The following is a 144,179-nucleotide window of genomic DNA, read 5'->3' on the forward strand; positions in this document are numbered from 1 at the left end:
CTTTTATGTGAGAAAGCAATCAGAAGGAGCTACAGTTTTCCTGTCACTGTGGAAAGTGTTGGGTTTTCTGGAAGCTCAGAATTACGTATCTTCTTAAAGTGCTTCCCAAAACAAGAGCTATCTCTTACCTGGATGTGGTTGGCTGGAAAGGCTGCTTTTAGCCACAACATTAAAATTGGATGTCAGAAAACTCAAGGTCAAGCTTTTGCTTCTATCAAAGCTTTAAATTTTTAAAATCTTTACTTTGGAAAGGGTCTATGGTTGAAAACCCAGCAGAAATGTTTAGCAGATCTGCAAAACAGCTCTACTTATTTTTACAGAAGGCCTCTTCTGCAACGGGAGCAATTTCAGTCCATGAAATGCTCAAAGATGCAGTGCCACCTTTTGGACAAACAGATATCATGTTAGGTCAGGCATGAAGTTAAAGAGGGAGAAAGAAGTAATAACTAACATTCTGGCACTGGTGAGAATTGGTTCTCCCAGAAATGACGAGTTGCAAATGGAGAAGATAATCAGGAGTGGTACTCATGAACGTCTGTCTGTTTTTCTTTAGCAAATTTATGGCTTCATTCAAAAAGCTCTTTAAGGCCAATGAAATCAACAGCTGTAAAAAAAAGGAGGAAAAAAAAAAAAGAGAGAAGAAAAAAACACGATGTGGTTTTATAGAACTGGAATATGGGCGTTAGCTCACAGCACTGGGCCTTGTCTACTGTAATGTTAGATAAGTAGTACCGATTTCTCCAGTGACTACAAATCTACAGTGCGTGATCTTCATGATTTAGGGAAGAACATTCAAACAGATATGTATGCCATCATCCAGATCCAAGGGGACCATCTCTGTGGGTCTTGAAGATTTAGAGGCTGACAGCACAGAAACTGTGTGTAGTTCTAATCTAGCAGAGGGATACTTTAAATGATATATCACTCATCTTCAGTTAACTGTAAAGTCTGTGTATTACCTTGACTGGCCAAAGCATCAGTAAACAAGAATGAAGTTAACCATATAAAAAGGCGAACTGATTTGTCTGGAAATCGCACATCCACCCGGTGGTACCCTCCTGTGGTGCTGTACAGCCTTCAGGTGATCTTCATAGGCCATCCGTCAGCTAGAAAATGCTGAAAGGACAGAGTACAAATAAAGTGCCCAGTACAGGATGCATTGTGAAAAAAAACTACATCTTTCTGCAGTGTAAATACTTTGGCTTGTACCCAGGCCAAACCTGTCAATAAAGTCTTAGATAGGTTTCCTCCACTTCTTCTCCCTCATAAAAGCAGCAGCAGCAATTGCAGCACTTGCTCAGAAGAATTCCCTTGGGCCCCCGTAGTTTGACACAAAATAATATCCACCCTTAGAAAAAATCATTAAGATATCCTAGCACTTTCCTGGGAAAGCGGCAGTAAAGACTTGCAGACGGAAGCAGGACAATATTCTGTAATGGGCTCCTGCCAGTGCCATGGGTGGCCAAGTAGGATGCCAAGGCCAAGTTGGATGCCACTGGCCATCCAAAAAGAGGATGGGCAAGCTGAATGGTTTCCTCCCTTTAGCCAGCAGTCTCTGTCTGCAAGATATCCATGCTGTCACTGCTGTCACCTTCTGCAGCCTCCATCTTATTTCCTAGCTCCCAGAGCTGGAGTGTAGGTGACTGGGGACCCTTCTTACTTTGTGTGAAATTACTGGTAGGCATCTCAGTGGTCCTGGGACCCATTATGAACTGAATCTGTCTTTCCCTTGCTTGCTAGCACAGGTACTGTTATTAGACTCCTCTATATACTCCTCTCCAACTCAGCTGATTATAGTGGCTTATAGTTGTCTCCAGAAGGCTGAATTACAGAGCATGCATGCACATATTGTTTCCCAGTAGTGAAGAGGAGCTTTCAAGAGTGATACAAAGTTCTTGTTCTCAGCAGCATGGCTGTGCTAAAGCAGCTGTCCTCTCTGCATTGTCTCACTTGTCTTTGACGAAGAATATTATAGAGCACCCTGTACTCCATCTCACAGCCCTTTCCAACGATACTATGGATTGAACATGCATCACTCTATGGCCTTGCTAATGTTCAATTTCTCTCTCTCTCTCTCTCTCTCTCTCTTTCTCTCTCTCTCTACCCCTCTCTAGCTTGTTGGCTAAAACAAAAATATAATTAAGAAAATGCATTTCAAGGACTGAAGTGACAGAAATCCTTTTTCATTCATCTTTGTTTTGTGGATTTTTCTCATACTATAAAAAACAAAATTTAGATGAAATTAGTCTTGAAAAACATTTAAAAGAATGCTACTACATATGCTGTATACATATACTACTCTGTATACATGTCAAAAATTTGAAACATTTTTATTGTTACAGTATTGAAAAAGAAATTATTCGAATTATATCCCCCACCAAAAGAAAAAAAAAAAAGTTTGATTTCACCCATTAAAAAATTCATGGATTTCGGCAAGAATTTAAATGTTGGCAGTCCAAATCATGTTTTTCTTTAGTGAATAAGTGATGAATATGTAAAAATGCATCTGATTCTAGTCACATCTTTCAATTCAGGTATGTGTTAGGGGGAAAAAATTGTGTTTGCTTTTAATTAGCAATGTATCTGAAAACATAAAAGGCATGGAGGCAGACCTCTCACAGAAAATGTTATTAGAAGTTCATTATATTACACTCAATAGAATAATTTTATATTACAAATACCTCTGCTTCACCTGTGTTCAGTGTGGGCACATGCAGCAAATAGCAATTACCTGTTCTTCATTCTCTGTATTTGTCTGTTGTTTTAGCATCACTGTGCTCTGTTGCAGCTGTTTTTTTGTTGTTGTTGTTTTAATATATGCCATGTTGTGGGGATGCGATACAATGGAGCAGATATAATACAACACAGAAGCATGATGGTGTGTAATTCTGCACATACACAGCAGCTGCTGTATCTATGAGTCTGTAGGGGGAAAAAGGTGAGTGGGAAACATAAACTGAGGGGCCTAATTGCAGCTCTCCTGTTACACCGGCAGCCACCAAAAATTCAGAGGTAATAAAATGGGAGAGCTAAGTCATTTTCGCTCTTGTCATGGGCAACCAAAGCTGTCAACAGGAGCAGGGCTTCTTTTTGCTTTTCCCACATAATCAAGTTTGGTAGAATTTTAAATGCTACAAAATGAGGGCATGCACGTTGAAGAGATGGACCAGCAATCTGTTGGGCTTAGGAAAAAAATGTCTGGACCTCATTCACACAGCAGTCTCCAGTAAATGAGTTGGAGGAAATAAGGTGTTAGCCTTATTAAGAGATACAGAGTAAAGTTGCTGTCATGCATAAGAATAAGGTGATGGTTTAAACCTGAGGTCATACTGCAATTATATTTCCTGAGGTGCTAAGCATCTCCAGATCATCATGCAATATTCATGCCAATATGCTACAATTAGAAATGACTAAGTAGCAATAGCACAGTATGTGAGAGAGGAAAAGCTAAAGGCGGCTGGAAAAATCTTTTCTTCACAACTGCAACAAAAAGGCCTTCTAGTGGGTGCATCAATTTCACTTAGGACACCAAGTGTAATTTTCAAGTCTACGCGCAGAAGCTGTTTTCCCTTAACAGGACCAATATTGTAGAAGCAATACAAACCTCCTCAAACACAGCTGCACTGAGCTGCTTTGGAGGCAACGGATTGCCACCCTGTGCATTAGAAGCTAAATCAGTATCATTGTTTTAAAAATGGCACTCTGTAATTACTCTTTAGGTACATCCTCTACACAGGGAACTGTGTCTGGACAAGGGTCTGCCTCACATGTTTGGAAAAAAGCATGCTCTTCTATCAGTGCTAGCAAGCCAAAACCCAGTGTGCACCTTACCATTATCTCACATGAATGCCATTAAAACAAATAATGCACCAACAGCTGGCATGAAATTCAGTAACAGTGTCTGCTCAGTCCATAGACCACAGATCCCCCACCCCTGCTTTCCGTTAACACTTTCAGTGTTTCAACATTAACTCTTTGCTTATTGGTTTGGGTTTTAGGGATAGAGTTTGCTGATTCAGCAACACGATAGATTTTGCAGATTCTTTCCGCTACGTCCTGGTGATAACAACATTGAAACATTATTGGTTCTTGTAAAACTCCTCCAAACTGCTCAGATCTTCCTGCCTTGCCCTTAGCTGCCTAATGTTATTGCTGGGATCTGCCTCGACTTGTCAGGGGTGGCATCACTCGAGCAGACACCACGGTTCAGCAGACACCACAGTTCAACAGACAGCAGAAAGTGATGCCTAAGAACAGAGTGCCCAGACATTTCCTGGCACTGTTACTACATTATTGGTTTTTATAAGTGGAAATACATTGCACGAATAAGGCTTGAGGCTTGTTTACAGTTGCAGCCGTCTTGATGCAGCACTCAGCAGAGAGCAATTGGTGCAGCTGGAGCGGTTTTAGCCCACTACAGAGTCAGATGCGTTGCTGATGGGGTGCTTAATGCAGTCAGCAACCCGTGTGCATCCTTGCCTATTCCCAATTGGCAGCACTGGATTACCTATATTAATAGTTTGCTGCCAACTGTTCCTAAGGAAAGCCATGCAAGTTGCCTCACATACTCATGCATACTCTCTACGTGCAGCTGCGGCACTGGAGTAGGAAAAGACAGCAAAGGAAATGTAGGTGGGACTTTGCCCTCATTTCTGGACCAGTTCTGCAGACCTCATGTGCAGTGGACTGTGCAAGTAACTCTCTTATGCAAATGTACTTTCTAGAAGTTCAGATTATCTTATACCTTATCAGCAGAAAGTTAAATACTAGATGGAGAGGGAGGATTTCCTTATCCAGATCACCTCTGTCTGATTTTGTAGCCTCCCTAAAGATTTTTCTAGGTGAAAAATGCTCAAACATAAACATTCATGCAGTATCGTGTAGCATTTATGATGCAAAAGGGAGTGTATTTTGGCAACGCCAATGCTTTCTATAATTGGTAAGACTGCAAAAGTATGTACTTGACTGAACTCTTGAGTGGCAAGTATTTTACTAGGAGTAAACAACAGAAGATCATCAGAGAGGCATTCACAGGAGAGAGACCAAATCAGTGAGTGAGCAGCAGATGGGGCTTGAGATTCAAAAATGAAGAGCACAGGCGATTCCATCTCCTAAATCTATTATTGATTAAACCATGAACAGTCAAGACTCTCATTTCACTGACATTTAATGCAGCAGTTCTTGGCTGCTAAGCTTAGGGAGTGAGCAACCTAGTAGGAATTAGAAGAGAGTTGGATAACAGAGTCCATGCAGATGACAAGCAATCATACTATTGTTATTAACAATAATTCATGCACTGTTGATGCCATTTGAACAGCTATTAAAAACAGAAATGAGAAAAGAATATTTTTATTTTTATTTTTATTTTTATTTTTATTTTTATTTTTTTTAGCCATACTGGTAGCAGCACAGCTTCACAAGTGTGGGGCTGGCACACATTTCTTGTTACTGAGTGACCAATCCTTAGCACTGCTATCTGCCACCAAACACCTCCTTTCAGTCCTTCCTACTGAGACTTTCTCACCCTGTTCTCATCCCCGTAGTAGCTCACGTGCATCTGCAGAAGTACTGGTAGCTCTGCCTCACCAGAGAGTGGTGGTTTGATTTTCTTTCTCTCCTTTAGCACATAGTCCAAAGTACCAGATTTTCTTTCCTACCATGTTGGCCTCTTTTTCTTGACACAGTTTTTATTTATTTATTTATTTATTTTCTAGGTTTTGCCTCCAATTTAATGCCTCCCTTTTGGCCACTGCCCTCTCTTGATTATGATATGCAACCTTTTCTTCCTGTACAGGGTTCTCTTTCTTCAAGCTTCTCTTCCACCAAAATCTGGACACTTCTCACAAGGTCTTAACCTAGTGACAATATACTGATGACCTGTTTTTGCAAGGCAAATAGTGGCTAGGCTATTAATGAAGTTACTGCTCGGTTTTCCTGCTCCCTATGCTACGAACTGGGAAGACTGACCCAAGTAAGCTATCAAATATCCAAAGACAATGTGTAAGATTTTAATTCTTGTTCTTCCTTGTTCCTTCTTCCTGCATCTGATTGATATGGATCCTGCTGACATTGAGAGATTCCCCTAAGGGGAATGCCTAAGGGCATCTGGTAGCGCCAACAGGATTTTGAACCACAAAATATGATGTCATGCTAATCCTGAAAAATTGTTGTCCTCTTACTTTGAAATAGTAGCCTGAATCTTCAGAGGCAGAACCTCTACCCTGTCACTGTAGCCGAGCACCTACCTTTAACAGAGTGTAGAGCACGCCACGGGAGGGAAGCTGCAGTGTTACAGCCTCTACGCCCACTGCCTGACAAAAAAAAAAATAAAAAAAAATGGCTGGCTCCATCTTCTTTGTACCCACCATCAGGTATTTATGCACATGGATAAGATCCTCCTAAGCCTTCTCTTCTCCTGGCAGAACAGTCCTAGCTCTCTCAGCCTCTCCTCATATCTAAAATGCTTCAATCTGTGCTGGTGCCTGGGGTTGTTCCTCTCCAGAGGCAGGACCTGGCATTTTCTTTTGTTGAACTTCATGAGGTTCCTGCCAGCCCATTTCTCCAGCCTTGTGAGGTCCCCCTGGATGGCAGCAGGATGTTCTGGTGTACCAACCACTCCTCCTCAGTTTTGTACTATCTGCAGACTTGCTGAGGGTGCATTTTGTCCCATCATCCAGGCCATTAATGAAGATGTTGAATACTGGTGGCCACTGTGTCAACCCCTTGGACACACCACTACAGACTGACCTTCAGCAGGACTTCATGCCACTGATTGCAACCCTCTGGCTCTGGCCATTCAGTTTTCAGTCCATCTCACTCTCCACTTACCTAATCCATACTTCATCAGCTACATCTATTTTAAGTTCAGGTGGTAAACGTTGGACTTGCAGGATGGAGGGTCCTAGCCTGAGCTAGCAAGGGGGTGGATTTAAACCATTGGCTTCTTCTATAGCATGTGGGAGTTGTTACAATCAACCGTCTCAGTGCTTTTGATTCTGTGGTACAGAACACAGTTAAGGCCCTTTTTGGCTTCCAATAGCACTTATCCCAAATAGAGCATGACACGATCTACCTGCTGACTGCTGTCATCATATTTTGCTCTCGATTTTGTCTCAAGGGGTGGCTACATCTTGCTTCCTGCTAGACACACCTGGCAACGTTTGATTCTGCTCCATTTCTTAAGAGGTCAGGTCTTTAGGCAAGCAGTAAGAGTTGCTGGAGGTGTTTGGAAATATACAGGTTTGTTCTATATCTTGTAGACTTCAATGCTTTGCATTTGTTCAGAAATTCCTGGGATGGCTGGCTGAGCTGGTTTATTTTTTTGCACTGGTCTCTTTTTTTCTTCCCCTTCTAAATTTATTAACATGATTTTCAATTACTTTTAGAACCCTGATAGTAATTTATTTTTAATTATCTACACTGTGTAGTTGTAACTTGCTAAATATGCAGGTCAGTTTAAGGTCTCTATCTGAAAACAAGTATTATGGTCATGGAAAGGCTCTCAATCCAGTTCTATTATTGTTATTAATTCTAATTAAAATAATATTTAGTACTTATCTAGCAGTTTTATGTCTGGAGTATTTTGCAAACATTTACCGATTAATTTTCACACAATTATTCCAATGTAGGCAGGAAATAACAGTGAAAAACTCTGCAGCGTAGAGGGAAAAAGAAGAAAGGAAAGTCAGTTATCTGCAATAAAGGGAATTCTTGGGCATGTGGTGTCCATAGGCTCATCCTACTGAAAGTCTATAGTTTCCTGCACATGCATGTGGACCCACAGTACAGTCACTGAAGCTACTCATCCTGACAGCAGGTAAACTAATGCAAAGTGTCTGTTCTCCCTCAGCCGGAAGCAGAGAGCAGAGAAGTCCACATTGTCAGGTTCAGCTTGAAAAGAAGACATTTAACCCCCCCTGAGGTCAGGATTTAAAGAGAGGATAGGTCTCCCTGTCTTGATTCAGAGCCATAAATAGAATGGGATTCCTCAGCATACAGTTAAGTACCAGGGGAAAAAGACTAAACAGACAAGATTGGATTGAAAGGAAGAGAATAGATCTAAAATTCAAATTAGGGAAGCAATGATAAGTCCTTGGCCCTGTTGCCAAATTTGACACTGACAGAGATTAGTCTTGGCACCATCAGTAATGAGAGAGTTGGGGTGCTTTTTAAGCTAAATTTGCTGCCAATATCTAAAAGGTTTGCCATCCATGAATGAGCACATCATGTCAGAAGGCCAAGAGCTATTAATACAGCAACCACGTAATGAGTGGGGAAAGACTGAGGGAAGCGCATCTGTAAGACTGAAGTTCCAAGTCAACACCACTTCTGCAGTGCTGCAGCTCTGTGGAGCAGCTACAGCTGAAGTCTGGGACTCCAGCAGAGAACATCGGTGATGCAAGCCGTTGAACAACACATTTGCCAAAAGAAGCCCAGGGGGAATGAGCAAAGGATTTTCTCAGAGAAAGAGAGAGGGAAAAAAAAAAAAAAAAAAAGATGCCTCTGCTGCTTGGAACAGAATGATGCCAGTATGACACTTCCAGGCACAAGATGAATGCAGTCTGATCATCAGCCATTAGGAAAGATCATGAAGAAGCCAGTGCCAAGTGCCCCTAATACCCATGTCATTAAGACACCATGGACTGAAGACTTCCCAGGACTTTTCCCTTGAATGGGAAAAAGTACCTCAAAGCGTAAGTTGCTTGCAAATGTCTCCTTTGCATGCATCAGAGGGCAGGACCCAGGCAGTCAAATGAAGCATGATGCAGGGTAAAGGGTGTTATCATGTAAAGGATAGGTTGTGTATATGCAAGAGAGGATGTTTTATAATGTGTCCAAGTAGTTCTTCTTGCTGTCATGGGATAGGTAGAAGACGATTTGATAGAACTTCAGCAAGGCTGAAGTATATGGCATGAATTACTGGTTGGTAGTGTGCAGGGAGTTGTGAAAGGAGTATATGTAGTACAGAGAGGAACATCGGCACTTTGCAGTCTCATTACATCACCTACACCTATCCCCAAAATGAGAAGCAGGAAACAGAGATCACAGCTGTTTTCTGTTGAGTTTTTGATTATCCGGTACGTACTCACATAGGACTCTGATCAGAAAGGAGCATTTTCAACAGGAAAACTTTAAAACAAACTAATGGCTAAAGCCCCAAAGAGCCCTGTTCTTTATTACCTTCTATTCCTGTTGGGCAGCTGGCTTGAGCACGGTGTAGATTCCTACCGTGTTGACAAAAATCTCAGAAAACCTCGTAAATGCTGAGCACATTATTTTTTCCTTTTCCCTTTATTCCTTAAGGAGTTGCACACATCTGCCTCACCCTGCATGAGCAGCTCAGGAGTCTGACATTTGCGGGCAAGAAACTCAGTTCATCTCAGAAACAGAATATATTACTGTGGCGGATTTACTGACTCACTGGAACTTCTAACAGGAAGCCTTGGGAACCATGGCAAGGGGAGCAGTGGAGGAGCTTAGCCTCCAGAAACAAACATCTGCTAGAACAGAGTTTATGCTGCTTAAAGCAATGATTCCTCTTTCACACAAGACATCCCCATGCAATGTGAAGTGTGGATGAAACCATCCTCTCCCTCCAGTCCCCAGTACTCTGCCTGATTTCCTTCAGCTTTGTAGTCAGGCCTGGGGCTGCACTGGCCTGCAGTAGTCCCTGGTGAGGCCTACTAGAACATGTCTTCATGCATGGCAGCAAAGCCACAGCCCATGGGCAAAGTTTCCTACATTTGTTCTCTCACCGATGTCTCCAGCACCCTTCCCACTTCTCACTGGTGCTGGGCCAAAGTTGGTGATACAGATACTCTCTGTTCACTTCAGTGCTTTACTGAAAACCTGGAAAAAGAAAATGCTTCATAATTTTCTGCTTAGTTGGAGATTTAAGCTTAATACTTTGACCCCATAGGAGAACTGGAGCCATTGCCCTACTTTTTGTGTATCACAGGAAGAAGACCATGCACAGGTCTCTTCATGGCCAAATACACACCACAGCTCCTCAGCCTATGTGCTTGGCACACAGCCTGGGCTGGAGGAAGCCTTTGACTGGTGTGATGACTGCATGTTCAGCCTGCTACAAGGTAACGTGTACAATCCAGTCTTAAATATCTGTTTTAGAGGTGTGATGGGTGGAGTTTGCAAGCACCATACCTTTCATGCTGGGGAACATGCTACAGGCTGTCCTATCAAGGGGCCTGTGCTGGGGGAGGTCATGGGCCACGGTGTGCCTGCTGAAGTCACTTGCAATCTCCCCTGAGACACACAAAAAGAACAGTAGAGAAATTAAGGACAATCTTCACCCTTATCCAGTCAGTGAAACTGAACTGTTGCTCAAACACATTTAAGAAAGAAACCAACAGTGGCTAGGGTTGGAGACACGCTCTTGAGGGGTGAGTGGACAAACGAGGCCAGAAAGGCAACAGACACCCATGAGGAACTGTGGTTAGGTCAGGGCAGGGACATCCTCGAGGGACTGCAGTCATGGGTTACCCACGCTAGAGTAGGGACACCCTGGGGACTGAGTCTGTGGGTGACCGCGAGTCTGGGGAAGGGAGAAGATTGATTTTGAATAGATGTTTATGTAAGTTTTTAAAAGTCATATATATATATATTTATTTATTTATTATTTTTATTTTTTTTCTTTTTCTCAACACCCAGAATATTTACTGGATGTTTGTTTCGGCTGGTGATAAATTATCTGAGATCAGTTTCCCCAAATTGAGGGTCTTTTGCCCATGATAACAGTCCTACTGCATCTCACTCCAGGGTGAGCAATGGAATTGAAAGATAAACCACTGATAATAGTAAGGATAACGAGGACATTAAAACAGACCGTGGATTCAGGATAATCAAGACAACATGAAGGGCATGTGACAGTACCAACACTATCTGATTTCCTCCATTTCAAATATTTATATATTTAAAATAGATCATATCATGTATTATATATATAATATCACAATATATAGATACATTCATGCACGTATGAGTAAACAAAAGTATCTTTCTGTGAATGTATTTTGTATACATATTTTTATTTTATATACAATAATTTTATAAATATTTAATGTAAATTATGTATTAAATTGTTGCATATATAATATTTCTGTTTTATATGTATTATTTATTCTTATATATTTATTCTTTAAATATTTATATGTATACTTTATATATTTATATATATTCTTATATATTTATTCTGTATTGTATGTAAATATCCATATAACCATTTGAAATGTGTATATAAGAACAATCTAATCCATATGTGCTCTAAATATATACTAGGCACAATGTAATGCATAATAACCACTCAAAAGTTTAAGCCATACTCTTTATGGATTAACATACTGCTGCTCAGCCATCCAGTCAGAATCTCTGGCAGACGATAGCCTTCTACAACACAACTCAAAGTATTTTGAAGTTTTAATCTATACTGATGAAAGCTCGATAGATTCCTGAAATGTGACTGGGGATTTTTGATAGTTTCTTAAAAAAACAAACAAACAAAAAAAAAAAACCACCACAGTTTTTGATTTAATGTTTATATATCTATATCTAAAAAGTTGCTTTTCAGATTAAAAATGCTTTCCAATTTCTTTTATGAACTCCAGGGAAAAAAAAAAAAAATCTGTCTTACTCTGCTTGTATCAGCAGGTTCTGCTCCTCAGCCACCATCAGGACAACTGCTGATTCCCCTGCACAGGAACCACCAGGACAGTTTGTGTCCCATCCTGTCTAATACATCATGGTGAGACGATACGGAGTCTATGCAGGAGACCAGCAGTGGACCACCAATGCAATGAACCCAATAAGGGAGAAAAATTTATACTTAGGAAAAAATGACTGAAGTGTCTGCTAACAATACATACGAGGACATTTTGCCTCACTATGCAGTGCAATGCCATTTTTTCTTAATAATATTTCTGTTCACCTCTTAAGACCCAAAGTAATATAATTCTTTAATCATGACAGTTTGGCACCACATCTAAATTTACAGCTAAATGTAGCTTTCATTGAAGTCAACCCCCTGCTGGCATCCCAATGGCCATGAAAAGAAAATGTTCTCTTTCACTTCAGAAAAAAAAGGAAAGGTGGCTGCAAAAGAATAAATGAGCGACTTATCAAACTGCATTTTAAATATGTACTTTCTAAAGTTAAAGGATATTTTAAATGACTTATTTTCTTTCTAGTCTGTCTCGCTAACTGGTTGTTCTTGTGCCAAAAAAAAAAAAAAAAAAAAAAGGGAAAATTAAATAGAAATGCTGTCCAGAGAACAGATTTGATTTCTCACAGCACAGTCATGCTGTGGTTAGTTAGCCACCTGCTCAAAGACATGCAAAAAGCAGGACTATTCAGGTGCCCTTGGCTCAGGAAGAATCTTTCAGACCAGTTTCTAAACCATGAGAGTATTTGCTGCTGACCATTCGGTGCTGGTTAGATGATGTGATAGTCAAGCAGACTTGAAAGGAATGGCCCAAGAGGGAAAGAGAGCTGTCACCTGTGTAATAAAAACCAGGGTCACACTGAAGCTATTCAAAGCAACAGTGGTTAAAGTTTTGGGTTTCCTTTTAATACTGTATTTTACTGAAATGTTACAGTGAAATAAGCTGTGGAGGACTAGGGCAGCTGTATGTGACATTTCATTTCATTTCTGGATAGCAGGGGAGATGAATGTACGGGGCCCCCAGCCTATGCATTTCCATTCCCATTCCTCCAGAAAATGAAATATCATGTACAGCAACTTATACTTTATGGCTTAATTTCCTTCTGCCCAACCAGCCAATCAGAAACATAAATGGGCAAAAGCAATTGTACAATAAAACTGTATGTGTATTATATAACAGCCATATTATTCTGAACTTTTGCTCTATTTTTGCCTAAGGATCGATGGATAACTGAAACATATCAGGAAATATTTTTTTGCTGTTTGCTTCCTAAAGAAAAACAGAACCACCCAATTGATAATAAAAAGTGGTATGTGCTTTCCTGTGAATGCATTCTGGCGCGGCAATTAAGTATTGAGTAAATAATAAACATCTCAAGGCAAACCTTTTACAGCCCAAACAAGACAAGTGAGTTACAAAATGTGCACTTATAATAGGAAAAAGCTGCTTCATCATCACTGGAAGCAACATGAAACAACTGATGTTACAATTCAGCTACTGGTGCTTTCTTAACAGCACAGTAGAGTATTGGGTGTTGCTTGGAAGGAGGGAATTCCTTCATTTAAGCACAAGGAAACTATCATTTTCACAGCTTCTCAAATACTGCGTTATTCCAGAAAAACAGAAAATAGCCTCCGAGTGCATCAAAGATTTATTTATTTTTAATCAGAGGGCCTTGAGTGTTATTGTACTTATTAAAGCTATCAAGCAAATGATTAGTTTCCGTAATACGATAAAGGACACTGGATGGCCAGCTGGCAGAGACAGCACAGAGTAGCAGTGCGTTAATTAGTCCAATCTGCAGTTTGGAGGGTCCTCCGTGACACTGGCTGCTGTTTTGTGAAGTACTGCTCCTACTGAAGTCAATGCTACTAATCACATCTGCCGAGACAGGTTTCATCTCTCAAGGACAGCTCCTATTTTTGTTTTTTGACAAAAACTCACTGGTGGTGCTCTCTTCCTCAGGTTGGCTTGTGACACGGTCTCACTTCTGCTCTGAATGGGGTAAGTCCTGAGCTTGACAAGTGTGAGAGCCCAGCTCTGGGGAACATAACCCTTGGGTTTCTTCAGCGCATACCTCCCTATGAATATTTTCCTTGCAGCAGCGAGCTTTGCAGTTTGGCTGTACTCCATTTTACAAGTGGACAGGATCATGGACACATCAGGCTGTCTCCCAGGTGCTTTGCTTTCTGGTTTGCTTGGGCACTTTTCTTGGGAAGTCCATTTTCACAGCATATTTTCCTGCATGTTAGCTGAGAGTTTCACTTGACCAGGAATGGCTTCTCTGGGTTGTGCTGCTCACTAATCAATAAGACTGACACAGAGACATAATGTGGAAATGAATTGATTTCTGTGAAAAGAGGAGACTGTGACTAATTATTGTTAAGCCACCTGCCGCTACAGCCGGATTGAAACATCTCCACTATTCGGTGCTATGTTTAGCAGCAAATTGCTAGGTGTGAAAGCTTTCTGTGAGCAATGCAAATGCCCAGCATGAGAGGGTGCCTTATTCATAGCATAATCCCATAACTTCAGCTTTTGTAGACATCCTGTCATCAAAGTAGGTGCTTCTACCAAAACAGGATGTGTATTGCTTACCCCATTTGCCTGGCTTTTAAGAAGTTTTGAAGGCAGTTTGAAATTGAGCTGTGGACATGACCACAACATGCAGCCCTGGCACGTGTCTTCATTATAGATGTATTTGGAGTCTGCTCCGATGCAGGAAATGGTCTTCAAAGAGCATTTTCCCCTGATAAGCCTCAAGGTGCTTTACAAAGGCTGCCACAATTATTCCCTTGCCCAGATGGGAAAACTGAGGCAGGGAGACTATAGCAACTACCTTTGATCAGCAAGGAGAGCAATGGCAGAGGCTGAAATTGAGGGATTGCAAAATCCCTTCTAGATGCATTATTTCCCAATATCTCCCCTTCCTTGTTTCTTCAGTTCTTCTAGGAAGTCATTTGTTCTAAGAGAAAAGAAATGACAGATGAATCTCACCTGAGTCGTTTTCAAAGCTGGTTATGTTGTTTATATCAGCCCCTGATATATATATCAGCCCCCAGACCTATCAAGCTGGCCTGGATGCTCAACGTAGCTGCTCCAGGTATACTGCATTGCAGATTTGGCTGGTTAATACTAGGGTGTGAGTGACGGTCGTGCCTGTAACAAATTTATTCATAACACCTTAATAGTCTTTGCATTTTCTAGAGTCCTCATGGTCTTCAGACAATTTCTCCCTTCCTTCTCCACTCACTGAAAAAATTAAGCTTTTAGCTCTTCTCCCAGGACCAACATGTCTGGGATTCCCTGGATGCACTGAATAAATCAAAGTGATTTCTCTAGTGTTTTCGAGCACCTGTCTCTTTAATATGATTGCTATTCTGAGGCACAGAAAAATTTGCCAGCTCAACATTAGTCTCACTGTTGTTTTTTTTTTATGCAGACTGGTTACCTGTCAGTCTGGAGAGTACCCTGTTTGCCTGCCACTGTAAAATATTTGTCACACTCCTTCTCCTCCTCCATCCATTTCCAAACAGACACACAAAGAGACAGGAAGACCTTCGCTTGCTTAAGTGGGAATATCTAGGACTGTTTGGGGAGGGAGTTTAATACCTCTTATTTCAAATAACTTTCATCTCAGATTTCCCTGCTTAAAGTCCCTTTGAAGTTCTTTTTTAATTGGATTGGACTCAGAAATTAATTATCGTGATTCTCGGCAGTTAGAGAGTGCTTTACCTCCTCCGAGCCTTGCTCAGATGTTAATGAATTAAGGACAGTTTGCATCTAATTTGGATTAGGTGACTAAACAGCTCAGAAAAAGACCATGTTTCTTCATACAGTGACTTATTTTGTCACTGCTGGGGGAAGTTCCTGCTGGGGGATGGCTGACATTTAAGGTGTTGTGCAGCGAGGATATTTCCTTCTGCAGCACAGAGTCATTAGGTTTGCTCCAAGCAGGTTTTCTTGGCATGGTGCTGGAAACAGTTGAGCTCAGTTTGCTCCCTCAACACACAAGCAGCTGCACCAAGTCACTTAGAGAAACAGCCAAAAAGCACGGACAGCATGTACCAGGGTAGATGGGCATATTAAAGTGCTAAATACATTCAACTGTAGTCGATGGTTCATTGCTGGTGGGTTAAACAACCTTCTCCCTTGCTGAGGGATTTTATTTGACAGCAAGGTTATAATGAAACACAGAAATCCAATATCCCTTCTATAAAATACAGAAGGAGAAAAAAAATTATGTGGACTAAAATTATGACTTAATATCACATTTAGTTTGTCCTTTGCTGGGATTGGTAGGCTGTGTTTCAAAGATTTATAATTGATATTACTCATAACACAAGGGAAAAAGAGAAAGAGGGCAGGCTATAAACTAAAAGATTGGAGCTGTAAGACAAGCATATTGTAAAGTGACAATAGGGAATAAGGTGGTTAAAGGGATCACTAGATGGCAGTCAGCTCTCTGGCAAGGATAATCGAGGGAGGGAGATGCAAGTTTGCAGAGATGCAAAATAGGCAGGGAGGAAAGCAACTGTAATGTGATAAAATTATTGAAATGATGTCAGATACGTTTTGCTTTGCACCAGTAGTCCCAGGGCAGGCAATGTTATCTCAGAAGTGGTCTCATTGTGTCATGGACTTGCTCACATGAGCGAGCAGGTGGGATCCATCTATGCACGCAAAAAGTGAGGAAGAGAAAGGATGTCTTTTATGAAGTAACGAAGAGAGAAAGGGAAAGAGAGAAAGAAAGGGAAGAAGGGAGGAAGGGAGGGAGGGAGGGAGGGAGGAAGGCAGGAAAGAAAGAAAGAAAGAAAGAAAGAAAGAAAGAAAGAAAGAAAGAAAGAAAGAAAGAAAGAAAGAAAGAGAAAGAGAGAAAAAGAAAGAAAAAAGAAAGAAAGAGAAAGAAAGAAAGAAAAAGAAAGAAAGAAAGAAAAAGAAAAAGAAAGAAAGAAAGAAAGAAAGAAAAAGAAAAAGAAAGAAAGAAAGAAAGAAAGAAAGAAAGAAAGAAAGAAAGAAAGAAAGAAAGAAAGAAAGAAAGAAAGAAAAAGAAAGGAAGGAAGGAAGGAAGGAAGGAAGGAAGGAAGGAAGGAAGGAAGGAAGGAAGGAAGGAAGGAAGGAAGGAAGGAAGGAAAGGAGGAAGGAAGAAAGAAAAGAAGAAAGAAATTTTTCTTACCAAGTATTTAAGCCTTGCTTTAGGATGTGAAAATATGATAGTTCTAACTCAATCCCTAATGAATTTTTAGACACAGATTGCACACATTAATGTTACTTACTTGTATAGAACCAGTGCAGGAGTGCCGTATATTTCAGCTAGGCTGAAAGCAGTGGAATGTCTGACTGTCTACAGAGTTTATTAATGTTTTTTATTATTTCTTTTGCATTGTTCATGGTGCTTAAGGATGTGTTAACTTCCATGGAGAAGGAGAGGTATCCTCACTCCATAAACCAATATTAGGGAATTCATTAAAATACCTGAATTGGGGGTAGCACCACAGCTTTTTCCTTCCATGGGCATTTTAGAAGAAGGCAGGAATTTGGAAGGCAAGGAGAACATATCAAAGAGCAGCTATGGTTTAGTTTATCTGCTCTTTTCGAAATCATACATCCGTTTCTTCCATATCAACACTCTTTCCGAAATGTGGCAAACATAGCCCAATTCTTCAAACTATTTCGTGAAATTCCTTAATTTAAGGGTCATGGGATGGTGTGAATTCTTATACACCAGCAAAGACCATAGGATTACATTGAACAATGTGCTCCCGCATCAAGAACAAACATTTTTAGTGTTACTAGGGCTACATTTCCTAACCTGTGGGGTTATGATTTCTACTAGATGGTTGCAATTTGAAGTGGCTAGTTATCATTGATAGCCCAAATCCTCCTAGTTGGCACTACCACAAATAAGACTTCTAATGCATAAATTTGTTAATATTAGCCTGATACCTCTTTTATAATTTTAAGACCAAACTTGTTTTCCTCAGTGGAGTGAGAAATGCATCTTTTTAGAGAGCCATCTAGTTTTGCTTAATGACTTGGAATAATGGAGATCTTACTGATTTGTCCCATCATTTGCTTCTGCGTTGCTCCAATAGGCATCACTCTGAGACAGGGATTTACAGGCAAAAAAACTGAAATCTGCCAGCACCTTGGAGGAAGAGTACGCAGAGACATCACATTTTTGAGAATACATCTTCCCTTAGAGATATTATTTTGGAACTAGGGTAAAAACTCTTGACTTCCAATATTTGGTGTCTCTCCTTATTTTTTTTTTTTTTCCCCAAGGATAGCCCTTTCTTGAGCCTGGCAGTGTATTTTTATCCAGTTTTCTTAATGTTTAGTCTTTGGTTCTTTTCTACACTTTACTAGATAACTCTCATGTACTTTCTCCTTAGAAAAGGGCTTGTTCAGTGTGAATTAGCCACCACCTCAGCTCCTCAACAAGTAATGAAGATGGTACACCTCTAGCCTGTTATTCTGAAATGCACTTTTTCAGACTACATATCCGTTGTGTGCGTTTTTTTTTTTTTTCTTTTTTTTCTCTGAGCTTTGACTTTTTAAAATGTCATTTGCTCAAAATCAGTGACTCCAGGATCAAACAAGATATCCAGGACATCATTTCCAATGCTAGACATTGGGGCAGTTACACGTTCCCACACCTGTATGCAAGACATTGATTAGTGTCCCCACAAGAAGCCAGCCCCCAGGAGTTAGGAGGAAACCTCAAGGTCTTTTTAAACTTGCTTTTTAAGGCAATTGTCCTATCTGTTTGGGTCTTGTTCTGTATTTCTAAAGAGATAAGTTTATATTTAGCAGCATTTAAATAATTATTTTGAGAATTTTCAACACATCAAAAAACGTTGATTCAATAAATTCAGAAGGACTTGATGGGGATGTGCTCTGTGCAGTGAAACTTACTGCTGAGACTTATCTGATATCCTGACTGCTTTCCCAGGCAAGCTGCTTTATGAGTTCCAAGGAGTCCTCAGTGCACTGTAAGTAGAGAAGCCTTGCTCTTCTGCCCCTGTAAATCCAGAGAGCTCATTTCATCATTATAAAATGAACAAATTGTTCCCAGTGTTTCTGAAATAAAATACTGTCAAACTGCAAATCAGGGGAAAGGGAAGGAAGTGCTTTCACTCTCCATTCTGACTCAACATGAACATTTTCTTCAAGGTCTTGAGATTTTCAACGGAACTGAAACTGTGGGTGGGTCTGCATTGGTATATTAATTCAGATCAGAAATGTACTTTTGAACCAAATATCCCTGCGTGCCATTCGCCACACTTTGGCTCCCATTTCAGATTCAGATTCAGATGTTTTTGGAGCATCTTGTTCTTTCCAAATGAAGACTTCAGCCTGCATAGTCAGTAGTCTGACCACCTGAAGTAAGTATAGTGTGGACCCAGGTTCCTTGGCAACAACTATTTTGCTCTACAAATATGATCCTACTGAGCAAAACTCCTTGCTGATGTGACATTGCCATTGTATTCCAAGCAACCTAACCAAAGCACAAATTTGAACGGACAATTCTCAAGCAATATCCTTGCTTGTCTTCTTTTTTATTACCAAATGCATGATTTTTTTTTTTTTCCAGCAATTCCTTTACCAACCCCATGCAGGATTCTTGGTTTCCACAAAGACAGATTCCCTACAGATGGACTTTTACAGATATCAATTTAGAGTCAACCACTTGGTGTCACTTAGGGCAAAGCAGAGGACCTGAGAGGATTAGGAGAAGTTGGGCTGCTAAGCGCTGCCCACGTTTCTGATGCAGCTTCATCACTCTCTATTGACCCGTAACCTGAAGAGAAATATCAAAGTCTCAGGATTTTTGAAGGATCCAAGCCAGAATGCTTTCACTGTCCAGCAGTGGACATCCAAAGCTGAGCTAATCCCAGAAGGATCTTTCCACAGCCAATGGAGAGACATGGGCCTCCAGAAAGCATTTAAACTGATCTACATTAGAAACTTGTCTTAGGATAAGATTCATTGCCCAACAGATATACTTTTTTTTTTTTTTAAATACACTGAAAGGAGACAAAGGTGACTACATCAGATCTATGTGTCTTGGTTTTAGAAGCAGACAAATTCTATCTGTACACTAAGTAGAAAGAGATAAAAAAATAAGGTTTTGGAGAAGCAGAAAATTTAAATTTAATTTTAAATAATTACTATAAATCTCAGTACTAACAAAATAAAAATGCCAGCAATGATGAAAAGTTCTTCAAGTAACAGGTCAGGCAGGCAATTTGTTGTTTCTGTGAAAGAATTTAGCTGAGATACAAGTATTGTGTACAATCGGAATAAAATGTATGTAATAAGCAATTATCAGTTAGGAGCTCTGTTCCCTAGGCTCATTATAGAAAAAGCATATCAGGGCCTGCCGCTTAATATAATTTTCGTACGCTGACTTTCACCTTACTAGAGTCATGTCAGAACAGTGAGTTCTTTTATTTTACCATTCTCGGTTTCATGGTAAGGATAAGACATTTTTCATTTGTTTTCCTGGTGGTATATTATCTATTTCATGCCTTACAGTTCTCGCCTTTGCCTGTACTGCTGCTTTGCTTATCAGTATCAAAGCAGTTCCATCTCCTTCTTCGTATGCATTTATTTCTGTAATGGAGTGAAGAACTGAGGATAATTCATGTCATGGGACTGGGATTTGTGCATGTCAACATAATTCATTAAAAATAGTAAGGTCTGTAGCTTGTTCCCTATTATTCTGTGATAAGGTTGGTATATAGACTGACAACCTGGTAAAAGCAAATGAGGACATTTAAGTTTCCTCCAGAAAGGAAAATCCCTCTGTTGCATTGTTCCAGTTTAGTAATATGTTTTTCATATTGTACTTGGGTATCAATCCTTTGCCATCAATATAAACATTGTTCCTATCTCTTTCAGATATCTTGTCCTCCTTTCTTCTTTGACTTTTGTCCTCCTGTAAGTCATACAGAAGTCTGAAGAGTTTGTAAAGCTTTCTATAGCACTTTAAAACCATGACACAGAACTTAGTAAAAAACTGCACTTCTGCTAGTTGATGCTATGGGTCAGTAAAACAAGACGAATAAATGCCTTGTGAAAGTATATGGGCTTTTTGACCAACTTCTTTTTAGTGCAAACATTTTACAAGACTTCTTCCAAAGATGGGCCTCAGAATGAAGTTTTATCTCCCAGGGATGAGCAAAGAGCCTTGCAAAAGCTCCCAACTGTACATCATACCTCAATGCTACTCTTAGCTATTGCTATTAAGGGCTTGATGGATGCCTGATTTCCATCTATATCTAGTTGTTTACATTCGCTTCTTTTTCTTTCCTTTACCATCTTATGACTTTTAGTTCTTTGTTTCCTTTCTGGACTTCCTTGAAAAACCCAATATTCTTCTTCCTGATCTCCTTCTCATGCTATTATTAGGTTGCATGAGCACTTTTTTCCTATAAGTATTTTATTTAAAACACAAAACATAAGAATTTTATTATTTCATTATTCTAGGTGGTTTTACACTTTTAGTCATATAATTAATCAAATGATGATGATGATTATTATTATTATTTATGTCACTCCTGGTATTGTTCCCAGCTGGCTGTTTTATCCTGAGATAAAGGTGTCCTTGGTCATGTGTCCAGTGCCTCTTTTAACACAAAATTGTTCCTTGTGCCAGCTGAGAGTAAGAATTCTGCGTGCTGCTGCCCTTCTTTCATTTTTGTAGAGACCCACAACAAAGACAATCACGTCCTTTTCTTGTGCTGCAGATCAAACTAAGAATTGATGCTAAAAGGTAATCCCTGCTCCAAGGAAGTCAATCAACACTCTTTTTTTTTTTTTTTTTTTTTTTTTTAAGGAACAGTCAGAAACATACGGTGCTCCTTGTCTTGCTCAGTTCCTAGACATACGGTTGCCTTCCAGCCACCCCGGTGGCAGAGAGGGCTGGCAACAGACTTAATGCCAAAGCCATAGGCACACTTGATTGCACAGCCTCCTCGGTGCTTCGCGGGAGCCCTGTGGGGCACCCAGGTCTGTGCTTCCACAGGAAAGCTGTCTTGAGGTGCCCCTCGGAAAATAACAGAGCTGCATCCAAAGACCTTTTGGATGAAATGTGTGGGATATTTGTCACTGTCATCTTCTGGAAACAACTGTTGCCTCTGAGCTGAAAGGTTTTGGCAAGCTGTGCGCTCGATGTTAAACTCTCAGTAACAAGTAATGAACCATTCACCGTCAGCTAAGATTAATTTATGAATATAATGATGGTTATCTTCTTACTACTAGATATTTCTAAAAGGAACTTGTGCACATATGGAATAAAGTGTGTTTTGTGACATCTCCTAACTGTGGTCCAGTTTCATTAACTTTTATTTTCCCCACCTGTTTCCAGTGTCATTATTGTCAGCCTGGGGGCAGGTATTGTTAAAACATTCATTTTAATTACAGCACAATATGAATGCAGACCCTTGTGATATTTATCAGTGGAATACTCCAAAAAAAAATTAATATATTGAAAATAAATCCTGTTTATAGCATACCACTTTCCCAACTGTAGAAGATTTTAGCAGTTCATATGTCATGCATTTACCACCTTTTTAACATTTAAACAGAGCCCGGAATTTATACCCTTTGATGACTCACCAGTCCCCGCTGCTCAGATGTAATCATCACTCAATAAGAAGTGGAAGAACTGAGCGAACACAACTAATGCTGTAGCGCTGACCTGAATGGCAGAGCTGAACAAAGCGGATTAATAAATACCAACGTGATCTATTCCGAGAGACAGACATGGGCACCCCACAGCAGGCCGGGTCTGATCTGCACACATGCAAGGCCAGGTAACAGAGAAAGTGAGACTGATGGATAAGCTCATTATAAAAGTTTATGGTAGACTTTTACTGGCTCCTTAACACTTTTGAGGAATGCAACCGTTGATGAATGAATGATTGATTAACCATTTGCTGGAAGCTTGGGGAAATCATTGAATAAAATATTTGTAGAAGATCTTTGAGGAGGCTTTGGAACAAAGTACCACCTTTGACAGGTGAACTGTACCTTATTATGGTGGGAAAACACTCCATAGGTCTATTAGCAAGGAAGTGTCCAAGGACAAGACTAACTTGTCACTGCTGGGAGCCATTAGCATGCAGTAGTACTGGCCCTTTTCCCTGGCATGTGGAAGGGTTGAACATAACAGCCAAATATTTGGCCTCATATCTCTGCAGTTAATGTCCTTCTGCAATTAAACGCAGTGAGAGTGTTCTGCCTTCATCTGTGGGCTGCAACTGTGATCAGGCAATGTCTTGGCATATCACTGACCCTGCCAGGCATCTCTGTTAGCTCCTTTACTGATGTACATGACCTCACTGCTTTGGCACCCACAGTGGACGCACAGTTGGTGTCTTCAGAAGGTGTAAGGAGTTGTGGTAGCAGTAGGCTTCACCTTACCCAAAGGATTCCCAGGATCAAGTCTGTTGCCAGCTCAATCTGCCACGGGGGTGGCTGCAAATCCCCCAGCCTGCCTGGAGGCAGCTGCATGGTTCCTTCACAATGCATGAGACTCAGCTGCGCAGGATTGCTCACACTGAGATACGTAATTCATGTGCAGTTTAAAGGACCCAATTTCACTGAGGCTATGCTGATTTACCCCTCCTGATGATCTGACCATATATATTTATTTAAAGTGCTGTCAGGTTCACGTTATCTTAGAGCTCCGTGTGGTCTATATCGCCTTTAGGATGAAATAGAGTATCAACTGACATAAACCTCAGTACTGGCAGTGGGTATTTATGGCTGTTGTCGTCTCCTTCAAACGGATGCCTGACAAAACAGCAGCCTAGAGTAAAGAAAGGTGGCTCAGGGATAAAAAGCTTTTTTAGCACCAATAAAGCCAGAGCACCTCATCTTCTCAAGGCACGACCCTGCCTAGGTGGCTACTATCTGAGGTGTGAATGCAAGCCCATCAATGGCAGAGGCACCTCTGCAGGCCATAGGAAGGGGAGAAATGGAAAGATGCCCCTTTGGCATAGTAAGAGCTCCCCGCGGCAATCTGTTGGGTGGTGTCCCTCTACTTCCAGCACAACCACGATGACCTGAACGTTTCTCTCAATGTATTTGGTCCACAGAGTAATTTCTTTCTACCACTCAAGCCACGTGGACTCCACGGACAGCAGTTCTAGGGAGATGACACCTTCCTGGGTCAGAAAGGCTTCTGAGCTGGCTGGCTGCTCACATACTGTCTCCACAACCTCTTCACTTCAGTTACAGGCTCCTGCCTTTCCCCTGCACTCTTCTGCCCCACATTAATCGCCCTTCCTTCCACTCCTGGATCTCCGTCATCTTCCCTTATTTCATCTGTTTATCTAATCCTCTCTAATTAACTCCTGAAAAAAATAAATAATTTAAAAAAAACACATCTGAGAATTAATTTCTTGTTTGCCAGCCATCACTGTGTTCATATATTATATCCCTTTTTCCCCTACCCTTTGCCTTGTCTGTTTAAACAAAGCGTTCTTGGGTCAGGGACTCCCTAATGAACAGTAATGCACAGCATTGTGTGCTGCCACAATGGGCTTCTAATCTTAGCTGACCCTTCAACAACCACGAATATCAACATTTAATTTCAGCTGTTTGCGGGATGTGGTGCTAAGTGATATCAATGAGCACTGAGGGCTCCTCTTTAACTGTGATCCTTGTATTTGCCTTGAAGGCTGGTTTGTGATAGCTGGTAGAGTGAAGTGTGCAGTGGAGGTACTGTTACTTTATGGAAAACCCTTGTGTTCATTTGAGAAAGCATTTTTTAAAAAAGGCCCCAGGACTGCCCATATAGTTGCTACTAGGGGAACATGCTGCAAGTAAATCACTTTTCTTGGTGCTTAGTCTCTTATATTTGGGATTCACACCAACTACAAATTAAGAACATAATCCATGGCAATCATTTGAGTTCTCTCCATAGACAGCAAGGAAAGACAGACATTCTCAGAGGCTCCTTCACCTCGGGTATCAAAATTCCCCTACCAGAAAGCTCCACAGATTGCTCCTCAGGCAGCTGAAGTTCAGGAAAACAAATCCTTCCCTCCACAGAGACACCCTTCAGAACACAAAATAAGCTGCTTCTGCAGGACTGATTTTATATTCGCTTTTCCTTTCCACGTGTAAACAACAAATCTTATATGGGGTCAGCTTGTACCTATTCCTTGGTTTTGTTCCACCTGCCTCCTCAGTTTATTCTTCCTCACAACATTAAAAGATTGCTATAAAGATTCTTGTTACCTATGTTAAATTGAAAATAGAAGCAAGCAAGATATTCCCTAAAAATCATCAATTACAGAGTAGCATGTTTTTAGTACTTGCTCTTCTGCCCACATATTCACTCTTAAGTCTTAAAAGCTGTCCATTTTGCATGTCCATTTTGTGACACCAGAGGGTTAACTTTCAGAAGACCCAAGTGCTGGCTACCCTATGTGGAGTCAATAGGAGCTGCAACTTATTAGTCAGGAATTACTTGTAATCTACTTATTTATTATTTATTAGATTATTTTATCTTTATGGTTGGGTTTCTTTCCTATCAGTTTAACCTACTTCAGTTCCAGTATTTCCCACTGCCTTCTGTCTGGAGACACTTGCCAGAGTACAAAGAGCTAGCAATGTATTTTCCCAGATTAAACAAAGAAAGAAGAATGAATCACAGCTTCATAGTATTTTTTTTTTTTTTTTAAGGAGAGCCAAGAGAGACATTGAGTTAAAGAGTAAAGTAATTGGCACTACTTTGAGTTTTGATCTCATATACAGAAAACATAAAAGTTCAAGAGAACAGAGAATTCATCAGAATTGATTCAGTGTGACAAGGTACTGTAGGACTTCTGAAAAGTCATGTAAAATAAAGGCTAAACCCTCAAATTTTCAGCCTATCAAGTTGTTACACTTCAACCTTTCGTTCTCTCTGGAGCAAACAGATAAAAAAAGAGTTTTTTTTTTTTTCTTCTTTCTCCATTTTATTCAAGGTAAAAAAAAATAAATGGGAAGAATAAGTGAAATCTACCTAAGAAATTTCCTCATGTATTACAGCTTTGCAGTTGCAATCTTCTTACCTTAACCCCCAGTAAGAGGTCCAGATTAGTTCAATGTATCAAGTCTTTTTGATTTATTTAAATGGGGCTGGGTCAACTATGTGAATAAAGAGAGGCACTGCAATTCCTAGGACTGAAGGCTGAAGTGTCTACTTTGCTGTGCAGATCAACAAATCAAATATAAATCAAGGTACAAGCATCCAACAATCTTTTTAAACATTTTCTAAAAAAAGAGAAAAAGTGAGTCAATAGCAATAAAGTTTGTCCCCAGGAGCTAAGCAAAACTGAAATAGCATAGGCTACGCTACATTAAGGAGGAAATTGTAGGTTCTCAAGGTGGGAGCTGCTTTTTTCTATTGAAAAAATGTAATTGAACAAACCAGAAAACGTTTGTCTGTAATGGAGAGGATGGTAATGAAGAATAGAGCTGACAGCTTTCCACTTGGCCGCTGGGCCATAGTGTTACTCAAAGCTCTGTAGTGACACCTAGAAGACGGTTTTGGTGTTAGGAATACACCAAGACCGAATTTGATGTTTTCCTTGTTATAACTTTGGTTTTACCTTTCTAATCCAGAGACAAACATTTTCCTTGGTACAGCATGAAGGAGTGGTGGAGATGAAGTGTTAGGGACTGACCGCAGCCCCCATTCCCCATTCCCCTCCACCACTCCTTCATGGTCACTCTCTGCCCCTGCTCCATGTGGGGTCCCTCCCACGGGATGCTGTCCTTCCCAAACTGAGAACACCCCAGCAGTCCTCCTGCTACCAAGACCTTGCAATGTACACCCGATATATTTTCCCGTTTATGGGGTCAGGGTCATTTTGAGGGCTACTGCTGCTAGGTGCCTACCTTTCCTTTCTAGGGAAACACCCTACTTTGTGCAGAGACTGATATATCTAAGACAACAGCACCAGCATATTGATTTTGCAACCCCCACAAATTATTTCAAGAATAAACACTGCAACAAAGAGGAGGCAAAAGTGCAAAATCCTCATTTCTGGTAATAAAATATATTATTATATATTTCTGGGAAACAGACAGATGGCTATTTCCAATTTAGAGTTAGGAAATAAATTCTTCCTTCCTTTAGTAACATAATACGGGTTACTAATTATCAACAAAGCGGAAACCTTGGACCATCAGCTGTAGAAGTATTGACTGATGAGACTGTTAAACTGCTATTTTCAAAGCAGAATACCGGGTAAGTCCTTTGAGATATTGTAACTGTCCAAAAGATTGAACAGAAAAGACAAGAAACAATTTTATCAGTATTTCAAAAAGATAATGTGCTGAAAATGTAACTATAGGTCTGTCAGTTTAATGCTTATCCAAGACAAAATCTCAGGAAGGCAAACCAGGGTGTGCTCAGTAGAGAATTAAGGGTGTGAACCATAATTAATACCAGACAACATGGTTTAATGAAAGATAAAATATTAAACACAAATAAGATTCATTTTTGGTGGGATTACCAGTCTGATGAAATGTGCAATTATTAAAATAACAGAGTTATGTAAGGACATATCATTTTCTCATTAAAAAAAAGGACTATTCAAACTTCAAAGTCTAGGTAAGCAAATTAAAAATTTACCACAGAGATTTGAAAAGAAAATGCTAAATGCAAATGATATTTCAAAGGGAACGTTTCTTGTATGGTTTTCTATCCAAATGTAGTTCAGGTAGTTCATGGATAGAGAGGGAAGGCAAAAGAAATCTGTGGTAAAGACTGTGGTTGGCACTAAAGGAATGAGAGATAAAGATAGCTTCTAGAGAAAGGTCCAGGCTGCAGGAAAATCTGGGCTTACCTTCTTTTAATTAAAGAACTAGGTGTAAAGATCACAGGGCTAGGAATGGGGAATGTGGGTTGTAAGTGAATTAAAAAGTGAATTAGTGTTTACAAGAAAAAAATGTCTCTTTTTTAATGAGAAGCAGACTGGAAAGAGTTCAGATGAGATCTCTAGAATGATGTAAAATTTGGAAAGCCTTTAAAAAGTAACTGAAGAAGCTCAAGTGAATTTTCTCTCATCTTCATGCTTACATTACTACACAGCCCCAACCACACTGAAATTCCACCTGCACCAGCATTGCCAGAATCTGCTGAGTGCCTGCCCATCATTGCTGAGGTGAATCATTTAAGAACTGGATAAGAAAAATAATTTATTCCAGGTAATGTGAAGCTCTTAAGGTCCATATCTCTTGTACTGATGAGCCCTGCACTCCAGCTGGGTCTCACCAAGCGCTGAGTAGAGCAGAGTTAAATCAAAACAGAAATTGGCAATCATATTTTGTCCATTTGTTCTTGAACAAGATGTAGTGGAGAGAGAGTCTGCTGATGACCAGAGTCAAGAGTGCCCAAGAAGAATCTATGAATTACAGACACCTGATTTAATCAGCTGGTGAAGTGGAGAGACTTAACAAGAAAGATGACATGAATGAAGGGAAAGGAGGAGGAATAAATATGAGAGAGTGAAAGAAATTTCTGCCAGACAGCCTGTTCTCTGGGAGCTGGACTAGATAAAACAAATATTTGGAAGTGTAAAACACTGAGTGAACTATGGGAAGGAGCCCTCAGGGAAGACTCCCCAACAGAGAGCAGGGTCATCGCATGGGCAGGACAGGAAACATTCAATTTATGGGCTTAGTGTCTTCTCACTTCCCATAATTTTCTATTCTTTTGTGCAAAGTAGAATAACCACCACAGCATAGGTGATAAAAACTACCCTAAAGAGCCTGATGGTTGAGATGTTCTCCAAGAGGGGATCTGAATTTCAAGCAAAGGTGTGAATTGAAGAAGGATGAGTACCACAAGATGTAAGCTTCAGATTAGTTCCCTTTCTAATAGATAATAATCTTGTGCCTCAGTTCCAGAGTAGAAAAGAAGATACAGTAAACCCTAGAATAAAAGTTGAATGAAATTTTCCTAAAGCATGCACATTGAAAAAACAAAAGTCCCAATAACAAAACTTTTTAATATGCTAGGCAATTGTATAAGAAAATTCAGTAATGAAAATTTGAAACTTGGCAAGTTTCAATTAGGAGTCAGGTAGCTATTTTTAACAGTAGGGACAGTTAAATCATTGGAAAAACTTTTAGGAACATAATGGAGAATCAGTCTTGTAAGTCCTTAAATGAACACTGCATTTCTTCACAGGAAGGTAGTTTCTGATTTAGACAGACTGTAAAATCTAAACATAGGAATCTTACTGTTGGCTTATACTGGATTTCAGAACAGCTGATTGTAATGGCTTAGTCATTCTGTTTGCTTGAATTTGTCTCAGCATGTCCTGTTGTAGCTTCCAACCCCATACAATTCCCTGTTGGAAGGGTGGCTTCTGAAATAACACTGAGATCATCACTCCAGATTATATTCAGTCAACAACAATTTCAAAATAAATAAATAAAATAATAATAATAATTTTAAAAACCTAACTTCCATTATATACTATAATACTATAGTATGCTATGCTATATACTAATAAAATTTATTTTTATGTCACTGCATAATAGATATTTAATTCTGTTGGTGCATTTTGTAACTAGAGGATCCTACTGTTTTTATTTGAAAACCTTTAGCAAATGTTTACTCTAACAGATTGATAGCAAACACACCCAACTATTACTTCCTAACTCTTGACTGACATGAAGCCATTTTCCCAGTCCAGAGCCTTTCTTTTCATTATAACCCCTTTAAAAAGATGTCATACTATCCCTTTACTTTAAAGCTTAAGTTTTGCCAGGATGTATGTGTGGGGAAGTGTTAATTCTGAGATACTGGAAGCCTTCCAACAGGATAAGAACAGCAGTTTCCAGACATCTTGTTAACATCAATTTGTGGATAAATGTGACTTCTTATCATTTCCATTGCAGGCCATGGTTCTCAAAGACATTTCACTGTTCATATAGATTTGTTTGTTCTGCTCAGAAAGATAGAAGAGGGAAAATTCAGATACTTTGACAATAAAAAGGGCTGGAATAGTTAATGTCTGAAATAATAGTTAAACTTTGTAAAGAGCATTTCAAATAAGAGATTGAAATGCTGGATAAGGGGAAGCACTTTGAAGATTGTGATCCAGTTTCATCTTTGAAGACAGCCAAAAGAAAGTAGACAAGCTTAATGGAAGAGGTTATTCAAGGTGACTTGTCATCACTGTTCCTGAATGTGAAAGTAGCAGGTTAATAAAAAGTTCTTATTTTTCTTTGGAAATAGAAACACAGCAACATGACCACACTGAATTTTAACTTCTCAGTGACCACAGCCACTTCCATTCAGCCTTTCTCAGTGTGGTCTAGAGGTATGGTACTCCAAGCATGGAAAGCTGCAGGTTCACAACTTCAAAAAGACTACCTGCAAGACTTAGTATGATCAGAATACAGTACAAGGATCAAGACATTTCCTTTAAAATATATGTGCATGCATGTACATATATGCCACTCTGCAGACATCTAGCCCCAGACCTGATATCTACCAAAGCAGGTTGGGTGAGGGCATTCTTGGAAGGAGATGTGAATTCAATTTTCAAAGCAGCAGTCCAATAGCAGAGTGAAGTACCATTTGAAATCAAGTGTCATTCTATAGGAATGCAGAAGTCTTCCTAAGGAAGTTTCCCAATGTCAGGTGCTTGAAGAAAGGTTAAACCATAGAGCATTATCAAGACCTTTGGCACTCTGAATTAACATCAGCTAGCTAGTAATATGAGAAGCTAGAGTAATTCTCTGAGGCAGAGATATCCAAGAGCAACTGCAGAGAATCCCAGAGGAGAAAGAAAACACTGCAACATGCCAGGTTCAGAAGAAAACATCAGGTGATCCATTATGAAATTACCATATTGCAAGGATGGTGGGAAAATATCATGGCATGCCTGTACACTCCAAAAAAAATACTTGTTCGAGAAACTTTTAACTTTGCATAAGATGTACTTGCAAATGCAGTGGATACTTCTTGTCTGCATGGCTTATCTAACATACTGTGGACACTTCTTTTTTCATTAGAAATATCTAGGTTGTGCAACTGCCTTTTGGAAAGTATTAAAATGTTGTTTGTAGAAAGAGGGATATATAAATTCAATTCCTTTAGACTAGAGAGAAAAAGTAAAAAACTACCCTTGTAGTACTTTTTCCCATTCATGTAACAGAAAGTTATCAAGGTAAAACAGGTAAAGTGAAAAGCTGATATATCACAAAAGATGTTAGAGATCAAATACTGTGTTGAAGTTTTCAGTGTTAAAGTTTTATTTCTTTCATGTGTCGTATTTTCCTAAAAATGTGTTTAGAAGAATTCATCTACAATACACAACAATACACACACTTGTTTCTCCTTGAGTCTCTACTTAATACAATGGAAGAAGTCCCTCCAAACCCCCCAAAAACAAAAAACCCAAAGCAGCAGCTCTCCTATCCCCTGTCCCCACAAGAAAGCACTGTTTTTCCAGTTTAAGTCTCTAGAATTTTTTTTGCTGGATACAGCAGGAAGTAAACATAGATATTCCTGCAGCTTTTGCAACCACTAATGTCTTCTTTTTCTGAGATCCCAAAGACTGGGATAATTGCATTCTGCAAAAGGCAAAACAATTTAAGGGAAAAAAAAAAAAGATGCATTCACTTATTAAAAATTAAATAGGACTTTCACAATCAGCTGCTTCAAATATGCGTGAATAATGACAGCTAGAAACCAGTCTACGCAGATCGCTCATGAAGTGGGTGCGAAGTTGAAGTCAGGGTAGGAAAAAAAAATCACAATGATAAAAGAGCTCTTTCTTGGAGCTTTTACAAGGTCATTTGGCCAAGACCAGATAAAAGTGAATATTTCTCCAGTACCCTGTAACAAGAGGGAGAAAACAGAATTAAAAATTATCTTTTGCAGCAAAAACAAAAATCAAAGTCATACTACCCTAGGATTAAGTCCACTGGAAAATAAAGTCTCCCTTTTTGTGACAGGTTTTAGCTTTTAATTATGTAAAGCACTCATGAAGGGATTTCTATCTTTTTGTAAATTTAATTCACAAAACATTCTAATTATCTGCAGACATATTAATAAGTCTTTGACCAATATATTAATGTAGCAAGCTGAAATGGGTTTTAAAAACAACAGTAATACAAGGATTTAAAAAGTATATCCATCCATAATTCTTATACGGTTCATATGTAAATATATCAGTGGTAGTGTAGATACTGAGTAAAACAACAAAGAACCCAATATGTTGAACTCCTTCAGCAGCCCAAAGTTTACAAAGCTTAATAGTATTTTGGGCTGCAAAAGATGGTCATTTCTACCCCTGTGGGGAATTACCTTTATCCACTTATTGCAATTTCTTTGGTGAATTTGAGTTAATTTTTAATAACAATTCTACTCCTCATAAAACTGAAAAGATGACTCACGGGAGGCCAACTGTATTATTTAGATACTACCTTTAGGATACAACCCTGCTATGAAAATATTAACTAAAACTACTGTTGGAGCAGAAAATGAGGAATAAAGTTGTATAAGAAATTAAGAATATGTCAATTCATCTCTAAAAGAGAAGGGCTTTTAAATTGTTATTTTTTTAATTTCTCTTTAAAAATCCTAGGTTTCCAAAAAGGAGTTATCAGTCATTTCCTAAGGCAAGAGTAATGCGTATCACTACCTGAACCTGCATCAAAAATCCCCAAGCCTAAAAGTAAAGGTTCTGGACAAATCTTTAAATCAGAACTGGGAATTAGGGCAGGGAACCCCTTTCAGAAAAGAACATGGGTTCAGTGAGGCTTATGAAAAGGTCATGTGAAAACAGAGGACCTCATTTTTCTGATGCAATACGGTTGATTTTTTTTTTTTCACAGCCTCTACCAATACAGTCTCCCTTTTTGAACATGGGAAACAGCAGGAAGACTGCAGCCCACAACAAAGTTGTAGTCTTTCACTTACAACCACTGAAAGTTTGCAGAATTACTTTCTGCATTTACAGCCACACTTCTCAGCTGCCCAGAGGTATCCACTCACAGTCCACAACACAAAGAACGTGACTTTATTGAGGTTTTAGCACCAAATATCACCACACCCTGAGTGAACACTTTCAGCGGCATCAGAGTTTCCTCTGACTTGATATAAACATTCTGCAGTTCCTTAAGAGAGAAGGAGTTTAAGATTTGGTATGTGCTTCGCATAGCCCCATGCACACGGTTGCAAAGTTTTTAAGATGTCCTTTCATAATACTATAGAATTAAACCACACAAGCTGTCATACTGAAATGTCAAGATGAAACAAAATGAATAGCAGCTTTGGTACTAACTGTATTGGGTTTACACGGCAAAGTTTTGGTAGCAGGGGGCCTCAGGCATGGCCTCTGTAAGCAGAGCCCAGCAGCTGCCCCATGTCAGATCAGAGCCAGCTCCAGCCAGCTACAAAGGGCCCTGCTGCTGGCCAGAGCCGAGCCAGGGAGTGATGCTGGGTGGGCCTCTGGGAGAGCAGACTGAAGAAAGGGGGAAAAAAATAATGCATGACAGCAGCTGGGAGAGAGGAGTATGAACCAGCCCTGCAGCCCCCAGGTCAGTGCAGCAGGAGGGCAGGAGGTGCCCCAGGCAGGCAGCAGCAGTTCCCCTGCGGCCTGTGGAGAGGCCCCTGGTGGAGCAGGCTGTCCCCCTGCAGCCCACGGGTCCCACACGGAGCAGATCTCCACGCTGCAGCCCGTGGAGGAGCCCCCGGTGGAGCAGGTGGAGGTGGCCTGGAGGAGGCTGCGGCCCATGGAGAGCCCCCGCAGGAGCAGGCCCCGGGCCGGAGCTGCAGCCCGTGGAGAGGAGCCCACGCAGGAGCAGGGGCCTGGGGGTGCCAGAATCCCGTGGGAGGGACCCCACGTGGAGCAGGGGCAGAGAGCAATGGTGAGGGAGCAGCAGACACAAAGCGTCAGGGACTGACCGCAGCCTTCATTCCCCATTCCCCTGCACCGCTCGGGGGAAGGAGGTGGAAGATGGGGGGAAAGTGTTTTTTGTTTGCTTTTAGTTTCTCACTGCTCTAGCTTGTTAGTGATAAGCAATTAATTATATTAAACTCCCCACTCTTGAGTCTGTTTTGCCTGTGAGTAATTGCTGAGTGATCTCCCTGTCCTTATCTCAATCCTTGAGCCCTTTCCATTGTATTTTCTCCCCCTTGCCCTTTGAGGTGAGGGAGTGGGAGAGCAGTTGTGGTGGAGCTCAGCTACCCAGCTGAGTAAAACCACCACACTAACAAGAACTAAGAAATCCATTATTCTTACCTTTTAGTAACACTGATCCTTTATTCCAAGTAGTTTGACCCCTAGAAAAAAAAATGCATTAGTATAGTTCAACATGCAGTACAGTACAATGAGACATTTATGCCAGGAATTATGGTTATCCAGCTACGTGTGTCTTTCCTGGTTACTTGGTGCCCTTTCCTGTCTTTTGAAGCTCCATTTAAAATAATAAGCCCTTCTGCAAGATTCCAGTTCCAGTAATAAATATTTATTTGATTTGAACTGCATATGAATAGCGGGATGTATTGACTCAGAAGATAAACATATTTTGATTTTGCTGAAAAAAAGTCAATCTAGAAATGTTCCAAATATCTTTAGATGTCTTGATCCTGTCTTGGTCATACAGAGTTTGTAAGAGTGAGAGGTTTCTTCTGCTCCTTCCCAGACTACCACTATTCTCTTTGAGGATGAGATTTTCAAAAGAAAGTATGATTGAGCTCAGTCAAGCCAGGCAGAACACATCTGCATATGCTGTTTGACTGCCTCATCAGAGAAGTCATTAAACTCAGCTACAGCATGCCTGGACCTACTCATCTTAGGTCCCTATATCAGTTCCAGTACTTCTGCTGTTTCTTTTTCTTTTTTCTTTTTTTTTTTTCTTCATCATTCTGCCAGGAAACGCTAGCCCATTACTCTAAACAACTGCAACAAAACAGTTTTTTTTTAAAAAAAAAAAAAACCTTTAGACTAACCAGGCTAAAGCTAAGATAGAAAACAACAGTCTTTGCTAAAACAAATTTAGCCATTGTGGATGGCACTCTGGAGCCTTCTCATATAAATACTCTGTTCCAAATATTCCCATGTTAAATAAAATATTTTTCTTTCTCCTGGGAAACCAGCATTTTCAGCGTAACTCTACACATGTAAAAGCTCAATAAAGTCTGTATTAAAGACTGATTGTGTATGCAAAACAATGGCATGCATGCCAGCCTTGTAACTTCATTGACTTTAGAGCTATGATTCTTCTTTGCTGTACAACAGTAAAACTACATGACTGCATTGGATTTACGTGACAAGGATTTTTGTAGCAGCTGGGGGGGCTGCAGGGGTGGCCTCTGTGAGTAGCTCAGAGTCAGATTCAGCCAGCTCCAAAAGGGTCCTGCCAGTGGCCAGAGCTGAGCTAGGGAGTGATGCTGGGTGGGCATCTGGGAGAGCAGATTGAAGAAAGGGAAACAGAAAACTGCTGCGAAACAGCAGCTGGGAGAGCTAGGAGTGAGAAGCAGCGCTGCAGCCCCCAGGTCAGTGCAGCAGGAGGGCAGGAGGTGCCCCAGGCAGGCAGCAGCAGTTCCCCTGCGGCCTGTGGAGAGGCCCCTGGTGGAGCAGGCTGTCCCCCTGCAGCCCATGGGTCCCACACGGAGCAGATCTCCACGCTGCAGCCCGTGGAGGAGCCCCCGGTGGAGCAGGTGGATGTGGCCTGGAGGAGGCTGCGGCCCATGGAGAGCCCCCGCAGGAGCAGGCCCCGGGCCGGAGCTGCAGCCCGTGGAGAGGAGCCCACGCAGGAGCAGGGGTCTGGGGGGAGCTGCCGCCCGTGGGGGACCCGTGCTGGAGCAGTTTGCTCCTGGGGGATGGACCCCATGGTACGGAGCCGTGTGGGAGCAGTTCTTGAAGAGCTGTGGGCAACCCCCGCAGGCTCAGTTCGGGCAGGACGGCATCCCGTGGGAGGGACCCCGCGTGGAGCAGGGGCAGGGAGTGACCCTGAAAGAGCAGTGGAGACGAAGCATCAGGGTCTGACCGCAGCCCCCTTTCTCTGTTGCCCTGCACTGCCCATAGAAGAGGGTGGATGGGGGGGAAGGTGTTTTTAGTTTGCTTTTAGTTTCTCACTGCTCTAGTCAGTTATTAGCCATAGGCAATAAATTGCCTTAATCGCACTACATTGAATTTGTTTTGCCCATGATGGTAATTGGTAAGTGATCTCCCTGTCCTTATCTCAGTCCATGAGCTTTCTTTCTCCCCCTCCTGTTTTGAGTAGGGCGAGTGAGGAAGTGGCATTGTGGAGGTTAGCTTCCCATTGGTGTGAAACCTCCACGATGATATGCTCCCTCTCAGTTTCCTAGCAAATAGTGTAAATCTGGTTAAGACTCCAAAGTAACATTTCCGTGGAGCATGTTGCAAGATCTAAACCAAGTGCTAATCCACAAACCATGCTCATTTAATATAGTTTTATCCCCAAACCATGTTAGTATTGTCCTGCATCCTCTTAGTTCCTGTCCTGTGCAGGGGAAAGAAACACATTGTGGTTTCCTGTCGCATTCCACCTGTGTATTCAGCGCATAGTTGTTTCCCCCTCTAAATATCTAGAATTATGCATCAACTGAAAGAGCAGAGTCAGCATCTGAAAGAGCATTCCTCATTCATATGCATGACACAGGGCGTAATGGAGGCATGAAACATGAAGGTGCAATATGTCACATTGCCTTCTAGATTCTGGGTTTACTATAGCTCAGAGAGTTGCAACAAGACATCCAGTACTTCATTAAAGAAGAGTAGGCATATAAATTTCACCTATTCACTATGTGACCTCTCCCCATAAATAGAATAGACAATAGGGTCCTTGACAGAGACCTGAAAAATAAACAAGGGCTCTGTTACAGGCTTGCCTTGCATTAGCACGTGGTCTGTGCAAATCCCTCAGTGCCTGAGCATGGGCAAATCTCACAGGGGAGTGAATATAAAAAGGTGCCATTATTTTAAAGTTATTCTTTTGTAAAAATATAAGTGTTTTTGTATTTAAATAAAACTAATCATTTGTGCCACTATAGTGAACCGAGATTGTCTCACTTATAGGCCCCAGCTGAGTAAAGATTAAATCTTATTGATTAAACTTTGATGTTGATATGACAACCATTATTTTTTCCCTCCTATCCTAGAAGGTTTATACTTATGTTAGAGACAATGGCAGCACAAAGGACATCAACATTTTCTTGGTAGCATACAAGAAGACTCATTTCTCTCTCAAGGGTGCAGTAGCTCAACAGAGAGAAGTAGAAATTCATTAATTTGTCTTCCCATTAAAAAAGCAAACCACACAACCACCCAGAGAGCACTCTGGCATTTATAACCAAAAAGGGAGAAAAGACTACTTTCATGAAGATACTTCTTGAAATAACAGGATATAAATATTCCTAATAAAACACAAGATGTACGGAAGGCAGAAGAACTGGTTTATTATCAGTTGGTGGACTATTGTGCAGTGCAACTGCTCTCTTCTCCCCTGGCCAAACACACAGAACAAATTTACCTTCCCCTTCCTTTTTTATGTCCCTCATGATACCCAGCCACTGCCCAGATTCTGCTATCTGCCTAGCCACTGCTTTTCATGGAACAAATGGAAACTTAATTATCTTTGAGACTTATACTCCCTTTCAAATTCATCTAAGACCGGCCAGCAGGTTGAAAACCTAATTACATGCAGACAGACAGCATGATCATACAAACTTCATTTCCTTAGGAAACTAGGCTAATAGAAGTAATAACGAAAAATACAGCAGGTATATTGATAACGGTGCAATGTTCAGTTTCTGTAAGCGTGAAGCATTTGTGACTGTGAAGAGTTCAATCAGAAAAAAAAAAAAAAAAGAACCAGGGAAGAACAAATATTTCCTCTTCAGTGCAACTACAAAGAAGGAGCACGCTCAAAAATTACCTGCAGGTCTCAACTTTGGGAACCTTTTTCTTTTCTCTTAATCTTAGTATATGCTCTGACCTCCTTCAGTTAGCTCCCTTGTAATGCAAAACACCATGTTGCAGACGACATGACTTGTAAGCCACTCTTGGAGTTCATCTCTTTTTGCTTAAAATTCCAAGGGAACGGAGAAGAGCCTCGATATAATCAAAGACACCAAGGCTGCAGCCTCCAGCCTACCGTTTGAGAGAGATTTTTCTTTCTTGCTGTTGTTACCAAAATTCATTTTAATTCCTCTCCTTGATGACATACTCTTTCATACTTTATTCTTTCCCTGCTTTGTTCAGTCTTCTGAACATTTCATGTTGTGGCATACAGGAAAAATGGATAATCTAGCATTATGCAACAGAAGGCAGGCTCCTTGGGAACCATTAAGTAAACATCCAGAGTAGGAAATTTATCACTTCTGCACACAGGGTTTTGTTGTTAATTATGTTGATGTATTCTTTGAATAAATATATATATTAAAAAAAAAAAAAAAAACATAAATTGGCTGTGGACATTACAGAGCTGTCTGCTGTTAAAACTCTGCCTGGCTGCATGCGGTGGCACTAACACCTGCCGTAGGGAAGCGGACGTATGGCAACTAATGAAAGGCAAAACCCTGCTCCTTCTGCAGACAGTGCATAAGTTTTAGGTGGTGACAGCAGATTGGTGGAGATGCTGGAGTTCAGATATTGAGACTGTTGGTTGTTATAGACCTTCTTTTGTCAGGAAACAGTTTACACATTGGGATAAAGGACACAAAGTGAAATAAAAATAATTATTTCTACCTTTGTTGCCTTGGTTAACCAGGCCCCCTCCAGCAGATTTTACCTTTTGCATCTTACTAGGTATTAGTTACCTCTGTCCTACTTGAAGTCTAACACTGCTACTTAAAAGAAAATCATTCAGGCCTGCCATGTAGAGTTTGCCTCAGCAAGTCCAAGGGAACTGCTGTGCACAGAGGTGGCTTCAGCCTGGGGTTCCTGAGCCTTCTGCTGTAGCTTGGGGCTTGCCTAAAGCTTGATGGGATTGAGACTCCTTTTCCATTTTCAGTATCTGGTAAACTCCAGCGGCAACACTATCTTCTTCTCTATCATTCCCAGATTTTATAGATGCCCAGGTTTTCCTGGCATTCATCTGCCAAGATCTAAATCCACAGCAAACAGTCCAAGCAATCCACCTCAAGCTTTTCTTCTGGTTATCTTCTAGACAGTTTTCCCTACACTGGCACATACACTCAGTTCTCTTAGACTCATATCATTTTGCTGCTCAGTCTTTGAAAATCTTCCATTTCTACACTGTAGTCCTCTCAGCAATGGAATTTCACCCTAATGGAAATTTTCATGGTGAGAATACTGCACTTTTTTTGGTTTGTTTGTATTTTGGTCACTGAAGCAATTCTAAATAAGTCATATTAATGCCTCATTAGGACAGCTGAAAAAAAACCACAGTACTTAGTACTGGCTATTTAATAGGCTCCAGTCAAGATACCTTTTCTTCAGAAAAAAACTGACAAATACTATATATTTTCAATTAGATGCAGTTGGTTCTTCCTTACCATAATTTTATACAGGAATGAGATTTCCCTCCTCCACTTTCAATAACATATTAAAGCTTTTACAGCCTTTCCAAACATCTTTCATTTAAAGACTTTCCAAAAACCCCATACAATTTCACTACCCTTGTTCTGAACTTCAGGAAGTACATTGGATTCGGTTCCTTGCACCACCTTCCATGCAAAGAAACAGAGTTCTACTGCAAGAGCAGCTGTTACTCCCTCCTCCCATTTGAACAGCTTATATTTAAGACAGGTTTTCTTCTTAAAAAGCTACTGCAGGCAGCCAGCCAAGACTGCCAGGCAGGCTAATCACACACACACACACATAATAATGTATGGGGAAAAGTCAATTTTTAAACAATCCTGTTGCTTTCATATTCTGTACCCAAAAACTTACCCAGGCACCATTACTGAGGTAGTCCAGACTCCCAGAATATCCAGGTTGGCAGGTGCTATTACTCTGTGCTTTGTTCTGGAGTCGGTCCAGGAAAGCATTATTTACCCTTAAAATATAATTAAAAATGAATACTGATTGAAGATAGCTGAGGAGTTCACAAACTCTTGAAATTTAACATTCTGTGAGCAGCTTTCCCTATTCCCAGTTAAATGCACATCATTCTATGCTTTTCAAGGCTGTGTTGAATAACCAGAGCCTGGCATGAGATAGGGTAGCTTTCATTTTCAATTCACTAGGTGCATTCTTATCCTGTGATCAATCCATCATGATTAAAAGGCATACCTTGGCTTTTGTGAGAAATGGCCCAAAATTCTCTCTAGAAAGTCATCCTGCATACCACTCACTTGATCAGCGAGGTTAGCTATTTCAACAATTCACCTTAGGTAGTCTTTCAGCTTTCATTATACAAGTTTCTACAAGTTCTGATTTCCTAATGAAAAAAAAAACCAAACACTTAGGCCTTTTTCTAATGGAGACCAGTTGTATAGCTGACAACTTTCCCAGCCATCCAGCTCTGAAAACAACTCTAGCATTTTCTTGTACTGCTTTATCAATCTGCAACGCATGCATACAGACAGATGCAGTTTCCCTCCATCTGTTCCAAATATTTTCTAACCATCTGAAAACTGTTTCTTTTTATCCTTATTAATGCTTAAGACTGACACACATGCTTAGACATGACTGTTGTTTCAGTGTTTTACAATGCTCTCTGCACAAGGGATGCAAAATGCAAGGTACTGGATTATTTCTATCTGGGGACACGAGATAGACTCAACTGAAAATCCTTCATTAACTTCTATGGGTAATTATCCCAATATCTTTGCTGGAGAAATAAAAAGCAATGAAAACTGTACAGAAAATGGTTTCCTACAGAAATAATTTTTTAAAATTTATCTAACTATAAAAAAAAGGTTGCTTTAAAAAAAAAAACAAACAGTTCTGAGGGCTATTTCTTTACACCTGCAGAAAAATAAAAATAAAGCTAAGAAAAAAGCTGAGCTTCAAGATAATGAAAAGTCATTTAAGTGACAGAACTGCAAGATCAGAACGCAGTGCAGCAGTGGGCACAGCATGGGACACGAAGCACCACAGCAGCAGAAAGCCTCGCTGCACTGCAGGTATCAGTATCTAATCCCATGCTTAGCTCTGTCTGTTAGCTTCAATGACAGTCAACTGCAAAAAAGTTGTGAACAAAGTAGCCTATTCCAAAATAATATTACATATATATGTGTATATATATACAAATATATACATATATATATTTTTTTTTCCCCAACTGGCTTTAAGTTTTCATGAAACTACTAATAGTTTCTGTCCCACGCTATATCCTGTGCTGATAAAATAAAGTGAACAAGACACTCTGGGTTGTACTGCATTACTGTGAGCAGCTGTAATGATGGATATCAGTGGTTTATCTGAAGGTGATGTTAAACCAGAGGCTAGGTCAGGATTCCTCACTGCAATAATTTTCTTAAGCATGAATGCCTGCAATTTTGAGACCCTTTCCGGATATAAAATAAATTAAAGTATACTATGAGTTTTTGCATCATACCTCCTCTGTTCATTTTGAAGTGCTCTTGTCCTGGCTTCCTCCTCCTGCTTTTGTTTTGATTCCTTTAAGTGAGCCTGGGAATGATAAAAGTGAAAAACTAAAACAAAAACAAAAAATTAACTTACTTCTAGTTAATGTGCCTATGTTGAAAACCCAATGAATTCCACGTGGCATTAACTTCACCTAGAGCTGTGTCATTCCTGCAGTTTCACTCAGCAGCATTTTATTTACATGACAGCACGGGGCCCAAAACTGAGCTCCTTTTTCTGTTCAGTGTTGCACTGGACTGGATATAAGTGAATTCAGACAGCTACAGTCCTATATTTGAAGACACCAGCTTAAACACAAGCTTTTTACATGGGCAGATAATGACAGGACAAGGGGGAATGGTTTTAAACTAAAAGAGGGGAGATTTAGATTAGATGTTAGGAGGAAATTCTTCACTGTGAGGGTGGTGAGGCACTGGCACAGGCTGCTCAGAGAAGCTGTGGATGCCCCATCCCTGGAGGTGTTCAAGGCCAGGCTGGATGGGGCTTTGGGCAACCTGGTCTGGTGGGAGGTGTCCCTGCGTATGGCGGGGGGCTTGGAACTGGGTGGTCTTTAAGGTCCCTTCCAACCTGAACCATTCTGTGATTCTCTGATTTGTCTCTCTAACCTAGTCCTTTTCTTCCAGACAAACACCGTTCCTAAGCATAGCGAGCCCCCATTAGCTCCAGTTGGCCATACAGTATGAGGCAGAGGCACACAACCCTGCCTGTGCTCCTACCCTAGTGCCTGCTGCTCCTCTGCCCTCCAAAATACTCTAAGGAAGCTTTCCTAAGGCAGTAAGGAGCAGACCTTCAGCTTCCTCTTCCCCAACCCCCAAGGTTTGAATTTCCCAGCAGGTCCAAGGGGAAGAAAGCAGGAGTCATCTAGCAGGAGCAGACTCAGCCTGTTGGGTATGACAGTGACGTGCCCCTTGCCTCCTGCCTCTGTGGAGCGTGAGAAGCCAACAAGAGCATGCGCCACGGTGATCACCTCCATCTCCCTGGGACTCCCCCTAGCATGAGGGAAGGGCAAATGGTGCCTACTGGTGTGGTGAAAGCATGTGCAAGCTCCCAGTGTTGCAACAGCCTACAATCCTTACATCGCACAGTATTGAGTTATATAAACAGTGTCAAAGGGACTTCTCTGAAGAGGAGAGTTTGCTCATACAATTGCAGCTGGGACTGCTAAGGAAACACAGCTTGTATGACTGTGCATCGCACATGTGCTTGTTTGTCTATCTGTTGCTCCCTGCAGTGCACCCAAGGACTGAAGATGCAGATTTTCCTGCAAAGAATTTGGCTTGCAGGGTCAGGGGGAATGGATGGGAACGGACCCATCCTTCATATTTTCCATAGCAACCGAGTAGCAGTAGGAATAGGAAGTAAAATAAAATGATGCAGTTAGATAAAAGCTTCAATAACTGAATGGAACTACAAAAGTTAAAAAAAAAAAAAATCAATTTAAGTGGAACATTAAATAAAAACTATGCAATAAACGTGTGAACAAAATCAATAACTGTGAATGTGTTGTGTATCAATATTTGTCTAGCCTTAAAAGAAGAAACAGAATTAAGAAATAAAAAAGCCAACCTTAATTTTCACTGTTTTAAATAACTATTCAACCTGAAAATTAAAACCCGGTATCTGACTTTCCAATATGCTGAGTCCTCTCTTGGAGTAATGTTCTGAAATATATTGCATGTATATGATGCGGTGTTCAAAGTGTACTGAATATTTTTAAATCAAGCAATACATACTAAAACCTGTTCTGAAAAAAAAATGCAACTGACAATACCTATTCGTTTTATAGTTACGCTGTGCTAGGAGGTGCACACAGGACAGAATTCACAATTACTTTAATAAATATTGGTTTGAAGTAGAAATGAGCCAACATAAATCTGAGGGACAATTATTGGAGCCTTTAAAATGCATATTATTTACAGTAGGTTTATACGTAGTGCATTACTCTGCACAGTAGGTAATAGCAATGTTGAAGGCAAGGAGCACTGGAAGTGTGTACTAAGAAACAGCAGACTTAGAGGCAGTCCACAGCTTCTTCCTAATCTATGGAAATCAGTGTGGAGTCTAAAGCTCTACACAAGTCCCTTAAACCAAGGCAAATAAAGAAGGGGCATGCTAATCCACATTTTTATTTATTTTCTCCATGGAAGGATAAACATAAAGAATACAACAGCTACAGGCTTTCTGCCAAACAGGACTAGCATTCAAAGATTTTTCCTCCATATAGTTTCTAGGAATAAGGATGTACCTGTGAGAAAGAAATTAAGAGTCTCCTTCCCTACCCCAACCTTTTGTTTCCAGCATCCTGGTTGCTAAGAAAGGAGCACGATTATGCTCAACATTTAGATAAAGATAGCCATGAGGAGGGCTCAGTCATTTGTCCAGCTCTATCAGAAACTCACCATATGGAACTGGTTGTGCTACCAACGAGTCTACTACTGGGGAAATAGTTTAACATTAATTTGGGTATTAGTAACAGCAGATGCATAAGTAGAGCCTCAGGTAGAGAAAAGAAGGCTTTGGGAAGACCGTATAGTGGCCTTCCAGTACCTAAAGGGAGACTACAAGAAAGCTGGGGAGACACTGTTTACCAGGGAGTGTAGTGATAGGACAAGGGGGAATGGCTTTAAACTAAAAGAGGGGAGATTTAGATTAGATGTTAGGAATAAATTTTTCACTCAGAGGGTTGTGAGGCACTGGCACAGGTTGCCCAGAGAAGTTGTGGCTGCCCCGTACCTGGAGGTGCTCAAGGCCAGGCTGGATGGGGCTTTGGGCAACCTGGTCTGGTGGGAGGTCTCCCTGCCCATGGCAGGGGGGTTGGAACTAGATAGTCTTTAAGGCCTGTTCTAACCCAGACCATTCTGTGATTCTATTTGCTAATATCTTTTTGCAGTCAATGCTGCCTTCCGCACACTTGCACAATTAGACCTGGAGCCGAGAAAGACAACTTACTACAGTTCTATTGCCTGGCATAGATGAGCTTTAAGTGGATCTAGTACCCAAAACCATGCCAGAGGGATTGCAGTGGTTCAGATGCATTTCAGGCAATGCATGCTGTACATGTAGAAGATGGAGTTCAAACCTGTAGTTATGGCATGCCCTCTTTTTAGGCAATTCAAAACTCTTCATTTAGGTGGTTAGCAAGTGTAGACTTGATGGCAAATCTGAGTGCTTCCACATACTCGTTTGGGATGGCAGGGTGCACAGGCCTCTATTCTCTAGAAAGAGACTATTGAGAATCTGAGATCATAAATATCTCAGTAAGATTACTTCTGCCTGAAAGAGAGGAAATTGGTTTCCTTAGACTATGAAATTGTGCACCACAATCCAAAAAATGCTCTGCACAATTGTTCAAATGGAGAGGCAAACAGGAGCTAGTCATCCAGACACAAATAGCCACAAACCCAGAAGATAACTGTCCAAATTTTACAACTTCGCTCATCTCTCTCACAAAATTTGAAAACAGTGACTAAAAACACTTCCCTTATAGAGAAGCTGTGTGCGTAGGCTACAAGTAATCAATGCATTTAATTGGTTTCACAGCATGCAAAAATGCTACAATATGCAAACTGATAATGTATAATTATCTTCCTCTGTTGTTCTTGCTTCATTTCCTCTAATCTTCTGTTTTCATTCTCTTGAAGAGCTTGCTTATAAGAATGGCTTCTAGCCTATTGTTCAGCTGAGAATATACACATATTGGTGTGGGGAGAGGAAGGATCAACATCCCAGACCTCATTCCCAAATCTTTTTACAGGTTATTAACAAAACAGAACTATTTGAAGGATTCGAGTTACTTAAAAAACTGATCAAACTGAAGACTAGAATTTAACCAAGGAGTGATCTAAAACCTTTCAGGCATTCAGTTTGGCTGAATGTTCAGCTGCACATCACAACAAAGCAGCCACAGCACGTTCTATTCCTTGTCCCAGTGGCAAGCATGAAGTTACCCTGAGCAATCAGAAAACACAATCAGGATATACGACAGTGAGGTGGGGTGTTGTGGGAAGACAGAAAAACACTGGAAGTGTTACCGAGATAACAAAGCAGAAGGGAGGACTGGTAGCAGAGGGGAAACCCGGATTATTTCCATAGGAATATCAGAAAGGGATATGTGGTCGTAGGGCAACAGAAGCTGAGAGATCGAGCTTACTATATTAGTTGGGTGGCAGCCAAGAGAACTGAAAATCTGAACCAGACATCGTGAATAAAGTATTCAACTGTGTAAATTTCCATTACAGTGATTAGCCTTGGTCTTTCATAAGCTGTCGCTGTCTGCAGAGGACCAGCATAGCATTAGGATCTTATAGGATCCTTACGAACTTATACTGTAAAGTCTTTGAGCAGGGACAGAGTATAGCACACTAAATAATGAGCCAGTATAATATAATACAAGAAGTGTGCAGGTTTGACTTTAGTGAGAAATTTGTTGCAGATCTACACAATGTTCTCAAAACTTGATATATGTGTGCAGAATGACACCATTAAAACGACAGGCACATAATTTGCTAAAAAGACTGAATAGAGAAAGCAATTATTAATAGCTCAATTTTGAGCTGGGAGGAGTTGTTACATCTGTCCTGGGAGACTCATTCTGGGTCCAGTATTATTCATTACTCTCTATAATGGCTTGGAGAATTGTGTGGAGTGTATGTTAATCAAGTTGGAAGACAATAAAAATCTACACAGGATTGGTAACACTTTGAAAGACAGGATTAAAATTACTTATGAGCTTGATTAAATAAGTAGGCCAAAAAAGTCACCAATGACAGAATCACTCCAAAGAAGGCAAATTTGTTCACATGCATCAAGTAATATCTGACACTGAAATTTGAACTAGATGTACTGAATTAGTATCACTATCAAAGAAATGCTGCAAGGGAAAAAAATCAGTCAACATGGAATTGTCCCAGATTTGTTTTAGAGCAATAACTTTAAATAAAAAATACATGTATACATATATATATATATATTTTCCCCTCTTTTAACATGCATATCAGGCACTTCCTAGTTTTATCACACATCCCAGATTCAAATACATTGCTTCTGAATGTTTTAGTTACTCCAAACAAAGGAGACGGATCCGAGATAACATCAAAATTAGAGTGCAAGGTTCGCCAGTGGTTTAGCCTTTTGGTACTATGCCAAGTTTATTTAGATAACAACTCATTGGTTAGGTGCTTCAGATTCCTGACGCAGAGCACAGAGGGTGTGTGTATGCCTATAGACTGTACCTCATCCAAGTTGGTTGAGTTCTTGCTAACTGTATTGCTGCATTATAAGCGAGTGATAAATTGATTCACAAAGGTATAGAAATGCTGCCACACAAAAGACAGGTATCAGATGGTATTAATAAAGAACAGTACAGAAAAATTATGAATTTTATCTGCTTTGATACTGGTTAAGCAAAAGATGAACTGTGGTATGTAATTCAGCATAATTTACTAAGAAATTCCTCAAAACCTGCAACTAGAAAGGCAGGTGTATGTAGGTCAAGTAGAAGGCAAAAGCTACAGGTACACTGGTATGTCTGAAACAATTAAGTGTTACTTTAGGCATCCACCCACTTCTCCACAGACACACAGACACCACACTAAAATTCTGAAATCCAAGTCAGTCTCAGGGCCATGAGCTCACTTATGTTCACAGTTCCATGTTCACACCGTACGAAAGGCTGTGGAGCTGGGTTTTCCCTATTAAAGAACAAGCTCCTCACCATTCAGAGCATGGGATGCTTCAGAGGGAGGTAGAAGGAGTTTCAAAACATCTTTTCTCCCTTCCCATAGTCCTTTACATTTCTTGTCTACTCAGGACTACAAAAGACAGTCAGAAAGCCACTCTGTTACAATTAAATCCAGAGGACCCAGCACTGCTGAGCAGAAGTTGGCTCCTTCAAGCTATAAATCTGCTCACATGTGCTAAGATTTCTCCTTGTTTCTCAGAGACACCAAATGACCTGGAGAATCAAAGGGGAAAGGAACCTACTTTCAATAACACCTTCCCTCTTCAAGCAACTGAAAATCAGGAAGAGATACCAGAAGCAAGACAGAGCTGTTGTATATTGTTTGGAGCAATTTCTCTAGTGAGAGGGTTTTGCACATTTCCAAGGCTTCTGAGGAAACATGCAGGCAAATTTTTACATCCCTTACACAGCTGTTGGTGTTCAAGGTTGTATACGACATAGGATTACCCAGATTAGATATTTCCAAGTTTTGCTGACTTGGGACCATTGTTTATAACAATAATTTCTGTCTACTTGACTGCCTGCTTTGTCATCTCCCAGTTTCAAAGCCCCCTAAAGGGGAAGATTTCTGTCTTCAGGGTTAATATTCCTCACTGCAGGTTTTTACATCAGTAGGAATGCTTGGTTTAGATGTGAAGAGACTAATCAGATGTGCAAAAGGCTTCTTGAGGCAATTAGAATAATGAAACTTTAGCAATACTTTATCTATTCCCTAATTACATTGATACTTACCAGGCTCATTCAAACTGGGATAAAGTCCCCAAGCACTCTACGGAATCACTTTTAGGATGCAGTGAGAAATAAGCTGCTCTTCCGACTAGATTTTCAATGCAGCAGAGCATCTGCTGACATGAACTAGTTGAGATTTCATAAAAGCTTGCCACCGACTGATGGGTACAGAGCACATTTAAGATTCTGATCTGAACATAGAATATAAATCTGGCTCATATTTATCAGAGAGAGAACTGCGAGTAATAAAGGCAGTCCCCTACTATGTAGGATACTCTGCCAATTTATCACAGACAACGTAGGCAATTCACCCAGAAAGACTCCTTGGTTCTCTCTGAGTTATGTATAGGCAATTAGAGTCAATTAGAATATTCTAATATCACACTATTGACAGCACCTGGAAAGTTGACAGAAAAATATTGCACATTCCACAGTTTTGCTTACCCATGCTGTTGATTCTGGGCCACGATTAGCAATCTGACAGGAATCACTCTTTGGCAAGCCTGAATCCAATCTGTTCAATAATTCATTGGTTTTGCTACAAAGAAATCCAATCCAAATAGAATTGTTAGTACTTCCATAAAAATAAATACAGATTTTTATTCCACCCTTGAAATCTAGACTAGACATTTTATCATGTGACTGCTGAAAAACATCATAGGTAGAACAAAAGGTTATGGGAACAGACAGAATGAAAGGGGACTGAGGAAACAGAACCTATATTGTGGATAAGACATTTGCTGGGAGAATTTTTTAGGCAAATAGTTATTGTCATTTGCATATTTGCAGTCTATAGGGGCTATGCTTTCTTTCTGCATGGTAAAAGCTCCTAAAATACAGACTCACATACCATTGGACTTCATCAGAATGCAAGTGCTTCACTGAATTGTTGCAAATCCTTTTACCAGATCCACAAATCTCAGATAAGTAATTTAAAAGATTATTTTAAGGCATTTTCCTTCATTGTTAATACAATGCACCCTTACAATGTATTACTTAATCAGGTAGCAAGACTTCGAACCATTTTGTAGCATTAAAAAAAAAAAAAAAAAAAGCTTGTCTTTACCTGAAAATAATTGCACAACATTGTCATTTCTTATTCTGGCAAGGACAATTTTATTTTTCCAATCACATCCCTTATAAACTATATTTTCAAAGTAGCATCAGGTCTCTCACAGTTTCGTAGAATCACAGAATGGCTTGGGTTGGGTTGGAAGGGACTCTAAAGATCATCTAATTCCAACCCCCCTGCCATGGGCAGGGACACCCCCAACCAGACCAGGTTGCTCAAAGCCCAATTATAGATAAGCAAAGTCACAAAGAATAACATAAATACTAAAAGCAGGACTTTCAATGCCGTGATCAGGAATTAGTTTCTTAACCTGCATGCCCAGGCATATATATTCAAGTCCTTGCTCACTCAAAAGCGTAGAGTTAGAGGCAATTTTATTTCTGTATACAGCTTTGCAAAGCATGAAAGTACTTCAAGAGGGATTCAACACAAAGATTTACTTTCCTGACAGGGCGGCCAGCTAACTCTGTGGGGGAGAAGATGCCAACAGCAAAGAAAGCTACTTAACCTTGCAGAAAAAGCCTTGTCTGCCAAATAGCGATGATGACTAACTGCAGAAACAGACTGTCAAAAGTGGTTTTATCTTTCACTCCATGTCCTGAAACAGAGAGTAGATGCAAAATGTTCTGCTGGTCAGTGGGTGTATTGAGGAGAAGTGCAGAAAACGAAAAGAAACCTACCTACAAGTTCTTCTGTGCTACTCTACAGAATATAAAAACACATTAGCTATTTAAGTACAGAGGACTTGCTCACACTGTAGCAAACCATACCTTCAGAGTCTCGGCATTCCCAGTTCACTCCCTTTCCTTCATTACCTGGGAAGTTATGATAACCTCAGCCAAGGCACAATATAGAAAGAACCAAGTGAAACACAAGAACACAAGATTCCCTGATCTACAAAGCACCTGTATGTCAGGGTTAAATGAATTAATAGTATCTTCTTATCCAAGCTTTAAGCACACACTTTTTTTTTTTTTTTCTTTTCAGGAAAGATGAGTGGTACAGTGGTAGAGTGGTGAGATTGCACAGAATAATTTTGGGAACTTGAAGTTTTAAATTGCAGATTGTGTTTCTCTACCTATGCTAAAATAACTATTTATTTCTACACCAGAAAGACTAAGAACTCCTACAGAAAGTCTGGACTATATCTGAGAAGGTTGTAGCTCTGTAAAGAAATATCTGGCCTCTTGGGGGTATATCTGGATGCCTTAATTCCTTACAGATGGTACAAGAAGGACTTGGGATATGCACAAGTTCTCAGTACTTGCATAAAAAGGAGGTGGATGGCTAAGACATTACTCTCCCCAGATCAGCACACTGATACTCAGTTTTGGTATTAGAAAAGATGCTTACAAGAGCGGAAGCAAATAAAGTTTCTCAGCAAGAATGTGTACTGCTTTTGTGTACAGAAAACATCCCACTACACCGCATTAAGTGATACAGTAATAATGTTTTCCTATTACAAGAAAGGGACTCAGGTTTCTGAATATGACTGAAGACAAACTGTGTCAAGTCAGTCATCTATGTTAATGCATTGTGTATTGTCTCTATGAAAACCCAGCAGAGCATCTTGAGATGCCAGACTGTCAAAATGTTGTCTGAATGGTACTTTTCATAATATTAATCCTAAAGTCATAATAATGTAGAGCATAACACAAGACATGCTGCAGGGAATGGGGGAAGTCAGAGACATGGCAGTTCAATTAACGTTCCAGAGAGGAAAGCATTATCTCCAGAAGGAAATCAGCATATCAAAGTGTCCATAGGTATTTCACATACAGACAGTCAGAGCAACATCTCACTCTCACTTGCTAAAACTTCAGGGGCTAATCAAAAATGCTGATAAAATGTGGTCCTCTAAAATAATTAATATGAAGGAAAGAAGAAGGTGAGCTGAAGAATTGCGCCAAGCATTATTCTGCATACAACAGCCTCCTGATGTTCTTTGAAAATAGGCAGAAGGAAATGCAAAATTTAGACAAAGCAGTAAGATGGCACCCTCCTAACAGGCTGTTAACCTGAGCTCTTACTTCCCCGAAACATCAAGCTGCAGAAGAGAGCAGTGTTTAGAAGCACTGGTTAAGCTGAGGTTTTCTTACAAAAATATTTTGTGTTGTATTCTGTAGTTCTGTTTCCCGTCACACAATTGGGAACAAGCCTTTTGCTACACTAATTAAAATAGGCTACTCCCATACTGGTTTAATAGCACCAGGCAATACCCGTAGCAATGGGAACTCAGCCATCTGCATTGTGGTAACAGTTCCTGGCATAGTTTTGACCTGTTCCAAATAGTACTTTCCCAAATAACTGTTGGCTGCTGTCCGGGAACTAATATTAACCACAAATATCTCCCATAAGGCTCTATGGATGCAATTGCCCCATTTTGGGAGGCAGAAAAACTTTGCTAGCAACAGAAACAGGCAGCCTCAAGCCTGTTGGCCTCAAAAGTGACAGTGATTGGCAGTGTTAAATTTATTAGTACTGATGCAGCTGTGGTGGAGTGAAGCACTGTCAAGCTTGGGGTTGAAAAACTCTTAAGAGCTGTCATGGGAAAATCCTGACTTTGTTGCCAGTAACATGTTGAGTAACATGGGGACAGTGCGTGACCGTCGAAGTCAGTCCATGTTGCGACTCTTTCTGTGGATCCTTAGATATAACGCTTTACATTTCACAACTCTTCTTTAAGCAGAGTCTTTTCTTGTGTACCTCTTACAAGCTGTTACTTAAAAACTTATACTTGAAGTGCAACAAGTACATGTAGAGTATAGAAACGTGAATCTGTTAGGTGTTCCACTGAGAAAGGTGTAATTTAGGGACTTACAGTAGTATACCCTGCACCCTCACGAGCTACATCTAGATCAGGGAATTTACATGCATTTCAAATTTTGGGGGACTAAAGGCATGTGCTCTCCACATTCCCACTGAGGTAAGACAAAGGGGTGGATATAAAAGCCTGAATGAGCCTAGGTTCCTTTGGCCTAGAAGATGAAACTAATTCTTCTTCCTACAAATATAGTTTTTGGCTTTAGGTCCTTTTTACAGACTAACATTAAAAATGCATCAATTAAAAAGGCCTCTTGTAATTTCATTACCGCTTCCCAATGAAACCAGTGGCAGTTAATTCTTTTGCTTTAATTGATGGATATTGAAATGCCAGAATGTAGAAAAATATACCAGCTTTAATGCCAGTGCTTAAAAAAAACAAAGCACAATATAGTTGTATATATCATAAATCTATTTATTTCTCTTGACAATTTTAAAAAGATAATGGACACTTACTACTGCTGAAAACAAGACAGTTCCTGAGCTCTTTGGTTTCTCAAGCTGCAGGATCTCTGGCATTGCAATTCTACTCTAACAAATGTCTATAAGTATGCTAAGAGCCCTTAAAAAAAAAAAAAAAAGAGTAGTAAAAAATAAAAATAAAGAAGCCTAAGCCAGATAAATTACTATATTCATTTCATAGAGGAGACAACCTGAGTGGCTAAGACAACAAAAGGAGCATCTCATGTTGAATGACACAGATGACACAGACACACCAGGTTCCAAATTCATGGCCAGTGAGCAATGCTGAAGTGATTTTTCACCCTTTCCCTCCAATTCTACTGCAAAATTAAGAACCATGCATAATGCATACACAGAGTTAGTTTCATACATCACCATTCACAATGTTTTTTAAATAGTTAAAGGACTCCCCTTCTCAAAAACAAAATCCCAAACTTAATTTCATTCAAGATGCATCTTTTTGCAGCACCAACAAGCATATCTGTACTTCTCCATACCTCAGAATATTTAATTGGCTAAGCATAACAAATTCATCTACTTTTGCAGAAATTAAGATCTGTTGCTTAACACTACATAAGTCTATTTGCAAGAAAAGCTGCCGTTCATTGCAATAAAGTCCACGGTAGGTGCATTCTTACTACAGGCCTAAAATTAGGCTAGGTTAGGCCAGGCCCAGACAACCAACAGACTGAATAGAAGAAAACTTTGAGGTCTAAACCCTGCTCTTGCTCCTTCCTCAGCTACAGCTTTGCCTTGTGCACTACATCTCAGTCACACATCTGCTATGACCAACAAACCAGGCTGGCTGGAACTAGGGTGATTGCTCTTCCTCTGTCTCATGGCCTTACAAGGGCCATCAAAATCAAATGTTAAAATAGGAGAAATTCCAGAAGCTGGCCCAAAGGTAGATGAGATGGCTGCCCATTTATGCAGCTTTCCCATTGCTTCCATGTCAGGAGATGGCAAAAGAGACTCCAAGCAAAGCTGTAGTTGGGATTTTTGCAGATTAAAATAATTTGCTTAAGTGTGAAGGAAGCTAGAGGCCGAAACCAAGATCTGTGAAAACAAATTCCACCAAATGCACATACTTCAAAACTAAGCCATTAAGAAAGTTATTTTTAAGAAAAACACCTCCATCTGTTGCCAATAAGCATGCCCTCAGCTCTACATGGATTTTCATTCTTTTCCCTTACCTCAACTCTAACCCACACACAGAGGACTTCGGGGTAAGAAGAAAATAACAAACATTAATAGTATGCAAAGTTGTCAGCATGAACTGATACGCATTTTTTTGGTGAGTACGTGTGTGGAGATTCATCTTTTGCTGGAATTTATAAGATGTAAGACTACAGAGTTGAATAACTAACCCATTAAGTTCCTGTGGGATGTAGATGGCTCTTCCCCAATGCACTTTCCTGAGAAGAAAAGCTATCCACTGGTTATGTAGTTTACTTGCTTCATGCGGTATTCACAGACTTCATTGGGAGTAATGCACAAGCATGCCAAGGAGGACTTGCACAAATCTAATAATAGTGATCAAAACAGTGCTATCTTTGGCTGGTAGCCATTCTTGCCTGCAAGTCTTTGAGCACAAGGTCTAGGGAATAAGAACAAAAAATGTGGCAATTGTTCATTTTAGGTATAAGGCTTGAAGAAAGTATAAAAATAGTAATAAAAATAGGAACTTTCTCAGCAGAATTATTTTCATCACTTCCCACTCACACCCAAAACTATCTTTTTGTGTCAACCCACTTCCTTTTTTTTTTGTTTTCCTGACAGAATGAAATAATGCTACTGAGTTATTTTTTCCTCCTACCGACTCATCCAATATTCTTGGAAGTTATTTTAGACATCAAGTTTCATTTATTATCTGAAGCAATAAGCATAAATCCAGTTTTAAGGAAAATGCAGTTTTGTATAAGTCTGTTGCATAGATCTTCCATTCTGTGTGCTCCATCTGCATGTGCAATCTGCTTCTATATTTTCAGCCAGCTTGCATGGGCAGATTAATGCATACAATTAGAAAGCAACCTCACAGGCGTTCAATAAACTGCCTTCATTATTACACTCAAGAGAGTCCCTTTGGATGTCTATAAAAGCCTAGTTTTCTGCCTGTTAGCTAAATAATTGACAACGCTTAAAATAATCAGGAGCAAATGAACAAAACAAAGACCATTGTGGTGAAAAGAAGCAAACAAAAGATTCTCAAGGCTGCAAACCTTTTTGTGTGAGCCCTCTCACTCTCTTTAGCAACCTACATTGAAAGTCTGGTCAGGTTTACATTTGCACTTCTGTGGGGAAAATTTGTTACCAGCCTTCTGTTTGAACCACACATCACAGAGGACTGAAAACTGGCAAGGAAGCGAGTATTTATCCTGTAAAAATAGATAAATAAATAAAAATTCTGGTTTGATTCAGGTTTTATTTTCTTGCATTTTATGACTTTTGAGAAAACTGCTTTGGCAGGCAAGCGTATATCAGGTTTGGTGAAGCTCCTGCACTGTGTTTGGAATATGCACTCAGAGGCACTCTGGCAAATTGCGTTTCCAGCTCCAAATTCTGAGCTGAATATATCAAGCACACACATGTAGCGGAGTGCAACAGTGCCAGGAATTTTTACAGAAGTACAGCCTTCACAAAAACAGTGACATGGGTGTGTAACAAAGGCAAGGGTGAAGTTGTACAACTGCCATCGTGTGCTATTAAAATGAAACCCTGTGTGGACTGCTTTTCCCATTACACAAATTGGTAGATGGCTATTAGAAATGCAGTGGACCACATCCAACGCTACAGTTTCTGGGAAGTCAAATTCAAGTTAAATGAAAGCACCTTATCAGAGAGCTGAGCTAAAACCTTGTGGAAAGATAGCCCACAATTTAGGCTCAGATTCACACAGCTTACACAGAGCAGTCATGCAAGCCACAGAGAAAAGCAAGTCACGAGCTGGCCATCCCTCACTGCTGTTTAAATGACAAATTTTGTGTCCTAACTAAAGAAGGACATCCTGAAAAGTCCTGGGCCAACCATCTAACCTCTTCTTCATTCCCATTTATAACGTTACACTCAGTCTTTTCCTCACAAGGATTAGGTAATTGCAAAGCATGGACTATACATTTATTATCTTTTAATGCAATCTGACAGAAATACTGTCTCTACCACAGGCCATCCACGTAAAATGCATCCAAGACACCATTACTCAGAAGAAAGGACTCCATTTCACATATAAGTAGCTTTCAGCAGGGAAATGTGCACGTACTCTGTATTTTCTAGATCTGGCATCTGCAGAGGCAGAGCCACAGCAATGCTATCACCAATAAATCCCTCAGGTGTTAGCACCAACCCCAGCAATCCTGTCATGGAGCAATTCCTTCAGCCCAAAGTCTGCTCCTGAATGTTGTTTGGACTTTGTATAAAAAGCTACTTTAGGACATACCTTGTGAGTTTTACCCAGTTCAGTCGCCTGATAGAGCCTGCGTCCAGCTGATCCCCCAAAAGACTCACAGCCTTTTCCACAACACTCTGCATGCATGCCTAGACCTCATTCTTGCAAGAAAAAAATACTTACTCAAACAACTGCGATAACACATGCAGTTGACTTTCAAGGGCCAGCTCCATACAAAGATGCTAACAAGGGTTTCAGGAGATAGGAAATACCTGTAGTCTGCAGGCAGGGGACAAGGCAGCAGGCAATTTTTCTTGTTGGCATTTGCTCACTTCACGTATACACCGTTTGAAAGGGGATTTCACTGAGAAGTTCATGTTTTTAATAATGACGGGAATTTAATCAGAACAAGGAACTTCTGGGCAGTATTATGCTTTATTTGCAGAGCATGCTAATGACACGAGAACCATATGTGCCTTTCCATATCAAATACAATCAGCATTTCATACCAGAGAGGTATTCATCGGGCTGTACCCTGTGGAGGAAGATACAGCTGATGGTGGTGATCAATTTAAAAGGTTTCCCAGCTAATGAGACCATTGATAGGCATTGATCTCCCCAGGAAAATACTGATGTTGCAGCTAGAGATGCTTGCAGAAGACAGACTAACAAGGCAGCTTATTTTTTAAAATCGTTCCGCAGACATGGCTTTGCAGAGGTCACTGCTTTATATGCAGTGCATGACCTCTCCCAGGCAGGGAAGGAAATCAAAATATTCTAGCACAGACAGTAAGGAAGGGGGCACAACCTCATATTTGTTCTCTTCGCCACTAGACACAAGCTCTTAGATGATGGAAGTAATGAGTCACTCATTTTTGCATAGTGCACAAAAGCACACAACTGCTTTAAATACCAAGCACTTTTCTAATAAATAGCAGTGCATCAGTGGAGTTACTTGGCAAGATCTGAAGTGTCACACAACATCTTCCCATTACTATGGGATGGTGTGCTCCGAAACACCAATGTATCTTACCAGTGACTTCAACATCTGGTGGTAAATCCATTACTGCTCAAGTCCTCCCTTCCTCTTCCCATCAGGGGATTTCATTGTACCAGGGAAGGCAGTAATGTTATTTTGTACAATATGAAGGGTTTTCCAAAATTGCATTTGTTGTAGGTAGGCTTTCAGCTCACATCTTTCAGTATCCACAGGACTCTCCTGGTATATGTTTAATAAACAGTATATACAAATAATCTTTTGACAGCTAGACATCTCTGCTGCAATGGAGCTCAACAGTCCACCTTTAATTTCAGTCATGTCAGTCAGTTTGGTTTCCTGGGATGACTCCAGCTGAACACTCACAAGACTCTCCTAAATCAGTGGACAGAGTGGCTGCCAGCCAGTCTCCTCTCAGTGCCCAGCCTGCCTGAGCCCCTGCTACACCTGGGGACAGACTGACTGCCCACATGAAGGTGTTTCAGAGCATTTGGGATTGCTTTTGACATGACCAAGCTTACTTTTAACAGAAAAAGCACTAACCAGCAGAATTCCTTTCACCCTAAGGGGAAAAAAAAAAAAAAAAAGATACAGATAGAGAAGATGAGGGAAAAGGAAAGATGTGTCTCCATTCATGACTAAATAAGCCTTAAGACAAATAAACAATTTAAACAGGAAAATAAGAACCCTCACAATCCCCACAGGAAAAAAGCAAGTCCCATAACTGAGGACCCTGTACTGAAAAGATTTGATGAGGTTGTTTTGGGCTAGGCTCAAAGAGCATGAAAGTGTCTATCAAGAACAGGCTGAGATATTAACATTGTGCAGGGTCTTCAGAAATCCTGAGGAATCAGGGTGTGCTGAGGGGAAATCCATGCTGGGAAAAGCAGAGGACAAACTGCAGGCAAAATGCCAATATATATAGACGAACATTAGCAATATATTTTAGGAAAGAGCTGTACCTAAAACTAAACAGGAAGAAATAAGAGAAAAATGTCAAGAAAGGCTGAGATCAGTGAGAAAGCCCTAAAATGTCTATAGATTAGAGAACAGAGTCTGGGCAAATGATGAAGGAACTGGAGCTTCTAGTATGGGACAAAACTGACTCCTCCAAAGGTCACAGAGGAAGAAAGAGCAATCAATCATGCTAGAAACACAGGTGAGTAATTTCAAGAGTCAAAGATAAAAAAAGGTAAAGGTGACTGAACAGCATTGTGTGTTAATTATGTGATAGAATTAGTTTGGATCAGTTAAAAATAAATAAATAAGGTAGAGTGAATTAGCAAGGCAGGAACTTCATTGCCAAAGGAATTAATTATGTCAGGACTTAAGCCCTATCTAAATCTGATATTAAAGAGAGATTATTGGGAAACAGGTCTTCACAGCAGATCTCTACATCTAAGCTGTAGAACTGTAGTGAATATAGAGTCCTCATTTTTTTTTCCATGTGGGTTAGATTTCTTTACTATTCACTAAAATAAATGGGTGGAGATGTAATTTAGATACTGCTTTGATAATTAGTCTTGGATTGAATGATCACATATTGATTCAGTTAGAGAAAGAAAGCACAAAGTCAGTCTATAACTCACAGTTTTCGTTTCAAAGTGTATGCTTTGAGAAGCTAAGAGAAATCTACTGAACCAAAGAGCTCACAGGATAAGGTATGGAGGAGGCTTGGAATATTTCAAGTCAAAAAAAAGTAAGAACAACAACAGAAGCCAAACCCTTCCTGATCCCCAGACCAGCCAAAAGAAAACCTTCCAACCAAGCAAGCAAAAAAGAAAGCCCAACCCCCCAAAACGGAAAGACAAGCAAATGAGGAAATTTAAATAGTAAGTTTCAAATCTTACTTACTAATATTGATCTTCAAGGAACATCTCTCTTCTTTGCATTTCTTGTTGCCTTTTTTTAACTTCAAGTCTCTCTGCCTACAGCATTAAAAACAGGAAAACATACTTGAGATTTCTAGTCAGCAAGAAAAAAAATACGATTATTTCAATTCAAGCATTTCTATATTCTGGTTCTCAAAAGAACAATAGGTGGGTGCACAAGTAACCCAATCCCAAATTTTAAAGTATTCAAGCACAACCAGACAAACAACTCCTACTAAACTCATCAAGAAACTAGTCTGAAAATAACACCATGCTCCTGGATGATAGGTGTACCCTCACAAGGGGCCTTGTAAGCCTTCATGACTCTCACACCACTGTTAGGACCATGTCTCCAAACAACTGGTGCAACATTGGTTCTAGTGAGAAGGTAGAGGATGAGAACCAGAGCACAAAAGCCAGTCATAGCCCTGTAGCACTGAAAGGACAATGATTCAAGAAGATGGACCTGTGGCCTTCAGGAGCATCAGGTACTGGTCAGTTTGGATAAATGTTAAGGCTGATGAGGATGGGAGACATTTACGCTTATCCAGTGTTATCCATTTATGCTTATCCAACTCTACCTCAGATACTATGTCCAGTGCAAGAGTCAACCAAAGTCTCAACACATAAAACTCGTGGGCAAATCTGGATACCACACAAACAATCAGGTCCTTTAACATAAAATTGCACAATTCCCAGTGGAAAGATAGGATGAGCTACCCCATCCCTCAAGCTGAAGCAGAATAAAATGTTAAAATAGAGCAGAAGCTAGAGAACTTTCTGCAGCAGCAATATGTAGCTCAAGCTAAATTCCAGACAAAAGGAGGCCAGCCAATTTTTTATATTTTTTTTTTTGACACACAGGTTGTAAGTAGGTCCAGTGGGAAGAGCAGTCAAAAGGCAGTTCAGTGTATTAAAAGCAACAAATCAGAAGTGCCAAACCGTGATTTCAGCCCTGCTATATTTTGAGCACAAGGCTCCCACTCTGCAGTTGGTGGGGGGATGCTGCAAGGAGAGTGCCTATCTGAAGCTCAGAACAGCTACCACCACATTGAGCAAGCAGGCACTGCCACCTTCAAGTGTCACTCTGCTCACCTCCCACCTTCAGATGAAAAAAAAGCAATTGTTTGGTAACCCAGCAACCAGACCTTGCTCTAAACAAAGTGCCCTGGAAATTTCAGAAAATACCTTAAAGAAATGAGAAAGGGACTGTAGCTGGGAATGGCCTATTTGGGCAGAGCCCCAAACTGGAGATGACACTGGGACCTGGGTGGGGGTGTTGTGCAAGACCAGGAAGAAAATTGTGTATGTGTGTGTCGGAGGATGTAAAGGGGAAAATTGATGTTAGGAATATGGCTGTAACCCCCCATCCCATCATTTTCTTTCTGTAGTACAATCAATAGAATTTCAGAAAAAATGCTGTTTACTGCCAGTCACTCAATTACTTTGCCTTCAGTGATTTCGGGGTGGGTATTTTTTAATTGGATAAAGAATGACTGTCTGGAAGAGATTTGCCTAACAAGTGCAAATTCCTTCTCAGCATGTGTTGGATTAAGAAAAAAAATTCCTGTCAGATGTATGCAGACAGGAAAAGAGCCACTGTGTTGTGTAACAATGATATAAACTGTTGAAAGACAAATGACTTACAGGTTGTTATTTAGAAAAAGGCAATGGGAAATTAAACAAAAGAACAAAGACAAATCTCTGAATAAGGTGTCCTGTTGCTCAGGCAGTTGGGATGTCGAGACAGTAGTAGAATGCAGGAAGTACTGACATAACTAAAAGAAAACTCAAATTAAAGTAAGGCATATCACCCCACAATATGAGTAAATTCTGACTGTTTAAAGAATAGCTTGTTTGCTCCTATCCCCTTCATCCAGAGACTGATGATTTTTTAGGCAAAAGATTCCCATCCATCTGTGCAACTTAACTTACAAGGGAAGAAAGGAAAGACAAAGAATCTGATGGCATCCTGTTATTGGCAAAGGTGATGCTGACACCCTCATGGCAGCAGTGAGAGTTCCCAGACTTTTCACAATCACTGCTCAACAGTGAAAGCTGATGCCTTCACCTCCGAAAGACCATTTGAAACGGGATCCACCATCATGCAGGCTTCCTTTAAGTTCAAATCCAAAGCTCGCTGGAGTTGCCCTGCTCTATCGCCTAGATAGGACAACACAGTAATAAATATAATCCTTCAGTATCACAGTATCACCCCCATCTCCCACTAGATAAAAAAAGAAGGAAATATCCTACAGCTGTTCTCCCACCAGGAGGCTGCCTGAAGAAAATCCCAGCATATTCAAATTACTTACTAGTGGCTGGTGCAACTGCTTCCTATTACGGAGGTTTACCCTGGGACCCTTGCTTAGGATGCATACAAGTGATGGGAAACGGGACTCGGACATTCTCTAACTAATGACAATCTATCAGTAGGCATTGCCAAAGCACTCCACATTTGGCATCGTCTTCAAAAACAAAGCCAAACGTGGAACAGCTGTGATATTGAAGGTAAACATGTTGAAAAGCATTAGCAGAAGGTCTGTAAAGTGCCTGGTCTTAACAAATTCCTGAAAAAGGCCATTTGTGATGATTAACGCAGTCAAATTAAAGAGCACGATTTGATAAAGAATAAAATGACATTACAGTTTGTTCTAAACAGGACAGTTTCTAAAGATGGCAAGATCATTACTATGCAATGTAAGAGCAGAAGTAAGAAAGTGGCATGCAGTTGAATTACACTCAGCCTTTTTACTTCAAATCTTCTAACCTTCTAATATTTAGTCAACATTTAGAATATGCACAGGAAAGGCTAAAGGCAGGATAACAGGAACAGAGACTGAGTGACAGGAAACAGAAACATGCAGCACACTGAAGTTACGCTATTTGGTATACAGAAAGCTTAAAAATCAAGAAGCCAAATGTCAGCCACTTGTTTATTTTCTTGGGAATTTTGACAGTCCTTTCATCCAAAAGACTCAAAGTAAGTTATGGCTCAGTCTGGTCAAAATCTGTCATGTGAAGGCTGTATAAAAGATACCAAGCTGCAGATGCCTGCTACTAATGAGCAAATAACAACACTGCTTCTCCCGTACTCCCACACTGTCTGCAGATCAGACACATATCTCAGCACTAGGGAGAAATACAGAAATAGGAATTCCCTTGCTAACATTACAAAATCTCTTCAAAATTATTTCTGTGAGCACTCAGAGCTCACTAGCTTAAGGGAAAGGAAAAGATGAACTCATGCAACCTCGGGTTACCCCATGAACAAATCAAAGCAGTCCCAGGACGAGCTGGCTGACATTGAGCAAAAGTGATCCCAAATCCCTGCTCGATCCTACACACAGAAACTGGTTTTGTGGAATATAGAATGGTGGGGAAGGAACCCCCTTCTTTTCTTTGGGAGTTGGAGAGAGACAAGGTTGATGCCAAGAGTGTTGCTATTCCGGCATCTACCCTCATGGTTAATTAAAGAACAACAGAGACAGGCAGGTGGACTCGTACATGTGGTCACACAGACCTTCCACATTTGGTTACAGCTTAGGCAAACACCCATTTTTCTCTTGGTCACAAAGATAAAGGAAGAGTGGATGTTGATTTTCTGTGAAAAACAGCTATTTAAGTATTAACATAAACAGCTCCTGTGTTCATGAGCAGTGTTGGGTTACAGCACATCATCCTGAGAGTCAAGGGAGAACTGAGCTGAGCACCAGACAGTTCTTGTCAAGACAAGACATGTTCTTGTCAAGACACATTAGTCTGTAGGGCCTCACCATTCGAGTTTGTTGGCAGAGTAGCTCTCCAGCTGTGAAAGTTTCAGGGTCCCTGACAATAAAGGCAGATAGCCTTTCAGACCATCAATTTTGTTGTTGTTGAATGAATTATAACCTTGAGCAAAAGAAGGGCTGGCCAGGAAGAAGGCGGCTTGTGAATTTGCAGAAAGACTTTCTCTCAGCCAATCCCCTTTGGCTCAGTGGTCTACAAATCTATGACTTAAAAAAAGAAAAAAAAGTTTATCTCCTGTGGTAGCCTAGAGTACCAGTACCTAAAGCACTAGTTCTTTAGGATTCCCTTTCTGTCATGTCTAGCTCTCTGGGTGAGAGATATCTGGGTGAGATATGCAAATAAGCATCTTTTAGTGGCTTTCTAGCATGCTTTCCTTAACCACAGAGTTGCCTTTTTAATATACTAATGTCTTCCAAGCAGAAATCTTCATCAGCTCAATTACTATTGTGGGAGACAACACGAATAAACAAATTCAGATTAAGAGTTCCCCTTCATGCTTCTCAGTTTTGTTTGCTTGCTTTGTGGGTGTAAGTTTGTTTATTCAAATTAAACAGTTTGTTTGGCAAAGATGTTTGCCATGATGTTGCACTCTTCTTTAGAAGAAACTGATAGTTACAGTTTTACTATCTACAACACCTATAAAGATTTTATAATTTGCCGGTGTGGAGGTAAGGAAATTAAAGAGCATGAAAACAAAACCGATATATCAATATATTTTCTAGGTGTAACTATAAGTTATTGCAGTCTTGCAACAACTTCTTGTCCAATGCCCATGGGCAAAAAACATATATTTAATAGCTGAATAAAATATAATTAATCCCCTTTCTACCATTGCTATCATCACTGCTTCTGGAGCTACACATGAGCTGGTAACTGTTAAAAACATTTCAGATGGTACTATTTATTGCCTCTGCGAGTTATTGTGTATGGGCTTTTTCACAAAGATTAATGCTAACCACTAAAAGACTGGGAACAGACTAAGCTTCATCTAGAGGCAATTAAGGCTATTTTTGTTTATGCATCTCCTTGTATGCAATCCAGTAGCGACGATTTGGGAATTAACTCTCAGCTTTCAGCTTCTGCACAGAAGATCATTTTTATTGTTATGGAGACAAAACTTGAAACCTGAAATCTCCCTTTCCCTCATTACTATTGTACACATCAGTGTCTGTTCCCCCTCCTCTTTTGTTGTTGTTGTTGTTGTTGTTGTTTAAAAATGCTACATTCTCAACCAAGTGCTACTTGGTGTCCACCAAGGAGAAATGAAAGAATTTTTACAAAGGTTTGTAGAGCACGCATGATGAGAAAACGCTTTGTGGGAATAACTAACTCAACAAGACAAACACTTGCAAAATAAAACTGATGATTTGGAAGTGAGCTGTTGCTGGTGTCAATGTAAGGATATACAGTCAAAACTAGAAGGAAAAGAGATCTTAACATTTTAGCTATGCACCTGAGTGTGCAGGCCATAGAGGGGCTGGACAAACATCAGGAATTCCAGGGGCACTCAGCACAATGCAGTTAGGCTATAATGACCTTTTCATGTTTGGATGCCTTTTCCACCATGACAGGCTGGATTTTCTTGTGTTCTTCCTGCGTGTACAGCAAGCAGCTATGGATTTCTATAGCCTTTGTGCCACTTGCCACAATCAGATCTTACAGAGAAAGCTCGTGCCAAAGTGAACTCTATAAGCTATATCACTAGTCACAATATTCGCCCTGATCCTTGTGTTCTCCCTTTCTCTCTACTAACTCTCCAGGTTGCATGCAAACACAAAGCTAGAGTTTCTGAAGAACCAAGGGAAGGCACAAACCCCAAAGAGAACCAGGCCAGATTTTCTTCAGTGAGCTACTATGAGGAGGGCTGGATTTCCCATTTTCCTGACGTTATCCAGGACTACCATTTCATTTAATGAGCCTGTTTCACATAGTTCAGCAAAAGCAAGCATCAAGAAATAAACTTTGCTGTTTGGTTCTGAATCTGCAGTAATCACGTTTTACCTTTTCTCTCTGAATTGCTTTCTTTTTCAGGATTTCAGCTTCTTCAGCTGCTTTTTTTGCTTTCATGTATTCTTCTCTCTTGTGCTGTATGAAATTAAGATTAAAAAATATTTTACATATGTATATAAAAAGAACACATAAGGTAACATGACTCTTGTACCACATGTCTTGCAAAACTGGAGTGCATTTGATGAAAGTTTCCAGAATTTTTTCTTAGAGACACTGAATAAAGCAGGCTGTGTAACCACTGCTCCAATATTGGCTTTAGGAAGGCTGAGAAATCTGTGACTAATGAATGGGCACCCATGCAAGGAATCACACAGATGACTGATAACTTACAAGCATTTATACCTTTTATAAAAGGAACAACACATCTACTACATAGCACTGGATGGGGGTGGTGCATTGATCAATTAGTGAAACTGTAGGCAGCACGCTGAAAGATACAGTGAGGCTTATAAGTGTCTGTACTGGTTATCATTTTGGATATGATCTGTGATACTGTTTGATACATATTCATGGGCAGATTTCTCATTTTCTTTGGTGAAGATCATTTGTTTCTAGTTTTCTGCTGCTTCCTTCAGGTTTCATGACTTTCTTTTGTTGAGCAGCTGTGAGTTCATTTGATAGCCATATGAAACACTTCATGAAAAGCCTTTTTTGAATTCCTGAAATAAACAAACAAATTTATTCTTCCTGACCTTTTGTTGGTATTTAGATTGCACGAGCATCATTTGCTGTTTTTGTCTTGCTTCAGCCTCTGAATCCTTTCCTCCTTAAAAAAAAAAAAAAGTATAAATTGCATTTTGCATGAGCATTTAAAGTTAAAATGCCAGTCATTTCTGAACAGAGCAATATAACAAATTGAATGTATGCATATACAGAAATTTTTTCATAATTACAGTAGCTGTCTGACATTAAAGAGAATGGGCAGGAGACCTTTTTGATCATTTTATCCATCCGTCAAAAGCACTAGCTTATTATTTGCAGAGCATCCACTGTATCATCCACTCTAGCAGCAAATATATCCTACTGTATATGATCAGTTTAGTGGGGAACCATTCCATTTTCAGAAGATCAGTCATGCTTTGCAGATGAGTCTTGATTTTCAGATCTAGCTCACCCCACCTTTGCTCAGTTTTTCATGCACACATACTGAGTCAAAAACTTTACTGACCAAGGGTTTCTCTTTTATCAAGTTCAGGAGCCTGGAGTTTCTGCCAGCTGTAATGGGATACTATCATTTGAGTATCTTCTTAGCAATGTCTTGGGGCTTGAGGAAGAATCTGCTTTCTGAAATGGAAATCAAAACCTTTTCCACAGACCTCATATTCATATCCAGCTAGCAGAAGGTGTCCTTTCCAAAGGCAAAGGCTCTCTACTGAGACCACCTAGACCTCTGCCCATGATGTTCAGGCTTCCAATAAAAAATAAAAAGAAAGCAGAACAAATAGAAAGTGCTAGTAGCTCCCAAGGGATGTGAAGGAATGCTTTTGATTCAATTATTCTGCTCTATTATATTCCAAAGTATTTTCTTGCTTTAGGAAAGCCAATAATTTATTCCCTTGGTTGTTGGAAACAAGCAAACAAACAAACAGAAAAAACAACAGCAGTCCCCACTCCATTCTGAGGATGAGGGCTATATTTACACCTACTGATTTTCTGCAAAATTCCCCACTAAATGAGCGTTAGTTTAATACAATCAGCTGGACCAATCTGTGCTACCTGGGTTGCCTGAAATATAAGACAACCATGCTAGATCCTTCAGGATGGATCACACTTGACAAAAGTAGTGTTCTCCCCTTACTAATGGAAGACAACCAATCTTTACGTGACTTTGTGAGATTCAGCAAATGGGAGATCAATTCCCTAAGCGCAAAAACATTCTTATGCACACAAAAAACTTCGTAGGATTGAGCACTCAGGAATGACTGGCCGTGCAGGATACAAGCAACAAGCTTACAGTAGCAACAAGCATACAGCTGGCATTGTGAAGTGTGGGAAATAAAATTGTTACTAAACAAGTTCTGAAACCTTCCAGATGCTTGGTATTTCTTTCTTTCTAACCTTCTCTTGTCAACATTTAACACACTTGTGTTCACTGTTTGTTTCTGCATGTATTGCTAGATATCAGATCTAAATAAGTATTTTACTTATCATTAATTGCCATTGCCTACAGCTTTTCAGACAGGTTTAATTCCTTCAAGTTGGTTAGACTGCAATCTGTCAAATGTTTCACTGAAGTCAGGATGTGTTATGACTGGCTAAATTTATACAATATGATGGAAAAAGAGGACATTGCATTTAACAGGCATGATTTTTTTTTCCTCCACTCATTGCTCATGGAGGAGGGTGCCACTTGCATCATTCATTGCTCTCATCCCTCCACGGTACCTGAAACTTTGCCAGTCAAATACTACAGAGTTGAAATCCAGAATACTTATTTCCCTGTGGAAGGCATGAGTGTAAAGAAACTTCAAGAATTCTCTGGTGATTTGGACTAGATGGGTAGTCTCTTAAAATCATTCTGAGAAAATAACATAGGATACTTTTTTACCTTAATGAGTACCTACAGTTGTGAAATTAGAGATGCTAGATTTTTTTTCTCCCTGCTTGAGCTCTCTTCTGTTCCAAATTTGTTCCTCTGGGAATGCTAAGATCTAATAATCTTTTCACCTTTCCTCTTTGCAGAGACACTGAACATAGTGCATGTGTCTCAGTCTCCAGGGGTCTTTCTAAATGGCAGCTAGATGGAGACTGAAGAGTTCGTATAACCTTGAATTCTTTCAGAAGCTTTTTTTTTTTTTCACCTTTTTTTTTTCTTTTTTTTTTTTTCTTTATTTTTTAAATTCACTTCTTTCCTTGGGAAGTTTTTAAACGCGGTGAGATCAGAGGGACGTTAAGGCTCCCCACATCCACTGCAGGCTTCCCACCACGTCCCCAGCCACGCAGTCAGCCTGCACGCTTCCTGAGCAGACACCACACACCAACTTTCTGTTTTTCAGATCTCACTTTCTTCAGCAATAAACTTTGCAGTCCTCTTGGGACACAAGCATCTCTTCTAGGAATTGCTCACAGGTAGGAAGCAGCTAGTACACACGAGCTCACAAAGAGTACATCTGGCCACACGACTGCATGTGGGAGCGGAAACACAAGGCCTGACACGAACTTGCAAAGGTTGTCTCATCAGTGCCAACAACTGGGACTCAGGCCGCAACTGGGACCAGTATCACCTTGACTCCAGAAATAAATCTGGGCTAAAGACAGTTCAGATTTCTCCAACTCCCATCCAGTATCAATTTTTAAGTGCACAAAGCCAACCCAGACTAATCTTGGGTAGCATGGCTTACCAGCTCCATTCCCAGGAGGTCAAGGCAGACAATAACCTGCAGTGTACACCCCCAAATCCCCTACGACAGCCAAAAGAAGGAAGAGGAGCTCTACATTTATAAAACTAATAAAGGCATCGTTATAATCATACATTTTGTCATAATGAATTTTGCCCCATTTCTGCTAATGCAGGCCCTCAAGGTCATCCCACTTTGCTGCTCAATATCCTCATCATGTTCTATAAGAATGATGCTTCCAACTTCTGTCTTGTCAGCAAGTTTCATCAGCTCTCTCCTACCTTTTGTGCCAAAGACATTAAAGAAAGATATTAAAACAAGATAGGTCTGAAGACTGATACCTGAAAGCATTTCTAATAACCTTCTCCTTGCTGTAGCACAACCTGCAACCCTATTCTCTGTAGAAGACTAAGGGTGTGTTGTTGGCTTTTTTCTTTCAATTTCTAATTAAAACACACATGCACACACACACACACACAAAAAAAAAAAAAAAAACCACTAACTGTCCCAAAGCACTACATTAAATGCTTTATAGTGGTTACAGTTGAAGAGATCTGCTACAGTTCTCTCACTTGTCTAGAAAAAAAAAAAAAAGGTTGGTTATCTTATCAAGCACATCAGCTCAATTCAGCGTGACCTAAGTTTATGCAGCTTTTTATCCTGCTTTTCATTTACCCACCCTTGTAGTTACTTTTTATAAAATTGGTAATACAGAGCCTCATGCACATGTAGCCTGCAAATGCCTGAAGCTGCAGGGATCACTTTTACCTTTTTAGGAGCCAGAAAACAGGAAAGCATGTGTACTGTCCCCTAAACCAGAGGAGTTTTTTTATGGATAACCAGAGGGTCTCCAACACATACTGTCCACCTGCATGTTAATGCCATATGTGCAACCCCTCTGACACATCAACCGATCAATGTTACCAGCAGAAGGACTCATCAACCTCTTTTTTTCCAAATGTAACTATAGATTTTCTACACTGATGTTGACAAATTTCTTGAGTGACATTCTGTGCTGTTTTGTTTCAGAAACATCTTCATTGTCACAACCATCAAAAAGCACGGAGCGCATACAGCAGGCTCATGTCAGCCCTTATTGACACCAAATCTCCTTAATAAGTAGCATGAGAGAAAAACAGTGAAAGATGTCTTTATGTCATAAAGGGTATGTGAGTGTATATAGTATGTATTGCATAAAACAAAAAGTACTGATTTTCCAATTCATAATAGCTGATTTAAATGTCTTACCCAGTCTCTGTGGAATCAACTTAATTGGCCTTGACCTGTGCTCTTCCTTCCAGCGCTCCAGGTCATCTAGCTCTTTCTTAGCAACTGAACAGGTACAAAACGAAACAAATACGTGGAAGTTAGAAGCCATCCTAAAAAGCAAGTGTCTTTAGCTGTATATAACACTGAAGACTCATCCAGGAACAGACCCACTTGTTCTCAAGGGATGCAGACACCCCTGCAAGAGGTTATACACAGTCACTGGAACAATCAGATGGAGAGGCAAATATTTTTGTTAACTTAAAACCATATGGTAAGTACTTTTTCCCTCCTGACCCTGTTTCTTAAATAAAAGCAAGAGGCATGCACAATTCAGCTTCAAATTAAGACACCTCAACATAGATGTCCACAGACGAGCTGGGTGCCAAGCTCCCAGTGTATACATTGGAAATCCAGTCAGTGCAGCCAGAGGCACTGGGAGACTTGTGGAGCCAGCCCTATGCTCTAGGATGGCTGGTTAATTAAATTGTTCCCCAGATTTAACTGATGGAGAAAAAGGCAGTTCATTTCATATCAAAGTCCATAAAGTGCATGACAAAAGGAGCTGTGTTTTAAAGTAGTACCTCAGTTACTCACTTGTACTAAACACACAAACTGTATTTTCTAATGTCAGGCTACAGCTAACAGATGCTAGCACCAGTTCTCCTCTAACAGGATAACCTGCCAGTCCATGGGCAGGTCTCTATAGAGCCCCAAGACTGACACCAGCTTCTTATTTCACCTTTAAAACAAGGCCTTAGTTTGGGATTGGATTCAGTAAGGCCCCCTTTCTGCCAGTATTGAAGGTGGAAGCACTCTGCATGCTTGAGACTTTGCATGCTGGTGGCACAAAGTCAAAACAGACCTTTACTAAAGCAGCAGAACCTATCCTCTTAGAGTCAGTCACCTCTCAGATGACCTGCTTTCATTCCTCCTTCCAGAGGATTATGGTTTGGTTCAGTGAAAGTCCATTTTCTTTCTTGCAAGCAAAGGAAATCCCACCCCATGCTAGCCTGCTGATAGAGCATTTCAGCCAAACTCATGATGTTTGAGAAGAATTGTTTTAATTGCATTATTTACTTGAGGGCTCAAAACTTGAGGAGTGCTGACTGACACTCCCTCAGCTGTCATATTCTGCACAAATAAACAGCCAGGAGTGCAGGACTGCAGAGTTTGGTCATGTCTGTACACAGATTTTTTTCATGGCTCTTTTGTAGCAACTTTGGTCAATGGAAGACTTTTAACATGTGCCTATTCCTTCTGGTACAGCTTCAGGTTGTTCCTGCTTACCTACTTTCACCAGCAAGACTTGAAGCCACGCGAAAGTGATCTTATATAACTGCAGGTGTTTTGCCATCTAAAATCTTTCCCACCTTCATTAAAAGATCCATATACAATCTTTAAACAGGGATTCAGGAACCAACAGATGGTGTGGTTCGAGTTACGTTAGCTTCCACATGAGAGCACTTTCAAAAATATTTCTTGCTTGTATTTTTCTTCTTCCTCCCCATAACCTAAAGAGTGTTCAAAGCTGGGTTCTCCAATCTAAATTCAATCCTGCAAATACAGGGTTGAGTTAATTCCAGATGACTCTTGTACAAGTCAGCTTGAGGAGCTACAGCACTGCTATTACCAAAAACCTGTTCCCAAAGAAGCCTTACTATGTGTGAAGTTTAGCCAGATGAGAAGTTGATCTTGAGAAAAGCCTACAGGGTGATGGCGAAGGCTCATAGCCCTGACCTTATACTTACAGCTGCAGACATAAAAAGTATTGAAAAGATGCAGATAAAAGTTGCAAGGGTGATAAAACACACACAAAAATAAACTTATTCAAGTAGAAATAATGCATTAGACATCTCAGCTTACTTTGTTGCAACTGGTTTCTTCTGGTTTCATTTGGAGTTATCAAGACGTACGAGCTGACACTAGAATGAAAGAAAACACTCTTATTTTTTCTCTCTACAGAAAAACAATTGGACTGGAAGGGGTTTTCTTCATCAGTGAGGTCGGTGTTCTGCTGTTGTAACAAAAAAAAAAAAAATATCAAAACCAGTTTTTACTTTGATTCAGCTCTTCCGGAATTTTTGGTAAATACTTTAGAAATAGTTATATTTGTAGTAGACAGTGAATACCAAGGATAATATTTTCAGAAACTTTTGGCACAGTCTCCATGTTTCTTATCAAGTCTCACTCTAGACTGCAGACCTCAAATCTCAGCTGTTTCAAATCAAATCACTTCCTCACATCACGAAGTTCCTCTTGGTAGAGGACTACTTCCCCAGCAGGGCTATTGGTGCTTTCCGGCACAGCTTGCTCAAGCACAGGTCACAGGTCACTGTCTATGGGGAAGAGCACTCGTGTTGGTAGTCCCACCCCATGCCTCAATGGCACTGAACTCCTCACAAATTCAGGCAGTCTGCCCAAGAGTTGTCCAAAGAGTGCATGAAGGCATGTTGTTTGTCATGGGCTTAGGTGACTTGCTGCCTGACCAAGCCTCAGTTTCTGTCAGATTTGTGTTTGTCCGGTACCAGGAATTCCTCAGGCATATTTATTTTGCTGTCATGCCTCAGGTCCAACACACTGAGTAAGGGCTGAGGCCCTGTTTTGTTAGGCTGAATTCAAAACACAGTTGCCGTCTCAAAGAGCTATCAATCTAGCATGACAGCAAAGAAACAGGACAGGGCTCGGAGTGTATTAGAGACTGGAGGTGATCAAATGACTGATGAAAACATGTCAGTTTCACTCAGAGGAAACAAAGGTTTTTAATCTACAAGGTATACTGTGTGGGTAGGAGTTTGGACTGCCTGCACTCCACCTCAGCAAAAGCAAAGCCACAGGGGTGCAGGTTCACCAGCCGCGCACTGAACAGAGGTTGGCTCCATGTATCAGAGTGCGCTCACATCTCTGCAGCGTTCGGCACAGCTTTATCTGCGCACGTGGGCACTGGTATTTTATTTGATCTTATCTTTGGGAAGGCAGAAGGAGAAGAGCAGAAAACAAAGACTAATGAGAGATGAAAACTGCGCCCCTTGAAAGAAGAAAGGGCTAGAGGACAAGCTAGGAAGGAGAGAGAGCTGAGTTGGCTGTGGAAAAGTAATGAGAGAAGGAGGTCTGAGACAAAGGCTAAAAAGAGGAATGAAAATCATGCAAAGAGATCAAAGTGCAAAAAGCCGCCTGCTGCCATATCACTGTAATTCGGCATTTGGGAAGGAAAGCATTTATATCCAATTACCTCTTTCTCTTTGAAGACTTGTTCTAGGAGGATGTGGCTTAATTTGTGAGATTAAACTAGCAAAGACAGAGCTGCGAGCTTTAATGGTGTCATTTTAATGTGGACCTTTCCCTGCCTGCCAGCTTCCTCTGGTGCCCAGTGAGACTGTTCCTCGCCTCTCCACCAAACCCCAGGCCCTCAGAGGCAGGAGCAAGGTAGCTGCATCGCCCTTCCAGCATCATTGCACAATTTCAGCCATTACTTAAAGTAAGTTTTGACAACCTTTGCATGCTATAGCATAATGTTCTCCATTACTGCCCCAACAAGCTGCTGTACAGCTGGCCAGTTTCAATAAGTATTATTTTTTTCTTGACTTTTTCAGGTATTAATATCATATTTCTCTCAAATTCATACACACAAAAAAATTGCATACTTTAAAAAGTATGCACTGCCATCCCTTTGTCAGTGAAAAAAAAAAAAAGGCTGGAATTGTTAAGTTACAAGACTACACACGTCTCCCCCTCAAAAAAAACATTAGTGCATCTAAGACATCCCACTGATTCATAGCATAAGGGGCAGAAAAGTTTTTATATCATTAGATGTACTTTGATGACATTCCGGTTTTTTTTTTTCTGGTTTTTTTTTTTTTTTTTTCTAAATAAGGAATCCAATTAAAAAGACAACAAGGAGCTCTGTGTGTCTGCACATATTTAAGAATCATGATATCAACTCCAGGCTTTATGACACGATAGCGTTTGTGCCATGAATCATTTCCTTTATCTGCTTTTGCTTTTTGGCTGGAGGAGGCCAAGGTGAGGCCACTCTTTTGATATTTGTCCATGGCCATTATCCAGGAGTTCAGAAGGACGGGACATGAAATATAACAAAGATCAATCAGTTCATTAAAGGGATAGAAGTGAGACCAGTGACAGGGAACTACACTTACTGCTAGAGACAGCTCAGCTTTGTTTTCCAAAGAGTAAGAGTCACTGTGGTTAAAAAAGTGCTTGTTTAAAGTCCAGTTTGGTTTTCATGTTATTGAAATAAAAGCAAAGTTAAAATAAAATGAGGATTTCAAGTCTCCAGTTCAGGAATAAAAAGGAGAACAGGATACTTTTGTTTTTCCTTTAACTAGTATTTATACCACATGCTCTATTTTAGTCCAAGATAAATAATAATAATAATAATTTCAAAAAAATATATATATAAGCATTAGTGAGCTCATCTATTTTGATAGTGCTCACCTTGGTCTCTCTGGAAAGATAGACATGTCAAAGTGTAACATTGGGTATTTGGACTGGGAGAAGGAAGAGCAAGCATATAGTAAGATTCCCATGGGATGGGTGAAAGCCAGGGATTGAACCCATCCTTGCTTTTCAAATCTGCAGCCACAGGAGGATCCAGATGAGCTGCTGCCCAAGAGATTCCACCTGCCTACTAGTTCTAAAGCTAAAATTCAAATCCACACTGACTGTCCCTCATTTTCTTTATTTTTATTTTTTTTTAGGAAAGAAAGTAAAAAATCCACCAGCAGCTTTCACCTCATGTTTTAGCCAGTTTGGAGTATATTGCAAGTTAGTACTTTGTCCAGACAGAACCTCTGATCCAGTAAAGCCAATAGAATATGCTACAGCCTGTGAATTTAATATTTCAGGCAGTTTCTGAGTTGCCACTGCAGCTTTAAGTCTGGAGTAAATTATCCTACTTACCTGGATAGCAATTAAGGAAATGTAAAGATTTTAAGCTACCAGCAGTGTGCAGACCTTTTGTACTTTATACCAATACATGAAGTGAAGTTGAAAAGTTTACAGAGAATTTTACTTTTCAGGTTCCCTAATAATGATTCTTATTGTTCTATGACTTAAATCTATCTTTGACGTATGGTTGATTTATAAATACAAATATGGAAGTCACTGGGAGTGGGAAGAACATCTTACCCAGGTTATAGCTCTTCATAAAAGAGAAACAAACCTTATTCTGCCTTTATAAGTTACATTAATCTTGATAAGACTTTTTTGGTTTATTTTTTTTTCCCACAGAAAAGGGGAATGTATTGCCTAATTACTCAGACTGAGCAAATATCAACAATTGTGAAAAAGTTATAACCCAATAAGAGAATGCATCTGTATTGGGATAAAACTCAAAAAGCAACCTCATATGAGTTTTCAAACACATAGACATCAAATATCTCAATAATAAGAAGATTAATATCTATATAGCAATATATACAAATAGAAAAATCTTTCAATCAGGAGAAACATACAATAGCCTCACAGAAAATCTGCAAAGATAGCTTACACTTTGAATTATCAGCAACACTGAGAACACCATGTCTGCAATCTTAAATTTGTAAGTCTGTGGGCGACTTGACACATTTAACTCACACTACTTAAGGACTAGTCTTCAGTGTTTTCAGGGCACAGCCTTTGCGCTACTTTCTTCTAGGTTTGTATAAAATAGATTATTTCTGAAGTTGAATAAACACATGAGAACTGCTGTTCACCAATAATGTTTTTTTGCAGAGCTGTGCCCTTCAGTATTTCCTCGAGCCCACTCCAGCCAGCTACCACTGGGGAGCCTTCCAAATGAAGTGTGAAATAGTTTAAAGAGTTACAAAAGTAATGGCTGTTATAAACTATTTCCAGTTCCACTGTGTTTTATATTGCTGGTGCATCAGTACATGAATGCCACAAAGCTGAAAGCTAAATATTTTGCTCTGCTAGGCAATGTGCTGTCTGCATTCAATAAGAGCCAGAAACCAAGGAGCGTGCAGGGGAGAGCAACACAAATTACTAAAGCTTGGTGAAAGAAAAAAAAAAAAAGGAAGGTTTAGTCTAGAGGAAGGACTGAAGAGAACCCTTGTGGGGCTCTATATGCATCTGCATATGAACCACTGAAAAGAAAAGGTTCATTTATATTCAGTAATCAATGAAAAGAGAAGCACAAAGAAAAAATACACAGGTATGTAGACACGTACTTGCACACGTTTATGTGCATGACTGTGGGTATATGCGTGCGTACTTTTTCCTCTTTTTATAGTACATGTGCTTAATGTATATGCTTAAGGCAGAAGAAACAGATGAAATACTGCATTAGAGAATATGTTAAGACCGGCTGACTTTAAGAGAAAAACAAAAGGAGCAAACTACCAAGGACAATCATAAAGCCTTCTTCAAAGACACACTACACTGAACTTTGCATCCAGTTACCAGGAATTGCTTGACAACAGTCACGTCAACACCACCACAAAATATAATTTTCACCAAGGCTCCCGTGCCTGATGGAGCAGCCCATATGATGCTAAACAGCATGAAAGCTGCCAGATCAGAGGGCTACGAGACTCCAAACCCCAGCAAGGAGACACCTGCCCTATAGGTATCTGTACTGTGCAGTGCACAGGCTAATGATAATCAACAGCCCTAGCGTTAGACCTCAGTCATTCGATATGCTTTGCACCCATATGTACGAATCTTGCTTGCAGGTTTGGGGTTCTGGCTTTCTATTTTTATGAGCAACAGTATCTTACCAGTTTGCAGCTCAGACACAAAAGTGAATTACCGGGTCTTAACATTATACACTGCCTGAGTCATCCTAGCTTTCTTAACATGACAGACCGAAAATAAACTGCTTTTAGCAGAAAATGTTTACCACCGAAAATCTATGTTCATGGGTTTTGTCCTGTACTTGCCACAGGCTAGGAGTGCACTTAATTACCACAGTTCAGCTGATGTCTGGAAGCTTATTAAACTAGGATAACTCACTTCTGTATCTGGTCCCTCTGTTTAGCAAAAGCTTTCATTAAAACAACATTTTTTGCTATAGTTGAAGCCTAAGGATAAAACAAAGAGTTAAATCCTGGAGATGTGAACTTGCACTGGGAATGAGTGAGAAGGAAAACGGCAGCAAAGAAGGGCCTGGGAGAAGGTTTGACTGAGAAACAAGCAGTAAAGCAACAGCCCTGCACTCAAATCTCAACTCTCAGAAGCTGCTAGAGAACTTCCTGAAGTTAAAATCAGGTCCAAAGAGTAAAACCAAAACTCAGAACTGAATTTCCCAGCTAAGACTCAGCGGCTTGCTTTGGGCTTGGTGTGTGATAGCACCGCAGGAAGAATGGCAGGTCCACAAGGGGAGATTTAAATTGGACATTATGAAGAATTTCTTCATGGAGAGGGTGGTCAAGCATTGGAACAGGCTGCTCAGGGAAGTGGTGGAGTGCCAGTCCCTGGGGGTATTTAAGAGATGTATGGACATGGCACTAAGGGACGTGATTTAGTGATGGGATTCAGTAGGTTGATAATTGGACTTGGGGATCTTGAAGGTCTTTTCCAACCCAAATAAACAGAAAATAGAACACTAGACCCAACAAACTCCATGAAGTCCCTGCTGTCAGACACATTTGTATTTATGCTGTTCCCAAATAGTTCATTTGCCTTAGCGCAGCACAGTGCCAGGGATGCGGTGAGTGTGCCAGAGTCAGCTGGAGCACCTGGAAATCAGCAGCACAGAGCATCTATATTGAGACAGGCCAGGCACCGGGCTTGGCAGCATCAGTGCTGAGCTGAGCTAAGCCTCACAGAGGCATCTGCGTGCCGTGAGTTGTGCTTGCCAGCATACCTGGAGAGCTGAGCAGGTCAGCCTACCACATGAAGACTAAGACCTAAACTAGTGGCTTGTTTTCACCTCCGCTTCTACCACTTTCTTTCTAACAATATGCTTCCTCCTCCACTCCCCCTCTACCATAATACTGGTGTCCTTTCATTCCCTGCCAATGTGCTATTTTTCTTAACCATAGCTCCTCATCAAGTTATGCATCAAGAGAACAACTTCCTAGGAAATCAAGATCTTCCTAGGAAGTCTTCTAATGCAGAGTTAGGACACACACACACCTTATGAAGAACACAGCAGTCCCCAAATCTTACTGCATAGCTATCTTCCTATGTAGACTCAGTCACTGAATGCTTAACTGGAGATAAGGCTGGCTACTGATAACACCAAAGCCAGGCACCTCTGAATCACCCCACCGTGCTGCAAAGATTAGTACATCACCCTGAAAGATACAGAGCTGGGAGATTTTGTCCTGTGCAGCAAATACAGCGGTCAACTCTAAACAAATTGTCTGTAATTCAGATTACACATACACCAGTACCACCAGTGGACAAAGGAAGCATTTAGAGAAGAAGCCTCCTCCAGTTTAATAGACCATTTTGGAGTTATTAAAAAGAAGAAATTTCAGATTGTGAAACAAAATAATTTTCCTAAGAACTGCTAAGTACACTCTATCAGCAAAAGATTAAGAGATGCTACAACACTATAGATTTTCTTTTTAGTTCAGGATGAAGATTGGAAAAGGAAGGAAAGAAAGCCCTGATGGATTTGGCTCCTGCAGTCAAAGAATAACATTTCTCAAGTCAAGCGTTCTAGTAACTGCTCTCCTTTCACTCTGGACAATAAAGGACTATTACCAGCTGTGTGACAATATATCTTCACATTTTATTACTTTGAATTTGATTTTTTTTTTAAATGTATTTTACCAGAACCAATATAATTCTTGTGTGGTTTAAAGACACCATGGACAGGCTGCCGTTGCTGAATGGGGGCAGGGACTATCACAACTTTTTTCTTTTTCAGACACTAGCAATAGTTCAGCTTCTAATTTCCCCACTTTCCTCCACCTTTTCTTCTGTACAGACTTTTGTTTCTGAATAGATATGAACAGGGGCAATTTGGGAATTCACTTTCTACAAGTTAATTTCATGGCACTTAGCAGACAAAGTGAAGTAACTTAAATGCAAGCTTATTATTATAAGCAGTTTCAAGCACTTGTCATCCTGGTGTTTTTTCTCCATAGCCTGAAACCACATCTTGTACAGAACTGGAGGGGGGCGATGTGTGAAGTTTCATTTCAATTTTGCATTTGAACAAGTATTTTTTGTAACTTAATTAGAACCACTTTATAATCACTTCACAGCCTCAACATATCGTATAAGAGCTTTTCCAAAGCAAGAGACAAATTACCATCTAATACCAGTTGCCCAACTTGCGCTTTTCTGGGAAAGAGTAAACTTTGATTTGGCTGGTGGGTGAGGCTTTAACATATCACATCTCACATGTATTTCACATGTCCTGTCTACCTGAACCATCACCTGATCCCACACTAAGATGCTGCCAAGGTGTTTTCCCACTTCTAATTGCTCCGAAGCACAGGCTGAGACTTTGCATGGAAACAACATACACACACCCTACTCACACACAGGCTTCAACAGAGGCTCAGACTCCTGCTCTGTTGGCATCAAGACCAAATCTTGGCTGTTTCTGGAAAATGGCGAGCAGCACACTGACTGGAATAGAGCCACATCTTGGCACAGAGGCATCCTTCTTGGGCCCCTCATGTTTCCTCTGCTACACATACACCAGAAAGCCTCCTAACTAATGCTTGCCTGTGGATTTTTTAATTCTGCAGACACCCTTCGACATTACCTGACAAACTTCTCTGTTCAACCCTTTGTTAACCCTGAGCCTGAAAACCTGGACTACTCTGAGGGTGTGCTAGCATTTTAGTTTGAAGCATCATGTTCAAAGGGACCGAGAGCCAAAAGGCTGAGTTAGCTTTGCCACTACTGAAAGGATATTTTAATATGAGAGCTGGCTTGAAACATAACTTGAAATAACAGAACAAATATTTATCAACAAATGTTATAGTTTTTGGTTTAAGAACAGAAGACTCCTCTTGTCTGCTTCAGCATTTCAGATACTTTCTACCACTTTCACTTGGTTTAGTTAAAGAAATCCCCATTTAAGTGGCTTCAACTCATAGAGTCATTGAATAATCCAGGTTGGAAAGCACCGTCAAGATCCTCAAGTCCAACCATCTGCCTGACCCACCAAGTCCTATCACTCAATGTGTCCCTTAGTGCTATATCCATACAACTTTTAAATACCTCCAAGGATGGAGACTTCACCACTTCCCTGGGCAGCCTATTCCAATGCTTGATCACCCTCTCCATGAAGAAATTCTTCCTGATGCCCAGTTTAAACTTCCACTGGCACAAATTGAGACCATTTCCTTATGTCCTATCACTTGTCACCTGAGACCTGAGCAAAGAGACCGACATTCTCCTTGCTGCAACCACTTTTCAGGTAGATGTAGAGAGTGATGATGTCTTCCTTCAGACTCTTTTTTCCAGAGTAAAAAGCCCCCAATTTCCTCAGCTGCTCCTCATAACTCGTGTTTCTAGTCTCTTCACCAGCTTTGGTGCTTTTCTTCCCAAGGGCAGTGAGGAAACCCCAATCTTGTTCACTTCTTTGAGTGTTTGTTTCCCACTCATATTACATGGTTCCTCTTTGACCCAGCCTCTCGTTCATTCCTCTTTCTCATTAACTTCATAATACTGTAGACTTTAATTTGTATACTCCTGGTTTAGGAGTGAATTCACTGTTACAGCTTTATGAAGATGTGCAGAGAGAATCTTTCATATCACATAGTGAAAAATATTGTGTGCAGCCCTTGTAGTAGATGTGTACCAGTTTTCCCTCTGCAAGCATCATATAAACATGAAACAGGACTTTTAATTATTCTTCCCCAAAAGTTTACCTGGTTTTACAGAGATTCCGTCATCTGGCCAAAATCTATGTAGATATATTTACTCCTGCTGTAAATTTTGCAGGGAACTCAGGCGAACCAACTGATTAAGTATTTACTTAACTTTAACCAGCGGGTTGTACCCCAGACCAAGCCTTGGGCAAAGACAGCTACATCCATGGGAAAAGTCTACTGCCCATCCCCAAGAGAAAAATAAAATTCCACACATGGCAAGTACCCGGGCTGCCTTCACTGTACTGTGGATATATGCCAGTGTGCAGGAAGGCAAGGCAGAGGGTCCTTCATGTTTGGAAGTGGCATGAAATAAACATAGAATAACTTGAGAATGGCTGTTTGCTTTCCTGAAGGTGAGTTGTTAAAGTGCTCGAGGATTTCCAAGCAGCCCAGCTCTTAATAGTCCATGTATTATTACTGCCTAGTAGATAGTCATTCACGGGTTACAGTGGCAAGCTGCTGATTGCTGCTCATGACCAGCAGTCTGCCGCCTCTTGCACAGCCTGGCTCCTCCTTCTTCAAGGAAAGGAAACTGAAACAGCCTCTAGATAGTGAAACCAGTTTCCATCAGCTGCACTATGAAAGATGGGGGAGAAAAAGCAAGTCAAGCAAACTCAGTGCACAATAATAACAAAATTACATGCACTGTTACTAACAGCTCAGAAAAAGAAAAAAAAAAGATTTGGGGAAAAAAACTGTTAACAATTAGTTTTGGTCAGCTAAGCACATGGGTACAAAATACACACATGCTACTGACAATTTATATTTTGCACTATTTTTGCATGTTAGAGCTTATAAGGTATCTAAGCTTGTCACTAGAAAACCAGAGGCGGACAGGGCATAGATCCCAGTAAAACTTAAAATGAAATTTGGGGCTGAAGCTTTGGTTTTACTTCTGTCAGTATGAAGTTGTTAGAAGCTGTTCCATGTCCTGGATTGCATTCAGATCAGTGCTGGAACGCAGCCGACATCCGTCTCTGCAGCCAAAAGAAGTATTTTTAGACTTTCCAGGATGAAATATTAGGAGAGAGAAAACAGGGAGGTAGGACCGGATTTGAAATTCTGGTTAGAAAACGATGCCAAGAAGCAGATGCCATGTACAGCAATACCAAATGCACAGAACTGGCTGCTGCTATCACACGTAGCACTGATGCTGTCCACACACATCGCATACAAGCAGCCCCAGGCGTGAGCCACACTGTCACAAAACCTGTCAGCACACCTCAGGTGCCATTTAGGAAGCCTTGCTGGTGGGTAGGCTTCTCTGAGTGCAGGAGGACATGCTGCTTCTGTGCCCGATCCCTTTCACGGGATCTCTGTAAAGTATTTCTACATTTACAGGTCCATACCTTGAGTAAAATGATCTCATCTAGTAAATCTCACCTAGGCTCCTTTCTACTTACTGCTGCTCTTGCTGCTGATGGTAGGCTGATGCTTGGTGCCTTTGCTCCTCTCCAGATGTCATCAGCTGCTGGGGTTTTCCAGCCGCCTCTGGTTGATTGTTGTAACCCTGAGAGGAAAATGGGGTACAGTAGGCAGCAGCCATCCTGTACCTGCTGCCTCCCCTCCATCCTCCAACCCCAGACATCCTTGTCAGGAAGGAGGACTGCAGCTAAGGCTAGGGAAAAGCCCAACACTGACTTCTTTCAATTAAGTTTCAATTCCCTGTAAGACCCACCCCCAGCTGGACTTGCAGCCATAGGACATTCAAATCCACAAACTCCTTTCTGTTTCATCCTCCAGCTGAAGCTCGATTTGATCTTCTGAACCACAGCATTGAGTAAGACCAGAGGTGGAGTCATCAGCTGGCAGCAATGCTGATTTTTGCTAATAAAACATACAAGTAACACTTTGTGCAATCTTTGAATAGACTGATAAGCAAGGGGAGGTCTGGCTGAAAGCCATATTTCTGATGATTTTTTACCCCAGCACTTCAAATTTCCCAACGAGGGAGGGGAAGGATGCTGTTTTTTTTTTTAATTGTTATTATTATTATTATTATTAATTGGATTAATTTTTTGAGGAGTGTACATAGAAAGATGAAAGTGAAACTAATAGCTAACTAATAATAGTTAGCTAATCCTAATAATAGCTAATCCTAAGGTGATGGTCATACAAAATTCCAGCTCTGACTTTCAGTTCTGCTCAGTCAGATTTTTTTTTATTTTTTTTTTACTTTAATCTTCCTAATTCTAGCTCGTGAAAAAAGAACAAATAAATGATCCTTTTAAGCAAAAACACAGATCCTCTCAGTGAACACACCTGACCAGTGGTACTGTATCAATCAGATGAGGTACTGTGAAATCCGGAGGGCTGGTGAAAACTAGGAACCAACTTAATATCCATAGTACAATAAAGATGTTGGGCAGTTCCTAACCCACGAAAAGCATACTAATAATGCAACTTTATGCAACAGAGCTAAGGAAATCCAGCTCCACCCTGGGAAAGAGTGTCTCCTCTGCCACGTCTTCAGGAGCTGCTAAAAGAGCAAAGGGCCTCACAAGGGGCCTTGGAGTAGTTGTGTGGGCTTACTCTTTTCTGGTCTCTCCAGAGAACACAGATATTTTGGCCTGGATAGTGATCAATCTCGCCTCAGAAATCTGATGTCAGGCACTGGAAAACTTGAGTCATCCCCTAGTAGTCCAGAAGGGGGTTCAGGTAGGTCAGGAGGCTTGAGCCTTGCTGTCCTGCTTCATATGGGCTGCCAGTTACAGCGGGGAAGATCTCTTAACACAGGTTCCCCTTCATCTTCACACTGATTTCTTTATGTACAAGGTGCTGGCAAATGAAAGGAAGCATCAGGTTTAGTCCATTATGTAGGACTGCGGAGTCCTACGTGAAGTGCAGAGCAAGTGTTTGGAAAGTCATGTCTGAGGACAGCAAAGATTTGTGGCTCAGCTGGGCCTACAGGCATTCTACTTGGTAAAAATCCAGCTCCAACATCTGTATTCTTCTTAACCCATGCACATTTATGTTTAAACAACCCAAATTTAATTACCAAAATCGATTATAATGAATGCACCTACTGCTGCTGTATCTTCTATCCCACATTGTTATGTAAAATTCAGATCTAATAACTGTTTCCTGCTGAAACTTGTAAAGTTTTGGCTGCAAACAGTAACTGTAGAACCTATACAGGTTACATCTATATTGCTCAAAAAGAGAGGGATGTAAAATGAACCCAAGCACTAGAAACTCAATCACTCATGTTGCTTCAACAGTAGTTTATTTCTTCGTTCTGTTTTGGACAATCCGAACTATCTCTCTCCAGGACATGTCCAGGCTTAGCTTGGAGGATGGCTCATACCAACACAACTCCCAGAAAGTCAGTATAGATATGACTGCACCAGGTTTAGTTTCTTCCTCCCCACTAACACCATCTCTGCATATCAAATGCATCCAGCCTCTTTGTTATACTCCACAGTATGTCATTCACCCCTTCATGCTACTAAAACACAGCACTTAATGGGCTACAACACTTCCCTCAAACTTTTTCAGACACATTGAGATGAAATATCCCCTGAAATAATGTTTTGGGGTCACAGCAGTATCACCTGGGGCTCTCAGGACACTTGTATCTAAGTACTATATAGTATGGACGTGTACTGCCTCCACTAGGCTCCTTCTAATTTCTTCTGGCCTAGTGGAGGTTAGTCTTAGGTAGCCTAGATATGATCAAGTCTGTGATATCTGGATTTAAGATGAGGTATCAGTTTCTGGACCTATTTTATTCAGCATTATAGATGCTAAATAAATGCTAAAGAGTCTGTGCTTCCTAAATTTCACAATACTGATGCATTCAGCCTCCTAAAACATAATCTCCTGCCAAATCTCAACCCTTCCCAAATACTCTATAAGAATTTTAACATAGTACTTAAATTTTTCTAGACTCATCAAATATTGGCTACTGTTTGTATTTATAGTTGTCTTACATCCCTAACTGTGTCAGATGCTGTGGTGTATTGGCCCTTTCTAGCAGACAAGCACCCACACAGCTGGCCCCACTTCCTCCCTGACAGTCGAACAGGGGAGAAAACAGGAAAAAGAGTGACAAAACTCATCTGTTAAAATAAAGACAGGGAAACCACTTGCCAGCTATTGTTGCAGGCAAAACAGACTTGACTTGGGGAATTTAACCTAATTTGTTGCCAATTAGCATAAATATTTCATTACTGATGTGAGTGCTGGGAAATCAAAAAAAAGACAAACATTTAAGGACTTTGGGAAAACAGTTTTCCTCCAACTTGTCCAGGCTCAATTTCACTTCATAGTCCTCTCATTCCCCACCACTTTAGCCAGTCTCATAAAGCTTGACAGCATATGGCTTATACCAGAGCCAAGCACACTTGGCCTGATTACACTTAATTAACAAAGAAGGGCAAAAAGAGCATTTTTTTTCTTGTTTTTCCTTTTAGCTTTTAACATGAACTGCTAAACATATAACATAGATGTGTCTTGCTGGTAAATAGGAGTAAGCCGTGCTATTAGACTTCCCAGAGATTTGACTCTTCACTTCAAAAAAAAAAAAATTAAAAAAAAATAAAAAAAGGATTACCAAAATGAGAACCTGGTAGGCAGGAGGAGAATAGAGAATAACTCTAAGCTTCCTAACAGTTACCATGCTTAAAAAACATCTTGTGTGGTTCTGTTGTTGTTGTTGTTGCTGTTGTTTTTATGTCTGTAAATGTAAAGCTCTGTTTCCTCCAGCTATTAACATTTTTTTCTCTATTTTGCAGGAGAAAAGTCCTCAGTAGAAAATGATCTTTCTTTTAAATTGAGAAATTCCTTCGGTGGAGATGTAAAACATTAAAAATCACCACATTCCTTCCCTCAGCTGTTTTTACCATGAAATTGCAATAATATAGCTAAATAATTTCTGGAGAGGAACATTCTATATTGAACTTTTATTTCCATCTCAGCAGCACCATGAACTCTTCCAAAAGTGAAAAATATCAGAGATCCTTTCTCTCTATAAAGGATACTTTCAATCCTCATCAGCCCTTTTCTGGGGAATGTCAGAAAGGATAAAACTTTCTTCTATAAAAGAAATAGTATTAAAAAGGAAAAACAAAATAAGTATTTAAAACAATGCCAGGGCCCCTACCTCTCCTCCCCTGAAAACACCTACGTATTCTTCATTATTTCATTGTTGGTATCTGGATTTAAAGTTTTCACACTTTTATTTATTTATTTTTTCTACAACCACGTACGCTTTTCATTAAAAGCTAAGATCTACATTTAATCCGAAGACTACAAGCCTAAAACTGAAGAAAAGCAAATGACTTTTGAGAAAGACAGACAGGACAGGCTAGGTTTCCTACAGCCCCACTCTCTCATTTTTTCTCAGGAGTCAGCAAATGGTATCAGAAGACCTGAACTGCTGGAGAGCTGCTTTTCTGTTGCTGTCAGCTAAAATACTTAGCCCTACATCTGTTTGCGACGCTCAAAGGTTCACATACGCAGTTTTTTCCTTGGATGTTTTGGCTAATTAGGTAAGACACACTACACTACACTACTACTACATGTAATTGATCCTTGGGAACATCTCTCTATATTTTAGGGGAATGCCAAATATACACAGAAATATACCTATAATTAGCATTGCATATAGAGTCTTTATATACTGTGATGGCAAATTGGAAATTGAATTTTTAAAGATGCATTTATTTTACTTTACCAAGGTTTCTTCTGGCTGACTGCTCTAGCTTGTTGTCCAATTAGTCATGAATGGAAAACCTTAAAACCAGAAAACACAGTAACATTCAGTTCTGCTTTTAAAATACTTGATCTGAAACATGCTTACGGCAAGCAAAATATCTGAGCTCACTTGTAGACCAAAACCACAAAACATTAATATGAATGAATGCTGTAGTAAGACTTTGGTTTTGGGATGCAGTCAGCTCTGTGCACTTCACTTAACACGCTCTGTTAGGAGCGAGACTGTTACGTGGCGCCGACAGTGCATTCTGCAAGGTTTATAGCACTAATTGTTACAGCTCAGGATGCTGAAGAAGAGAAATTTCACTGATCCCTGGAGAGGTAGCCCCAGAAGGTCGGCAAAATGTTACATTTGGCCAAGATTTATTCTTGTTTGGATTTAGAACTGGAATTTGTCAGACTCCGCAGAAAGAATGTCATTAGCTTTGACAAGTGTGTGTGTGTGTATCTGTGCTGGGTAATCTATTTAGGAGATGTAAAATGCTGCACACACTTCCCATTTTATTGCGAAAAGCTGAAATTGACAGTACCTGTCAAAAACAATCATCTTCCACTCTCTGAAAGAAAATTGACCCTTGCTTTCTCTGCACTATCCTCCAGCACTAGAGCAGGTCCACCTCTCCCTTATCTAATACCACTTTAGTAAAAGGAAGAGCAGATTGAAAATATAATTGAGCTGATGTCCAGAACTTGCTATATTGAGGTCCTGAAGTAGTGCCTGAAAATTATTGCTACACAATAGGTGTAGGTTATTCTTATGCCTGGAGAGTGCTATGCATATCTATATGACTATATAAACAATAGTAAATAATAAAGCAGGGTTATTTCAAAGGTCTGATGTTATAAAAAGTATCAGGACTACAAATGAGTGCTTTATGCCATCAAAAATACCTGTCTGTAATAAATCTGTTGGGAAAGACAATTACCAGATCAACTGTTAAACTACACAAACAAATGGTATTAGAAACAAAGGACTCTTACAGCTAGCGCTCCAGCATTGCGTCCAGAAGGAAAAGTCCTTGGGAGGTCTGGCAACATTAACATAATATTTTTAAAATTCATGAATATATCTTTTTCTTAACAGTTTTTTAAAGTGGAGACTGACTTCTGCATAAATTATTTTAACACTCTTACTCGCAAAAGGTACCTGAGCCTCTTGCTGTATATACATACCATCTTCTCCACCATGTCTTCAAGGAATAATTGTACTCTTGTAATTCCTGAAGGCCATGATTAGTTCCAGCGTGGGATTTCATATAATATATTTCCCTGCGGTATCTAGTCAACCAAAGGCATCATACAGTTATTATGGTACCTAGAAAGAACATTACATTCTTTATTGTTTAATGTTTCAGAATATGTTACTTAAAGAAATTAGGAGAAGCCCACAGCCCATGCCTCGTTTTGCTTTTATCGTATATTGTGGTAATTAAAGAAACATACAAATGCTTTTAGGAGCAAGGAACCCTTCCAACCTCTAATCCTGGTGCAGTGCCTGGAAAGATTCTTTCTTTATTCATTTGTATGCACATGACAGTTCAGCAAGGCTCCAGTACTGACTCTACCAATTTTATATGATACGCCTTATGATTTTCTTGATAACTCGTAATTATACTCCCTTCTCTGCATGACCTCAGAAACTTTAATCTTCAGCGTGAAGCTTCAGTCCCTGCCATTCTCATGTCACTGGTCAGCTGCTGCATTTGCAGGCACTTTGTCAACTCTCAGTAGTAAAGAGTAAATCCAAAGTCCTTGTTATCAGTTTCACAAGCTTTAATCTGGTTTCTGTTTCTCCTTCCTTCCCGACAGAGATTCTTGCCAACATTGATCCTGACTGCAACGCGGAATGCTGTAACACAGACTGTTTAGGAAAGTCATTTACAGGAAAAATATGCAGACAATTAACTTAAATGGCATAACAAATATGGACAACATTGCTACACATTAATAGTGAAAAAATGCTGGAGCGTTATCAGTGCTTAGGATTACATTAAAATAGTAATGGACAGATTGTCTCTACCAGTACCATCCTGTGCACAGCACAGCACGCAGCTGTGCCATGCTGTGAGGAGCGCAGGGAGACAACCATAACCAAAGAGCCTGCAGCTTTCATTCCTCCCCTCTTTGCTTCCAAGGGAAATGACCTAGTGTCTTTCACTCCCAGCAAAGGATTGATTTTCCTTGTGTTGATTGACTGGTTAGCTCTGCTTAATCTACATTCTTCTGGAGTCTAACTCTTCAGAATGTGCTAATAGTAGCATAGCTGGTGATATGAGGAAGGCATTCAGAGCAACATTTTCCGTCTCAGAGCTTGACCAGCCGTATTTGGATGGACTATAACGTGTCTCCATGTCTTTAAAGGCCAAGTTCTGCTACCCTTTCAATGGCATAAGATGTTACTGGAGTTCAGTGATGATAATATCCCTGCAGAGGTGATCAAGGAGCTGACAAGGGGAGATGCTCTGCTGGATCTAACACTTAAAAAAAAGGGAAGAACTGGCCAGGGGTATGGAGGTTGAGGGCAGCCTTGGCTGCAGTGATACTGAGACATTAATTAGGGCAAATAGCAGGATCACAACCCTGGACTTGAAGAAAGCAGACTTTAGACTGTTCAGGGATCTTAGAGATCTGCTTGGAAGGATCCCATGGGATATAGTACTGAAGAGGAGTCCAAGAGAGCTGTTTGATTCTTAAAGAACACCTTCTACAAGCTTAAGAGCAGTCCATGCCAACATGCAGAAGTCAGGCCAGGGCAGCAGGAGGCCTGCATGGATGAACAACCTGCTCCAGACTCAACTCAAATATAAAAAAGTGTGCAAGTGGTGGAAGCAGTGGTAGGCAACCCATGAGGAATACAGAACCAATGCTCAAACAGACAAGAGGTCCTTTGCAACCAAAACAATTCTCTGATTCTATGACAGTGCCTTGGGTCACCACATCTGTAGGGCTGTTCCAAGAATTTTCCACTTGCCATTTACACTAAATATTTGATGTAGCAGTTTTTTACATGGTAAATATCTTCTTTGCTCTGCTATCTTCAGCCAAAGGTCTGCATCACCACGACTAGCTGTAGTAGCCTCTTCCCTAAATTATCATAGGTGCACTAAATACTAAGAGAAAAAAAACAAAACAAAACAACCTAGCAGAAATACATTGTTTAATATACCGCACTACTACAGTATATCACTTCAAGTATAATGTTAAATTTTTCACAAGTAGATGTTTCACTAGGCAGCTCAGATTATTACATATTAAGTACAACATCCTTGTATTGTGGTCAGATGTTGACCAAATGTCTTTGTCGACAGCTATTTCCCAGCGCTGCTGGTCCTTGATGTGCTACCAACAACCAGAAAACTAATAACATATTTTTGAAGTTACAGGTAAGATGTGTTGTTGCTTGGCTTCCCTTTCCAAACTTACTCCCTTGCTTTTGATTTTTGATGTTATTAACTTTCGTTGGTAATACATTCATCATTTTTCTCTATAAAAAGTTGGAGAGGACAAAAAGTAAAGTAGGTAGTTTCATTACTTTCTCGGGATTTCTCAATTTGAAAATACTGGTGCTATTACCAAAGAAAACTATACATAGCAGAATGAGGAAAAAATATTTCCTGCAGTCTTTCACTTCACAGATTTGCCTCTTACTTTCCCCTGCTCTTATTTGTTTGGCTTTCTTTCATTTCCTACCATGTCAGTTTTCTCCCCAAAACAAATACAATGTTTCTCCTCTTATAGCTGATTATCTTTTGTCAAAGAGTACTTTCTCATCAGGAGAGACAGATTTTTTAAACACGTTGCAATAAAATGCAGGAGAGGAGAATTAAGGGGGAAAAAAGCCTACTCAATTCCACTATTTTAAATTTATTACTTTTAAACGGAGTTTGTTAATCAAAAAGGTAGCAAGTGACATGCTACTCTGCATTACTTCTATGCAAATCAATGAACAAAAAATGATCAGTTGGGGACATCTTTATTGATTTTGAAATAGGTTTCAAGATTACAAGAAATTCAATTCCACTGAAAATTTAAATATTAATCATACATGATCATATGTTATGTGTTGAATGAAGAAGTAAAAAGGTATATATTTCTTCCCAGATGAATCATCAGACAACTCCCAACGACTTCTGTGCTGCAGCAAGTTAAATTTATATATCTGTCTGAGATTAATGAAATGCTATTCTCACCTTTACAGCTAATAGCAGCTGTACTTTATGAAGATACTTAAAGATGAATTAAAGTAGTTGCCTGTCAGTGTTAGAGAAGATTGGTGAGTATCAATCAGATATACAAAATCACAATACAGGCTCAAAATGATGTGTCTGAAGAAAAATCACTTTGAAACAGGAGATACTTTTATTATTTTTTTTTATTCTTGAGTACCAGGGTGTCCAGACAATTCCAGTGCCAGTACTGCAAAGGTAAGGTAAGGTTAAGGTAAGATTAAGGTTGAAGTAAGGTAAGGACAAAAGAAGATCAGTAATGCTGCATTACTGAGAAGAGATGGAACGTTTTAGCTGGTGATACAGGACTAACGGTGACCAGCAACTGCTGCATTTGAAGTATCACTTGAAGATCTTCAGCAGGGTGAACTATGACCCCCAGCTGCCAGGATTTTCAGGACATCAAAATACATTGACAGATGCAGACATCAGCCAAGGTGCAAAAATATAAATATTAAAGAAGAATTTTTTATTATCATTATTTTTTTTCCCCCAGATCTGACTTCCTTTGTCCTTTCCTTTGTAGACGTCTTCCCCTTTATAAAATCGTCTACTCTCTGAAGAGCGACATGAATAATTTCTGCCTGGCCTTTCCTCCTTTCAAGTGTTTTCCTTCTTGCACTTCCTACCCTAACTTTTAATGCATACCTTTTCCCTCATCCCTTTCTCACCCCCCTTCTCCCGTTCTTTCTCTGGATTTTGAACAAGGAGCCACCCGTCTGGCAGCCCTCCAGCTCCTCAGGGTGGCCGAAGGACAACAGAAGGAGACGGCGACGCAGGCACCACCCCTCCTCCCCCCCCAGGCCCCCTCAGGGGGCAAAGCACCGCGCCGCGCCCAACCGCCCCTCCTCAGCGCGGTGCGTACCACCTGCGGTGAGACGGGGGGGGCTCAACTTCCACCTGAGGGATGAGCGCCCTCACGGTAACCTCAGCGGTAAAGCCGAGCCCTCAGCCTCTTTTAGCAGAATCGGCAGTCTACGCGAGGGCGGCCACGAAGCGGGGACGAGGAGGTGAAGGCCGAGTCTCCAATCCCACACACCCCCGCTAAACCGCTGTGGTACCGCCCGCCCCGCTCCCCGCCAAGGGGGCCCCTCTCTCTGTCAGGGCAGAGTGACACGGGGCGGAGCTTCGCGTTTCAACTGGTTTGTCCCTGCGGGCAGCCCGTAGCGTGCCGTCCCCGCCGCCATTATGGAGGGAGCCGGGGCCTCCTCCGAGGCCCTGCGCTATGCCGAGTACACCGGGGCCGCTACGGGTGCCGGCAAGGGCCAAACCGAGCCGGGCCGGGGGCTGGTGAGCGCGCTGCGCGGCGGGCGGGGCGGGCACTGGGGGGGGGGGGGGGGGACAAGGACGGGCTCTGCCCGCACCGGGGGGCTTGGGTTTCATGCTTATTAAATGCCTGTGAATACATGCTCGTGTCCACGCGTCTGCTTCTACGAGTTTACTTTTTAATGCCGTTTTTCACATCACAGTTCTCTATATATGATATATGGGTTCTATGACCTATCTATTCTTTGTTACAGCAGTCTAGGAGTACAGTGTCTACAGCGGGAGTTGTTTTGTCGTGTTCTTGGTGTGTCCCGGGTTACGTGGAAGGGTTTTATATTACCGGGTTCTGGACCTTTGGGATTTTCTCCCACCTTTTGGTGGAGAATGCAGTGTCCTCAGCTTTTAAGGGTTTCTGCTGGGGCTGTGGTCTTTGGGCTTCTGTCACGGGGATTTGTAGGATTAGCGCTTAGGTTTTAGTGGGAGCTGGAGAGTGATCCTGTAACTGCTTTGAAGGTAAGGACCTTAAACTGACATTACAGAAGAAGTGCGAAGTATTTCAGAGTGGGCTTTTGTCGTGCACTGGAACAGGCTCCCCAAGGATGCAGTCACAGCACCAAGCCTGAGTTTAAGAAGCGTTTGGACTGTGCTTGTAGTTATATGATCCAAATTTTTGGGTAGACGTGTGGTGCCAGGAGTTGGACTCAGTGATCCTTGTGGGTCCCTTCCAACTTGGGATCTTCTATGATTTGTGTAGTCTAAAACATGTCAGCCAGCTTGGTACCATAGGGACCAGCTGCGGTGTTCACACATTCAGGTTCAGAGGCTATGAACAACAGCAAGTCTAAATGAAAATCCATGCGGTACCACGATCAGAGCTTTGAAGAAAAAAGGGAAGAAAGCTCGCCCTTGAGCTTCCAGGTGCTAAGATACGTTTTTACATTTAACTATAATTGATAATCTGTACTTTTTGAGGAATAACATTGGTAAAGACATGCCATTTCTGTGATAGTTAGAGACTACTGTTCAGTAAAAGGCGGGAATATAAATTAATTAAAATGGCTTCATCTCTAACTCATATTCTCTCAGTCTTGACTAGATTTATCCTGAAGTGCTTCTTCATGAAGCTCATCTTTAACTTGTCAATGTCTTATAAAATGCATTTTCAGCCATACTTCTTGTAACCTGTTAGCAAATGGTTGGCTATGGGAGCTAATTTGTAGTTTGACTGGAACCTATTTCATGGCCTCATGTAAGCAGTGGAAGAAGAGACAGGGTACATGCTTATTGGATTCCCAGCTAAGGAATTCTGGAATTCAGAAGGAGGTGAAGTTGTATATAATTAAATGCAAAGATGTTGCAGGACAAAGCAATTTTTATTTATTTATTTATTTATTTATTTTTTTACTAAATTCAAAGGTGTAGCAAGATCAGCTGTAGCATTGTGTGTCTATTCATTACCGCATCCAAGGTTAAGAGTGTCTTGTGGTAGTTTCACACTAATGGCTACGTAAACTCCATCACACTGCGCGCTCACTCCCCCTCCTCAAACGAACAGGGGGAGAAAATATGACGAAAAAGGGCTTAAGGTTTGAGATAACGGCAAGCAGATCACTCACCAATTACCATCACAGGCAAAATAGATTCAGCATAGGGAGATTAATATAATTTATTCCCTGTTACTAACAGATTAGAACAGTGAGAAACTAAAAGCAAACTAAAAACACCTTCCCCGCCCCATGCACCCTCTCCTACCTCGACATTGATTAAGATATTAAACAGGACCATTCCCAGGACAGACACCTGAGGGACACTGGTTGTCACTGGTCTCCACCTGGACATGGAGCCGTTGGCCACCACTCTCTGGGTGCAGCCTTCAAGCCAATTCCTTCTGCACTGAATGGTCTGCCCTTCAAATCATCTCTCTCCAATGTGGAGATCAGGATGTTACGTGGGACTGTGTCAAAGGCCGTACAGAAGTCTAGGGAAATGATCCTGGTTAGTCTTCCATTGTCAACTGATACACCCATTCCATCATAGAAGAAACCAGGTTGGTGAGGCATGATTTGCCCTTGGTGAAGCCATGCTGGCTGTCTCGGATCCCCTCCTTGTCCTCCTGCATGTGCCTTGACATTGCTTCCAGGAGGAAATGTTCCATGATCTTCCCAGGCACCGAGGTGAGGCTCACAGGTCTGTAGTTGCCCAGGTCTTCCTTTCTACCCTTTTTAAAAATGGGAGTGATGTTTCCCTTTCTCCATTCACCAGGGACTTCACCTGACTGCCAGGACTTTTCAAGTAGGATGGAGAGAGGCTTGGCAACTCCCATCAGCCCGTTCCCTCAGGACTCTGGGATGCACGGCGTTGGGCCCCACAGACTTGTACCTGTTCAGTTCCATCAGGTGGTCTCGAACCTGCTCTTCACTTGCAGTGGGAGGGACTTTGCTCCCCCAGCCAAACCTCGCCCAGAGGTTCAGGGACTCGAGAGACATGGGAAGCCTGACAGGTAGTGAAGACTGAGGCCAAGAAGTTGCTGAGTACCTCAGCCTTCTCCATGTCTTTCCTTACCAGTTCTTCTCTCTTGTTTATCAGAGGGGGCACATTCTCTATGGCCTTTCTTTTCTGGCCAATGTACTGAGAGAATCCGTTCCTGTCATTCTTTGCATCGCTTTCCCAGCTCAGTTCCACCTGTGCCTTGGCTTTCCTGCTCCCATCCCTGCACACCCAGACAACATCCCTGTGCTCTTCCCAGGCTGTGTGTCCCTGCTTCCCCTGCCTGTGCATTTCCTTCTTGCGCCTCAGTCTGACCAGCAGGTCCTGGCTCAGCCATCCCGGCTGTCTGCCCTCCCTGCCCGCTTTCTTACACAGGAGATGGAGAGTTCTTGCACTCTAAGGAAAACATCTGTAAAGAGCTGCCAGCTGTGGTCAGCTCCTTTGTCTCTAAGGACCGTGTTCCAGGGGATCCCATCCACCAGGTCTGTAAACAGCTGGAATTTTGGTCTTTGGAAGTTCAGGGTCCTGACTTTGCTCTTTGCCAGGACTGTATTTCTTGAAATCACAAACTCAGCTAGGACGTGGTCACTGCAGCTCAGACTGCCTCCAGTCTTAACCTTTTCAACAAGTTCATCCCCACTGGTGAGCACCAGGTCTGGTAACGCTTCTCCTCCAGTTGGGTTGTCTCATACCTGGACCAGGCAGTTGTCCTCAACGCACTCCAGGAGTCTCCTGGATTGCTCAGAGCCTGCTGTGGGGCTTCCCCAGCTCACAGCCAGGTGGTTGAAGTCCCCCATCAGCTGAGAGCATGCAAGAGTTTTCTTTTTAAACAGAAAAGAGAAAAAAATGCTGTAAAATAGATGATAAAAAATGACATGAAAATTGGGTGAGTATGGAGAGGAGTATCCAGCTGAAATTACTTTTAATTTACTATTGGAAAAGAAATTAAATTTCATAGGAAGGTAAGAGTGGATGCAAGGCATTAGGTTATGAAATCAAATCTGTTGCAGATAGTTTATGATATAATCCCAACGTATCCGGCTCCATATAGAGCTGATTAGGTGGTTTGCTCTGAAACAGGCTTCTAATAAGCTGTAGCTACTCTTCTGAGGAGTAGAAGAAACCTTCTGCCTTCTATGCCAAATACAATCATTTATTTCAGGCATTTTTATTTATTCTGAATATTAAACAATATTCAGAAATATTTTTGTATGCTTGGTTAATATACTTTTGAATCCTATTTCTTAGCAGCATACAGCTGTTTAAAGAGAAAAAAGACTAATAAATTGCTGTCCAGCCCATCAGAACAAATTACTGTTTTCTGTGTGCTTTTTATTCCATTAGACTGTAGCTTTCTGTGGCCCAAAAAAGAATCCAGCTCTTGCTGTGTATCTGAAAGCTAATTGCGGGAAAAGCAAAATATTTTTCATTTAACCAAGAAAGGTGTTTTCACTGATAGTAGTAGAAGAAGCAGAGTATAAAATCCAAACCCTGTTTAAACAGGTATATTTTGACATTTGTGAAGTTGGTTTGGGTAGCCTGTAGTCAGATGTATTGTGCTGAAACTTTAAAAGCGTGTATTTGAAATTCTCTTTATGTTTGCTAAATTACCTTTTTTTTCCACTACATAGAAGAAAAAGTTGTAATGCTACAAGTTACAGAAGTTACCTTTTTGAGCACAGTTAAGTTAGCAGGGCACAGTGGATTATGAATTTGCAGAAAGAATAACTTATTCTTCCCAGTTTTACTCTTCCCAGTTTCTTCTTAAAAATTAAGGTTTCTGGAAAATTGAGTATTAAAAAACTAGGCCATAGATCTCTATGCTAACAGCATAAAATGTATACCTCTGCATATATACTGTATGTTAGTTAATATGCTTTATCCTTTTTTGTTTGCCAAATGCTCTGATAAGTCAGGTATTGCAGTTGCCTTTCTAATGTGTGTATTTCCTAATACATAATTCTCAAAAGAATAATAAAAAAAAAAATCCAGGTTTTGCAGATTTAGCGAAACTTTCTTTTATTATCTGTATCGAAGAGGGTTTGTTACTGAAAACTGAAATACATAGTAAAATTAAAATACTGAGATCAGCAGAATAGCACAGGGTTGATGACTTACCTTTGGGAGCTGATTCATTGAATCAAGAAAGGGACAGATTTTACTTTTTAATCTTTTATTTCTTTATTTTTCCCTCTTGGATCTTAAAAGAATGCTTTCATATAAAAACCCACATATTTTAAATTTCTTAAACTTGTTTATTTTTTGGGGGAAAAAAAGGTAATTCTGTCATAGTTGAAAGTCAGAGTTGTTGCTTTTTGTTGGTGGTGGGTTTTTTTGAGCCTTTGAGTCTGAAATAGCAGGCATTTTCAAGCAATGTGATCCAAAATAGTCATGGTGCTTGTTGTCTTAGTGTGCCATAAATAAGCTGATCCCTTTCACATTGAGAATGAATTGTTTTCTTTAATATTGATGAGAAAAGGGTGCATTTAATTAAAGCTCTGCACTCACTATAAGAATAAAATTGTGTTCTTTATTTCAAAGCACCAGAGTAGCCTTGATTTATTCTTCTAAATAATCATCTGAGTTAAGTGAGCATGGAAAAGGAATCTGAAGCAGACTGGACTTAAAGGATTTACTGGTTAGTACTTGAAGTTACCTCTGATTTTATGAGAGAGGCTGTGACAGTAAAAGATGAACCATGCAATCTTTCTTCCATTGATTTAAATTCAGTTTTTAAACCAACGTTCCTCAGCTTTTTGGGTACCTCACCTGTAAATGTGGACAATCTTTCATGCCTCTCTGGCTTGATCTTCCAATGCCTTTTAGCTACTTTTCTGGCTGGTCTTCAGATTCCTGCTGATCTTCCTTACAGTTTTTAACCTTGAGCTGCTGACACTTTTTTTTTTTTTTTTACCTTTTTTTTTTCCTTTTAAATCTGCTTTCCACTAGCTTTCCAGTAACTGCGAGTGCTTTCCACTGAGATTGCAATAGTATGTGCCAGTGGATGTGACTGACTCTATCAAAGGCCCTCAGGGATCTCTGCCCTGTGTTCCCAAACCACTCTGCAAAAACGCTTAAGCAATGTCTGCGCTGAGCTGACAGGGTCCAGGTTTTATTTATTAGCCTGGTTTCTGCTCTGCCTTTACCTGCGAGGAGGTGTCTCTTACCAGTGGCAGTGTACCTTGCTATAAATCGCTGACATAAGCCACCTTGTTGGTGGCAAAGCAAGTATAACTTAATTTTGACAAGCACAGGTTAATAAATATATATTTTTTCCCAATATGATCTATTTCACACATTGTTGGGCTCTTAATTGGCTGTAACCACTTAGTGAAAGATTCTCGCTGTCACTCTGAATGAGTTCTGGAAAGTCTGTACTGCATATAAATCCATGATCACAGACCACAGAATAATATAGGATTTCTATAGGGTTTTGATATTTCCAGAAACGGCAGTTGCTGCTTAGTCTCTAAACAGAGATCAGAAGAATTTCGTGGAAGGTTTTTGTATATTGAGAGCCTGGGAAAACCGATTTGTGAGAAGAAATGAAACGAATTTTAGTTTAGTGAGGAGATGAACTGTGTGCTTCACCGTTTTATTTCATCTACCATTTAAGGCAGCATACTTATATTTTTTTCATGGTCTGAAGATGAAGGGAAATTTTGTGCAACTGAAAGGAACAACAGACATTAAACTACTACGTTATTTTTACATGCTTATAGTTCAGAAATGATTGCTAATATCAAGACTTAAGGCTACACTGAAATGGAGAGTTAGACAAATAAAATGGGATAGACAGGTGGATGTTAAGCACTTCTGTATAAAACTCCCCCAGTCTTAACTTTGGAGCTCTAGCTGGGTTCTAGCCCCTGATAATCCAATTCTTGAAGGCTTTAAAACCTGTATTTCCCAACTCTTCCCCTCCTCTGTCTAGAAATAGGATTGGCTACAAAGAATTTTAGCCCTGGGGGGTCTTAGTAGTGAAGACTGCATGGTTCCAGATCCTGTTACTGGGACACTAATGTTGAAAATTGGGCCTCCAGTCCTGCTCTCAGCTTTGTTGGTAGAAATCTTATAAGCCAGTTTTTGGATAAATGCAGAAGTAATAGGAGCAGAAAGCCATACACAGAAGAGGCAATCTGGTGATAAAAGCATTTTCACCGTACTTACGTTTTGAGTTCTAACTAAACAGGCTTAATCTGATTTCTCATGATTTCTGGCATAAACTTCAAGGCATTATTAAACCATCATAAAACAGGTAATGCCACAGATAACATTATTTCAGTTTTTTTTCAAATGTTAAACATAGGCTTTTCAGATGTGGATAGATAGCCTGACATACCAGACGTGTGGTTGTGATGCTTGTTACCATTCCTGAGTTCTGGAGAAGGTTGAGGAGTCAGTCCCATCTTCAAGGTTTACTAAGTATTGTGTAGTAGCTTCTTGTTCAATATCCTTCATAAGATGCTTGACTTTCTTCAAAAACTGTGTAGAAAAATATACACACCTTATCCGGGGCCTTTGAGCTAGCAAAAGGTAGGAGTTGCTAGTGAATCAGATGGTCAAGTCTTTTGGTGAGTTTGGTTCCAAGAGTCCAGTTAGACTTGAAGCAAATTTAAGCTGAAAATGAAAACTGTCTTAAGTTTCTTTACAAATATTTTTACTCTAAGTACAGACAGTAAATAATGAAATGTCCAGTCTCCATGTGTTGACTATGGTGCTTCCATGAGTCACAGAGTGAGAGGTGGAAGACATTACTGTTTGTGGCTACGGCTGTGGGATGGGACTTTATTTTTGCTCCCCATATTTTTGTAATAAACTAACACCTTCTGTTATGGCAAACGTTATTTCAGACTGTGTTGAACTAGTCTGCGCAAAAAAAAATTCAGGTAATCCTGGGCAGTGTCTGCCTTATGTTTTTATTATTGCATATAGTAAGCTGTTAGTGTTTGTTCACTGATATGCTAATGGATAGTTGCAAGTTAAACCTGAAGCATTGGGTTTGTGGGGCTGAAGTATAAAATCTGATGTAGCCTGTGGAATACAGAACCTTCTTTTATATTTCATATAAATTATATATGGCAGGCATAAGAAATACTTGCTGTTAAAGATGCCTGTATTTCAAATTGAATTTGCAGTTTATTTTGTTTCCTGTTTTTCTGCTTTAGGCCAGATCTATGATAGCAGTTGGACTTGGCATTGCAACCGTTGCATTTGCAGGTAAGCTGAATTTCTAGCAGACTGTGGAACTGCTATCTGTCTGCTGCTGTTTCCAAACACGTTAATGGAGTTTTTATGAATATTTATTTTGGGAAGTGGAAGTTGCCTGAGAGCGCTATGGAGAATTGTGCCCAGTTGTAGCTCCTGTCCCTTCAAAATTCCCTGATACGTTTTCCAAAATTCTCTTTGAAAAAGTCGCTGCTAGAGAAACATATTTTATGGGCAGCAGTGAAAAGGTTCTGCATATTCTTTCTCTGCAAAATATAATGTAAGATGATGACATTATACATGCACGCACACACAAGGATATTGCAAGGAAGAGGTTCTTTAGTACAGAAGTGCGTAGCAGGATCTTCTGGTGTGAAGGTGATGCTAGACAAATTCAAATAGAGAAAAATAAAAGGCTTTAGTGGCTACAGTGCTTTATCAGATTAAACTGTACCTATAATAGCTTGTTTGTTACCTGAACTCTTTGTATCTGGACTTTGTTTTTTCTGAAAAAGTATTCCAGTGTGAACGTGGGCCGTTGGCTTAACATGATTTACATGCTGGTTGATTCAGATGGCATAACTGGTCTGTTCTGGTATTGAAATACACAAGTTGGTATCCATTACTTCCAGGACGTAAAATCGGCCATGCTCAGACATGTGCAAATGTGTACACCAAGAATAGATGCACACAGATGAACAAGTTGTGCTAAAATTCAGCAGGTGTTTTGTGGGTACAGCTGTTTTATTTTAATTAGGGGAAGGAAAGTCAGGATTTTTGGTGATGTACACCTGTTAAGTTTGTTGTTATATGTGCTTGTGTGGAAGCAGAAGAGGAGTGCTTTTAGAATTTCTTTTGCTGGTTGAGCTGAAGTAGTAGTGACAGCTAGCAATGAAGTGGTAAAAGAAAGCTTTAAGAAGAAGGTGAGGTAGTATGTTATTTGTACATGACAGCATTTCAGCAATGATACTCCAGCAGTGGTTTTAACTTGTATGTTAGTGTAGGCACAGACTTAAATGGCTAAAATAACCTATGGAGACATCCTGTATTTTAAGAATGAAAGCAAGATGTTATAAGAGTAAAGCAGAGACACATTTGATAAAATGCTTTTCCATTGTGTATAATAGTAAGTTATGTTGCTAATGAATGATTAATCAAAACATAAATTGGGGGAAGGGGACCTACAGGGAAAACCTGCCAGTAATGCAATACAAATTTTGATTGTTTAGTTGGTAGACCCTCTTTGTGCTTCAGAGAATACAGCCTGATTTAGTGTGATGTAGTCTTTCTTAGCTATAGATGCGCACTGCCATTTGGGAGTTGAATGGCTATGAATCCCAAAAGGCCTTCTCTTTGTAACAAAATAAAAAATGCAGTGCTTACAATATGTGATTAAGCGTACATCATACCAAGAAACATGTAGTATATAGATTTCTTTGGAAGACGTAACCTTTGAACAGTATTTAATAAATAATGTTTATTGAAGGCTAATGTTTCATATTTTGCTTTTTCTTAAAGTTCACAAGGCAGATAACTTCATTTGTCATATTGAAATGCATTTAAATCTATTTATTTTGTGCGCAAGCACAACAGATCTTTGCACTCTGTGACTGGGTTTTTATATTCAGTGTATCAGCATTCTCCTGCCCCCAGTCCCAATATAAAGACTGAAAAATGTAAACCGTTGCAGGTTTATCACAGGATTTCTGCTGGGCAAGATCCAAAACCAGCTGTTGAGGGAATATCTTGAAAAGCAGTAAAGTGCAACAGTGCTGTACAACAAATAAATGAAATGAAAAGATTAACAATGAAGAATGATTTTGATTATTTTTTTTTAATGAAAACTCTTTCTTCTGTAAGCTGAGGAGCAGATGTCAGAGGCTATTTGTGTGTGTATGTGTGAATGTTGATTATAAGTTCATCTAACTTCAATCTTTTCCAGGCCGTTATGCATTCCATCTTTGGAAGCCATTGGAGCAAGCAATTACAGAGACAGCAAGGAAGATTTCAACTTCTGTAAGTTTAGAGGTTACTTCATAATAGCTAAATCATTTTTAAATTCTACGTATTTAGAAAGGAGCCATTTTATGTTTGAACACGGTAAGTGCCAGCTAGATTTTTTTTTCCCCAGGGTGAGGGTGCTCCTTACTCTGTGTGTTCTAGCATTTTATTGGGTATATTTGAAGTCTCTGTAGATGAAACTGTATCAAAAAATGTTTGTGAGATTTCATAAGCAATTCTGATTTTTCTGGTGACATTCTGTGTTTCAGAACTTTTTACTAGTAAGTCTTACAAGAAGTTGTTGAAGTGGGCTGTGAGAAGATAGCTAAATCCTAGCAATTACAAAGCAATGACCTGCAGTTTCATTTTAAGAAGCTAAAAAGGAACAAATTCAGTCATTTTTCTTACAGATAAACTTCCAGGAAAGGTTGCCAAAGAGATGGAGGAGCTTGTTTTCTTTCTTTGCAACTCATGTGTGAACAAGAAAACAAGGTCCTCTATCTCTTTGCACACAAGTTGTCTTTTTATGTTGTTGTTCCCCAGCTACAACGTTTGAGCTCTTAACCAAGATCCTGTTTTCTTTATTGCTCCACTTGTTTTAAAATAAAATAATGAAGAAGACAAATCAAAAGGTAGGCTGTTGTGAGAGGAGGAAATACAGGAAATATTCCAGAGCGCTTTCTTTTTGGCTTCAATGACTGCACTGTTCTCTGGTAAATAAATAAATATGTTCCATTCCAGTTTGTTTAAAGTAATTCCTACTGAGGTAGGTGACTGCTTATAGCAACTGATTCTTTCAAAGTTCAGTCTGCGAACACTTGTCCAAGATGGAAGTGGATAATTCCACCATTCACCTTTTGATGTGTGAGCGTGAGTGAATAATTATTGCAGATGATTATTTTCTGAAAAAAACATGCAGGATTTTTGAAGTGTTCCTTAACGTTGCATGTATTTGTGAGGCCAGTTGCAACGTGGAGCTTGTCTATATACTGCATGTCAAGAATAGGCAGAAGCTAGAGGCCAGATTTGTTTGCCTTCTCTCCTTCGTGTTGATGTGCTGAAGGTGCAAGGACGATCAGTGCAAGCTTCTGGGGGAGGGAAAGACTCAAAACGTGGGCTGTCCTCTTAGGGCAGTTCCACGCTTGTTCTTAATTGTGATGTGTATCAGCCAGAAATGGTGTGCCTGGATCAATTTTTGCTCTCTGTCCCTCTATTGCATTGCTGTCGTGAGACCAACACCAATTTCATTTTTCCTTTCTAAAGTCATTTTTGGAGAGATTCCCATGTTGCCTGCCAAAACATCAGAGGGGACTTTAGGCATTGTGAATTAAATTGCTATCATGTGAAGCAGATACACTGTGACTAGAACTAGCAAGTGATAAGGATGTAGCTTCAGAGTAGGGAGTGCTTCAGTCTTCATTCTCCTTCTCCAGAAGTTTGTCCAGCACTTCATCTATCCACTTGTAGCTACGGACTAGTGAATCTAAATTCAGACATTTGCATGCAAGAATGCGGGCGGTGACTCTTTTTAATACATTGAAATATGACATGCTACTGCACAGAGAGGTGCCTGTTCCTAGGAAACAGTACCCCTCAGAACCAGTATGTTGGCTGAGCCTGGCTCACTCGAGGTCTATTTCATTTTTACCTTAATGACTTCCACAGTCCTGCAGAATTCACCAACAACCCAGAGTACCTTCTGAATTCTCAGTGGTCATGGAGTTGAGTCCTGTTTCTGCCTTCACATCCTGCCTTAAAGCCCAGAGTTTTATGTTGATCTCCAGTAGGGTGCTTCTCTTCTATTGCTGATAATAAAAATAGAAGTTTTCAATATAACATGAGATCTGCTGGATATACTAAAACTCTTTTCTGGTTTGCCATTAACTGCAAGTATTTGTTAACTGTATACTTGTGAGGGTAATGGCAATTTTTTTTTCTACAATCATAGTTCAAATTTAAGTCCCTTGTCTAATTCCAAAGCCAAGGTTATCTGTTCTCTATTACTCTACAGGTACAACTTTATTGGATTGCATGGTTTCTGAGATTTTTTTTCCCCTTAACAATCATTTCCTATTTGTAATTTGTCTGTAAAACAATAGAAAGAGAAAATACTATATACAAAGATTCTAGGTAAGTGTTTGTTGTCCAAACTTCTTTAGTGCTTCACATGATTTTGTTTTGGGGAATTTGAAGCTGCTGAATGTAATCTATGGGTTAGCACTTTCATCATGTCTCTTTGCAGCTTGTTGCTCTCTAAACTGTGCTGACAATGGAAATCAAGCAGTTAGTACTTCTGCCTGTGTTTACTGGAAAAAGCACCTGGTATTCATTTCGTGTCTAGGCTTAGTGCTACTTTGCTGGTTTCCTGAAGTGTTTGGAGGCTCCTAACTTGGTCACTGTATTTTTCAGTGGTTACTCTCGTTTTCTAGAATCAAACCCTGTCCCTCATAGCCTTCGTTTTGGGGGGTGTGTGTGAAGCAGCTGCCTGTTGAAATGCAAGCTGGTTCTTTCTGTAAGCCCCTACTCTTCTTCTCCCCACGTTTGCGGTTACTTTTTTTTTCCTGTTCACAATAGAAATTGCAACTCTTGTTAGCTGCAGTTGCATAGTGTTACGCTTTCTTCCTGCTCGCTAATAAATTACTTACGTGAGGTCAAGTTGAGCAGTTGCAAAGTGATCATTTAAAGTGCCTGCTTGTTGGATCTTGAGTACCTGACACTATTTATTTACCTAAATAACTAATGTGTAGAGTCAACAATTCCACTCATCTTCTAGCTAAAAGGAGCAAGTAAAAGCAACTAAAAAGTGTTACATTTTATTCTGAATTCCTACCTCTCATTTAGCTTTAACTTATGGCAATTAAATATATAGACTTTTTAAGTGTAAAGAGTAAATGCTGCTGTGATTTAGTACTGACATTTTCTACCATCGTTTTTCAGGGGAAGACGACATAAGAGGGAACATTTTTATTTCTCCTCTATAACAAGTCCATCACGATGGTTTCCACAGAAACACTTTGTTTTTAAATTTATTTATTTTTAGCTTGAACCTTATTTTGTTACTCGTATCACTAATGCCAATGACACTGTTTTGTTTCTCTGGGTAACGTCTTGAATGTATTGCAAATAGAAGGTTCATGGTGCTAAGTAGTCAATTGTTTTTTCTTCCTCAGAGAGACCTTAATGCTATTAATCATAATGTTAATATTTTCTTATAAGAGTAAATAAAAAATATTTCAAGAGCACTGCTTTTCCTTTTTTAATCAATGATATTTAATATTCAGCTATAGAAACAGCACTTCTAGGCAAATTTGTTAAAATCCTCAAATTCCCCAACCCTGAAAATTGTGGTCCAGAAAACAATGGTCCCTTCTATAGCACCTCATATGAATTTTTTCCACTGTTCCCTTTATTTGATCCATTTCTTCTCAGATGCGTAGAGTTCTGAATTAAGAAGTAAGAGTAGCAATCATCCATCTTGTCCTTCATTGAAAATAAAACTTCCAGAGATTAATACAATTTGCAGCCCATTTTATGTTAATCTCTATGATGATCTCAGCAAATTTTAGGTTACTTTATAAACACAGCTTCTAAATAGCACACGCACACACTGTGTTTATTACCTTTTTCTGTGGGGAACTGTGGTGGTGGTGGACCAACACACAAAGTTATCAGGAAAAAAAAAAAAACACTACCTCATATAATTTGATGTGATGTCTGGTTTCAGTTATGGAGTTTTGAATATCATTTATCTTGCATGGAACTAGTCATTATGCTTTCTCTGTGCTATTCCAGGAAAAGTATCTTGAAGATGTCACAGTCCAAATGAACTGGATTTTGTGAAAAAGTACAAGAGTGAATGCATGTTTGCAGAACAAGTTTAGCCATCTTCTATTTCACCCTCAACCTATTAATAGCATTTGTTCAGTAAGCAGAATTTGCTTATATAAGTTGCTAAACAGTAACAATATGCAAGGAAATGAGTAAATTAAATGGAAGTTCCCCTGCCCCTCTCCAATAGGATGAAGAAACGGAGAGCTCATCTTAGTGATTCTTCCAGTATAAAATTTTTCTGCAATAGCCAGAGTTAATAAATAATAAAGTGTCTGGAACTATCTACACATCAGAAAGTTCTCTTAACAGAAAAATACCTGAGTATTTTTTCATTCACTGTAGTCATTACTTAGAAAAGAAAGCATTTTTTCTTAGTTTTAATTTCAATAGCGTGGAAAAGTTGTTTTATATGGGAACTAGAAATTTGCCAAGATGTTTCCTAAAATGAAGACTTAATGCTTCTTCCCCATATTCTAACCAAGAGGAACAGTGGCTTCGATGTCTAATTTCCTTTTGCTTTAAATTCTGTTTAGGTTCAATACTTTAATTTAACAAAATGATTATTCTTGCCCTGTGCTTCATTTCTGAGAAGAATATACTTTTTCCTGATGCCCACTTGCACACAGTGTTTTTGAAGGTTCCTATTTGTTTATGTGCCAAAGGACATAGACAACAGAATTTCTTTTTTGATTTCTCTTGGAAGTGAACCAAATCAAGGCTTCCTGAGGTTGGAGCAATGTCAAGGAAAAGTGCTTTAAAAACATGAAAAAATATTTCTGAATTTAAGCCTATAGCCATCTCTCTCTCTATTCCCTGATTTCAAATGAGCTATTTTAGATGAAATCTACCAAGAACAGAGAGGAGCTTTATTAGAGAGAATTCAAATATTGCTTTTCTGTACATGAATCAGTGTCCAATTGTTAGAGCTGTATGCTGGGGTTGAAGAATTAACCTTTTCAGTAATCCATCTGTATTTAAGTTTCTTTGTAAGAAGTTCTGGAAAATATTTCACAGGGCATTAAAGCATGCTTTTTTCTTTTCTCATGGCTGTAGTAATTCTTCGATGTCCTTGCAAATTTCTGGGCACGTTTACCTCCTCAAGGATGTTACCTGGTGACCATTAAATCATTAGAATAATTTCCTCTTGGACTGGAGAAACCATTTGTGTTCCCTGTGTACTGTAACCTCTAATGTTGCTGTGCACTATGACAGACCTGCTTTGTGTTACCCTACAGCTGTAGCAGTGGTTCATCAACAGATTTTTGTTGTAGGCATGGCATGCCTGCAGTTGCTTTGGTTTTGGTAACCAAAGTGTTACAGTGGTGGTAATTTCATGTATGTTTTGAGTGGGGTGGGAAGCAGAAAAGTAAGATTTGCTACAGATTATAGCAGCACAAAAAAAGTTGACAAAAAAATAATGTATATATATATCTTTCCTGTGGCTGTGTGAGACTTCCTGGCTACACGAGGGTATTGCTGCCTTCAGAGACGTTCTGTACCGGTGGCAATAGGTGATTATTTCTGAACCATGCTTTTGGGTGAATGTTGTTCCCAACCTTAATTAAAGGCTTTATTTAGATATCATAGACAGAGCCTTATAAATGCTTTAATGCATTTGAAATTACTTGAGAGAGAATATCTATAAACGTAAGGCAAAATTCTTGCTGGATATGAATGGATATATTTAGTGTAGCTAGTGAGAAAAGTGTTTTATTAAGGGCCAGGCACATGTTTACTGGGGGGTAAAAGGAACATTTAAAAAGTAATCTCAGCTCTCAGGCCAGACTTCCCTTTGACAGCAGCAAAAGAAGCTTATTTTTCCCTAGATGATAGGGTTTGCACTGAGGAAAAAAAAAAACTTCAGTCTTGTTGAGTGCAGATTCAATTGGCACTGTGTGCCAATTCCCAGAGGCAGGCTGTCTTGGAGCTGTGTCTGTTGCCTCTGGGACTGTTATTTGTATAGCAGTGGGCTATCCCTAATTCTTCTGTAAGAAACATTTACATTGAGGAAATCATTGCTAACCATCCTTGTGGTTCAGTAACGGTTTAAAAATTTATTTAAAAATGTATTTACGGTTGACAAGTATACTTTCAACCTATTCCCTATGACAATTAATTCTTCCAATGATTTACTCTCATCTCTATCTCTTCTTTAATGTTCTTTTCCTTTTTTTTTCTTACTTTTGTCTTAAAACAGTGGCTAAAGTCGCACATGCTAGTGAGTTTTTTACGAAAAACTAACCCCAAATCCTGTTTCCAATCTTGATCAGTCATCAGTGTCTAGGGAAGGATATAAAGGAAAAACCTGGCTAGTGTTTTCCCATGTACTCTGCTACTTTCCCGTCTTCTCCAGCACAGTGATTTCCTGAAATAGAGCTTGCAGTTTTTTCTAAACCTTTTCTCTTTTTTTTTTTTTTCAGGGTTTCTTCAAATAATTCTTTGATATATTTTTTTAAGTAACATTGATTCGTATAAAAAAATTGACTCATCAGTTTATTATATTTATCATTCTTATCATTTTATTATAGCTTATACCTACTTTCTTTGTAGAAATATGTGGAATTCAGAGTGATCATCCATAATTCCTTGGATGCCAGAATGTTGTGACTCTTGCCATTTTCCATTTCAGTGCATCCAGCACTATTCTAAACAACTTTCCTCCTTTCCCTTCCCTGCCTCCCCAAACACAGGCAGTGTACCGCTTTATACTAGCATGTACTTAGATTCTGGACTGTTTTGCCTGAAGGCAGGATTTTAATGGTTGTAGCTATTAATATCTTCTATTAGTAGTAGAAGATTGTAAAAACACAGATAGCTATTTTTAAGTTGGCTTTTGTATGTGTTAACACCCAGGAGAAGTCCTTTCATATTATCTGGTTTCTACTCACTCCGTGCCTTCAAAATAATTTATAGATGAATGTTATGCTCTGACTGGGGTCAAATAAATAGGATTTAGGTCCTGGCACCTTGTATATGAAACTAATTATTGCTTGTTTTGTCTTTTTTCTTCTTAGAGTCTTTCATCCTACTATAAAGGAGGATTTGAACAGAAAATGAGTAGGCGAGAAGCAAGTCTTATTTTAGGTGTAAGGTAGGTGTGTTGCATTAATGTGTTTTTGTTTGGTGAGTGAATGAAGAAAATGCATGTTGCAAGAATGTGGAATACTCCAGCCAAAATCATATATATTTTTTAAAGACATCTAATGGCTTAAACCATTCTAATATTCTGCTTAAGCTAGAAAGCAAACAATAAAATAGTGATGGAACATGCGACTTACGTTTGGCTTGAAGGTATGGCAACATACTGCATTGGAGAATTAGTGCTCTTAAAATAATCAGAATAGCACATACTGTGCTAATTAGTGCAATCACATGGCTTGGTTTCCAATAAAAACCCTGATATGAGCAATATTGTAGATTATATTGATAAATAAGGAAAACAAATCAGTTTTGCTCTTTTTTTTGTCAGTATTTTTTTTCTTCTCCCTACTCTTCAGTTTGTATGGATTAAGAGTTACAGCATACTCCAAACAAAAAGTACATTGAGAGACTTGTCATTTAGAGTGGGTATAGCAAGTCATTTCCAGGCTGAGGAATCAATGGATTTTCAAGTGGATTTTTTTTCAGAAACGTGGATGGCCAGTGGTAGGACATGTTTTAGCAGGTTCTGTAAAGCAAATGGTGAGTTTAAAGGCTCTCCAGATGAGAGGAGCAGATCTGACCTTAGGTAGTAGATATCCTATTTCTGGTTTAGATTAGTTCTGAATTCTAAGATTAGGAAAAATAAAGAGGATGGTTTTAATTATCTCCAGAAGAAATTATTTCAGGTGGTGAAAATTGAGACTTAGAATCTTGTTCGTGTGCTATTTGTGTTTACTTCTAACATAATGGAAATCATGGAGATGTAGCATTCATTTCAAGAATTTGTAAAATAAAAAACTACATTTGAAATATTTTGTGCTTGAACACTGAACAGGAGATTTATATGAATGCTACTCAGAAATATTTCCTTTGACCTTTATGTTTGATAATGTATTTACATTTTCACTTACTTTATAAGGGCAGATTCAGTCGTGTTGCAGAGTAGCACACTGCAGCTCATTAAAGTCTGTTTACAGTGGTAATGCTTAGTCTGAACACTGCTCATGTACATGCCTGAAGTTTCTTCACATCTGAAGTCAGTCCCTGATTAATTTTTTATTTTAATAGCTTGAGTCTGCACAGGGAACAGTGACACTGCTTGATGTGTTTGGGCTCAGGCTTGCAAATACCATTCTTAATCAGATATAAGGAATGTTCTTAATGTTTAAAGAATTGAGCCTTTAATTGTGTAGCTGCATGGCTAATACCTTTATAGGAAGCTTTCACATTGTTTGAAAACACCTTCATAGACCAGTTTTTAACTCAGTATTACTCAGTATGTATAAAGGTGCCATTTAAAAAAAACAAGTGTGTTTTAAAGTATTATGGAAACTGCCAAGCTATGAATAAACTATATTTTTGCCTGGGCATTGATCTTATTTTTGTAGCTTTTGTCTTCTGTGTCTTCGCTTCCAAGTCATGTTAAATTTGGGGGCAGAGACTTTTTTCATTATTTTAAGTGCTCAGTATGTATGTGGGCACTCTGTAAATAAAGAGGCATGATAAAGGTGAACATACAATGGCAGCTTTTACATTTCAAATACATTGGCTCTTTACACATTCCAGATATTATACTCCAATAGACATTTTCGAAGATTGCAAGGTTTTTGACAGAAACATGTATGTGCATTGTTTATATTTAAACTATGTAAAATGTATCCAAAGCTACAGAGTACTGTACTAAAAATACCAACTATTTTCAAGTTTTATTATTAAGCAGAACAGATTACTGAAATTCAGTACAAAATGGCAATAATTTTTAACAGCTATATACCCTCTAGGAGGAACTGCTGGTGGGAGAGATGGGGAAATGTCTGAGATGAGATAGAAAGTGAAAATGTTAGGAGTGTTATCCAAACATTAGATTTGCCAGTATAAAATAATTTTGCCTATGGACATCTTAAGTATAATGGCTTACTACTATCAAATCCCTGCTGCTGAATTTCTGAAGTTAGAAAATGTCTGATGAAAATTGTAAGTTAAAATTCTAGATAAAAATTAATAAAATTATCTATATCATACCATTTCTTCCATGGAACAAGATGCAAAATATTTCTTTCCAAAGAAAGTGTTTGTTAATGTACAAAGTGAATTACGATAATTATGCATTAGTTGAAAATGTTTGTTGTGATTTTTAAAACATGAATGACTTAACAGCTTTTTTTTTTAAAGGTTACATAAAAGAACATGCACTAAATAAACAATATTTAAGATTTGGTAGTTTTGATTTTTTTTTTTTCCTTGTGTTTTATTTTTCATTGTAAACACAGGTATATTGTATGATTGTAAGGCCACTCAAGTTAGGAGAGACCTCAGGAGCTCTCTAGTCCTTTCTGTTGCTCAAAACAAGGTTGCTTAGCTCTTTACCCAGAGGGTCTTCAAAGATGCTCTGTGCAACCTGTGTCACTGTTGGGCTGTCTTGGTTGAGCAGAAAGTATCGTGTCCGGTCCAAACCTCTCATCTCACTTCTTGCCCATTTTCTCTCACCCTCCCACCATGAGTCCCCGTGGAGGGCCTGGACCCGTACTCTTCCCTATCTCTGTGTAGGCACTGAGGGGCTGCTTCTTCCAGGCTGAACGAGCCCCATTCCCTCAGCCCCTTTCTCACAAGGCAAATGCTCCAGCCCCTGAGCAAGGTGGGGCCTTTCCTGAACCTGCTCTGGTTGCTCTGCATCTGCTCTGTGCAGGGGTGCAGCATCTGGATGTGACAGAATCATAGAATCATGGAAACACAAGGTTGGAAAGAACCTACAAGATCATTTAGCCCAGCTGTCCTCCTATCACCAATACTACCCACTAAGCTACTAAATCGTATCTCCTATCAGCTTGTCCAGATGCTTCTTGAACACCGTGAGAGATGGGTGACTCCACCACCTCCCTGGGCAGGTTGTTCCAGTGCCTGACCACTCTGTGAGAGAGAAAGTTTTTCCTGATAGCTAATCTAAATCTCCCCAGGCACAATTTGTGGCCATTTCCTCAAGTCTTATCATTAATTACCTGGGAGAAGAGGCTGACCCCCTCCTCATCACAACGTCCCTTCAAGAAGTTGTAGAGTGCGGTGTGGTGCCCTGAGTGCCCTGAGCCTCCTCTTCTCCAGACTAAACACCCCCAGCTCCCTCAGCTGCTCCTCGTAAGACCTGTGCTCCAGACCCCTCACCAGTTTTGTAGCCCTTCTCTGAACACTCTCGAGCACCTCGTTGTCCTTCTTGTAGTGAGGGGCCCAAAACTGAACACAGCACTCGAGGTGCGGCCTCACCAAAGCTGAGTACAGCGGGATGATCACCTCCCTGCTCCTGCTGGCTGCACTATTCCTGATACAGGCCAGGATGCCATTGGCCTTCTTGGACGCTTCATGTGCTTGGCTGAGTAGATGGGAAGAGATACTTCTGGCAACCAAGTGACCATGCTCCTGTCCATACAGCCAGGAGGCTGCTGTCCTCCTTTGCTGCTGGCTCATGACCTCGTTGTTCTCCAGGTGTTGTCCTTCCAGCAGAGCTGCTCCCCAGCCCGGCTGTGCAGTGCCCATAGCACTGTGAAGGGCTCATCCCCGCCAGGTGCCGGGCTCTGCATCTGTGTCCTTGCTGAATTGCATGAAGGGTTCCTGGTAGCCCCTTCCTGCAGCCCACCCAGGGCCCCTGAAGGTCAGCCCTGCCCTTAAAAGTGTTCCCAGTGTTCCTGGGGATAGACTTTCCAGCCAGAGAAAGTCAGTGAGGTTAGGAGGTGGTGTTGGGTTGACTCAGGTTGTGAGGTTGTACCAGTTCAATGAAAATGAGATTTTTGACATTAGTTTTTTTTTTTTTTCTGATAGCAATTAATCCTTTACATATAAGTCTTTATAGCCAGATAAGACAATGTCAAATTTCATTAGTTTATGAGATACAAACACCACATTTTCAGTTGCTTGTTAGAACAAAACTGCGTGATTTTCCATAATAGGCAGCAGCAACTTTTCCAGTTAGCCATTTGAATTTCTAAATGTGCTATATCAACTTCCCTTTATATTATTATGATATAAAACTATTACAATATTAAGCAACAAATGCACAAATAAAAATATGGGCATCTTATTTTTAGCTATCTGATAATAAATCATTTTTGTAGTTCCAGGCGCTTCACCCTCTGGTTAATTCTTACTTTCTGGATTACTTTGTTCCACTGAAATGTTCTTTTCTTACACAGTTCTGTGAACTATTTTTGTAACATACACTAATTTCCCTGTGACAGAGTAATAATTTGAGGTTGTTTACCTCGGGAGCGTAGTTAGGCTGATAACTTGCGTTCAGACTGTATCTACAAAAAGATTAATTGAATCATCGCTGATTAAGAAGCTACCTGAAGTGGAAAATATTGCTTCGTTTCTGCATGCTAACAAATTACAAAAAACTAAACCATTTAAACTGTCCTTTTGCATACCAGAGTCTACTGTGCTGGCATACTGCATCCATAAGTGGTTATTTGTCTGGTAAGGTACATATTTAATTTAGTTGAAGTACATATTTTATGTATCTGTCATTGAAGGAAACAACATTATGTAGCTCTTGTAAATCAACATGTCCGTAAATGCAACGTATTGAACAGCTTTGCAAAAATAACAAATACATTTTTTCACCAGGCTCCAACAGAGAGTATTTATAGCAACTATAAAAATATTTACAGTAGAAAAAATATGATAATATTTAATATTTGTTGTTTTGTCATTGGTCATATAAACACCTCTTTTCTAGGAGGAAAAAATATTTTTTCTGCATCTGATGATAAGAATACCAACTAGATACACCTAAAGCTGCTTTTTTATTTCCTCCTGAATTATGTATTTTAAATCACTGTGGGTGTATTGAGTTTGGAAAAAAAAAAAAGAAAAAGGATGAAGGATGTTTGTATGTGTCAAATACACAGGCTTTTTTTAAAATGTCCTTCCCAGTATCTTGCATGTCTTTTGTTAAGTTTCCTCAAAGATGCAATTTTATGTTTTGTCCACAAGATGGTGAAAATCTCAAGTTTTAATTATTTTTGAAGCCAGTATAAACTGTTAATTTATAGCCTGAATGCAGTGGCATTTATAGTAAGCACTTCAATTTATTTTTGCAGTCCATCTGCTGGCAAGGCCAAAATCAGAACAGCCCATAGAAGGATCATGATTTTGAATCATCCTGATAAAGGTAAGTAATTCTTTTTTCTTTTTCTTTTTCTTTTTTTAATCAAAGCTGGAAAGGAAGAGGCTTAAATGAGATCTCTTCAGTTTACTGATTGTATAAACAACCACACTGTATGAAGTTTATTTATAGACTTAAGCTTCTGTGCATTTTATCTCAGATAAACTAGACTGATTTCCAGACTTTATGAACTACATCTTTAGTAAGTTGCTCAGTTTTCTTTAAGGTTTTCTTGTCTTGTGCTATTTCAGATAAAACTATAAGCTTGTGTAACAGTGCTCCACACTGGTTTACAAGAAGAAAAAAAAAAAAACAACCCTTCTGCAAAATAAGGAAAAATGAGCTACAACATGTTTATATTAAACTCCTGTTCCTGTATTGAAATGGGATGGACCAGTCACGTGTACAAAAGTAACTTTCTGTGGGGAAATGTTCTGCAGGCACTAAGTATATCATTTCTGAATTTCAGGCTTCCTTGAATTCACTTGGAAAAAATGTAAAGCTGGGCACTGTTGCTTTACTGGCCAGGTTTTTAATGTAAATTTATCTTACAGAAAGGCTATTATTATAACTTTAACTACACTACAGCTGGTTGAGAAAGAAAGCCCATATGTTCATTGCTGTTTCGACTTTAAAATAACAGATGGTGAAGAGTTGCACTGTATTTCAGAAGTCAAAAGGGGAAATCAGAGGGTTTTTTTTTTACATCTTTTTGACAGAATTACAGGGCTCCCTGCCTGCACCCCATTTTAAGAAAATGGGAAAAATAACTGACCACTGGCCATGTGAAGTGTTTAGTCAATGCTTTTCTTTAATGTCTTCATCCCTCAATTTAATTCTGAAGTCGTCCTGCTTATTCGATGTCATGCTTTCATTTTTTACACTTTTTTTGTAATGTACAAGCTGCATAAATATAATTTCTTTTCTAGTTTATCTTTTGCGTTTTTAATACATCATGATGGTCAAATGCCTCTTAACTGCTAGAGTACCCAGGAGGTCAAAAGATTTTAATAATAAATTTCAAAGTTTTATTGTAGCAGTATTCAGAGACTTGAGCCAGAACCATGAATCTCCATGTGGGTGTTGAGTAGCCCTAAGGAGGCAGTTCCCATTACAAAGATCATACTTTTTAACCGGCAGCTCTTACAGCATAATGCACCTGCAGCTGGGCACAATGCAGGTTTCGATGGATGTAGTGAGGCCTCCTGTGCGCTATTAGGATGGAGCATTTTCACAGTAGGAACACCAGTTGAAGGGATTTGTGCCTCCTTGATGCCCCTGCAGCTCTTCTGGCATGGCCAAAAAGAAAAATGTTGTCTAATGTCTTCAGCTGCAGAGCTAAGGCCTGGAGTGATCTTGAACGTATGGCATCACAGAGAGATTTGTTCGCGCATGTATGTATCTTGATTTCTTCTGGCTCTGGTAGCACAGATGTGCTTTTAAAAATAATATCCAGCATTAGAGTGTTATTCCAAAATAATGTTTTACCAGCTGGAGTTGTTTGAAGAAAGAGCAGTAAATACAGTTTTTAAAAGTTACATGTTATCTGAGACTCAAAACGTTGAAGAGAACATGATTAGAAATAAATAAGAAATATATAGAAGTTTGCATAATAACATCCCCAGTGAGCAGTACTAAAGTGGTTGCTTATTAACCTTTACTTAGTTCAGTTTAAAAGTGTTTTTATGTTTATATATTGTATGTTATTTTTTATCAGTTAATAATCTTATGAAAGAATACTTGCTGACAGAAACAGAGGAAGAGATAAGTCTTTTGGACTTGCCTTAATTATAAACAAACACTTAGGCAATCATGAGATTGAATTTTCTCTCATTGGAGGGCTACAAAATTAATATGGCACTCAAGGATGTAAATGTAGTGAAAACACTTCTAGCAGATTGGAATTTAAGATCTTGCACTGTAGATATGTAGTAAACCAAAGACAAAGATAAAAGGCGAAGTTAAAAATATTTTGGATACCTTGTTTATTGCAGTTTATAGTCTTTACTGTTTATCTTCTTGTCTACTCATTGAAAGAAGCAATACTCAACCAATGTAGCAAATCCTGGGTAGAAAGACAATTCTTTTATTATTATTAGTTTTAGTTTTAGTTTTTAGTTTTTATATTTCGATTCTCTACCCTTCCCTGCCTCACTTTGCTCAAATGTGTTTTAGCTATTAGGACTACATTCAAACAAAACCAAAACATGAGCAAGAGACTTGAACTCCATTATTTTTTCCACTTGTTTTATTAGACCATGAACTGACTTTATAATGATCTGGATTGCTGCAGGAATGGCTTTTTGTTTTTGTTTACACATGTTTACTGCTACTACTTCTCTGTTTCTTCTATCACTGTCTTTTATGATGAATGAAAAATTATGATTGAACAGATGCCTTGGAAAAGGCTGTTCGATGTGCTGAATAGTACTGCTGGAATCACATTTTTACATTAAAAAAATATATAGGTGTATTCTAGTAAATGGTAAGTTACTGATACAGACCTTGTAATGCTGTTTTCAGTGACTGTAGGCAGATGGTTGGCACTCAGGGGGAGAGTAAAAAAACAAACACAAAAAGATTGCTGAACTGTAATCAAATTGTTAGATGGAGCGTAAAGCAATGACAGTGTTCAGGACTAGAAGTTAGAAGGCGTACCATGTTTAAATAGCTTTAATGTGACAGTTTCTGCCTGGTAATTCTGGGCATCTAGAATAGCAGAGGCTTGGTGTGTGTGTGTGTGTGTGCACATGCTTAATGATTTTGTCAAAATTATTTATAAAATTTTGCCTCTTAGTTTTTGGGGTGGGTTGGCATAATAGCTATTAGCTTTAGATGAATGTTTGAGACAGCTGACCTTGCATACATTTGCAGCAAAACTGCACTGCAAGTCTAAATCACACCAGTGTGAAATGGTTTTAGATTTCAGACTTCTTTAGGAGACAAATTGTTTAGCTTTATTCTTCAGTGACTTCAGTTTTGATTACATTCTTCATGTTCCCGTATCAATTAGTTTTCTTCATATCAGTGTCATTTTTTTAATCAGTTGTATGAGAAGGATCTACTTAGGAAGGGGAGCTAATAAAAGCAAGTAATTAGGGGATTCTGTAAGTAAAGCAGTTGATACTGATGTGTAAATGGTAATCCTTTACCTTTTTTCTTCTCAGGTGGATCACCTTACTTAGCAACAAAAATAAATGAAGCAAAAGACTTGCTGGAATCCAGTGCCAAAAATTGAAATCCTAAGCCTTGCATCAAAGGAGATCCAAAAAAAAAAGAAAATCAACTTCTACACGTCTTTCTGTGGAAGATTCAATAGATTCATTGTGTGCAGCTACAAGTACATCTACTTGTTCTGCATGGTTTCTTAACACTGCACTGAATGTTTATATTTATTGTCAGAATTAAAGGTGTAAGACTATTTAAAAGCAAACAATTCTATTACAGTTACGTTTAAGATTTAGTGTATTTTTTACTGAATTATGATACATTACAAGCTTTGAAAATTCTCTTAATGTGTTTTTCTTCTCAAGTAGTTACTTATATGAAACTCTTGAACCTTCTTAAAATTGAAAAAGGTCTTAAATATAGACTTCTCCTTCATTGTTGAAGACAACTGTTGTGAGAAAATCCATGACACTGTGTTTGGTCACTGGAAACGTGACAAATCCCATACGGCAAGTTTTCATCATTACCTTACAACTGAATCCATTCCTCTGTGAAATGGTAGGGTTTATTGATGAGTGCAGTTTCAGAGGTGCAACTCAGGGGAGGGGATGAGTAATGGAACTGGGGTTGTTTAGTATGGGGTAGAGGAGGCTCAGGGGAGACCTCATTGCTCTCTGCAGCTACCTGAAAGGAAGGTGTGGGGAGCTGGGGGTCAGCCTATTCCTGCAGGTAACTAGTGATAGGACTAGAGGGAATGGCCTCAAGTTGCACCAGGGGAGGTTCAGGTTGGAAATGAGGAGACATTTCTTCTCAGAAAGAGCAGTCAGGCACTGGGACGGGTTGCCCAGGGAGGTGGTGGAGTCACCGTCCCTGGGGGTGTTCAAGGAGAGGTTGGACGTGGTGCTTAGGGACACGGTTTAGTGGGTGACACTGGTGGTAGGGGATGGTTGGACCACATGATCTTGGAGGTCTTGTCCAACCCTAATGATTCTGTGATTCAATGGGAGTAGAGACTGTACTTTCCATTAGCTTTATATATGGGGCTTAGATATGAAGGAAGACTCTGTGTTTTGGTTAGTTCTTTTGCATATTAAAAAAAAATCCTTGAAAATGTCAAATAATTATTGGAACATAGTTTTATTTGAATTTGCAGGGGGCAAGTCTGTAGAAGCTGGGGTACTGTGGGGGTTTTCATGGCAGTGGAAGCAAAGGAGGTAGGTCTGCATGGTGTGGAGTCAGATGGATTTTTACTCTTTGTTGTGTAGGTCAGTCCAGTCATATCAGCCTGGAGCAGGATTGATACAGCAGGGAACAAACATGTCTGGATGCCTGATGGCAGTTGCTTTGCTTATTGCTTTGTGTAGACTTTCTGGGTTAGGTCTCCAGTAATTCTCACATCTCTGCATTATGCTCCATTTCCCAAAGTATTGTACATACTTCCTTATGCAGCAACTTAGTGCTGGTTTCTGGGAATACTGAAGCCAATGAATCTCTGACTAAAGAGAACAATTTTTAATTGACAGCTGTGAGAAGATGCTATTTGAGACACTATTGGCTGCTGCAAATTCCTACCAGTAAGTTGGCTGCAGATGAATTAGCTCTCTTAAGAGGACAAAGATGAGATGAGACAGCAGTCTAGTGGATTCAGTATAAAACTGAAAAACTTCCTACTATCCATTCATACTCATTATTTTAGGTACAACAAACAACTCATTGAAGTGCTACAGATATAAAATTTAGATACTCCCATTCCCTCTGATATTTAGCTGGAGGAAAGTGGATAAGAGCAGTTAAATAATTAAAGCATACAGCTACATACTATACACCAGAACATAAAAATGCCTGCCCACCCAATGGTGGATAGCCATATTATTTGGATATTTCCTTGAAAGGATGAAAGAATATGATGACTTTGTGTTATTGTTTTGGTTTGGTTTTAATATATCAGGTTCCTCCTGTTTTATCACAATTCCCTTTCTTTTATTAAGGAGAGATGAAAAAGTTTAAGTTGACTCTGACAGCAAATGCTAAATTGAGGTGATTTAGAGACTTTTTGATAATTGGAGTGGACATGCATATTGTATCTTGACTGGATAAAGCAAAAAAGGCTGCAGGGAGAATGGTAATAGGCATACACTGTGTACTACAGTTCTGTCATTTAATGCTCCCGTACAAGAGGCTGCTTTATTCCCATGCAGTATCCCTAACTAATTTTTCTTGAAGGAGTAGCCACTCATTATTGCTTATTTAAGATTAGTTATTCGTTTCATTAGTATTTCAGTATGTATGGGGGGGGGGGGGGGGGAGTTTTTTGCAGGTTTTTGGGAAGAAAGAGGTGGGATTGTCCCTAATTTTATGAATGAGCGTAGGTGATCTGAGTCATTGCCCCCAAACCAAAGTTGCTGAGTATGGTAGGTAGCAAAAATATTCCTTCTAATGATTTTGAACTGACTAGCTGATCTTTTCATGTGATTGCCTTTTCTTGTTGCTGAGTAAAATGAGGTATAAATAGCTAAAGTATCAATTTAAACAAACTCACTGAAGATGGCTAATCTAGTTCTGTTCTTAAAAATTAACATCCCATATCTTTGTAGGAAGTACAGTGTTTATTTTTGTCAGATGGTTGTGTTGATTCTTTTCTTCCTGATCTCATTATTCATATCTGATTATTTTGGAAGCAGCAGTTTTTTTTTCTGATATTCAGTTATGATAGAGGTTGTCGTCCTTGATTTAAAAAGAAAAGATCCAAGTTCTAGTTCTGCTTTCTCCCTCTTTTCAGGGCAGACTAATGACAAATTAGCAAATTTGACATATTAACTTTGGCCAGTAGTGTCTCTGGAAGATGCCATAAAATGAGTGAAGCTAATGAATGGTGGTGGTAAAAGCATAATAGCTGTATGTCCAGTACTGTAACGTCACACATGCAATAGCATAAATATCCATGGAAGCAACTAATTTTTTCCTTGTCGGGTCACTGGCAAAGCTTATGTTTTACCTACCAAATGATGTTTGGGAGGATGAAGATAGGACAGTAAAAGGAAAGATGTAGTCAAGCAAATCATGTAAATACTGTTCAATTTCTTGTCACTGACTGTAAATTGTGCAGGCTAAGGAATGTCCTCAGAGGACGCTCACACAGACTGCCATGCAGAACAGCACCTGTGCTTGGTATTTTCATCCTCAGCTGGACTAGGAAGAACAAGACACTACTTCTTTAGTAGCATAGCCTTACATGAATTTAACCTTAAAAATATTCAGCCTCTTGAGACTACTTTGTCAGATGCCAAAGTTATCTGTGTAAGAAAACTGCATAGAATTTGACTTATTCTGATGAAATTTCATCTGTAACTCCAGCAACAAGTAAAATAATTTTAATGTGTGTTTTAATGCTCAAAAAGTATGTATCTATAAATTCTTAGCTTGGGAGTTCCCAGGTAGTTTTCTCCTCACATGATAATCACTTTAGAAGCCAGACAGGACTGAGTGCATTCGTTTGTCATTGTTGCAGGTGATTCCCATTTTACTTAACGAAGAACAGATTGCTCATCTGCCTGGTTTTTGCTCTTAATCCATGTGAGCTTAATCTGAAATACCATTCTTTCCTTTGCCCTTGCCACAGGAGACATAAATTCACAGAAAGACTTGGTGAAATCTGGTCATCTGACTGCAAGAGTGCAATTTGCAAACCTTTACTGGCCTAAAATGGGACTTGGGTAGAATCAAGACATACAAGCACAAAGGTACAATTCACAAAACCTTTGCTTGATCTCTTTGGAATTTTAGAAGTAAAAATTTGTGCTCTTGTATGCTTAAATTTTTGCTTCTGCACAGATATCAGACTGCTTCCATCTTGCCAGGTCTTTGCTTATCTTAATGCTCTTCTCACACTTAATCCACAGATGTGGTGTCTGTTGTCTAAATTCCCTGGAAAACCTGGTCCAGTAGCTGTGGTTAGGGCATTACAGAAGGCAATGTGCCTTCAGCCTTGGTGTGATAATCCTCGTGTCTGTCCTGGTACTCAGATGAAGCTGGTGATTAGGCTGGGCAGGGGAGGTGATGGTGCTTGTCCCACTTATTGCTGAAGTTGTGTCTCTGCAGAACAGAAAAAGCATGAAGTCTGCAAGATCCAAGGAACAGAGTAGTGAGCTCCAGTCCTCACTTCTTACCGAAGATGTTCACAATCTAAAGTATTGTTAACTTCTTCAGGAGCATCACTTCCTACTTATTGGGCTTTAGGATCTTTCCTTTAAATCACACTCATGTGAGTTTGTCTGTCCTTCCATCCTTGACAAGCAGCACAGTAGACTGGCAGTAAATTTCCATCTGTAGCCTCCAGAACTTTTTAGTTGAATGGTGATAAAATTAACATTTTCCTTGGGTCATCAACACAGCTTTTGGCATGGAGGTTGCCAAGACATACTTATGTGTGAATCAGTGATGCCAGCACAATCTTGGGACTTTGAACTTTGTCATTTCAACAACTGCTGTCAAGTGACAGAATGTGTGCATATGTACATGTATGTATAAACACACGTGTGTATATGCAGTATGTATAAACACGTGTGTATATGCACGTACCGCTTCTCAAGATCCTCTAAGGAATTGTGCATCAGTAGTGCAGTGCACTTTAAAAAATATTTTTGTTTTTTTTTGACTGTATTCATTTTTCAAATCAGGTTAATGTTATTTGAGAGTGAGAAAAACTTTCATCTTCCCTGGTACATGCAATTCCTCTCATTTTTTTTAAAGACAAAAAATAAAAATGCCATTGTAAGTTGAAAATCTCAATTATTGTTGCATAAAGATGAAGCCTTTTTTTAAAAAAAAAAAAAGTCACCACCCAAAACATATCTAATTTATATTCTTTTATTCAGTTTCTTTCTACCCAGTTTTGCTCTGATATGAGCACATACTTAATGTGGTTAAGTCTTTCAAAGAAATTATGGCACTGTTTCTGCCTCCCCCCAAATACTGTAACTCTATAAGCTTTTTTTTTTTTTTCCTTTTCAGATGCATGTTCCCAACCCTTTTTAAATAAACAGAATAGCAAAGTTTCTGGAAAACAAAACAAAAAAAGTAGAGCTTTGTTGCCCAAATAAAAAATTAAATTTGCAAATACTTAAAACTTCATGTAAATATATCATTTGTACTTTCTCCCATTTTATACATTTGTTCACTTGCTCAGGGCACTGAATACTGCTAGGGAGGGAATTTTAGATCAGTCTTACTGACTGTTGGTGATCCAGGAACCATGAGGTGAGAAACTCCTCTCTAATGAGTAACCTGAATTATTAGCCAAGATAGCAATAAGCATACTTCATTTAATACTAAGAAGTAACCAAACTATATTTAGAATAAGGAATATCACTTTGACAGTGGTAACCCCATCACATTAACATTCTTAAGATTCTTCAGGAGGTAGTCATAGTACACAGAATAATTGCTGTACAGCTTGATATGACATTAAAAACCACCTACTGTGCTATTACGGTTTCCTTATTTGTATACTAACTTATACAAGGAGAGGTTAATTAGTTTTTTAAATATAGCAGATATTACATGTAATAAACTCCAGTTTTAAATAGTTGAGAAGTTCCTCTCCAGAATGATTCCTCTCTGAAATGGATGTATGATTTAAACATCACATGAAGCCTGTTTCTGGATATAGTGGTTTGTCCTGCCCATTGGAATTGACGTGGGCACTGTGAGTGTTCATTACGTGCTGGTAGGTGAGTGAGAAGCTTGTCTTACAAAGAACGGTGGAGTTCCCAAACACTGTAGTGAATAATATATGATGCGAGAAACCTCAACAAAAATCCACTGAGCAATTCCATGGGTAAAAAAGTTGGTTAGCATCGAATTTGCAGATGACACCAAACTGCAGGAACCAGTCAATTCTCAAGGGCAGGGCTGACCTTCAGGGGCCATGGGTGGGCTGCAGGAAGGGGCTACTAGAAACCCTTCATGCAATTTGGCAAGGACACAGATGGCCCGGCACCTGGGGAGGAAGAGCCCCTCACAGCGCTATGAGCAGTGCACGGCTTGGTTGGGGAGCAGCTCTGCTGGAAGGACAACACCTGGAGGACAACAAGGTCATGAGCCAGCAGCAAAGGAGGACAGCAGCCTCATGGCAGTATGGACAGGAGCATGGTCACTTGGTTGCCAGAAGTATCTCTTCCCATCTACTCAGCCAAGCACATCCAGATGCTGCACCTCTGTTCTGAGCAACAGACAGACTAGAGATCTCCTTAGGTCCCTCTCAACCTCTGTTACCCTATCCTATGGCAGACGTATAATTGTACAACCATCTTATCTGGGAAGTACCCTGTAACAATATCTGTGGATAGTGGTTTTTTTTCCACTTCTTTTTGTGAAGTCCAAAGTACAACATTTGTGGCCTAGTGTGAGCTTAGAACCGTAGTAAAAAGTCTTGAATGTTTGGAGAGCTGCAGAGGAGCTGAAGCTTGGTACTGTGATACAACTCCTTGGTGGTACTGGTGAAGACTGACCCCAGTGTTGGTGTGGCTGGTCAGGTCAGTCCTTTGTCCTTAATACCAGGAGGGGGAAAGCCTTCCAGTCTCCACTGGGCTGAGAGCAACACATTCAGCCTTGTAAAACTGCCAGTAGCCTAAACAGACAGAAATCTCCTCAAATCATGAGTACCTTGTTAGTGGGTTCAGCAACCGGCCAGCCCGTAATTGTTCAGTGCTTCTCTGGCTGGCGTCAGTGGGAATTACTGCGGTATGCATTGCTGTAGGGGACAAATTGATCAGCTAAGAGAGGCTTAAAGATCTGAGTGCTGAGGTTACTGACAGCAGCACAGGTTGCCTGAATTAAGTAGAGGGATACAAGATTCCCAGTTAGGCTTTCTTTAGCCGCAGCCAGGGAAGAAGCAGCAGGATCCCCATTTGAGAATTTGTTTCTGCTGATCTGAGTACGTGATTTAACCACCAGCCAACATCGCTCTGAACAGAACATAGATACCATGGGGTCTGAAATACCTGAGAGAGAGCCAGGTGCTGTGCTACAGAGCAACATCTGCAACGTGCTTACGTGCTTGGTTGGCATCTTCATATGCTGATACTGCACAACGAAGGATTTCACCCTTTGGTGAGTCAGCTTAGGTGTTTTCCACCACCCCCTTCATTAAGCATACAATCCTGCAGATGTTTTCGGGACTCCTGTTGTCCCTTCAAGCGATCTTAGTAATGGTGAAAATGCACTTGCTATCAGTCTTTTTCTCGGTGCAGCCACTTTACCTTCTGTCTCCAATAATTCATAAGCTTGCAGGAGGTGCACCAAAGTGGTTTTAGCTACCTCCAACTTTTTTGGACAGAAGGATAATAAAAATGATTTCACGGTAACTAAAGTAAGTCAGTTTATTGGTGAAAGCACTTAAATATAACTTATTAGCTATTCAAGAGGAAGGTTTTACTAAAGGTACAATGCATTTATGTATTAAAGTGCAGCTCAACTCCTGAAAAAATGCCTACGTAAATAAGCACTTGTCACATCCTATTTTTGTTGATCTTTTTTTCTCCTTCTAAATTTGTTTTCTGCTGTTAGCTGTATTGCTGTCATGGTTTTAACCCTGAATTGGGCAGGTCCTAGTCCTTGTGGGATTAATTGCCAGTGAGTTACAGTTGTGTGAGTTGCCACTGATGAGGCAGACGGTGCTACGGGCATTTGCTCAAGACAGAAAGCCCAAGTCAGTGTTACCCATGGTGCAATCTGACCGCAGAAGCATTATTCAGTGAGGGTGATGGAAAGATCAGGCTGTGGTCCAGATTTGTAAGTCTGGGGAAAAAACTGTTAACAGAGAATCCAGAGATAAATCCACCAAATGTCTTCAAATCTTAATTTCCACAGGACTTAACTGTAGAGATGCCAGTATGTACAGTTGTGGATCCAGAATCACTTTGGCTCCAACAAAATGCATTGCTCATCTAATTTTCTAGTTTTATTGGTATCTGTAGGACATCAGGGTGGTTAGCACTAATGGGCTTATTTCTTCTAACATGCAAAGGCAGAATGTAGTTTTGGGAAAACAGGGGTTAAAACAAGCAAATACATAGCTGCAGTGCATTTCAAAGCTGAGGTGAGGAAGCAGCTGTTGAAGGGTTTCTAGAGTACAAATTTGACCACAGACATTGGAATTCAAGTTACTCAAAAGTTTGTCTCTTTTTATCTGTTTTGGATCTGGCTGTTAGCACCTTGGTATTTGTATAGAAAGAATACTTGATAGCACAATCACAAAAGCAATAAACAGCCTTACAGAGGCATAGATCTTAAGGTGACTTCTTCAAGTGGAATCTTACTTTAAGCACGATTTCAATGTCACGTATCATAATTGCATCTAATATTAGAGACTGACTTAATGCAACACAGTGTCAATGACAATATAAAGGCAATCAGGAACAGAGAAGATTGCTTAAAAATGTTTTGGGGGATGGAAGGATTACACTATAATGAAGTCTTCTGTAGACTTTATAAGTCTTTTTTTTCAGCAGCACTCAAAGGGATTTTTTTTCCCCCTAAGTTTCTGGACACTTTATCCATGCTTCCATTTTGGTACTGGAATCTGCCTGGAATTTATAAACGTGATCTATTTTTGGTATTTTTTTCCCTTCCTTACACGTGTGAATCTATCTACTGCTAAGCACTGAAGTTGCACATGTAAAGCTGGTTAGCAAGTTGATTAGAGTACCAACTGCTGAGAATTAAATGGGAAGGGGCTCTCTTTCCCACTCCACTTTCTCTACCTAGTGATAAGGCTTAGAAGATATGAACCTAGATTCTTATGGCTCTATCAGAGGCTGAAGCTGGAATGAAAATGGCATACCTCTTCCTGAGCGTCTAGGAATCTCTATCAGATTTTCTGTGGGCAGAGGTTGCAGTAGCATGACCTGCTTACACCAAGTTAAAATACCATTGCAGCTCCTGAAAGCACCCTTGGTTTATTCATGGTTCCCCCTTGCATTAGGGCTTGTGATGGGGCTTTAATTGCAACAAATCTTATAACTGCACGGTCTCTGGCTTGCACTGACATTAATGAATAGGGACACACACACAGGTGCTGGAGAGGAGTAGCCTTTGACTGTGGCATGTCTTAGACCCATTTATCATAGAATCATAGAACAGCTTAGGTTGGAAGGGGCCTTAAAGATCACCTAATTCCAACCCCCCCACCGTGGGCAGGGATGTCACCCATTACATCAAGTTGCTCAAAGCCCCATTGAACCTGGCACTGAACACCACAGCATCCACAGCTTCTCTGGGCAATCTGTTCTAGTGCCTCACCTGGCAGTGAGTACTGAAAGGCCAAAATGAGGTCTCCCCGGAACTTTCTCTTCTTCAGGCTGAACAGCCGCGGCTCTCTCAGCCTTTCTTCACAGGAGAGGTGCTCCAGCCCCCTGACCACCCTCACGGCCCTCCTCTGGCCCCGCTCTCACAGCCCCACACCCTCCTTGTGCTGGGCCCAGCCCTGGACGCAGCACTCCAGGTGGGGCCTCACGAGGGCAGAGCAGAGGGGCACAATGCCCTCCCTCCCCTGCTGCCCACCCCTCTGGTGGTGCAGCCCAGGACGCAGTTGGCCTGCTGGGCTGCAGGCACACACTGATGGCTCCGGTCCAGCTTTTTGTCCACCAGAACCCCAAGTCCTTCTCCTTAGGGCTGCTCTCAGTGAGCTCTTCTCCCAGTCTGTGCTCATGGCTCGGATTGCCCCAACCCAGGTGCTGCACCTTGCACTTGGCCTTGTTGAACCTCACTGGGTTCACGTGGGCCTACTTCTCCAGCCTGTCCAGGTCCCTCTGGATGGCATCCCTTCCTTCTGGTGTATGACTGCACTACTCAGCTTGGTGTCATCTTCAGACTGGCTGAGGGTGCACTTGATCCCACTGTCTATGTCATTGATAAAGAAGACATTGAACAACACTGGTCCCAAGACAGATTCCTGAGGGACACCGCTCATCACCAGCCTCCACCTGGACATGCAGCCATTGGCCACCAATCTCCGAGTGTGTCCTTTAAGCCAATTCCTTACCAACTTTCACTCTTTTGAAGGTCATGGTCCTGACATTGCTCTTTGCCAGGCCCATATTCCTTGAGACCACAAACTCAGCCAGGGCGTGCTCACTGCAGCCCAGACTGCCTCCGGTCTTAACCTCTTTAATGAGTTCATCCCCGCTGGTGAGCACCAGGCCCAGTAACGCTTCTCCTCCAGTTGGGTTGTCTCATACCTGGACCAGGAAGTTATCCTCAACACACTCCAGGAGTCTCCTGGATTAATGCCAATCACAAACGGACAGCTTATGCGTTCTTCAGGTCAGTGATTTACCACTATTTGGCTGTATGATCTTTCCCCTGATTTCATTCCCCCCACCAAAGCAATAGGTGCTTGTCTCTTTATGCTCAGCTGAAATTTTGAAGTGACAAAACCCAGAGACAGCACCTTACAAAAGTTATTTAGCCAAAGCTAATGAATAGCCTCTGCAGAGGTTAATGTGGTAGCAAAAGTGAGCTCAAGAAGGAGGTGTCAGACTTCAAAACAGAGAAGTTTGCCGGGGCTTCTTTTACTCTTTTGAACAGCTTCCTACAAAATCTGGACAAAGAAAGGCCAAGCCAGAGGTTCAGGCAGCAGCTGCTGTACTCTTGTCTTCTTGGCTTGTAATAAAAGCCAGGTTGCTGGTGCTGAAGCTGAGGAAAGCTTTAAAGTGACCCTCCTGCAGTCTAACAATGACTGCGTTTTCAGGAGTTCATACAAAAGATACAAATTCCCTGCTTGTTTCAGTGGGCTTCAATTCTATTAACGCTTTGAACATTGGCAGTGATAACTATTCCTAATTACTCCTTCCAGTAAAGGAAGGAAGGAAAGATGCAAAATTATTTTGAATGAGGGATGAAACTGCCCTCCTAATAAGTGCTCCAAGAGCTGCAGAGACTTGCTCCACTGGGACCTGGCTGACACTTTAGCTTAACACTTGAGAGTTTAAATGACCTTACAGAATTTAAATTACCTTATGCTACTTCAGTGCTAGCTGCCAAGCAGACGGTACTTTGGAAGTGTAACCTGGTTATTCATGTTGACTCGAAGCTTAGCCACAAACACGCGTTTTTTGTTGGATTGGGAATAGAGGCAGGGAGGGCACATAATTTTGTTCTATATCATCAAAGTCTTATTTCGGAAACCTGTCCATGGATAACAAGAAAACAGAAGCAGCAATGTTTGTTGAGGGATCTTTGCTGCCTGATTAATTCCAGGTTTCAGGATGCCAGCAAGGTGAGGATGCTGAACTCATAAGCAAATGACTTTACAGCCCTGAAAATGAGTCTTCTGATACAAGCTGGTGTTAGCAGTAGCCCCTAATAAACACGCAAGCCTAGTCTTTTAAAGCCCAATTTAGAAGTTGAAACACAATGACTCAAAAGTTATTAAGGATACCAACTGCTGGCCCACAAGATTCCAGACCAAAGAAGAAAAGAAACAGTAAGTGCACACCTACTGTGCACTGGAACAGGCTCCCCAGGGCAGTGGTCACGGCACCAAGCCTGATAGAGTTCAAGAAGCATTTGGAGAACGCTCTCAGATATGTTAGTCTGATTTTTGGGTTGTACAATGTGGAGCCAGGAGCTGGACTCAGTGATCCTTGTGAGTCCCTTCCAACTTGGAATATCCTGTGATTCACTTACAGAAAAGGGGAAAAATGTGATATCATTATTTAACGATATTACCTGAAATTCAGAAAAAAGTGTGAAGATAAGTGCTTTATTTTTTATTTTTTTTAATAACTCAATGTTTTATAAAAATATGGAGGTGAAATGACTTCACAAAAGACAAAAGTATCTTTTCAACTAAATAACTCATCCATGCCTGGAAAAGCTGCCCTCCGATTCACATGTTCCTCTACTGCATCAAACTAGCAACGGATGATAGTGATTCTGATTGCAAATATCTAGTTTCACTTCAGTAAATACAAGTAAATGGAAGAATGCAGCTGTTCTGTCAACTTCTGAGTCTTCCTTTTGTATCCCTGCTTGCATTTGTGAAAAAGCATCAAACAGCTCTAAATGCTCTTCATCTCCAATGCCTGGTAGCCTACAGCTGTACTGATAGAGCCCACTAGAAAGCAAGCTGCCTGACTTTTGTTGCTTTATGAAATGCTTGGCTTTTATTTTTATTTTTTATTTTTTCTGCAAGCAGCAAAAAGCTAATGCCTCTGACTGACAGGAAAGATTGCCTGATCCTCATTGCCATGCTTCTGCCACCAATGCCCAGGGCTGCAGAGAATTTTTAAGAGCATGAAAGGCAAACTGAACATGACTAGGCACAGGGTTTGTGTTTGGATTTCTTTTTCCTGAGGACTTTGTTTCACTTCCTTTCATCTCACATATTATTTCTAGGCTTGAGAGGGAGGGAAAAATAAGTGTTTGTTGTTCTTTTGATTTTTTTTTTTTAAGAGAAATTCTCTTCTCCCTTCAAAAGGGATTGACATGGTGGACCATGCTTCCGAGGGGGATGTCTCTTCATTTTTCTTTTCTTCACCACAGTGCTGGGCACCTCTGTCAAGATGCAGAAAACCTGTTTCTAGTTAAGTAGTGTGGCAACAGCTGCATATACCTGGAAATCCTTAAGAACCCATTTCAAGTTACAGAAGGTGAAACCCACAAAAATTAGGTGAGATTTAAAGCCAGGGCATCGCTCATATTTTATGTCATTTGAATGTGAATAATGAAACCCAGCAACCATCATTCTTGACTGTATAAAAAGTGTGCATGAGCAGGTAAGCACTTTAAATGAGAAATATAGTGCCAAAGTCATCTCTGTTATATAATGTCCTCAAATTCACTGGAGTTATAGTAGGGATTAATTTGCTTCATAATGTTTGAAGACTGGAGGAAAAATAAGTTAAAGCTTCCTGCCAGAAATTCTTTGAAAAGCTTTGAAGGGAAGAGGTGAATGGATACTATTAAACATAAATTAAAAAAAAAAAACCACAAACAAAACAACTATGACGAAAAAACAAAACTCCTTTTAAGTGCTCAAAGGCTTAACATTTTTCATCCATTTTTCCTCTGCTTACAGTTGTTCTATGTGAAAGTTTTACTAGCACAAACAGTCTGTATAAATGAACTTTATAGCCAGGCACAAGTGTTAAAAGAAACATTATTTTTTTTTAAATTCACAACAGCATTTGCAAGAATTGTGCAAATATATATCCACAGAGATAGTGGCAACAGAAGAGCTATTGTGATTAAACTCAGCTCAAATATTCTGCTATAACTACTTGTACAACTACAGAGTAAAAAGAAACAGTAGTGAAATAAATAGAAGAAAGGAAATTGCAGTCTGCTTGTAGATATATTTTGAGAGCAGCAATAGGAACTAATTTGAACACCTGAATTATTCACCATGAATTATTCTTTTATTTCTGCTGAGGATTTGGCCCACAATAATGGTCTAAGATGAAGAACTGATGTGCTGTTAGAAAACATGTGTGCTGTCATTTGAAACCTATTCCAACCAACATGGAAGTATTTTAATTTTTTCTAAACATGTCATTTATGAATTCTGTGGCCAGTTGCCTCATGCCAAGAGAGAAACAGAAAACCTTGATGATTAAGCTATTTCTGAGTACAGTACAATAAATTATTCAGCAAAACAGTTGCAGCATCTATAAAGGCACCAAGCCTTAGTCTCTGGCCTGATGCTGTAATGAAGAAAAAGCAATCTTCTGCATTGTCCATCTCTGACAGATTCCTTTTTCATGACCATAATTAAAAAAATTACTGAAATTGCTTCAGTATTATCTTTTCAGGGATTGGGCTTTACCAATCTGCTGAATAATTTACACTGAAGTGAGTGGTTTCTCTAACTACTTTTGACCTTTAAGGTGAAATAGCCTCACACATAGTCTTCAATGCAAATGTTTATGGCTGCTAAACAATTTTCCAATGCAGCTGGCCATTTTTATATCTTGAAAAACTAGTAATGATACAAACAGTTGATTATGGTTTACAATGGCAATAAACCTCTCAGTATTGGTTGTTACCAAAATAAACTGCCATTCTGTTAAATGGTAAATAACAAGTCATAAACTGCTGAAAACAACCAATTTCTTGTGGATTATTGCCTGAATAAATTTCAGCAGGAAGTGCAGATCATGAAGTTGTGAGCAGCGGATCAGGCCTAGTGAAATGTTATATATTTCAGAAAGCTGAAGGATCTCCACAACATGATGCAAACAACAATGTACTTTAGACAAAGAAAAATTAAATTTTCTACTACTTTATTTGTTGCAAGACTGTTATTATCTTCAGAGGCAAGCTCTTGCTGTTTTCCATTGTTTCTTCAGGTGTCAAAAACCGCTGTCACTACTCTACTGGTATGTGGAGCCCACCGAGAAGGCAGAGATGAGCCTATTTTGATACACAGCATCTGTATGGGAATCTGCAATGAAATAATTACTATTGCTAATCTTGAAAGCAAAAATACTGTCAAGCGTTCACAACACAGGCGCCATCTTCCCAACAGTGAATGACAGAAGATGTCTTCACCACGGCAACAAGCCTTATCTCCCAAGAATAACATTAACCTCCCCTGTTACCAGTTTTAAATCCTCAAGTATAAACAGCAGTGGCAAGGCGTGTGTGCCTTGATTGTGCATTTTCATCACTTCATACGCACTGAGCACTTAGTAGCTGAAGAAAGACTAAAAAAGACATTACTAGAAGGGGAAGCAATTAAAGGGCTGAAACTATGACCATTAATAATCCTGGCCTGGAAGCATGATCAGGGAGAGGTCTCCCATTTGCACTCATGAAAATCAGACCTCTCTGCTGGCCAGTGCTCTTGAATAGGAGCATCCTCTATTTCCATCCTCAGGATGATTTTGAAAGTAAGAGAGAGTAGTTGGGAAAAAAATGAGCAAAAAGAGAAGAAAGAAGGTTATTTCTAATTTCTTCCTTTCTCTTTTGCATCCTGCCACCACTTTTTCTCAGACAGAGCTGAAATCCAGGAAATCTGAACAAAATATTTAAGTTATTTTAAATTCCTGCATTAGACATTTTTTCAGAATGTCACCAAAGCCCTTTTTTTGAGTAAAGCTGATGAAATTCCCATTATAATAGCCCTGTAGGATATGGAGATATCCTGGGAGTGCCATAAAGATGCCATTAAGAGACATTTCATTTTGGCTTCCAGAGACTCTACACTTACCTATTTTGACTTAAACTCTTTCTTCCATCTCTGCAAGAGAAGAACACGACACGAGTTGCAAAAATGAACTCAGATCAGGGAAGACAGACTGTAAATTGAGATGTGCTAAAGCTGAATCATGTTCTCTCTCTTGATCTCTTATCTGATAACTTTTATCCAAAAGGGTATTGAGGAAGCTAATTGCAACTGCTAAGATGAATCTTTAGGAAATATCACCCTCCAGAACCTTCCCTCCCCTGCTCCCCAAATCCTATCCTGCAGTTCTTTCAAGGCTTCAGATATGAAATGGTCAACTTATGTATTTTAATCTCCTTATCCTTTTGTACAGAGCTGTTTGGGTGCAGGAGAAAACTGTAGCTTTTCATTTGCAGGATTTAGGGATCCAGAGAAGCAGAACAATAGGGGAAAAGGAAGGGGCTTTCCAAATTCAAAACCTCACTGTACCTGGCAAGCTAAAGACAAAGGAAAAAAAAAAGTGTTATGTTTAGCAACTGAAATACTACAGCCTGTCTCAGATTTAAAACAGGCTGAAATTTGTGTGGTAAGCTTCTAATTACCTTGTGTGACATGGCTTCTAGACATGTTATCTTGCAAAGATTATTTAATGTTTTGGAAAAAAATCTGTGACAGGTGGAACTATTGTGGCACTCAGAAACAATAACACCAGCCTGATATGCACCTTCCTTGACCTTGAGAAAGTCCCTCATGTTCTGCATCATCATCATCTCCTAAGAGGGGAGTTGTGAGTATGTGTTAGCACAGCTTTAGGTGTATAAAGAACAGGTATGATTGCATTGATAAAGACTGTGGGAGACCTAGTTGCTCTCTGGAAATATATATCATAAAACTCTTGGTGGCAAAATATTGCAACTTACCCTTTGCCAGTATGTATTTTAAAATTCTCAGGCCACCAGTCATTACAACAGAGCCTGTTGTTACTTAATTAAAAGACCACAGGCATCAGCTGACCTTTGAATGTTTGAAGGAAGACAAAAATGTAATCAATACCTGTTGAGAAAGATCAGTTTATATCACATTCAAAGAGAGAGCTCTTCTCCCAGATAAGGCAGATGTTTCAGAAGGACATTATAGTCCATGTACCATGCTGAGAATCCCAGAAGACTACTGCTGCTGGTTTAAATATGAATGAAGGTCTGTCCCTACAATAGATGCGTTGGATGGCATTGAGACAATCCAAAGTGGAGATCCTAGAAACTTCTGCTCTGCTACTACCCTGCTCTACAATAGGCACAAGAAGGCTGCACACAGTGGGTTTCCATCACTGAAGGTCTCCAGTCCTGGGGATGCCGCACCCAGGTGCAACCAGAATCATCTGCAACCTCATGGGCCAGCATCAACTCGACGACAAAAAGAGCAAGGGATGGCCTCCAACCTTAAATTCAACAAATAACCTCCAACAAATAACCTTACACCTGCTGTCAGGCTGCCCCCTCTACAAGTGATCTGAGACCTCCTCAGTGCTCTGTCACCTGTGAGGAAAGGGAGAATCCTCTAAAAAATCCAGCCACAGTGCTGTAAGTTCCTGGCAAAACCCTGAATACACAGTAGGCATTCAGTGATACCAAGGGTCTCCACTGCTAGCTGTTCTCTGAGGATGTCTAGTGCCTAATGGAATGGGTGCTACACAAAACATTTTGGCATGTGTAGGTGTCTTTCAAAACAAAATGGGAAGCGTGCCCTTGATCTTGTAGGGTGTAGCTCCTGTATGTCTTTGAAGAACCCAAAGAACATGTCCATGATAAGGAAAGAGATGGAAAGTCCTGATATTTGTTTTCTGCTCCAAAGACTGTTTGCTTAAAACACAACAACAACCCTTGAAAGAAGAACATGGAACTCAGATTCCACCACTCGAGGCAAGATCTGCCTCTCTTGTTCTTATCTGTTATCTGCACAACATACTGGTGTCTCTCTGCTTTGCACAGACCTACTGGGAAGCACTGTTTGACCCACCACGTGTGACGGATGTTCTCCACATAGGTTGTGGTTGTACTATACATATTGTGCATCTGTGAGGTGCTTGACTGTGGCAATGCACAAATAATTTTGTGAAATTGGCTTTGGTTAACTAGCAATAGCAAACCCTAGCAATTCACAGTGCAGAGGTTGGTGTGCATGCAACGAGGTTGGCTAAATGCAGTTCACAAGAAACAGGAGACCCCCCAACTGCTTTCACACCAATGCAAGCACAAACAGCTTCTAACCGTCTGCACACTTAAAATTAAGTAAATTACCATCTTGCTGACAGCTGCAACAGAGGCATCACACCTTACTGGAAATAGCATCTGAATTTGTGAGTTATTTGCTTCAAGACCCAAGTGATTTTGTATTTCAATCTGTTGGAGAAATGGATAAGAGTCTGGATACTGAGCCAGAAGGTGTATAAGGATCTTGTTTGCTCAGGAACAGCTTGCTGTTATGGATGTGTTTGGAGGAAAAGGCATTCCTAAATCTTTTCTATTACGTGCCACCCAAAGAGGATGAAAAAGTATTCAAAAGAACCACTGGATTCAGCGACCTACCTTTTCCCATCCCTCATCTTCACTCCGTGCAGTTGTAGGGGCAGCAGTTGTGCAGGCAAGCACCAGAGCTGGTTGAAGGCACAAGAGCTATATAAGTGTCTGCACAAATGTGTCATACCCACGAAAAGGAGTGGTAATTGTGTACGGGGGGAAGCACACCCATTGCATCCAGTGATCCCAAGCACATCTCTCCCAAAGTCATCTTTTTTTTTTTTTCCTATGTGACGCTGTGTTTTGTATATTCATTTCCACTAACCATTTAATTTTGAACTCAATTTTTATCTGGCATAGTTACTGATGAGGCTTTAAGCTGACTATTATTTTCACAGCCCTACTGGCATCTGCAGTGTTTTTGGACAAGAACAAGTAATTGTTTGTAATCCAAGTAAGATGGCTAGTCCACAAAACCAGCAACAGGTAGGGAGGGTGTATGGGAAGCAGAGGAGAAGGTGTGAAAAATAAGCAGTACCAAGTGATATATATATATATATTTTTTTTTTGTCTGCAGAGATTTCTTCCAAAGGCGGAAGATTATCCAACCTCCATTACACAGAGTTTTCCTTTCGGTTGTTTTCCTTTTCATTGAGCATGCCAGGGTAGAGATTCATGGTGAAAATGAGAAGAAATGAGCTTTGATGAGAGACACGCGCAATGTTTTGTTTGCTCAGTGTCTCAAGAGATGTTGTAAGACTAAGTTGAGAGGTCAGTAAAAAAAAAAAATCATGTTCCTTTCATTTTGAGAGCACTTAGTGGCACATTTATATTTTGCATCACCAGTTTCTTCTCTATTTCACACTGACAGTTTATACATACAAAACAATCAGTAATTTGGGCATTTTTTTTTATATGTAAGTGCAATCAAGATTAAAAAAAAAAAATCTTACATTGTTCTGCAACACTGGCAGTAGCAAGCAGGATACCTTTAGGAGCAAAGCACTGGGATAGGTGCTAACACCATACCATTTTGTGACCGCTATTTTCTTCATATACTTTGAAGCAGACAGATACAGGGGGTCCCCAAGCCAGCTACATTTTCCTCTGTATCTGCAAGTAGACAATAAAAAGCATAGGCTGGGGCGTGTGTTTCCCACCACGTTAGCATTTTTACCGTCCAGTTTGCTTTCCTCCTTTAGAGCTCTCTGCCCTCAATATATGCAAGGATGCTCCGTGCTGTGGCAGTGCCATTCCATGCAGCTCATCCAGATGTTATTTCATCTTTTTATGCCTGTCTGAGGTAGGTGGGTACCTTGGGAAACTCGTGCATCCACGCAGGGCTCCTGAATGAAGAAACACAGATTGATCATAGGGTGGGTGTCCCACCAAACTGAGCCAGTGATCTGCCTACCCGGCCTGTAGGATACTGCTGTGGGACACATACGTACCGATAATAACACAACTACATGCCAGGCAAGGAAGCACGGGGCAATGGGCTTCCAGTGGGAGAGCAGTTGGCAACAGATTTTGCTTTGGAAGCCAAACCTTACTTCCCTTTCCCTTTTTCATTCATTTGCTCTAACTATGGCTGTTCTCATTATCTTTATGAATGCCCCATTCCTGCGCTCTGCTGGATTTCAGAGCGTGGCTGTGGAAGAGGTCTGACATGTGCCACAGGACAGGAGCAGAGATGTATCCTCAGGACCGTTCCCAAATTATCCTCATTTTGTAAAGCTGTCAGAAAGCACAGTAATGGCCTTGCTGTGGAAAGGGAGTTTTGAATGGCAGTTTGTTTTATGACTCTTAATTTATTTCTCCTTCAGTTGTTGGTCTCATGACTGACTCCTCCTTCCCTCTCCCACACACGCTGTGCAGTGCTGCTCTGCAACAGCTTTCCTTACATTTCACTGTATGCAGCCTCATAATTTTTACTGCTGTGAAATGCTTTGGCATATAGGCAGTGAGGAAAAATCTGTGTAACAAGCTCGGTGCCTTAGAAATATTGTGTGTGTTGCTCTGCAAAGGAAAGTGTTTTTAAGGGGAAAATATTCAGCAGAAAAAAAAATAATGTATTGTTGTATGTCACATGAACGCTGTTGCAGAGTTACAGATTTCTGTGCAAAACATAGCAGAATATAAAAAACAACTTTGCTGCTAGCAGCCTAATGGGAAGCCACAGCTCAGCTGCCATGAGGGTTGGTAGGAAAGGGACAGGGAGGAGAGAAGCTCTCAGACTCTTCCAAGCAGAGGGCATCCTGCCTGCCTTCTTCACATGCTTGGACAGTGGGTGACATGGATATCCTTGCAGACCCTGAACCTACGCTGAATGAAGCAGCAAACTGTGATGGAGATTCTCCAGCCTTCCCAGGCTTTGCTTGGAAATGCTCTCCTGCAGGCACAGATGATGCTGAGCTAAGGTGGGATGTTCCTTTTCCTCCATTCCCTCCTCCCACTGCATTGGTTCCATGATGGAGGTGCCACTGTGACAACCACGTCATGGAGGTGGGGAAGGAGGCATGTCTCCTACATCCCATCTTGCTGTGAGAAAATAGCCGCCCGGCTCTGCCCTGTAGTTGCCCAAAAAGCACTTTTCTTGGGAGAAAAAGATGGTGTGGGCAATGGAAGTAGCTGTGGGCTGCCTTTGAAGATTCCTGAAGCTCTTAGCTGGTGTGCATGAAAGTCTTGCTCTCCCATCAAATGATGGAAAGGGAGGTCAAAAGAGCTCAGTTGGAAACAATTACCGAGGATAGCAGTCGTACAGATCGATGTGCCTTTTGGGAGGGAGGAAGGGAGCGCAATTTTGATGAGAAAGGTTGCTCTCACTTTGGGTTTAATCATGCAAGGTGCTGAGTGCCTTCAGTCCTCATTCATGTTGATGGGAACAGACAATCCTCCGGCTACCTGGCAGGCATGGATGCTAGGTCAGTTCTCATTCCCTGCAGGCTGTCGCTTCTCTTCCTAAAGCATGTCTTTTTTGATGTCGTCTATAGCACAGGAAATTCATGAGGTTTTCCTTCAGAGTCTGTTTGTCCCCAGAAAATCAGTGATAAATATTTCCCTCTGTTAGAAGATAAACATCTAGGAAGAAGAAGAAAGCGAGCTGGTTTTATGCTTGTACCACCCCCTTCCCAGAATGCTGGGAAGAGCCATGTAGAAAAGAACAGGCAACTTCTCCGTGCCTGGCTGCCTTCACAGGCTGAGGTTCCTCTTTCCCATTTCAAAGCACTGCTAACCCTCAGGGAGCATCTCTGAGCAGCAACCAGGCCATTCCTCAAAAAAATGGATGCAAAGCACGCTTAAAGTCCATGACATCTTAGTCACATGTTCTTTGAAAAGCAAGAGGCCAAGACAAGTGCTTCTGTTAGCATGAGAATGATAGTGGTTGATAAACAGCGACTGCATGCATCTAGTTAAGATGTTCATATGCTGAGCTGTGCAATTCGCAAAATGTAAATGGAGTGCATATCAGATGGATTATTTTCCAAAAGCACAGGCAAAATTACGGTAATTACTTTTCCTCCTGCTACATTATCTATATTCCCAAGAAACTTTATAACTTCATACAGAAAATAAATAAATATTTACTTAAAAGATCAGAACAGCTGAGTGAAGGTTTCCTTCGCTTCGCACAAAATCAGCATTTCTCATGAACAGAAAGCTGTTCTTGGAACCTGACCTTTTCACTTGGGCTATGGAGGAACAGGTATTGTCAGTGGAAACTTTTCAAGGATATCTCTAGATACTAATATAGATATTCAAGGGCTACAGTTTACCTAAACTACTGCTTCTTTGACATTCCTTTAGGTGAGAAATGAATTATCACTGCTGTTCGTCCTTCAGCCACTGAATGCTTAGGCCCAGCTTCTTCAGCATAACCACCAGTGGTATTGACAGAATTATCAGTATGAAGGAGCCACCATTTTGATGTGAAATAAAGATTCATCTACTTCCTCAATCCACAACAAATTTTCTCCTTTAAATACACCTGTATAGATTTATGGAATGGTTTTGGTTGGAAGGAACCAACACCTGCCATGGGCAGGGACACCTCCCAGCAGACCAGGTTGCCCAAAGCCCCATCCAGCCTGGCCTTGAACACCTCCAGGGATGGGGCATCCACAGCTTCTCTGGGGAACCTGTGCCACTGCCTCACCAACCTCACAGTGAAGAATTTCTTCCTTATATCTAAACCAAACCTACCCTCTTTTAGTTGAAAGCCATTATCCCTTATCCTATCACTATGCCCCCTTACAAAGAGTCCCTCCCCAGCTTTCCTGTAGGCCCCCTTCAGGCACTTGAAGGCTGCTATGAGGTCTCCCTGGAGCCTTCTCTCCTCCAAGCTGAACAACCCCAACTCCCTCAGCCTGTCTTCATAAGAGAGGTTCTGCAGCCTTCAAATGTAAATATACATTTTTAGTGATTCACAAAGAATAAATCTAAAGCAATGGCTTTAAAGTAAATAAATAAATAAATAAATAGAATCATCTTCCAGGGCTGGTTCAGCTCATCAGCCTCTGTAGATAACAGTGTAATTCTTACACCAACAGGTTCTATAGTGTCTCAGAGTTTCAGAGATAAGTAATAAGTAAAACTTACAGCACTCTTGCCTCCATCCCAAATGTAAGCATTTTAACCTGTTTTGTTTGGTTTTTTTACTCTCACATACGAAAAACAAACAAACAAACAAAATTATTGGGCACTTGTATGTCCTTTGTTCCATCTGTTGAGTGATTGTGCCCACAGTCTTTAATGTGTTTTCACATGTTTTAAAGTGCTGTTGTTATAACTGAGAAACTGAAGTACAAAAAAAGTTAGAAGACTCTTCTCACGGCCTGAGAAAGTCAATAAGAGATGAAGAATTTAAGCTCCAGCTGGGACCTCCTCACTTCTTTTCAAGCTTACTTTTAAGGAAAATGGGTCACAGCAACTTTCACATCTCTAATCTGGGAATATTGCAGTGTCCTTATGGGATATGCTTAGAGTTAAGACAACCCAGTTGACTATACTGAAACAGCCTCAGAGTGTTCACCTCACTTATCACACTGTTCACCACAAGCTGTGAAGATGGGAAGAAGAATCTGGGTGACATTACAGACTTTAGCAAGAAGCCCAGAAGGACATCTATTCCCTTAGTGACAACACCAGGATCTGAGACTACCTCCAGTTCTTAGGACACCACTTCAGCCTCTGAACTAACCTTCTCCCTATAAAATGCAAATGTTCACCAGGCATGACTTGAAAAGTGGTTGGAAGCTTCCAAGCTTAGTCAGAGACCTTATAATGGGACCGGTCTAGTTCCCAAAACATCCATTTGAGCTCAGTCAACGCAAAAGTGCAACCTCATTCACCCAGCCCATGCCCTAAGTACACGGAAGTCATGAGAAACAATGCTATCCTGTAACACATGGGTGCAAATAGTTGGAAAAAATCTTAAAAGATATCAAGTAGATAATTGAATATCATGACTGCATCACTGCATAAACTCCTTGAAAGAGCAGCAAAGGGTGAAAACTGCTGATGGCAATTTCCACAGTAGAGTAATTTAACTCGGAGGCGAAGAGTGGTGAAGGAGAGAGAGAATATATATGTCAGCGTGGGAGAGGGTGGACTTGTACAAGAGGGAGTGCATTAGAGTATGTGTGAGTGTGGAGGAGGGTTAGAAGTGAGCTTCTCAGAATTAGGGCAAATTTACATTGATGGTAGACCTTGCGGAGAAGCTGTGTTTGTGCAACTTTATGCATTTGCACACATGTTTGGGCTAGGTCTCCCAGGGTCTCAGGGTCCTTGGTGTTTTTTGAGACCTTTCAGTTAAATATATTCCCAGTTCTTGTAAGTGCAGGGGAAAAAACTTGAAGGTGGGATTGAAGGCTGGCTGAAGAATCAAAACCCAAAAGATGTAGCAGGGATTTTAAGCAAGATGTAGCAAGACTTTTCTTTTTTCTTCTTATTTTATTCTTCTTCTTCATTTCTTCTTGTTTTCCTGTTCCCTTCTGCTTCTCCTTCTTCATCTTCTCCTTTTCTTCTTCTTCCCCTTTTCTTCTTCTTCTTCTTTTGAGAGTGGAAAGATGGAAAGGGAGAGATGTCAAGGGGACTCTGTTCCTATAATTGCCTGCTGGAAGGAGGCTGTCACATAGCCAATATTTTCAAAAGAGGAAATATTTAGGGTGGGTGGGTGTTCCAGCTCCATCACTAGGCAAAAGACATATAGAGGGTCCAGTGTTGCTGAGAATAAAGAGTAGGAGTTAAATTGGCACAGAAGCTTCCTTCCTCCCTCCTTCACCATACCAGAGCATTCAGGTAGGCAAAAATAAGATGCTGTTTGCTATAACTCAGGGTCACTGGATTTACACAGGAGCACACTACTTCTAAGAAACTGAAGGTTCAAACAGAGAGAAATGATGTCCTACAGCAATTTAGTAGAAAACATCTCTTTATTGAGATGCGCAGTGAAGTAAATCCGAGCTCTTTATGCACACTGAATCTCTCTCCAAAATATATGCCTGGCAAAAACTGTCAGATGTTTAGGCTCTGGTTCTTGCACATTTCTGGTTTCCCTGGTAATCCACTGTAGCAGTATTCCAGCTTTGAGACTCCTAAACACAAATTTTTGGGCTCATTTCCAGTCACTTATCTTTCCAGTGGGAACAGTCTATTTCTTACCTCTCCCACTTAGGCGCAGCAATTTATACTTCTGATTCATGCTGGGGACAACTGAGGGGAAGCTTTTATAGTGGTAATACCAATTGTCCCCTATCCCACAATAACTTTACAGTGCTTAGCAAAAACCTCGGGAGGCGTGGAAATGTATGACAGGAAAATAAAGTGTTCATGTGTCAGAATTGCCCTTTACATTTCCTTTTACCCTCAAAATCATCGTTATGAAAACAAGGTTTCTTCTAATCAAGAAAACACTGCACAAGGCAAAGATTTTACCTTTAAAGATATATATATATATTTAATTCCCATTTCTAAAAAGATCTTAGAGTGAGGCAAATATATCCTGTGGTCATTGATTGTAGCATGTCATTTATCTCCTTGGTCAGTGACTAAAAGATGTTATGCTGACCACATTAACCTGTGGATGAATCTAACTGTACATTAAGTTGTCTGTACTTTCTTTTCCTTGCAGTGATTTAGTGCAGCATTGGCTAAGGAAGAACAATTTTTATTTGTGGAGTTTGTGTGGAATAACTATATTCCCTAATTTTTCCACAGTTAGAAGCTTCTAGCACCAGCAGTCCCAACAGCCATGTCAGGATAACATAAAGGATTGCGAAAGCCCAATAGTCCCTGATTTTAACCTTTTATATTACTTCTATAAGGGAAATGGAATACATTTCTGATATTTAGGCTGGCTGCATGCTGACTTTACAGGGCACTGCCAAATTATTGGAGATGAATATTTCCTTCAAGATTCTGTTTTCTCTTAGGATCTTCTTTAGGAGTGAAAAACATATAGGTTTGATTGTTCAGATGGCACCTGATTTCTGGAAGCTTTACAACTTTACTATGTGCATGTGGCAAGACAATAAACTGAAGGGTTCAGCCTTCAATAATTACTTGCAAAATAAAGATTATGTGGTTTGTGTTTCACCACATGATTTTAGTATTTGTGATAGATTTTCACCTGTTCGCGTTTTGACTGCCAATTCACTTTATGCAGAAAATATATAGAACAAGGATCAACATTGTGCATCTAAGGTAATCACCTTCTGACCTCCCAAAGACTGCTTAATTGCTTCGCACTGCCGAAATGTCCTCTTGACTGTGGACTATCACAAACTCTACATATGAATTTTTAAATTGGTTCAAAGCATTAGGCCACAAGCTGCCAGCATCTCTTTGGAATAATTTAACGGTAATGAAGTTAAAGATAGAACTCAAAATAACCCCTTTAAGATGCCAAGTCATTAACACACACTTGCATAAATTCAACTTTCAAATGAAAGCTTTTACAAGATTCCTGAAAGTTTTGCATGTTAGAGCCCAAGTACGTTTGTGCACAACTCACAGTGATACTGTTTAAGACAGAAGTGATTGAAAAATCATCAAGGCTCGTTGGCCAAAAGCTAGAAGAACCTCAAAGCACGTTTTGGTTATGGATTAAAAGTAGTATTTTTATAGGCTATAGAACTTATTGGGAATTCTGGGTCTTGAGCTGGCTGGATACAGGAGTGCACACCTGACCCTAAAGCAGGCACCTACATCTGGCTAACTGGAGAGCCCTGCAGACTATCTCAGCTTAGGCTATTAATTCACTTTTCCACAGACTGTAAAGGCTTCTCTATTGAGGCCAGTGGGGACAGGTACTGAACTCTCTGAAGATCTGACCCTCATATTTGAATATATTGAATCCTTACAGAGCTGTTTGTTTTACAATAGATTGGATACTGGTATTTTGAGAGAGGAAACAGGCAATTGTGTACTTAGGGACTAGTTCAAACAAGTGTATTGGTAATGGTTAGCTTGTAATCAACCTACTTAGGAGGCAGTAATTTGGCACTGGAGTTAGTGCAATCAGCTCTGAAACAATTTTTTATATTGATCCATGTCTAGCTACATCCAGACTTGTCATTGCAATCACAGTCATCGATCTGACTGTCATTTGCTGGGATGACACCACTGCTGTTGGGTGGAAGGCCTCCTTATCCTCACAGGGATTGGTCATCTCTGGTGCACATGTGCTGATGGGAAAAGCCTACAACCTTTTGCCATGGTGAAACAGAAGCTGTTGCTCAAAGTAACTGAAGCCTCTCTGCAGCTGATGAGCTTGTGGCAAAATTCACTTCCAGGACATGTCTCTCATTTTATCTTCAGCCTACCTAATGAAGGCGTGATTACTTCCAGCAGCACATCATCAGCAAGCTTCTCTTCAATGGATGCAACAGTATCTCAGAGGCATGGATGTATGTGCAGATCCTAGTCCTATACTCTTCCCTAGGAGGACACAGGAATAGCAAACTTCAACAACTGGATTAAATAAAGCAAAAAACATAAATTAATAATGATGATAATAATAATAATAAAAACTTCCTTAGATCTAAGTTTGAGTTTAGATTTGTTTAGTAAATGATACTTTCTCTTTGTTCCTTGTATTTCTTGACCTTCTTGCTGGCAGAACAACCAACTGCTGTCTGGGAATGTATTTTAATTTGTAAGTTTGTTTATTTTTAGTATGTTCAAGATAATCCTTGTGTTTCTGTGACATTTTGTCATGGAGCATAACAGCTCCCTGTGCCCCTTCCACAGCAGCGCAGGTCTCAGCCTGTCTGTGCCTCTTAACAGCTTTCTCTGCTTACATTATAGAAATCCTCTCTTTATATCAATTCTTGGGACAGGTCAATCACTTTGAAAAAAGAATTTAGATTAAATCTAAGGAGTGGGAGGGAGTTTACATGGTTTGAGCTAGCACAGCACTGTATAGGGTCATTAAAGAACTATTTTTAGAAACTATTTTCTTTTAAGATGCATTTACGATGTATATCTATATAGTTTTCCCCCTAAGTGTCTGGGACTGGAAGCAGTATGAAAAGTCATTTCATGTTTAAAATACCATCACATTCTTCTGGCTGGTGATAAATATTGAATTTGACACTAGGGAAATACTCCTGTATTAATCTGATCAGCTTTTTTGTTTGCTTGCTTTTTAATTTGTCCCTTCAAATTTTTTTTTGTAACCCCTTGGACATAATTTTTTCTTTTCCTCCTCAGAGATTCTGAGATGATATTGAGTTACGTGGGAAATTAGATTTGTCAGCTTTCTTTCTGGTTGCTGTCTACATTAATTTTATAATTAAAACCCAAAGATGTGTGTCTAATATGTATGAAACTACAAAAAGCACAAAGAGAAAGTATGCTTAAGCCCATACAAAACAAGCAGTTTGACATGTGTCAATGTTATGTTTCAGTGCAATAATGGAATTTCTTTTTGGCACAGAGCTCAGAAAACATATAGGTAAACCAAGCAAAAACTCATGTATCTGAAAGTTAGTCTGTGGAGTGTTTGTAGACACAGTCAGTTTTTGCTAAAACATTCAAAGACAAATTAATGGATTGCTGGATTGGTATGCACTACTACATCCGTTACATATGGTGCACTTTGTATTTTAGGCAGGGATAGGGAAAGAGAAAAAAAAGTTTATTTTTTAACAGCTTGTTCCTTACTTCTTTGGCAAATTGGAAGGTTGCCATTTACATGTGAATTTGCCCTATGCATGAGATTGTCATATTACATTACGTGGATTGATAGACATATTTCCTTTGCGAGAGGGATCTCCTATCCACATCTTTCAACTGCATTTCCCCAGGTTCTGGTCATTCAATAAATTTAAAACAACGGGAAATGTGCATTTTCTTCTCCTCTCCTCTATTCTATAATTATTATTCACTGCATATGTTAGAGCAAGCTATTTACTTTGTCTGCAGCACTACGACCTTTGAGCGACCTGCCTCTTCTGGAAGTGTCAGGAATAAATCACTGCGTACGTGTGTTGGTTGTGGCAGTGTTCTCTGCTGACAGACACCTTCAGTGAGCGATGTTGGTCCGGGGGAGAAGCAACAGCAAGGGGATTCTCTGCAGATTTAGGAGCACCTGGGCAATAGCAATCACGGTCCCTACCACCGAAAACCTAGCTTAAAGTGTTGATACTTATCAGCTGTTCCCTTATTTCACTAAAACTGGAAGACCTGGGGAGGCTGAGGAGCAGTGGTCTAGCATTTCCACAGAGGCACATCTGAAGATGTTTCCCCATCACT

At 40.1% G+C, this 144,179-nt stretch overlaps 2 protein-coding genes across 6 annotated transcripts; one reads left to right on the top strand and one right to left on the bottom strand.

The window, feature by feature from the left end:
* Nucleotides 1-30,932: 30,932 nt before the first annotated feature.
* Nucleotides 30,933-81,272, bottom strand: EPSTI1 (epithelial stromal interaction 1). Of its 3 annotated transcripts, none has more exons than XM_083833574.1 (11): nucleotides 80,942-81,272; nucleotides 70,600-70,658; nucleotides 68,716-68,799; nucleotides 64,822-64,895; nucleotides 64,121-64,204; nucleotides 58,314-58,387; nucleotides 48,168-48,261; nucleotides 41,205-41,278; nucleotides 39,593-39,698; nucleotides 33,953-33,993; nucleotides 30,933-31,542 (listed from the first exon to the last, which is right to left on the bottom strand). In XM_083833574.1, the coding sequence occupies exons 1-10, from the start codon at nucleotides 81,124-81,126 to the stop codon at nucleotides 33,973-33,975; spliced, it is 855 nt and encodes a 284-aa protein (XP_083689700.1). In that variant the 5' UTR covers nucleotides 81,127-81,272; the 3' UTR covers nucleotides 30,933-31,542; nucleotides 33,953-33,972. The 3 variants fall into 3 exon arrangements, with proteins under 3 accessions (XP_083689700.1, XP_083689698.1, XP_083689699.1); XM_083833572.1 differs by having other exon boundaries at nucleotides 70,600-70,750; nucleotides 80,942-81,264; XM_083833573.1 differs by having other exon boundaries at nucleotides 80,922-81,261.
* Nucleotides 81,273-89,584: 8,312 nt separating this feature from the next.
* On the top strand, nucleotides 89,585-116,001 carry DNAJC15 (DnaJ heat shock protein family (Hsp40) member C15). 3 transcript variants are annotated; one of them, XM_083811458.1, is made up of 7 exons: nucleotides 89,585-90,772; nucleotides 98,404-98,455; nucleotides 100,386-100,459; nucleotides 107,290-107,366; nucleotides 112,504-112,574; nucleotides 113,899-113,962; nucleotides 115,736-116,001. In XM_083811458.1, exons 1-7 carry the CDS (start codon nucleotides 90,671-90,673, stop codon nucleotides 115,767-115,769), a joined length of 474 nt encoding a protein of 157 aa, XP_083667584.1. In that variant the 5' UTR covers nucleotides 89,585-90,670; the 3' UTR covers nucleotides 115,770-116,001. The 3 variants fall into 3 exon arrangements, with proteins under 3 accessions (XP_083667584.1, XP_083667585.1, XP_083667586.1); XM_083811460.1 differs by lacking the exon at nucleotides 89,585-90,772 and adding an exon at nucleotides 90,870-91,261; XM_083811459.1 differs by lacking the exon at nucleotides 113,899-113,962 and having other exon boundaries at nucleotides 90,602-90,772.
* The last annotated feature ends 28,178 nt before the right edge of the window (nucleotides 116,002-144,179 follow it).

This window comes from Anser anser, assembly GCF_964211835.1.
Source record: "Anser anser genome assembly, chromosome: 1".
In the NCBI taxonomy this organism is placed as follows: Eukaryota; Metazoa; Chordata; class Aves; order Anseriformes; family Anatidae; genus Anser; species Anser anser.

What these genes read in the sequence shown, in the direction of transcription:
- EPSTI1 (XM_083833572.1), bottom strand. Translation starts at nt 81,109, where the DNA reads ATGGAGGGGAGGCAGCAGGTACAGGATGGCTGCTGCCTACTGTACCCC. An exon ending in AAGAAACCAGTTGCAACAAA is followed by an intron (nt 68,800 to 70,599) that starts GTAAGCTGAGAT and finishes GTACCTGTTCAG; the next exon opens with TTGCTAAGAAAGAGCTAGAT. An exon ending in GTTGATTCCACAGAGACTGG is followed by an intron (nt 64,896 to 68,715) that starts GTAAGACATTTA and finishes TTTTTTTTTAAG; the next exon opens with GAGGAAAGGATTCAGAGGCT.
- DNAJC15 (XM_083811458.1), top strand. Translation starts at nt 90,671, where the DNA reads ATGGAGGGAGCCGGGGCCTCCTCCGAGGCCCTGCGCTATGCCGAGTAC. An exon ending in TTTGAATCATCCTGATAAAG is followed by an intron (nt 112,575 to 113,898) that starts GTAAGTAATTCT and finishes TAATGTCTTCAG; the next exon opens with CTGCAGAGCTAAGGCCTGGA. An exon ending in AGAGAGATTTGTTCGCGCAT is followed by an intron (nt 113,963 to 115,735) that starts GTATGTATCTTG and finishes TTTTCTTCTCAG; the next exon opens with GTGGATCACCTTACTTAGCA.